We start from the raw sequence: 121682 nt of genomic DNA, 5'->3' as shown, positions 1-121682 counted from the left end.
ACTGTTCAAACCTATGCCTTGCTACATAGAGGGTGTAACCACTTCATTTGCATAAACATAGATATCTATATTAATGCATCAAAGCAATCTCTTGATGAAAGCATCGTAGTATGAGTTATTAACTAGAGTAACAATTATAATTTCCTAAAAAATCATACAAGGTATCACAATCATAATAACCACCATCATACAATTGTAAGAGCTTGTTAAACTCTCCGTTGGTTAATATGGTTCGCTTGACCTATCCTAAGGCTCTTTGACATCTTATCCACTCAAACGGGCACTCAACTTTTGTAAGACGGCATTGGAACATATAAAGTAGCCTCATCATGTATATAGTGTTGACTAGGAGAAGTCTATGGCCATCGTGTACATAGTTGGTTAAGACCGGTAATAGAGGTTGGGACCATTTTTAAATTTGATAGACCTAGTGTGAAAACTAGTCATTTGTATGTAAGTCATTTTTGATAGTAAGCAAGACAATCATTCCCTTGCAATAGTTTACTTGTGAGCTCTTCTCTTTTCTCTTCTTGCTTGCTTGTATGCCATTGAATCTTACTTGCTTGATGGATGCATGCTAGATAGCTTTGATTGTAGCTTTTCTCTTTGCGTTAGCTTCTTCTTTCCTTGCCTTTTGTGATCGCAAAAATGGATCTCTTATTGTCCCCATCAAGGAATAGAGAAATTTATTTGGCAAAAGAGCATTCTAGTGTGACAACGAAGTGAGGATGTGACAGACAAGCTAGCATACCCACAAAGGGAAGTTGCATTTGTGGCTAGAAGGTAAGATGTGTTCATATCAAGAACCTTTTTGCTCTCTAACAAGTGTCAAATCCTCTTGTTTGAGCCCTTCCTACCTCTACTCTTAATCTTCTAAGTAATCCTTCCAAAAGGTAATAGTTAAACTAGAAATCTTGAACCACCCTCTTCTCCACTCTTGTTCAATCACACTCTCACTTAAGCTAGCAAGCATGCACACCACATTTCAATCACACACATTCATGCATCCTACAATCAAGCAAGCAAGAAGGTAAGAGTTTAAGAGAAGAAGAAGAAGCTTTGCACTTGGAAATGATTGAATTCTCTCCTTCACATTATTTAAAGTTGTATATATACATGTGGGCTTGTCTGACTACCCAACTAAGTGGGTGTCCATTGTCTATCACTAAGGCTTATGGTTGGCTTTTGTTACATCATTAGGTCTACAACCATGCATAATGCGAAATATTCCTAGGCTAGAGGAAGGGGTTTTAGATGTATGGAATGAGTGAATACCTCCTTCTCCTCTCTCCCCTTGCGTAGACTTGTCTTCTCTCCTTGGAAGTTGGGTATGATGGGCTTTGTCAATGATAGGATCTTTAACTTATGTTGTGGTGATGACCTCATTATGTGAAAGTATTGTACCGCCTTTAAGCATTGACATGGCTTCCCATTAATACGGGTAAAAACAAAGTTGTATATTGAGAGAATGAATTATCTTCAGCAGCGCATCTTTGAGCTTCTCTTCATCAATAGCTTCAACATCATCGTTAACATTATCATCAATTTTTGCATTTCTGCTAAGTATCATTTCCACACTCTACACTTTGCAATTTTTCATACACTTTGTAGGCTTCAATCGTCATCAATGATCTACTAGCAGCCATTTCGGTTGCATTTATTGGGCATTGACAATACTTACAAGTAGTTGGAATATTTGCGTTGTGCATCACAAATCAGTTATTTACAAGTAGAATGGCATGCACTAATGCTTTCGTTAGGATAAGCTTGTTGAGACCAACTACCCATTGTGGTCCTATTTGATGAGACCAACTACCCATTGTGGTCCTATTTGATGCTCCATGTATTTGTCATTGAAGGGCTTCGGAATGTTGTTGTTTGGCAGTGAGGCATGCCCTATCTCGTGAGCACAACAACATAGTAGAGATACTTTAGATGATGATACAAGTTTTGATGCAACTCTGGTATCCGTCTCTGCACCTTCTATAGCAGAACAAGCCAGGTGGGATGGTAGGGATGTACATACACATGCATTAGTGGCACTTTCAGTCAAAAGGAAATTATTCCTCATATTCTCTAATATAAAACCGTAAAATATGCTTGGGATGCGCTTTACCAGGTGTTTGACAAGGCACAAGCGGCTTACATAAGCAACCAGTTATAGTTCGAGCATATGAATGAGGGAGATGTAATGGATGAGTTCCTCATAAGGATTAAAGATCTTAGAAAGTAGCTAGCATGTATTGATCTTGCCTATCTAGACACTTCTTTGGTATCTATTGTTCTCACAACCCTACCGGAGTCATACCAAGGTTTTGCATCTACACTTTGGCTCATGATGAAAGGTAAACAGAATGCCCTTACTTTTGATGAGTTGGTTGCAGTGATCTTGGTTGAAGAAGAGTAATCTTGGCAAAATGGAACTACTATGCCTGTGGGTGATCATGTGGTGCCAGTCAAAAAGGTAAAGATAAAACCTTTTCTCAGGGGGGCAGCTATAACTCAAAGGTAGAATGAGCCTAGTCTTTTGGAAAGTATGCCGAGAAGGGGGGTGATAAGCCTAAGAAGAAAGACAAATGCAACTACTATCGGAAGCCAAGCCATTCCATCAATGAATGTTGAAAAACGTTCACAACTATCGGATTAAAATATATCCTCTTTTTAGGCTCCAAGGCTCAACCATGCTCTTTTATATCATATTCATGCTCTTGTAAAGGTTCACAACTATCGGATTAAAATTATCCTTTTTTAGTCTCCAAGGCCCAATCTTGAAGCACGATGCACTTGAGGATCTCTAGGCTTAGAAATTGGATCAAAGCCTTGCACCATGGCTTATTTGGATCCAATGACTCTGGACCTTCGCAAGAGTATCTGTATCCTCCACACTCACAAGTTTTCTTGGCTATAAGATGTTCTTTTGGGCTTCAAGGCTTAATTTAAGAGTGTAACTTGAGGACTCCTTGGCTTCAAAATTGGGACTCCTTGGCTTCAAAATTGGGCCTCAGAGCCTTACATCATGGCTTATTTTACTTCAATGGCTGTCAATGATTGCAAGAGTATGAATCTACATCTTATAGCTGTTCTCAAAAAGCTTTATATTACAATGTATAACATCTAAAAGATTAACAAGATTAAGTTGCACAGGTTCTTGGATCATAAATTATTCTATAACTCAAGATGATCGAAATATATAATCAATTAGACCCTAAGACCTAAGATGAACTAATAATTATCTTAGGTGTTAATGGGTTTTCTTCTAATCTATGTTCCACGATTAAAACCTATGCCTTGCTACATAGAAGGTGTAACCACTTGAGCTAGGGTCATTTGCATAAACATAGATATCTATATTAATGCATCAAAACAATCTCTTGACTCAAAGCATCGTAGCATGAGTTATTAACTAGAGTAACAATGATAATTTCTTAAAAAATCATACAAGGTATCACAATCATAATAATAACCATCATACAACTGTAAGATTTTGTCAAACTCTCCGTTGGTTAACATGGTTCACTTAACCTACCGTAAGGCACTTTGTCATCTTACCCACTTAAAACGGGCTCTCAACTTTTGTAAGACGACATTGGAACATATAAAGTAGCCTTATCATGTGTATAGTGTCGACTAGGAGAAGTCTACGGACATCGTGTACATAGTTGATTAAGATTGGTAATAGAGGTCGGACCATTTTTAAGTTTGGTAGACCTAGGGTGAAAACTAGTCATTTGTATATAAGTCATTTTTGACAGTAAGCAAGACAATCATTCCTTTGCAACAATAGTTTACTTGTGAGCTCTTCTCTTTTGTCTTCTTGCTTGCTTGCTTGTATGCCATTGAATCTTGCTTGCTTGATGGATGCATGCTAGATAGGTTTGATTGTAGGTTTTCTCTTTGCGTTAGCTTCTTCTTTCCTCGCCTTTTGTGATTCCGAAAACGGATCTCTTGTTGCCCACATCATTGCATCGAGAAATGTCTTTGGCAAAAGACTATTGTGGTGTAACAATGAAGTAAGGACGCAACAAACAAGCTAGCATACCCACAATGGGAAGTTGTATTTGTGGCTCGAAGGTAAGACGTGTTCATGTCAAGAACCTTTTTGCTCTCTAGCAAGGAACCATAGTGTTCATGTCAAGAACCTTTTTGCTCTCTAGCAAGGAACCATCTCTTATCTTGCATGGTGGAAGTTCCAATTCGAGAGGTAGTAGAGAGACCAAGAGGTGTGTCAAACCCTCTTGTTTGAGCCCTTCCTGCCTCTACTCTCAATCTTCTAAGTAATCCTTCCAAAAGGTAATAGTTAACCTAGAAATCTTGAACCACCCTCTTCTCCACTCTTTTGCTCAATCACACTTTCACTCAAGCTGGCAAGCATACACACCACATTTCAACCACACACACAAGTATGCATCCTACAATCAAGCAAGCAAGAAGGTAAGAGTTCAAGAGAAGAAGAATCTTTGCACTTGAGAAATGATTGAATTCTCTCCTTCACATTACTAAAAGTTGTATATATACATGTGGGCTTTGTCCGACTGCCCAACTAAGTGGGTGTCCATTGCCTATCTCTACCCATAGCTACAAGGCTTATGGTTGGCTTTTGTTACATCATTAGGTCTACAACCATGCATAATGTGTAATATTCCTAGGCTAGAGGCAAGGTTCTTAGATGTATGGAATGAGTGAATACCTCCTTCTTCCCCCTCCCCTTGCCTAGACCTGCCTTCTCTCCTTAGAAGTTGGGTATGATGGGCTTTGTCGTCGATGATAGGATCTTTAGCTCATGTTGTGGTGTGACGACCTCATTATGTGGAAGTATTGTACTGCCTTTAAGCATTGGAGTGTCTTCCCATTGGTGCGAGTGAAAAAAAAGTTGTAACCTGAGAGAATGAACTCAGATGAGAAAATCTCTTCTAAGGCTCGCATTTGAAAAGCTTTTATAGAAACTAGATGCATGGAAACAAACCATATTTATCAAAGTGTGGGCTCGATGTTGATGTCAAAGACAAGGCCCTGCACATGTGATTCATCATATTTGTGCCATTACATGGGGTCCTTCTCTTCCTTGAAGTCTTGTAAATATATTTAGATGGTATCTAGGAATTTGATGGTTACTTGGACTACTGCTAAAGGGTGGATATTAAACTTTTGAGAAAGTAGAGGATTGATCTGCATTGATTGACAGGTGTTGTACAGTAGGTTGCTCTCAATAGTCCTGGTTTTGGAAGTAGCAGAGCTGCCACTTGGGTTGGTTTTTTATTTTTGCATTGTTGAGGCTTATCATCAGTTGGCCTTCTATATCCACCTCGCTCTTTGATTGGGGTGCTCTTTAGCCCCATTGCTTGAAGGGTTGCTCTAGGTACAATTGTATTTGTGGGACTTTGAGTCTATGAACGCCATGAATAGACTCTTTGTGGGGGAGCTTCTTTTCTAACCTATAAATGGTTTATCATAATCATGAATGGCAGGTATGTGTGAGAGGTTCTTGGGAATATCCTATGGTAATGTCTTCAAAAAACAAGTTGCGGGGACCACACCTTCCTATGGCTTCTTGCCTTCTCATGGTTGTGGTGGATCCTTAAAAGCATCGGCATAAAAATTTGGAAAATGCGCATCTTGGGACTTACCTCCCTATTTTGCTTTGGCTCTCTAGAAATCTTTGACATTTTTTGGTTGTTCTTCCATGACAATGCTAGAGAGGGTGGCTCCCTGTCACCTCTATCTTTGCTTGCATCCTCAGCATTCTTGCTAGATCCTTTAGGCCCCAATCCTTTGGACTTATGGTACTTGTCAAAGTAATATCTAGCTCATCTATGAAGTCTAAAGCTTCATCCCCTGTGCGCTTTTGCCGCACAGGTCGTAGCTAGCTGGGGACTTGCCGAACACCGTATGCGAGCCACGAATGGCTACAAGCATACAACCAGGAAAGTAAGCTCAAACAGAATGCAAAAGGTGTGTCACTCACCGCTCAACCGCCGCCTTGAAGGATTCCCGCTTCGCAGTGAAGAAGGAGCCGTCGTCGTTGCTCTACCGCCTCTCCGTCGCCGTGCCGCTACACAGTGCTCGATCGCTCTCTCACTCTCTCTCTCTCTCTCTCTCTCTTACACACGCAGGAGAAGGAAACCAAGGAGATAAGGCAAGAGCACTCTTGTATTCACAACACATGAGAATGAGGATTTTAGGGTTACATTTGACTCTTATAGATGACTTGGCCGTTCACACTTGGGCGCCCATACATGGTCGGCCGACCCTAACCCTTATCCTACTGATATTCAAGGTGCGCCTCTCATCGGCGATCACCCAATCCCTTCATCCTTAACATATGGTGCCGACAAGCCCGGCCCATGACTCAAAATATTTAAATTAATGACGTAAAACATAGTAAGTACGTCTCAATGTCCGTCATAGGTTAACATGCCCCCCTTCCTGATGCAGATTCCGTCCTTGGAAGCTATGGTATGGTAAGCTCGATAGGGTTGTTGTGGTAGACCGTCTGCAAAACAGGGAAGTAGAGTGAAAGTATGCTGGAATTCAAAAGATATAAAGTGTATAAATTCAAGCATGTTAGACCACAATGGATATTGCTATGAGAACTTAGTTTAAGGGGTCACATGAATGAGCTAGTGTAGCAAATTAACAGGAGTTTAATAATTACTGAAAGTAGATCAAGAGTTAGCAAGGTGTCAAAGATTAAGCAAGGTTTATAACTGGCCTAAGTCAAGGAAAATAACCAAGCTTAATAAATAAACAGATGACCACACTGTGTCTACTCTAAGAACAAGTTAATACCACGAGTCTAGGGACACAAGAAACATTAGAGTTACAGGAGTCTTTTGCCTTTAAAAAAAAATAAAAAAAATGCACGTGACAATTTTTACACACAATGGCGACCTTCCTAAGGCAAAACTAACATCGATCCTGGTACCATGTTTAACACAAGGCATTATCCAGGAATCTATTAGTTCACCTTAGGCAAGGCTACCCCTTACCAACCAAGGCATCGGTCTGGAGTAGAATACTCCTCGCCTACCAAGTATCAATAAGGCGATAGGCCAACATTAAAGCACATCATAGACTTGTATTGCCATTTATTGTAGGCTTTTTTTTAAAATTTATTTCTTTTGATCTTCGCTCCTGAACTATAATTTTTCTTGCATCCTTTTGACAAAGGGGTAATAGCTATGTCCTAGAGGTCAACACACACATGGCCAGGTGTCAAACATTAAGATGGTTTGACCCTAGACCCAAGACAATCGTATTCCAAGGTTAACTAAAGACTGCATGCATTCTCAAGAATATATCCAATAAGGTTAAACTCATTAATGATTCGCACTAGCACATCAGGCAACTTCAAAAACTAAGTAGTACATTGACAATTTCCATGTGGTCATGCATTATAGTTCATGCAATTAATTGAACAGTAGAAAATTAAAGAGAGTGGGCATAGAAGAATTACACCTGAAATTAGAGATCTCCTTGATTTGATGAGACAGCTTGCAATTTGATGCAGATATATTTGATGAACGTTGCGACAGTCTCAGGACTTGAAAGCGAACCCACCTCAAACTTTTTAACCCTGTACAATCAACTAACAAGCACTATACTTCGAGAGGCACATCAATGTGAAAAATTCAAGACTCGTTTAAGGACTCGAAACTAGAAACAACTTGAAAACACTAACCTACCTACCAATCACCACACTACTACTGAGGATATGGTAAGAGGATGTTGTAGAGTCCTGGCTCTAGCCCTAAGGCTAAGCCGCTATCCGCATCATCCAAATAAATAAAGTCAACCTTAGTAGTACCATGAGTTTCATCTGTCCATTCATCATTGTCAGATATTTCCTTTTCATTTTCCCATCCACATAAACTCATCAAGAATGTAACCATGCGAGGATAGTCATCTTGTGGAAAAGGAAAGCATTGGGCTAATGGGGATATGTCCTCTACGGAGTAGGGGTCAGTCATGGGATCGATAGGCGAATTAGCCATTCTAATTCCTCAACATTTTCCTCTCTGGCTAGTACATCTATATGATCCCATTCAGTTTCAATTACAGGATAGCACATGTGAAATATCTGAGAAAGGTACAGATGATACCTCTCACCAAAGGTGGGAGTGGATGAAGTGTATGATGATCGTGCATCTGCCATATCTGCAAACACAGATATAGCATCAGTAGGTTTATGACAGGTCAATCTAGTTCTTGATTGTATATGGATATTTCTACTCTTTTTGTGCTCTTGCTCTTTTTATTATTTTTTGTTTTTCTTTTCTTTGTTTTTTGTTTTTCTTTTCTTTGTTTTTTGTTTTTTGTTTTTTTAATGTATGAAGCTATATATATACATCCCCTTGAATTTGGCAATTACATGGTCAGGAGAGAAGGTTATAAGGAGGAAGCATTAGAATGTCGAGCGTGAGTACATGCTCCCCCTTTCCTTGGGTAGATCATATTATTTGCAATGATGTTGCAGCCTCTTGGAACCAATTTGTCCAGCGGGTCATAGGTTGTGATGTGGGCAGATAGCTTTTTATGACCCTTGTGGCCACATCCAATTGCAGAGATGGTAGTGTACGCTCCCATTGACGAATGGAGGAAATGGTTTTCGACGATACTATTACAAGGGGAGACGTAGACTCATCGGTTTTTTGTTGGGTGTTGACAAGAGTAGGTGTAGAGCATGTAGAAACTTCTATATGAGTGTGTGACTGGCATGAGGAGCTAGAAGCTTCATGTGGCTCCCCCCTTCCTGAGCTAGGTGGTAATGATCGATATCGTTTGGGAATCCAAACTAACTCTGGAAGAAGTGGTGCGGAGCACTCTATTACCTTTCCCTTACCACGGTCTTGAATTGTCATTGAGGTGGCAACAATTGGTTTGCAAGGTTTTACAGGTGATGTAGAGGGATTCAGCTTATGTTTAGGGACCCAAATCTGGTCATTCCCCTTGTAGTACCCTTGGGCTACTAATAATTTTTTAGGGATCCATCGCGATGTTACATTGCCCTTTCTCGGCTGGATAGCTGTTTCGTTTTACGAGGCTTGGTGGCTGAACGAGATTGAGCAGGGGAAGTAGCTGTTAACGAAGCTTTGGGGACCCATTTGTATGTACTCTTTGGCATAGTAAGCGAAGCTTTAGGGACCACCTTGCCTGTTTTCACTCTTGGCGTTGAAGCGTTAGAGGGGTGGCCAACAATCAAAGATGGTTTTGCCACTGGACTTTGTGATTTTTCATTATCTAGCATTTGAGTTGATGACTTAGGTGCGGGATTTTGAGCGGTCAGACTGAGTGTTGGTTCTTGCGTTGTGACTCGTCTAGTTGCCCAATCGATATTGCACTTGGTGGCCATCATCCATTTGCGCCCTAAGTTTACAGTCCCTTCCATGGTACCAGCAGGCATAACCAAAAAGCTTTGAATTTCGGTCCCCTTGTCATAGGCAACCGGAGTGTGCAGAATTCCTGAGACAGGGGTTTTCTTCTTGTTGATTCCTTGAACTTGGATAGCGCTCTTGGATAAAGGTGGTTTTCCAAGTTGACACCACACGCCATATGATAGCAAATTGTGTTGAGCTCCTGTACATTATACAGCACCTCCCCGTAAGGACTCTATAACTCAATTGGGTATCTTAGAGGTGGGTCAGATTCCAGTGCATCCTCCTCTGCTTCCTCGAAAAATACTTGCGTAATTCCCAAGTTGGCTTCTCGTTGTCGCCTAGCATGCTGTTGACGTTCTTTGGCTTCGATTCTTGCTTGTATCTTTTTAAGCTCAGCTTGTTCTTTAGCTGCCTTCTTTTGATGGATTGCATGTAACTCCTCTTGGATCAGGGGATCATAGTATCTTTTGAATTTACTCCCATTAAGGAATCCAATGGTTTCAACTCCATCGAGAGTCTCCACTCTGATGGTACCTTGCGGGGTAATTTCACATACTCTATACGGTCCCTTACCAGCATATTTGAGCTTCTTCTTTTCGTTTCGTACTCCATACATCAGGACTTTATCCCCAACCTTGATGTCCTTGTCCTTGAGGTGGCGATCAAACCATTTTTTCCTTTTATCCTTCTCCACAAGGGCATTGTATACAGCCAATTGTCTTTCTTCGTTTAGCCGCTCAAGGATATATAGACGCTCTACTAAGGGATTACCATCCCAACCCTCTTGAGTAGCAACACGAAGACTAGGAATGACCAATTCCCAAGGCATGACTGCTTCTTGGCCATATACCATTTTGAATGGTGTGCAATTAATAGCCACTTTGTACGTAGTACGATAGGCCCATAAAGTTGTTGTAAGCTTTAGATCCCAATCTGTGCGATGAGCTTCAACTGTCTTTGTCAAAACAGAGATTAATGTCTTGTTTGTACTCTCGGCTTGGCCATTTGCTTGCGGATAATAAGGAGTAGATTTATGATGGGATATCATGAAATTTGTTGTGAGCTCCTTAATCACGTCATTTATAAAATGCGTCCCATTATCGCTCACAAGTTCAAAAGGACAACCGAAGCGTGTGATTATATTTTCAAAGAGGAACTTGGCTGTTGTCTTTGCATCTGCCTTACGTGTCGCCTTCGCTTCAGCCCATTTGGTCATATAGTCAGTGGCCACAATAATATAGCGAGATTGTGTGTTGCGGGCCGCTGGGCTAATTGGACCTACAAAGTCTAAACCCCACTTTTCAAATGGTTGGTTTACTTTGATCAGATGTAGGGGCATTTGATCTTTCCGCGCTGGGGTTTCTTGTATCTTTGGCATTCATCGCAACCCTTCACAAAGAGTGATGCATCTTGGAACATAGTGGGCCACCAATACCCTGATTGTAAGATCTTTCGCGCAGTTAAGTCTCCTGAGAAGTGACCACCAGCTACGCCCATATGTGCCTCTTGCAAAATGTATAGATACTCATCCTCTCGGGCACAACGCCTAAGAATGTCATCCTTTCCTCTTTTATAAGGAGTCCCGGCTATCAGGAAATAGGGTTCGCATTCTTTGATCAGCTTTCGAGCTAGATCTTTACGAAGCTCCTTGGGTGGAAAGCCATTAACCAAAAAGTTAACAATCTTCTCACTCCATTCAGGCATTGTCTCCACCATGAACAGGGAAGTGTCAGGTAAGTCATCATCAACCCCTGTAGGAGCCTCACCATTAGGTATGCGAGACAAATGATCAGCCATGACATGTTTTTTGCCAGGTCTCACAACAACAGTGAAATCAAACTCAAGAAGAATCAATAGCCATCGTGTGATTCTTCCTATGGAGCATGGTTTGTTTACCAGATACAATAATGCTTGATGATCCACATAGAAAACAAACTTGGTGGCAAGGAGGTAATAACAAAATTTCCTTACTGCATATATCATTGCCAACCCTTCTCGCTCCGTAGTGGTGTAGTTCATCTCAGCATCATTCAACTGGAGAAGACTGGCAAAGCTAATGGGGTAGTCTAGCTGGTGTTCTCTAGGTTGAGTTAACACACATCCAATAGCAAAGTTTGATGCATCAATATGCACATGGAAGAGTAAATCCCAGTTAGGCATTCTCAAGATTGGAGCACTCGCCAAGGCCTTCTTTAATAGCTCATAGGCACGGTCACATTCTTCGGTCCAAATAAACTCGATGAGAAGCTTATACAATGGTCGAGCTATCTCGACGAAGAATAGAATAAATCTTCGATAATAACCAACGTGGCCCATAAAGCGTTGGACTCTCTTATAGTTGGTGGGTGGGGGCAATTCCAGAATGACCTTGATTTTACTCTCGTCAGTGGAAATCCCATTTTTGGACACTATATGCCCTAAGATAACTCCGTGTTTAACCCAGAATTGGCATTTAAAAGGATTCAATGAGATGCGATATAATCTACACCTTTCAAATATTTTTCGTAAACACATCAAGTGCTCATCCCAAGAGGAATGAAGACAAAGATCATTTAAGAAAGCTTCACAGAAATCCCTTAGATATTCCTTAAAGGCCGTGTTTATCAATCGTTGGAATGTTGCAGGTGCATTGGTCAAGCCAAAAGCCATGACGTGAAAGGCAAACACTCCAAACTCCGTGATAAATGCTGTTTTAGCTTGGTCCTCGACTGCAATTGTGATCTGATTGTAACCCGAGTACCCATCTAAAAAGCTATATGCCTCCTTGCCTGCCACTCTTTCAAGCACATGTTCAGAATATAGCAAGGGGTAATGATCCCTTCTGGTGGCTGCATTAACCTTTTTGAGATCAACGCACACTCTGAGTTTCCCATTCTTCTTTGGTACGATGACTATCGGAGAAACCCATTCTGAGTGCTCAATTGGGTATATGAATCCACATTTTATCAGCTTTTCAATTTCCTCTTGTACAATCTTTGCGTACTTAGGATTCATTAGGTAGGGATGTTGCTGGACTGGTTTAGCAGTGCTAATCATTGGAATCGTGTGTTGCACTACAGAGGGTGGAACACCCTTCATATCATGATATCTCCAGGCAAATATGTCCTTGAATTCCTTAAGAAGCTTCGTAAGTGCAGCTTCTTCCGCCTTGGTGAGGTCTTGAGCAATAAAAACTGGTTTAGACTCCTCATTCGGATTTGCTAAGTCTATCTCCTTAACTACCGCAGGGCCATCGTAGACACCGCTACTCCCATTGGTAGGCGTTCGTTGGGCTTTTGTGTAGACTACTTTACGTTCCCCTGTGTGGTGAATGATTTGAAATGCTCGGGTGCGGGGTGTAAGTCTACTGGTTCTTGTTGTGCCCGGCTTTTTTCTTTTAATTCCGCCTCCTTTTGTTGTTGAGCCAACTCTTGGTTTTGCCGCCTTCTTGCAGTACGACTTAGTTTTGGCTTCTCTTCGATTTCTAATTGGGCGACGTCATGAGGTTGCGGAATACACCACATGACACTTTGGAGGTATTGTCCCCAATTATCTGCTATCTTCCGATGAGCGTCAATGGCTCCTACATAACTAAGCCATTCTGCAGTGGATCTTTCCTTGTTTATTGCAGTGTGTACATTAGCTCGATAGCGTTGGCACTTATGTCTCGTTTTCTTCTTACCAAGTTTTTGATTTTTGTTTCTATCAGATTCGGACTCACTTGGTTGATCTTCACTTGTGTCCCCCTCACTTTCGGATGAACTGTAGGAGGTCACTGTCCTAGGCCTTGAGCACATTGCTTCCCCATTTGGGTGAATATTTGATTCATCACTCCCATTAGGCTCAGAGTCAGTTTCTTCTTGAGATTCAGACGACTCAGAGTTGCATTGGTCAGAGTCTTCGCTACTGTCATTGTCAAGGGAGTTTGCCTTCTCGCCAAACCACCATCAGGATTCAAGTGCATAACACCTATCATGTTTATTGGCACTAACGGTGGCATATCTTGCCCCTCAGGTGTTACCCAACTTGTGCCTCTATTTTCTCATGTGTCTATGGTTGCCGCTAGGTGTACCCAATCCACGTTATCCGACTCAGTCATACCCGGTAGGACATCCATATAAGGAGAATCTTTCCCATCATCAGTCTCTTTTTTGCATGTATAGCAATACCTTAATGGGGCGGAGTGAACAATGGTATCCGATCTATTATCGATAATAACCTTGCTTCCTAAAGGATGCGCACGACCATTGTCAAGATCAACTCGAATGACAGAGTCTTGGAATTGTAGGTAGACATGGTTTTTCTACCAATCATGCACCATTTGTGCTTCCCTCATGAAAGGATGTCCTAAGATCATTTGATATGACATAGGATGCTTGGAGAAATCCATTACAATGAAGGTATGTTTTACCTTGTATCCCAGAACCTTGATCTTCAGGTCCCTTAACATTCCAATAGGTAGTTCCGTTTGCCATCTTAACCACTATGTTTGTGACTTCGAGGTGAGGTCTTCCCATAGATTCCCAATAGTTTTTAGTCACAATGCTCACTCCAGCACCACCATCAAGGATTCCCTTTAGAGTTAATCCCTTGGTAGTAATGGGGAGGGTTGCATTAGATTCGTCCCCTTCAAAGTACTGTCCCAGCTTGTTCACAGGTATTTCAACGACCGAGTCTTCATCTAGGTTGGGTTGTAGATCCCAATGTTCCCCTTCATCTTGAAGTGTGTCGGGTCTATCCATATTTGCAAATTGTGGTAGCCCCGCCTTTAGTTCTCCATTGAGAAATGCCCGAAGAGCTAAGAATAGCTCAGGATCTCCGTATAATTTGGATATGATCGTGGTTCTGATTTCAGAGGACATGAAATCCATTAGCTTAGACACATTCAACGGTACTTTTCGAGACATCGCCCCTTGAAGATGGAATCACTTCCTCTTCGATGGGGTCAGGCATTCCCTCACTAAACATTCTTTCAAGCAAAAAGGGTGTTTGCCCACTTCCTGATGTCCTATCCTCACTTTCTTCCTGAATGATACCAGGTATAGCTAACGGTTTATGGTTCCTGTGAGGCTGAACTTGCGTAGGAAACACTGTGTCTAGAATGTTGATTTTTCTCGGGTTTGGCTCCAGTTCTCTTTGTGTTTCTTCCACCAAACCCCTTAAGTGTTGCACTTGTTCAATCTCCTCAACTGGGTTTGGGTAAGTTCCAATCTTTTTCTTGAGGGTTTTTGGCCCACGTGGCTTGTCTTGGGGAGTCTCAGTCAGTTTGGGTGGTCGAGAGGGCATTAACTGACTTGGTTGTGGGGCCGAGGAAGTTTCCTTCTGTTTCCCCATGTTTATGTACTCGCTTGATTCTCCTTCATTGAGCTCCCGAGTGGGTTCCTCCCTTAAGGTAGTGGCTTTGGTCCCCATGGTTTCTATTGAATCGGAATCATCTTCAGGATCATTCATATACACGGGGTCGTCTCCTGTCCCTATGTTAGTCTTTGAACTAGGCTTGGAGCTTGTGGCATTAAGCGATCTCTTCTGCCATGTTTTCTTTTTCTTTGCCTGAGCGATTGATGCAGTATCCCTCTCTTCAAGAATGTAGTTTTGATTTTGAAGCATTGACCGTGTAACTACATTCGCGGGTACAACAGGTATGGTTCCTTGTGCCTGGTTGGTGACCTCAACCAAATTCAATGGCGTAATCTTGGGTGCATTAGGATTATGTGGACATTGAGCAATCAAATGATCTATGCCACAATGATTACATGTAAGTACCAGCATTCCCGATGTGCTCCCTTGATTTGGTTGCATCTGAGTAGCGATCTTCTATAGCCTATTAGGGCACTCCGCTACACGATGCGGTCCACCACAATCGTAGCATTGAAGAGGTGGTCTCCTTGCCAAGGTATTAAGGTTTTGGCCTCTTGTGGCGAGAGCAGCCGCTTGATATACAGGCTTGACTTGCCCAAAATGATCCTCCATGTAGTACTGGGGAATCATTTCAAACGTATCAATCCCATATGGAGCAGTGGGGTCTATCTCCTCTTCATAATCCCCACACGCACTATGTGACTCACAATCCATCTGGTTTATTGGGGTAATCCTTGGATGTGGAGGTTGTGGTCCTAGCACAATGGCGGTGGTAACGGCACAGACTGGACTACATTCGGATTCCTTGGAACTATGTGCTGTGACGGTTGCTCGACAGGTTGTGTAGGCATTAGCGCGGGTACTTGAGGTGTGTTTGACCAGGCTAGTGGTGCCTGATTTGCCAACATTCGCTTAAGTACTATGCAATCTTTAGATTGATGGCCATACTTACCACATGCATTGCAATTCCCATTGAATTTGACTCTGAATGTGGGACATTCACTCATGCTATGTGGTCCTAAGCAAACCGAACACCATTGTTGCTCTCTTCTTGGGTACATATGGCTATTTTGAGGAGCTCGATTACCCCTAAAGTATTCTTGGAGAGCCTTAGTAAGGTCGGTTGTGCCCAGATACTTGCGAACTAACGGATTTTGTCTCCGAAGACATCTTTTTACCTGCAATCATCAAGTTGTCTTCTAACTGGATTGCATTGGTAGTGACTGCTTCCCACGTTGTAAGACCTCTAATGACTAGGCCATTGTATATGTCCTCGTGGCGCAATCCTCGGATGAATCTATCGAGCAGTTGGTTATTATTGAAGCGCTCATCGGGAGTGTAGCGAGAATTCAGATGCTTCAATCGACTTATAAAGTCTCTCACTGACTCCCCTTCCTCGCGTTCAGTTTTTGGAGTTGAGATGCTACTCCCCAAAGCACACCCTCACGTATGTATTCTTTCAAGAACAATCTCTTGAGAGTGGGGTAGTGAGTGCGCTCTTCAACCCTTAAGGTTCGATCCCAATCTCCGGCCTTCCCACTCAAGGTTAAGCCTAAGGCTTTACACTTATGTAGCTCATTGTGCTCTTCCAAGGAATCACACACGTGTTCGAAGACTTCAATGTGCTTCCTCACATCCTCGTTACCACTGAAGTTCTGAGTGAGCTTAGCCACTTGTACTGCCTTGCTTCTAGGTTCTCTCTCAGGCATGCCCCGCATGTTTTCCGCAATAGATCATCCGATCGTCTGAGCAAACACTGCGAGATCACCTAAGTGAGCAGGCATAGCTGGTGGAGGCACTTCTGGGATAGCCTGGCTGATAGGAGTTGGCGTTGGTCTGAGTATGTTGGCAAATGATGTAGGATATGACATGTGACTAGGCCTAGCTCCTCTTGGATAATGGTTATGATAAAGCGGTCGTGGAGCATACGCCATTGGCATACTAAGAGGCGTAGGAGCTACATGAGCATGAGTAGCGATAGGCACATATCGTTGATAGGCACTGGCATGCACTGTTGTATGTACTGTTCCACTAGGTAGCGGCGTCGTACTAACTACAGTGGTAACAGGTGCACTTTTCGTTATGCTCATCATTGGGGTAGGCATTGTGGATTCCTTAATGGAAAGTTGAGCCAAGGTTGGGAAGCTAAAGTTACTGCTCGTGGGCTCAACCTGCATTGAGACTCCAGGCGAAACAACATATGAAGGGTCTATGGGACTCACCGAGGGAGTCTCCAATTGTGATAGGGTTGGTTGTTTGGCCTTGCTTGTATCCAAAAACCTCATAGGGCCAGTGGAAACTAGGTTCACTCCCCTATTTTGCCTCTCAATTTGGATAATTCTATGAATAACCTCACATATCATTTGTTGTTGCTCCTCTAGATTAGTGGCGCTAGATGTAGATCGTAGGACTTCTAACCAACCTACATGGTATGTGTAACCCGTGTATAGGTCAGTTAGAGTCTCTGTGTGTAGATCATATTCCCAATTTTCATTAAGAAATATCCCATCTAGACCTGGTGTACTAAACGGTTCTCTTGAAGTGGACGCAATGTCACTTCTTATGGATTGGCTTTCTAGGGACCTCTACTTTAGGAAGAGCATCGGAAGGTGATAGCTCAGTAGGGCCCTCATTAAACGAAGTGGGTATAATATCCACATGGACACTCTTTGGGAGGGTAGGGTTTACAGGAGATATGAATGGTGAATCCACTACCCCACCTTCTTCATTTACTTCGCTTGTCGCATGTTCAGAGCGCGTAGCTCTACTAAAGGTCTCTATTAGACAACTAAACATGCTAGATCCGGGTTGTGGGGCCCAAACTGGCATGTTTTGGCATGTTTTCTCAGGGTTCTTGGTAGGGTGTCCTTCCATGGCTTCTGAGTCAGAGGACGAGTCACTATCCACTATTCGTGGATCTTGGGTTGCACTCCCTTGGGTTCCAGCCGAAGGCCAAGATGCCAACGTGGAGGGATGGTGTGAGCCTGCGTAAACTGAAACACTTTCTAGTGGCTCAGGCTCTAGTACCTGACCAGAGCGTAGATGCATGTGACGTGGGTACCCTACGTGCGTTGGTAACTACCCTTGAAGTCCACACAAGTGGTTTTTTGGGTATTTCATACCCCGTTTTTACTTGTTTTTAGATTGTTTTTAACCCGTTTATGACCCCCTTACTTATGGTCGAACCTGGACTAGGGCGTGTGATAGCTCGAAACGAGCGTATCGTTCAAAGGCTCCTAGTGTTCTTTACAGCACCATGTTCGCCTATCCATAGCTCCTATGGTCCTCAAAACAGTCCGTTTCCCTTGGGGGGAAGGGACGAAAGCCTATTTGCTTGTGGAGGAAAGGGTGAGGGCTTTATCCCACATGCTCACTTTACTCCTTGGGGAGTAGGCTACATATAGGGCACAACTTCCCATAAGCTCTCACTTGAAAGAAAGCTATGGAGGCTCACTCTCCTATATATATATATTAAAAGACCGAGACGACCGAGGCCGGGGTCGGGTCAATTGGGGGTTTTTCTTTTCAAAATTTTTTTCTCCAAATAAAAAATCTTTCCTCTCCACACGTTTGGTTTTTTTCTTTTAAAAAAAATTTAAATTTTTTTACTTTTTTTAAAAAATTAATTTTTTATTTTTTTTGTTTGGGATAAGTTTTCTAGGGTTTTTTTCTAGGGTTCAGACTTTGCCACGGCGCAGTTCGCACACAGCACAGGTCTGGGGATTCAGAAATCCCCCCTCACACGCAGGAAACCAGAGAACAGAACGTACGCCCACACGGAGCGAAAAAATAACAAAAAGAAACAGAAATACAGAAGACAAATTGCAGAAACAGATTGCAAAACACAGAAACACCTCAACAACAAACACACAGACGCCTTTCCTACAATGTAAATTAAACTTCACGCAGCAGCCCGAGCTACAAACTGGAGCTTGGTGCAGGGCAACTCCCCGGCAGCGGCACAAAAAATGTGCGCTTTTATCGCACAGGTCATAGCTGGGGACTTGCCGAACACCGTATGCGAGCCACAAATGGCTACAAGCATACAACCAGGAAAGTAAGCTCAAACAGAATGCAAAAGGTGTGTCACTCACCGCTCAACTGCCGCCTTTTGAAGGATTCCTGCGTCGCAGTGAAGAAGGAGCCGCCGTCGCCGCTCTACCGCCTCTCCGCCGCCGTGCCGCTACACAGTGCTCGATCGCTCTCTCACTCTCTCTCTCTCTCTCTCTCTCTCTCTCTCACACACACACACACGCAGGAGAAGGAAACCAAGGAGATAAGGCAAGAGCACTCTTGTATTCACAACACATGAGAATGAGGATTTTAGGGTTATATTTGACTCTTATAGGTGACTTGGCCGTTCACACTTGGGCGCCCATACATGGCCGGCTGACCCTAACCCTTATCCTACTGATATTCAAGGTGCGCTGTCGTGACGTGGACGGTGGAGTGTTAACCCATTCCTAGGGTTAAAAAGAACTATGGCCATTATCTTATATCAAGGAGTCAAGGTAGATACACCAAAGGTCATACATTCAAGATATGAAGCAATGGTGTCCAAATCTACAACTTGGACGGGTGCCCGTAATGGTGTGACGGAGTATTTATGGTAATTCTTGCTTCAAGAGCATGTGGTAGCATGTAGGATGAAGTCCCAAAGTGATGTACTTCATAGATATATTATGAGAGTAGTCATTGTAATAACATTTAGGCCTCTTATGAGCCTAAAGTGTGTGGCCGGCCACAGTTTAAGTGAGTGTGAACGCTTATGGCCATGTATATAAGTGAATTTATCTCATTGTGCAATGGAGTCTTGCTCTTGCTAATCTCTCTCCTTAATGCATGCTAGTGAGTGTATGTGAGTGAAGTGAGGTGAGGTGAGAGGAGAGACGAGTACACGTAATGCAACGCAACGGTGTGACAACGCTTTTGCGGAAGGCACGATGGAATTGCTTCTCAAGGAGTTGTAGAGTTTGGAGACCTCAAGGGTTACGAGCTCGGACATTGGAAAGATTCTCACGACAGTTGCGGGTCACGAGGTAATCTCTTGTTGGATGTGTTTCAAGGGGGGTTAGGGTGAGCCATAACATTTTTGGCGTCACTGTCTCGCGGGGAGCCATTCCTTGGCTTTTTCCATCGTTTTTTCTCTAATCTACACATTTGCCCATTGTCTTGATTAATGGTTTCCCATGAAAAAGATGTGGATTTTATGGTGATTTGTGTGTGATTTGGTGTAGAATAGCTCTCTTTTTTGTTTTGTAAAAAATACTTTTTTGCTTAATTTATAGCTTAATTGTTGTTTTTATCGTTGTTAATGCGGTTTTTAATGTTCTTAAGGCTTTCACATAGAGTGTATTAGGCCTATTTTTCATCCATTGCATCAAACAATGCAATAGAATGCAATTTTTAGTGAATGTTAGCTCTCTTTAGAGTTAAACATAGAACTAGAGTCATTAATTTTAGCTTAAATTAGAAAGTATTAAGAGTAGCTTAATTATTGAAAAAAGTTCTCAAAAACATAAAAAAAAACTCTTGAAAATGACTAATTTCTCTTAATTGATTGGTTGTTGTCATTAAGAGTAATTAATCCACTTTAAGAGAAAAATTTTAGAAAATGTGTTATTTGGGGTCCAAATTGATTATGTAAGTAGTCAAAATTAATGTTTTTTAATGTTTTGAAAGCATCTACATGCTTCAAAACACCTAATTACATCAATTTCTTCATCAATTGGAGGAATTTGACTCTCTTTTGCTTAATTTTACCTTACAAGGATAGACCAAAATTAAGAGTCTAATTAATCTCTTATTTTAGATTAATTTACACATTTGTTGATGCACACAGCTTAGCATTCCCTTGCTCTATTCAATGATGTGCTCAATTGTGTGAATTAATTAGGGATTAGTAGTTAATTAGAGTCCTTGATTAGTATAAAAGAGAGAAACATTAGTGAAAGGATTAATCTTTGATTAATTCTTAATCACTTTTTTTTTACATAACTCATTAAGACTAATGACCATTCAATGAGTAGATGCACATGAGTTGTTAAATTGTCCATTTTGGGGGTCAATTATGAAGGGTGTAAGGGGGTGTCATAAAAAGGTTGACTTTTTTTATTTTCACTTACCTTTTTGGAAAAATGTCCATATCTCCTTAATTTAAAATTCAAAAAATACCCCCCCTAAAACAAGGAAATTCGAATTTCCCACTAGACTAAAAAAAGAAAGGTTCATGCGTGAATCATTTTCTGCACTCTCATGCCCTAAGGGTTCACGCCCTAGGGGTCGGTGCCTTAAAAAAAAAGGTTCACGTGTGAGCCATTTTCTACACTCACGCCCTAAGGATTCACACCCTAGGGATCTGTGCCCAAAATATAAAATAAAAAAAAGTGGTTCACGTCCTAAGCGGTTTACAATGTGAACCCTTAAGTATTTCATGTTGTGAAACGGTCCCCGCACCAAAAAAAAATCAAAATCAAAAATCAAAAAATGGTTCACGCGTGAATCATTTTCTGCACTCTCATGCCCTAAGGGTTCACGCCCTAGGGATCTGCGCCCCAAAAAAATCATAAAATGGTTCACATGTGAACCATTTTCTACACTTTCACACCCTACGGGTCTGCAAAAAACAAAAATAAAAAATGGTTCACTTCCTAAGCGGTTCACGACGTGAATCCTTGAGTATTTCACGTCGTGAAACAATCCGTGTGCAAAAAAATAATAATAATCAAATTTGATAAAATTTGTAAAGTCCGCTTCATTAAGTGAACTGCACCTTGCTAGTTGACGACATGAAAGGGGGGCCGTTGGCCAAAAAAAAAAAAACTCTGAAAAACACCTTTGTTTGAAGACTCGTATCTCCTAAATTGTGAATTTGATGAAGGCACCCTAGTGCTTATCGGAAAGCCGACATCGAGCTCTTCAAGTTTGGTCTTGATCGTCCGAAGTCAAAATCAATCGTTCAATCTCGGACCAACCTCCTCAAAATTTGACCCAGAAATCGAGGCAAAAAACAGCCGAAAAGCACTAAAATGATATTAAAAAAACAGTGCAAAAACGACTTCGAACCATATTCGGACTCCTTTTTGATGGTCTAAACGACAAAATCACGAACGACTCAAAGAGACAAAATTGTAGTACTCCAAAAACACTACAACTCTCTCATGTAGAGTTTTTCCAAATTCCTTTTGGGATACCCTAAAAAACGTGCTGCGAAACAGGGAAAATTCTCAAAAAAATCATCTTGAGACAACGATGGAAAATAGGTTTTAGAACCTCCTCTTCCATCTGGAAAGTTGCTAGCATGCACATTTTTTGGAAAAATATCCCTAAGATTCATGTGCGTGTAGCATCAGCTAATTAGGGCAATGGACACTCTAACCTAACGAAGAGTACGCCAGCCTCTTGAGGTTGTAACGGGCTGTGAGAATCTATTTAAAAAAACACGTGTGCTTGCTCATTAAGGAGCAATTGATAACGTCAGACATGGCAATGATAAAGGGACTACGTGGGCCAACACTCTCACTGAACCCAACGGCTGCCAGCTTTGAGCCATTGAGATCTATGCCGCAAATGCACCTCCAATACCATTTGCCATGCTAACAACAAGAGTGTCATCGGGTTTTGCACCTCCTGTCACTTCAATCCCACCGGGCTTTGGTTCTTTATCTAACATTTCCATAAATCCCATAGGTACCAACCCTTTCCAATCCCTGGATTCCCACACCCTAAGACATATTGACTAGCCTAGGAAGGTGGATAGCCTAAGGACTAAGGAAGTCCCTACCCACATTAGCACTCACATATGGCCTTAGTAGTGACTCATACAGAAATACAGCCGTACAAATTTCCACAATTATAGACAAATATGACGGAACAACTGATCCTATTCAATTCATTCAAATGTTTGAGCAGAGATGCGAAGCCTTTGGAAATCCCAACTGCCCCACCAAGGTACATCATTGAACCTATGCTTAGTGGGAAGGACTAGTCGATGGTTTATCACATTGATGCCGAGACGATCAAGACAAACTTTAAAACCTTAAAGTCAGCCTTTATCCATGGCTTTTCAAGACAAGGTGATCAATGGAGTGCAGCACGCAAACTATATTCAATGGAGTGTAAACCAAACGAAACCATTAGAGACTTTATCCTTTGGATAAAACTCTTGGACTCACGATGTGAGTCATGGGAAAAATTAAACGATTCTCAATTGAAGAGATGTTTCATGATGGACTTAAAGAATAACAGCTTACACAACTTGATCATTGTATCCAATCCAGAAACATTTGATCAATGTTGTAAAGATACAAAAGAAAGATCGATCTCGGAATTATCATTCCCTGAATTCTATGCAAACTTGCTTAAAAGCTTTCAATCGACATCTTTAAAAGAGAGGATGAGATCCTTCACAAACCAAATATCCTTCACAAACCAAATATCCTTAATGCCTCTACAAGTGAGGAGTGAAATGCCTCGTGTTCAATGCAATCACTACGACTATCCCAATCCCTATTGTGCATACAAGGCACTTGTTTTTCTGTACTGCATATATTGTAAATCCTTTGGTCATATATTGTTTTTCTGTACTGCATATATTGTAAATCCTTTGGTCATGATACTACAAAGTGTCCCAATTCATCAAGAATTGACTCAAAATCTCCATCTCATGTGCACCAAACATAAATAGTCCAACGAGTAGAAACTGCTCAGGAAGCAATTAATTGAACACTTTAGTGTTTCTATTGTCGGGGACCACACAAGGTGGCTGATTGCATAGTTTGGAATACTTCCATGCCCACGATCATTGACACTTTGCAACCCCTATGTGACTGTTGTGGCATCGACCACATGTTCCAAGATTGCCGAAGGCGAGTTGCTTCAATGCAACTTGTCTCACAAAATACAACATTTAACATCTTAAGTGTACAAAATGGGCAATTGTCCACGGTACCCTTGAATGTGCTTACATGCTTACAAGCCAAGGCATGAGAGACAGTAAAAAAGAATGCAAAAGATAACCCTTTGAAATGGGTAGAAGAACATGCCTTAAAGCAGAAACCAAAAGAGAAAACAAAACCTTCTAAACCCAAGAAAAACAAGGGACAACAAACTATCGAAACCAAGGTTGAAAAAGAGGACAGGGAAAAGGAGCCTATGAAGGACATAAACCCAAAAGAGCCAAAAGCTACACATGATGCAGAAGCATCGACCTCAAAGGCAACCACTTAAACTACAACACCCACATGTGCGACACCGAGTACAAAAACCAGAATTTGATCTCGTCAAACAGAAAGAAAACCTGACGATCCAAAGAGAGTTAGAAGATGAAATAAGTTTTAGTATGTCACTCAGTGAGGATAAAACAAGTTCTGATTCATCACTCAGTGCACTTAATAGACCAATCAAGAAACTAGAATCTGCCCAATCACCCCAAATTGAAAATCATGATCATATGACATATGCGAAATGCAAAAAGCAAGCTTAGGAGAGCATACTTAGCATGGTTGAGTATCTTACAAGATCACCGGTTGTGATTTGAACCTAATGATGCCAAAAAAGCAACCAAAATACAAAACCTAGAGGAGCATTGCTTCCCTTTTCAAGAGAAAGACATACTCTCTACAGAAGATTCATTAGAGACATATCTTCGAATTTTGCGGTTGAGAAAGCACGTGGGAATTTGATAATTCCCTTACAAAATTAAAGCACTCTCTCAAAACCTCATTTGGAGGAATTCCCTTCTCTCATGGTGGTGAAGCTAGCATAGCATCAGCACTTGCACCTTTAAGGGCTCAACATGAGTTATACCAAGACATAAAAAGCTCCATAGAATAGGACTGTAAGGATTCACAAGTTTCCAAACAAGACTTAGTTATTAGAACTGTCAGAGGACCAAGTGTGCCATTGTACATATTGGGTACTCTTTAAAAAACTGAGAGCCAAAAAGAGGACGAAAGTGAATGGGAATATGAAATAGTGTAGTTGAGGTTTGGGATACACTTGATAAAATCTTTGGGGCTAAAGGTAGACATTCTAAAATCAGCTTAAAGATTCAATTATTTGAACTCAAAATGAATCCCACTCTAATCGATGAAGGTGATGACATATCAGTACTCCTTAAAGAGTATGCCCGGTGAAAACTATGGTCACCTAGTCACCTTGAAAAACCTCCTAGATCCAAGGTTGGATAGCATAGAATCAACATTGTTTAAAGAGTATAGAATTGGCATTGTTTAAAGAGTACAAAAGAAAGATGGAGCTCACTGGCTCCTCCCACACCCATAATAATGAAGAAGATTTCTACTCAAAGAACAAGTTCTCCAATAACAAGAGCTTCAAAAAGAAGAGCTACATCAACACAAAGTTGAAGGGCAAGAACCCTTACGGTTTTTGCAGGAAAAAAGCAACCATTTGGAAGAGAATTTCTTTCTAAAGACAGAGCTATAGATTCCTTTCTTTCAGTGGTATCAGAGACAAGGTCCCTTTCTTTCAAAATTCTTATGTATCAGATGGATCCTTAAAGTAGCTTGGGATAGCACAAAAATGTTTCATATGTGAGAAAACCTAGGGCACATTATGAGTGAGTGTCCCAATGCACCTGCTATGGTATACCCAACTCAAGGCATTACACGACCAGCTCTACTCGACATAGAAGTCAGTCACATGATACATGGGAAACTGTGGGTAAGAAGCCATACTTAGAACCAACTAATGCAAAGGCCCATAGTTTCCATGATAATATAGTTCAGGTTGAAGGATGTTTAAATGTGGAAATTATTATCAACAATAACCCTGTGGCCAGAAAGCTATATGCAAGTGTGATGGGAAGAGTAGGTGTTTCTAGGAATAGTGTGGAGTGCTACTTCTAACTCTTTTATACAATGGAAAGAACATACCAAAGGAGGGAAGAACAAGGGTACCCTTTTGGTGCCTGAGTTTGGAACAAGGCATGTCTTCAACATTAATCCCGAGCTCAAATAATGATCCAACAAGCTAGGAGATCTACAGTGACAAACGGCCAATTAAAGTGATAAATCCAATAGTTTCCAAGAATTTCAATCCATCCCACCAACAAACTAGGAAGCAATGGGTTTCATTAAACCTCTTGAAGTCACAAGGCTACTATGCAGGGAATAAAGAGGTTTTGCTACCCAAGTAGAAGGGGAAGAATTCTATCGCTCAGGATGAAAAAGAATAATGCCACTAGTGGCTATAATGGAAAAGTAAACCAATAAAACCAAGCAAAAGCTACTGGGTACCAAAGATAATGCTAATATCATAAGGATACTACCAAGATACCATAAAGATTTCGATACCTAAACAGGTGTAAGAGCCAGGAAAGATAAAAGCCACAACTAGTAAGAGATTCAAAGATCCAACAATGGCAGACTAAAGGAATCAAACCCAACAAAGGGAAAGTGACCATAAAAAGTAAACAAATATTGGTTTGGAGAAAGAATCTATAAGTGACACCTTGACTTGAGGTAAAGGTAGAGATAGTTCTAAAGAAACTTGAAGAGACAGAGCTACCAAAGATGAGTGTCATCAGGGAAAATGGTAAGATTAAAGTGGAGGAGGAACCTATCATATAAAAAAAGTGCATCAAAAAGGTCATCTAAGGTAACAAACAGGTTCTAGAGTGCGTAGGAAGTCTTTGCATTTGTGGTCAAAAAGAAAACAACATGAAAAAGTTTTGACATGAGATCCCTTTTTTTTCACACCATAAAAAACTAGGTGTTTTCATGAAAAACCACTTTTTCATGCATGAAAATGTATGGGCACTCACTTGTGCTGACATGTGTCACCCACCTCTATTTATGAGTTAGCCACCCATACTTGTCACTCATTTATGAGTATGTAAATCTACTTGTCCCTTCTTTTTGCCCTTTGTTTTTTGCTATTTTCATTTTTCCTTCTTGCTATTTGTTGCCTACACAAACATGCCCTAGCTATTTCCTACAGATCATTGTTGTTCGTAGTCAAGGTAGGTAGGCTTCTCTTTAGTTTTTTCTATACTTTAAAGCTATTTTTGGTTCCAAGGTTTCCCTTACTATGTTGGTTAAGTGTTTTCCACTGTTTGAGTCATGCCTCTCCCAATATTCTAGCCACTTCTTACTTCCTCCCCACTTGTTGTGAAATCTCACCAATCTTAACAGATTAAACTAGGCTATAGCCCCATAACATGTCATGAATTTCTATGTGTATGTTGCATTATGAGAGAAAGTGACTTATATATAAGGCCATAAGTCCACACACACTTAAACTATGGCCGGTCAGGCTGTTGGTGGCCAACCAATCCTTTTGCCCACCTAGGTTGTCGCCTGGACTGATCCGTTGTGCAAAAAGCCATTATGGTTGGGCCTTCTTGTTTTGTAACAAACTTGTAAAATGGTTTCTTGGAAACGGGAAGTACCTGGATGGATGTAAACAACAAAGGGGAATTATTTGGAAGTGTGTGGATTAGAGGATAGGTGAGTACTGTGTGGAGGAGTTGAGTGTTTTACCATTGTAGTACTACTCTGTAATTGTTCATGCTAATATTGAAGAATGTTGCTAGGGTTGTTCTCTAGCTCATCTCTACTCTGCTTTGCATTGTTCTATCTATTCTGCATCATTCGATGTTAATTGCATTCCTCTCTAGACGTGAACTCCTAACCAGAATCATGACAAGTGTAGGAACTAACCTACATGTAGACATCGTTAACTCCCCTAGATTAAGCAGATAGGCAGCTCAATGTTCCAGCGTTATCTTATCACTTTGGGCATAGTTGCATTAGTTGTTGGCTCTTCAAGAGCCGACTAAGTGGTCTGGAACCACATGTGTCGGGTCTTGTGACTGGATACCGACACTTTTGGCAATCCTACTAGGGAGTGTCCAAAGTTATCATGCAGCTCAAATTGCAAATAGTTGGATGATGCAGAATGTCTTCCATGTCTCTTGGTTAAAGCCTTATATCAAACCTTCCTTACAGAATGTTCCAGAAGAGCAGCAACCAAAAATGGTTGATGAAGTGGTAGAGCCCAAAAAGATCCTTCTACATCATTGAAAGCATGGTTCATGACGACGACTTTGCCAATTTTATGCCAAGTTCAAAGATTGAGGGACTCATGATGCCGTTTGGCTAGATGAAGAATTCTTCCTTGAGTATCCACCATAGTTATTGGCGGAATACGTCAAAGCCATGAAGCACACTCGCTCATCAACAATGCAAGGAAACATGTATAGATGTAGTACCTTGTTAGGATATTTGTCATATGTTGTGACCCCATTGTGGGCCCCAGTCCGGGTCATGTCAGGCAGCGCGAGCTACGTAGGTTAGTCTCCCAGCCATAGAGGTCTGTTAGGTCAGTTCTCTAAACCCAGCCTGGAGAATTTAGCAACAAGTACTAGTCATGTAGGTACATGTAGATGTCATCCTTAGGAGTAGAATGCATCAAAGACATGTTAGTTGCATCCATATAGTAGGGGCTAGCCCTACTATAGTAGGGGCTAGAGCCCTAAGGCTAGCCCCAAGGCCAAGGAGGGAAAGCCTTGTGATGAGTGATAATCACCCTCAACCAGTAGTACAACCTAGTCTCGGCAGTCCTATATGGGACCCAAGTAGCAATTAGCAGCCTTTTATGTGGCCTTGGCAGCAGTTGATAGGGTATGAAGACAGTTGGCCCAACAGGGAGAAACCCCACGACTATATTCAGCAGTTAGCAGCCTTTTATGTGGCCTAGGCAGCAAATCGATAGGGCCTGAAGACAGTCGGCCAGCAAGGAGAAACCCCACGACTATATTCAGCATTTAATGTTATTTAATCCCAATCGTGGGCGGATAAAAATAGGCCGACAGCAATATAGGCAACCAACCACCCTCCCTTGGACATATAAAAGGGTAAACTCTGCCCCATGGGGGTGAACTATGCCCCATGGTCTTAAATCGTCAGATCGAAGCTCAAGTTCTCAACCTCAATCAAGCATGTGTGCTTAGGCAGCCTGCCTTTGCATACTTTAGCATCCTTTATGATCTCAAGCCCAAGGCATCCAAAGCTCAGAGTTCTCAGCACATCATTTCTCAATCTCGGGCCGGTGTATTCTCTCTAAAGATAGCTTCACAGTCACCGATAGTTTATGCACAGTTTTGCCCAGCGTTTGGTCACTTTGTCCTTGTGTTTAGTGGTCAATCAGTTAGTTTGTTCACTCTGTCTTGTGGACATAATTCAGCTTGTATTCAGTTCTCCAAAAGAAATAAAGCAAATACTCCTGCTTGCAGGGGGGACCCTTCAGTGGGTAATTGGGACCCCATCTAGTGTCATCTCGACTACTCTTTCAGTTCATGTATGCTTTTTTAAAGGATTACTAAGATTCACTAAACTCAGGTATAAAGAAGGCCTCATTATTTCACATGGTCCTAGCTTGGCATATGCTACACAAAAGTTTCTTATAGGAGTGTTTGGAACCACGCAAGTGCCGAGTATTGACCGGATACCAACACTTTGGAGGATCCAAATGCTCACATCTTTGCCTTCGGGACTACATTCTTGGCCACGCGAGATCCATGCGAGATCCATTACTATAAAAGACAGAATACTTTGCAACAACTTTGGGTGGCAAGGCTACCAAAGCTGGTATGCACAATATGGGATGGAGAACTTCCAAACGTTTAAGAATTGAAGAAAGCCTAAAGATTTAAGAGAGACAAGAACATCATACAAGTACTGGAAAAGCTGCAGAGACTAACTAAAAATAAGAGGCCAACAAAGGATTATACATTAGAATTTTAAGCACTGCTAATGCATTTGGATCAGCCCAACAAACCTGCTCCAGCCACACTAAGTCAGTGGTTCATGAGAGGACTTAAGGGAAAAGCTCTAGATGGCGGTGGCCTCATATGATTTGGATACCCTCACCTTTGAACAAGTGGTGGGCGGGAGCAACCAAAGCTGAGGGGGGATCTTGAAGCAAACAAGAAAAGACCCCAACAAGAAAAAGAAGGATAAAATAAAGAAGGAGGACGAAGAAACTTCCGAGTTAGATTCTGGAGAAGATACCTCATAATCAAACTCCAGTCTCAAGAGGCAAATGCCAAAGACTGGAAACCCTAGAAGAAGAAAGGCAGGCAAGAAGTAGGCAATGGATGTTCAAGAAGAACTAAAGGCCGCCCTAGCCAAGCTCGCCGGAGGACACGTAGGATCCGGACTAAGACCAGGCATCTGGTGCACAAAGTGTAACAATTAGGGTCATATGAAGGAAGATTGCACAAAGTGTAACAATCAGGGTCATATGAAGTGCCAATTGAAAAGCACACACAACAACCATGCGCTAAGAGAACCAGACCACTAACATGTATTTTTACAACACTCAAAACTGGAATCTGAGAGTGGTGGAAAGGCACCAACGTCAGTAGTAGCAAAACAAGTCCCAACTATCAACCAAGTCGCTAGAGGGCCTCAAAATAACAGACCATATGGAAGAGGAGGTGGAAGATTTGGGTTGATATGATTTTATTGTAATGCGTCGAGGCATAGACAAAATGATTGCCCCATATTACAACGCCATCAGTAGGAACTGTAAGAGGCAAGGCTGCAAAGGGAGGCAAACCCAGCTAATGCAAAGTGAATATGGTAAAAGTGGATCAATGGTTATGAAAACAACAAGGAGAGCCACTAGAGGTGATGGCGGAGGTGATGGCGGGGTGACAAGATTTCAAGGACTTGTCAAGACGATGATAGGAAATAATTATGAGCTGGAACAAAAGCATAAGCCAGAACAGTGGGCAAGGCAGTAGGCAGAGAGTCTGTGAGCAAATCACCAATGTGGTGCAAAGTGCACAAGGGATAGTGGAGAGGAAAAACCGCTCCTGGGAGAGCATGCTGATGAGAATCCGTACATGACACACCTAGTCAAGAAGAGGTAAGAAATTGCAATAGGCAAGAAGCCACTATACAATGTTAGAGAAATCAAAGAAAGGATGATGAAGTGCCAACTAGAGCCCATTACAACCCAGAGCAGCGGAAGTGTCCTGAAAAGCAAAATGGAAAGAAATCCAGATGAAATCTAAACAGGAAAACTGACAAGGGAAGGTCAAGAAAAAGAACAAGAAGCAAAGGAGGAAGAAGGAGAATGTACAGAGGCTAGAGTATGTCCATTAAGACAAGGAGAAATGCAGCAACTTCATGAAGGAATATGACCTATGGGAGGATCTCAACAAGATGAAGCTAAACATCACATTGGACCAAATGCTAAATCTGGTTCCAAAATACAAGCAAAAGCTGCCATAGTGCCAAATGAAAGATTAGCACAGATGCACATGCAAGAAACAAAAAATCTGAATCTAGAATGAAAGAATGTGGAGACAATCCAAGACTATGACACATCCGTTCTGGAGGTGACCATAAAGATCAGAGGGGAGGTGGTGTCAAGGGTCATTCTGTATGGGGGATCAAGAGTAAACATCATATCAGACAGCATGGGCAAAAAGCTAGGAATAACGGATATACAGCCTACTTCGTTCCAAATCCGGATGGTTGAAGAGAGAAGAGTCCGACCAGTTGGAATCATTAGGGGAGAACAAATAGAAGTGACATGATGCATGTTCACTACCGTGTTCATAGTCCTAAAAATGACTGAATAGCGGGTGCATATTCCATGCTGTTAACGAAGAACGTGGCTCAAAAGTGGAAGAATCAAGCACAATTGGGATACGGAAAGAAGCACAATCCGGAGAGGGAAAAAGAAGGTATGCATCTCGCAAGAAAATACAATTTAAATCTGGAAGTAGACCATTACATGCAGAAGGACTAAATGACCTAGAAAGGGTAGAAGATGACGAGGAAGAGTGGATCCTGAAAGATCTGCTAGCACTCTTTGAGGTGGACATTGAACGGATTGTACAAAGATACGATCTAGAAGTCCTGGTTGCTCATCCTGAGGTGCTCATGAATGAAGAAAGTACAAAGGAAGATGAGGAGGACACTTAAGGCAGTTTATCAAAATTACATGCCCAGTAGGAGAAGTTCATGGTTGCTCTCAAGCAAGAGGAAGACCAACAAGGGAGGCACAACATAAGAGTTTAGGAGGATGAGCTTGAGGAAGTGAACCTAGGAGATGATCCAAAGCCCAAAACAGTTAGAGAGTCAGCGTAAAACAAAGGAAGACTCTTGGAGCTGTTAAGATCCTACAAGGATGTGTTCGCATGGAACTGACATGAAAGGAATTGATCCTGGCTTCTACCAGCACAAGATCAACCTAAAGGAGGATGCATATCCTATCAGGCAGACTAGGTATAGAATGAACCCTACCTACGCTAAACAAGTGAAAGAAGAGATTGATAAAAGTTATTAAGGATGGGATTCATCTATCCAGTTGACAGAGCAGAATGGAAATCTCCCATAGTCATTGTCCCAAATAATAATGGGAAGCTCAGAGTCTATATAGACTACAGCAAACTAAACGCCTCCACCATATCGGATCCATTCCCGCTACCACATAGATTCTCTACTAGATGCAGTAGCCAAGCATAAGACATAATCCTTCCTGGATGGGTTCAGTGCGTACAACCGGGTGTGCGGATGGCTCTAGAGGACAAGGAGAAAATAGCCTTTGTGATAGAATGGGGGGATTTTGCCTCCAAGGTAATGACTTTCGGGCTGAAGAATGCTCGAGCCACATTCTAGAGAATAGTTCAAGAATTATTATACGAGTATTTAACCACCTTCATAAGGGTCTTCGTGGATGATTTTCGGAAAGAAAGAAGACCACGTAATGCACTTCATGATGTGCCTAGAGAAGTGCAGAAAAGCCAGACTGAGCCTCAATCTAGTCGTGTACCTTTTCTATTCGAGCGAATTCCTATTGGGGCACATAGTATCTGTAGAAGAACTGGTAGTAGATCTGGCCAAGGTCAAGATTATTGTAAAACTACAGCCGCCCAAGAATGCCAAAGAACTTGCCAAATTCTTGGACTAATCAAATGGCATATCAGATTCATGAGGTTCTTGTGGGCGAATAAAACCCCTATATAGCCGACCGACTGTGAAAGATGCATAATATGTCTGGTTAGGATCCTATCAGGAGGCATTCCAGAATCTAAAGCGGATACTATCATCAGAACCAATTCTTCACAATTGAATTTTGATCTAGTGTTCCATGTACTTGTTAATGCTTCTGATTTCACCATTGGTAGTGCTTTGATGTAGGAGTCACACGAAGGCTGGTTTTGATGAGTTTACTATGCAAGCAGAAGGCTGTCCAAGCCATAAAGGAACTACTCCACCACATAAAAGGAGTCATTGGGGATAATCTACTCGATCAAGAAATTCAAGCACTATCTACTAGGAATTGTGTTTGAATTTCATGTGGACCACAAAGCACTCTTGTACTTGGTAACCAGACCTGGCAAGAAAATTAGCTAGACGGATGCTGCTATTACAAGAGTTTGAGCTCACTATCAAGAACACCCTAGGAAACAAGCACGTAGTAGAAAATTTCCTGTCCAGATTGGAGACAGGAGAAAATCTAGAAGGGGTGGATGCTCAGCTCTTCATCATAAATGGAGAAAAACCTAGCTAGTATGATGAGATGCTATAGGTCATATCTGACTTGGCCTTTCTAGAGTATATGTCCAGAGATTAGAGGAAAAAGCTAACTCTCTAGAGGTGAGTAGGTCAACTTTACAAGATGGGCATTGACCAGATCTTAAGAAGATACATCCCTGAGCATGAACAACAGGTTGTGCTAGCAGAAGCACATCAAAGGATAAGTGGAGGACACTTTTTTGGAGAAGTCACAAGGCAAAAAGTGTTCCAAGAAGGATTATGGTGGCCGATGTCATTAAAAGATGCACATAAGTTTACGAAGGAGTACGACATGTGCCAGAGATTGGGCCAACCAAATGATGCAGACAGAATGCCTCACAACCCAATAGTGCCACTAGAGCCATTCTAAAAATGGGGTATGTTGGACTTGGTCAGGCTGCTCTTGAGCCTGTACGAGCAACATTTGTTACTACGCCATTGTGACTTGCTCTTGTTGTCTGTACATACAGTCCGTCATTTGGTTGATGAGCTCTTGAGCCAAGTTGGAGAGACCTTGGGCAAAATCCAGCACTGCGCCATGAGTGGAACGGATGCCCTCTGAGTCTGCCTCCTATGATCTGAAGTTCCTTGTACATGCCCATTGAGGAGGGTCTCCAGTGTGTTGCACTGGGAGGAGGTGGGGAAAGGGGGGCCATCTTCTGAAAAATGAGGAGGGGGTGGAGAAGACCCAGGGGGTGGGGGTGTCTCGAGTAGGTTCTGATAAAAAAAGTCCTTGTGGTGCTTCTCCTCCTCTTCAGCTGCCTTGCGAGCGGGCTTCATCATCTTGTGTCTTGATATCTAGTCCAAGTGTGGAGTGGGGGGAAGGGTTCTCCTTGCTGAGGGTCAGGGTGATGGCACTTGGGGGGTGGAGAGGTGGGAGAGGAGCGAGGGGGAGGGAGAGAGATTGGAATGGCATTGGGACCCTCCAGCAGCTCGATGGCTCCTTGGGAGGTCATTCCACCTTGCGGCATGATAGAGACCTTTGTGAGTAGTGATGTGGACAGCACGAGCTTCCCATGTGGGTTTGCAGAGATAGAGTGTAGCTCCTTGTGCAGGTCCTAATCCCAATTGATAGGTACTCCTTGTGCTGGACCCTAGCTAGTGTGGACAGGCTGCACTAACTAAAACGATCCAGCGCATGGTGAGGAGAAATGATAGGGCACAGGTGGGCATGATGAGCTCATGCTGGGTTATATTAGACCACTCTACCCCAACCTCACGAGGTGAACCGGGAACGTGCCTTGGTAAGTGCCACGAACAAGGCGTGTCGCGTTGATGAGGCCAACATAGGGTTGGTCCATCCGTGGGAGATGAAGCGCTTCTCAGCCGAGATCGAGACTGAGATGGATGGTTGGGGCTTGGCCTATAGTATCCATCACCTATCTTGTGGCAGGGTTGGCGTCATAAGTCTCGGTAAAGTAGAGGCAGTTCAATAAATCTCGGCCCCAGGGTTCCAGTGTGGGTGGGCCACCAGGTAGCGGGCCATGATGGTCGGGTCCGTGAGACGACACTATAACACGACCTTGTATAGTAGAGGAGCTTGTGCTCCACCTTATGATTATTTTTCATGAGGCTATGGACTGAACTGGCACATAAAATTCTCACCCAGGTCTGAGAGTTGGGTGGGGTGCTTCCCATATTCTTCAAAAAGCGGCCCCCCGCTGGTCGCTTTTTCTTCTAGGGGGTATGAGGGAGGACCTCGAGGGAGGAATCTGAATGCTCGGCCATGCTATTGCGAATAGGAGGCTGGCAGACAAGGGTGAGATCTCAAGAAAAATTTGGCAAGAGTTTGGCTAGGGAGAGAGGAAAAAGTGAGGGAAATGGAGTGGTGGGCCCTCTATTTATAGATTTCTAGGAAGGACATGGCCGTGGTGGGCCCTCTATTTATAGATTTCTAGGAAGGACATGGCCGTGGCACATAAAGAACATGGCCATGGCAAACCGAAAGGTACGAGCATGTCTTCACCAAGGTACGGCGTGGCTTGATGGTGGTATGGCCACGACTTCATGTGGGGAGAAGGAAACGGCCGCTGCGCCAGGTTAGAATGGCCATGTCTTCAGGTTGGTATGGTCGTGTCTTTAGGTTGGTACGGCTATGGCTTCAAGTTGGTATGGCCATGGCCTAGCTCTTTTTTTAATTTTTGGGGCACCCTGTAAACAGGTTTTGTACCCAAAGGCTATGTAGCCAACACCCCTTGCCTAGTTTGCTAGAGTGAAAAGGCAGCTCCAATTTGGTTTTGGCGAGGTTGGTAGCTCCATTGGAAGTGTGGAGGCTTTCATGGAGGAAGGAGCTGAAGTTGGAGATGTAAGGGGTTGAGTGGGAGTATATCAAGGGAGTGGGATGATAAGTGGTTGGGGGGGTAGCGACATTGAGGGTATATTATTGTCACGGACAGTGTAATGCGGTCAACGGATGGTCAAGGGGCTTTTATGAAGCTTTTCTTCCCCTTTATCCCTTGCCGTAGTAGTGGTGGGAGTGGTGGAAGCTATCTTGGGCTTCCATTGAAAGGTAGGTAACTTTGGGATGACCGGGGTAGGAAGAGTATACCTTGGTTGTTGGGGGACCCAAATTTGCCAATTACCTTCATGGAAGTTCTGAGCTTGGAGTAGAGGCTTCGGGATCCACCTGTAAGTACTCGCCGATGTTGTGGTCGATGATGGGTTGGCCTTGGGTTTTAATAGTTTTCCTATACCTTGTGGGCTTGGGGTTGTCGAATTGGTGGCCATCAAGGTACAGGGGCTGGTTGTGCCGGTGTGTGAGTTTGGGAAGTGGATCGGTAGGGGATCCACATAGTTGTAGCGCCTTCATAATATCCTTGGGCTACAAGGAGATTCTTGGGTACCCAGGGCGAGAGCTTTGGCCTTGTGTGCCTCAGGGCTGAAGGTGTTCCTGGTGTGAGTGAGGCTTGGTAGTGGGGTTAGCCATGTGAACGGGGTTAGCAACAGTGGTGGTGTTTTTGAGGCATTCTGGGGAGAAATTGGTTTTACAGTTTAGTGGTATGTCTTGATCTAGAAAACGGGTAGTGTTCAAGGTGCTCTCTTTCAGCCCTTGTATTTCTTGATTGGTGTTGAGTTTGAAAGTGACATTTCATATATTGTTAGGATATATGACACACTAGCCGTATGCCAAGACTCGGGTTTATTGGAGTTGTATTGGTGTGTTTTTGAACGTAATCAAGCCTATTTACCAATGGTTTTAACAGTAGTAAGCATGTGGAAAGATCTTGAGAACCCTTGTCTACTAGGGGCACTAGAGCTCTCTACTTTGAATCATTAAGAAGCTGCAAGGCTAAAAGATTTAAGTTCAAGCTTTTCTTGTTTCTTTTCTTTCTTTCTCAAAAGAGCCAATTTTTTTGCACTTTTCTATAGTCTATTAAAGCACCAATATCCTTGAAGATTATGATGGAATTGATCCTTTAAACCAACAAGGTTATTTTTTAATAGACTCCTTACAAGAGTATTTTTGCAAAATAAATTTCATGCAAAAAGGGGCTATTCACTTGGGACGTGTTCACTTTCTTGCACTAAAATGGGCATAAATCTCATGCAAAAAGAGTTTATTCACTTGGGTCAGGTTTAGTTTTCCTAGACTAAAATGGCCATAACTTTTGACTTGCTATCACAATGCTCCCTTTATCTCTATTTTATAAGCAATTTAGGGTAGTTTTACCCTCCTGATGCTAAAATGGTCATAAGTTTTTGACCTTCTAGTGATATGATTCAATTTTCCAAACATTGTTTGTAACCACATTCTCCTCCTTCACCTCTTCTATGCAGTTCTTGGCACTGCTCTAGCAGATTGCCTCTACTTCATCCTCCTAATGGTGACATTAACCGCTATGATTCATGGGATTATAGAGCTAGCAAACGAGGAGAGAGGAATCGATGCAAAATCTATAGGTTTCCATGCTCGTTTACATGCATTGATGATAGTAGAGCAAAAATATTAGAGAAAGAAAAAGCAAGTGAGAGTAAATACTCCTAAAATTAGGAGGGTTGCCACTTGGCTAAACGTGCTTGTTAGAGTAATGGGCTTGTAGCTTTTCACAAACACTTGTGTGCTTCTACACATTATTTTTGCCACTATTTTTTAAGTTACTTAGTCAGTTTATTTATTTTTTCCTTGCAAAAATGCTTGGAGAGGTGATTCTTTCTTACAGAAAAGGACCCCTCAAGCTTTTGGACCTTTGGATGACAGGTGGCGGTCAGATATTAATATGACGCAACCCAAAGCGCAAAAGGAACCGCGGGGAGGAGCTGACTTTAGGCAGGTGGCGGTCAGATATTTAGGCGACCGGTGCAGCCGATGGTCCAAAAGTGCAACACTTTTCCAGCCACAATTAGATGGAAAATTGATTTCTTTTAATTTAGTTGAAATTTCCATATGCTTTTATTGGGCTTTGCTCGAAGGGCAGGATCCCCTCGAAGCTTTCCTCCTGATACAACAAGGCGCACCACCGCCTGTACACCATTTTGGGTCCTTCTAAAACTGCATTTTGTTGCTGAATGAGAGGACGGGATGGCCAGCGAAGCTGCCGAGCAACTTCCTTCGCTCTCGCCCGAGCACGAGGTACGACCTTTAATCATATTTTGAGTTATCCTTCCTTTTCCATGCCGCTTAAAAGCTGTGCTTTTGGGGGCACATGGTACCATACTTGTTGACCTCAGCCTGCCCATGAAAAGCTGTGTAAACTGCCCACAGTAGGGTTTTGGGGTGCCCACACTTGTAGGGTTGCCTTAGCTGTCCATTGGGTATGGACATATGTAACGCTGTCGTAGCTGCACACGAGGTATGGACATGTACGTCTGTCTTGGCTGCCCTGTATATTGTCATATGTAGGCCCATCGGCACATCTCGAGGTGTGTCGGTTGGCCATCCCTCCCCCCACAGTATACCATGAGTTATAAACAAATATACTGTTGTCCTAACTGCCTATGATGTGGGATTGCCTGAGATATGGACATATTTGTCATTTGTAGGGGCGTCTCAAATGCTGTGATACATATGGCCCCAAGAGTCCATGTCCATATGCTTTTGGGCCCATCTTAGCTGCTCATGAGTTATGGATATAAGATTAAAAGATCTTCCCTGTCTATATGCTAGCCCATGGGCATAGGTATTGTGCTCGAATTAGACTACAAGAGAAATTCCAGTCTAACAATAGTCCACCCGACTGGTTTGCCTTTTGTACAGAGACCCATCTTGACCATGGGCAGCTGATGGATAGCTGTTGCCTCAACTGTGTCTGGCTGGTGGTTTGCCAGAGTGTAATTCGCCAGGTTGGTTCAAACTTTCAACTCACACTGTTCTTTGTTCATTGTTGCAGTCACTCGAATTCTCAACAACAGTCGATCCAAGCTACATAATTCAACTGATTCGACAACTTCTGCCACCAGTATACATGAAAGAGTTGGGGTGGTGTCCATCGGCAAACATGCTGCAGGGTGATATGGGAGTGGATGGGGTATGCATTGCTTATAGCAGAAAGGATGACAAGACTGTTACAGCAGTGGTTTTGGATGAGATTACAGATACCCAAGAAAAACTTTCTGAGCAACCAGAAGATAAGGACAGTGGTTTTATTGACACAAGTTCGAACATGGATGGATGCAAAGGCAAAAGTGTGCAGGTTCAGGCTGAAATTTGCGAGAATCTAAACTTAGTAGACTTGCCAGCACAGAGAGTCAGCGGTGACATAGAAGGTCCCCAACCATCATCAAATGAAGATGGACCACATTTGGGAGGCCAGAACAAACAGCAACCAGAAGTTTTGCCACCAAAGGAAGCGGAATGTGTACCTATGGAATCAACAGCTGGATCTCAAGTCTCCGAAGAGCAGAGGGAGGAAGCGGGTTGTATGTTGTGGGATCTTGCGGCAACTCAGTCTCATGCAGAGTTCATGGTAATGTGCAATGCAATGCATTTGTTTGTCTGTTCAGATACCAAGCAAGCTGGTTTTGCATTTTCAGTGCAGCAGAATCATTCATCATCTTGCACACATTGTTTGCGAGTTAAAATATTACCATATTTTTTGGAAGAGGGCTGTGCCTGTGCTTGGAAAGAGTGTTTGACGTTGATATCGACAAAAAATGACTGGATAGTGTTATTTTGAGTTGAGTGCTGGTGACGGGATGTCACAAAGTCTATGCTATGAACGATGGAGTTGATAATTTGAAGGTTTGTGAGTAGACTCTCATAAAGTCAAGGGTAACATTTGGTTTGGGAAATAACTTGAACTTTCTATTGGTATATCCTTCAGCCATTTTAGCAAACATGCAGATTTCTTTTGAAGTCTTTGTTCTTCATGTTGCAGCCAGCTGGTTATATTAATTCTTTCTACCCAAAGCGGTGGAGTTGCACAACCAATGACCGCACGCGTGTGTGTGTGCTCTCTTTGGTGCTAGCCTTCGTGTCACATGCACCCCGCACTTGGATAGCAGCTGACAGGTCTTAGAGACCTTGCCTAGCCAGTCGGCTAGATCCCAAGGGCTGCTCAGCAGCTTGCGCAGACTTGGACAGCAGCCAGGAGCATGTGCAAGGTGGCCAGCCACAACAGCAGTATGAAAGCACTATTTAATTGCATTAAATTGCACCTAGACCTGGTCGTGAGGTTTTCTGCAGCAGAGGCCGACTCCTATAGAGTAAACCGACCAGCAGTAGAAGTGCTATAAATAACCAAGGGAGAATTCAGTCCATTCATCTCATAATTCACAAAGGGCTAGTGTGTTCCAAGGACCAAGACATCCAAGGGGAGTGCTCAGCCAAGGTGAAGAGTGCAGGTCAAGAACCAGTCTTTATTTGCAGATTCACATCATTCTAATAAAACAAATACACCATTCCTGGTGACCCAATAATGTGTCCTCTTCTCTCTCTCTCTCTCTCTCTCTCTCTCTCTCTATTTCTGTACATCTCTCTCATTGTTGTGCGTTATCTTCGTCGCGAATGATTGCTGAATTTCTAAGCATTGAAGTTACCGATTCTTCCACCGAGCTTCCGCATGTTACATTGGTATGAGAGCCTTCTTCAAGTGTGAAGATTCAGCCAAAAAACGAGAAAAAAAGAAAGATTTTTTTTTTCTCGCTTGTGTGGTTGGTTTCTAGACTCCGGCGGATCACTCTTGTCCTAGAAGGACAGTGTGCCAATAGTGCTTGTGAAAGCGGACTATGTGTACCCACTGTTTGGGGGCACGGAAGTCCTCTTCGGAGGGTGTCTCTGTGCTTTACAAACGCCCATGGTTGCTAATCTCAAAAACAAGTGAGGGGCATTCCTCTTGGATGCCGAAAATTGCGAGGGGATGCTGTGTGATCATCAACACTTGCCACTTGAGGGGAATGACTGTGGCAAAGTTCCTTCACCCTCGGATTAGTGGGTGCATAGTGAAGTAGGGTCCAAAAAAGGCGACTCCCAAGATTATATAAGATGAGACATGCCCTTCATATGTAAAGCTCAGTTTTGATGCCGTGGAGCGAGAGGTGTTAAAGATCATACTCTTGGTGTTGCCTAGGTTAACAGTGGGGTACCAATGCTCACAAAAGGCCTGCAATGCCATTAAGTGTCTCTGTAGCCTGTTTGCTGAATCTATGATCAGCACTACGTGGTCTACATAAAGCAAAATGGGTACCAACATGTCATAGTGTGTGGAGCCCGGCCCACCAAGTCTGTCAATGAAGTTAATGGGCGAAGAGTGCCGAAGAGAGTGGGCATCTGCCGCACCCCCATGGTGCTAGTGATCACATCTGGAGTCATGACATGCCTTCTAGTGCTTGGACTCTCCCTGTCATAGACTCATACAATGCCATGGCTCCCCATATCAACTCCATTGGGACAGCCAACTTTTGAAGGCGATGCCACTTGCTTGGGAGAGGCTTTTCATGGAATGGGGCATCTTACCACCACAACTAACTATGCTTGCAGATATCCACGTCAACAAAAATTAGGGGTGGTTGAAAATCATCTGATTAATGCTCTTACAATTATAGCATTTTAGGGGTTTTCAAAAATTGAGGCAAGCTTGACAAAATTAAAGTGCCTGCAATGAAGATTCTTTCAAAATTTGGGGAAATTCATCAAATTACAGCCCAAATTTTTGAGAATTTTGCAAAAATTCAGTCCTTTGCTCTTGCAGTATAGAAAATTTGAGGCTTTTTCTAAATATGATGAAAATCATCAAATTGAAGCTCCTGCGGCCTCAAGATTTTTCAAACTTAAGCCTCCAGCATCAAATTGGAGCCAATGCATCAACAAATTTGTGGTTTTCCCTCTATAGCTTCCAATTTGTGCAATTACAGGTTCTCTGCCTTGGCCCCCGAGCCAAAAATGATAACCCAAAAGTGTCAATCACTTGGCAACGCCATTGGAAAAGAGCAAATCTTCATTGGCACATCAATCGGAAGCTTCTAAACTTCCAAAAATTCTTCTAATTCCTTTTATGTTTTGAGTCAAGGGTTCTCTCCAGGGATGTCCCCCAAAATCTGATAAATAACCTTGTGTGTGTTTTTCATTCTTGTAAGCCTTGTTTCCTTATAAAGGCTTCTTGTTTCAACATATCCCTACTTAGGTTCAAGGGAGATTGCTTTGGGGAAGGGATATAGGCACAGTCATGAGTGGTCATGCTCTTGTATCAGGCCTGATAGGAGAGTTTCAGGTGTTGGCACACTATGATCTTTTGTATCACCTGTTGCATTTTGGAGCCCAAATCGCTATGGCTAATGAAGGTTATCTTAGGCATATCCACCTTCACTCCAAAAGGGGGTTTGTTGGATATTCAGAGTTATATGCGTGTGGGTGGATAAGTGTGTGTGAACCCACACTCTAATGAACCCACTTGTAGAGTGGTTAGGATAAAATCAAGATGTTATACTTGTCTGACATAAATAGTGATGCCATTCAAAGATGAGCCTCTAAGGCTATAAAAGCATTGTACTTGGTGAGGCTTCAGATCAATCAATCATCATTGAGTTGTGCAGTACTCTCTGTCTTTGAGCATTGTCTTTCTCTCTCTCTCTTTCCCATAAATGCGACAGTGATATGACCAGGGTGCGTAGATGTAGATGACTCCGCCGGTTCTCACTAGGGAGCACGAGGACTACCAACACAAACACTAGGGTTGGGGAAAAAGGAGTGTGGTGAAACCGATCCCGTCAAGTGGGAAGACTCCGCTGGACACCCACACGCTTAATAGCACAACTTTAAAACCACAAATTTGAAATGGACAACTTAATACAACTTGAAATTAAAATGAAATGAAATGGAAAGATGGACACCAGCACTGGGGCCGGAACGGGCCGACCCCCCCCCCCTAAATATATGATATATTTATTGGGAGTATTTAATAAATACAATGCTCCATGGGTTCCAAGAACCAGATGATGTCCATGTACATATGAAAACAGTACCAAACAAGTATGCTCGAAGTCGAAATTCGATGTAGATGCTCGAAGCAGAATGACCACTAGCGTGGTCCAATCTCTACGGTCCTGTGCTTTCACTGGACTCCGTGGATAGCGCCTCACTGGTGTACCGAGACCACGCACAAACAGGCGCTCTCGTACTAACGCCTGGCTCTCCCGATCTCAGCACCTTTGGACCGAGGTTCTCCAATAGAGCTAGGACAACCCGGCAGCGAACGGGTGTTGGCCGTGTAGGGAGTCGGGAATCCCTTATCAGATTTAAACACAAAATACTTTACTTAAATCTGAAATTCACTTACTTGTGGATAGCTGATAGAGAACCAATACCCGTGGTATGATGAAGCCACCCAGGAGATGCGAAGTCCCCTTGTAGAACGCCAGTGGAGAAGATGTGCCACCACCGCAAAAGTCCACAGCCGCCTGCTGTGAGAGGAGGAGTACCCACTTGCAAGGGAGAGGATACCCGACTGCAGCGTGGGAAGAAGATGGTGTGGAGGAGCAGCCTGTTATGAAGAGAGTGTACACCCACAGCTGCCTGCAAGAGAAAAAGGGCAGCCTGCAGGAGAGGAGGCAGCGCAGCAGTGTAGCCCTTGGAGGTGACAGCCGCCTGCTGAAGGGGCTGAGGTGCACACAGCCGCCTGTGAGGAAGGATGCCTGGCTGCTGTACACAGGCGCAGCCCACCTGTAGGAGGGTAGAAGCAGCCGCCTGTAGGAAGTAGAAACAGCCACCTGTAGGGAAGTGAAAGCAACCACCTGCAGTCAGCGCTAGCCGCCTGTAGAAGAGGAGGCGCAGCCAGCAGCAGAGGGAACAGAAGCAGTCGCCTTCATGAAAACATGCGCCAGAGAGAGGGAAAGTCGCCGGTTATCTCACGTAAGGTGGAAGCGAATCATGCCCACGCTTGAAAGGGAACGTTTTCTTTTATAAAATTTAAAGTGGAGTTTTCTCTACGCTTGCATGTGGGTGAGGAGTGTGGGTAGGTGACCATGCCCACCCCCACACTCACTTAAGTGGGGCTCCCCACCTTGGCCCCTAAGTGGGTGCCCACATTTAAGTGAATGTGAACACTTAACCTTATAAAACTAAAGGTTAGAAATAAAATAATAAAAACAACATGTGCGACATACTTACCACCTGTTCACATGCACCAAAACTCGTTAGAATACAGAGGAGACTTCACGACTCACTGGCAGGCGTCCCCGCTCAGTAAGTAACACGTCAAGCAGGCAAACACACAAATACATGTCATGCGAAAAAAGTTTCAAACATGCAAAACATGAGTGCATGTGCAAATAGTAACATGGACATATCTCCCGTTCATGGAACAAGTACAAAATATCTGTCGGCACAAAACTGGCACGACATAAAAAACATAAAAACCTGGTCTTCCTATGGAGTAACAGTCCCATAGGTAAGACAGTTCCAGGCACGAGTCTCCCTATGGTGTGACAGTCCCATAGGCAAAACACGACACGAATACTGGCTCTTCCATGGCGTGACAATCCCATGGGTCGAACACAGTCCAGGTCATACACGGGTGGCACTGGTCTGGCTCCCGTCCATACGACACCATCCTGCTAACACAGGGGTGGCACCAGTCTGGCTCCCGTCCATGTCAGCAAAATATTGGCCTCTTCACACGAGACACCGGCCTGGCCTCAAGTGAACGAGACGCAAAAACTGGAGATGGACCAAATGGTCGGCCAATTGGTGACATCCCCCCGGGCTTCTAAAGAGTTAACCTCAACTGAAAAGCCTCAAGATATGCCTGCAACAACTGTGGATAATCAACAAAATAGTCTTCATTTACCCACTTGGCATCAATAGGCAAATAATTCTTAAACTTCACAAGGTATCTCCTGGAAAGCTTTCCTGTAGGTAGCTTTCTCTCCTTGTGAAAAACAATCTGTTCTGGCTGGAGGATTTCCTCAAGCTCTTCAATCTCTGGCAGCTCATTAGGATCTGGCCCCACATATTTCCGAAATAGACTCACATGAAAAGCATTGTGAATCTCCAATGACTAGATAGAGCAAGCCTGTAGGACACTTCATTGATCTTCTGAATCACCTTGAAGGGTCCATAATAGCGAGGAGAAAGCTTAGGCTATGATCCTTCTCGTCCTGGCCTCTTCCGAAGTCTAGCCTTCTCAAATTTTAGCAATACCCAATCACCTTCTTTGACTTCCATGTCACTTCTATGCTTGTCGGCAGCCATTTTATGCTTATCCTGAGATCTTGCAATGGCTGTCCGTACCTGACCAAAGGCAACATCTAAGTCACGAACATATTCATCAGCTGCAAAAATCTCATCCTTTGTACAAAGGATGGGTGGCAAGACCACTCTGCCATAAATAATCTCAAACGGAGCCTTTCCTGTGGAAGCATGGATCGTATTGTTGTAGGCAAACTCAACAAGTGGAAGATACTTCTCCCATGCATTCTTTTGATCTGCCACATAACACTTCAATAAATCCAACACGGCCGAATTTGCAGCTTCACTTTGGCCATCCGTTTGGGGATGATAAGCTGATGAAAACTCAAGTTTAGTATCCATATTATCAAACAAAGCCCTCCAAAATAGGCTTGTAGTCTTGGGATCTCTATCCCCAGCAATGGATTTAGGCATACCATGATGCTTGAAAATATTAGCAAGAAAAAGCTTTACCATATGATCAGCTTTAATGGTTTTCTTGACGGGCAAGAAATGAGCTTGCTTGCAAAACCTGTCCACAATAGTCCAAATAGCATCATTCCCATGCTGGGATCTAGGCAAATCCATAATAAAATCCATCGTGATACTTTCCCAAGGTTGCGAGGGAATAGGCAATGGCTGAAGCAAACCTGGAGGCTTTGCCTGTCAAATTTCACCTTTTGGCAAGTAATACATGCACCTACATAAGCCTCAATGTCTTTACGCATGCTCGGCCAAAAGAAATACCTCTGAATCATGCGTGTAGTAGGCATAATACCTCTATGACCAACATAAGGTGGAGCGTGACATTCATCCATAACCTTTGGACGCAAATCCTTTACCACACATAGGCAATTATCCTTCATGAGATAACCCTCGTTGATAACATAAGAGGCATGTGAATGACCAGCCATCAAATCAGTCCATATATGGCAAAAATCAGCATCCAAATGATACAAATCTCTCATAGCAGATAAGTCTCCATGAGAGGCCACTGAGACTGCAGCAACATAAGGCCTCCTAGATAGTGCATCGGCCACCACATTTTTCTTTCCTGGGGTATGCACAATCTGAAAATGAAACATGGAAAGAAAGTTTGCCATTCTCATCTGCTTCTCTGAAAGCTTGGTTTGAGATAGAAAGTATCTCAAGCTTTGATGATCTGTGTTGGCTACAAATTCAGCCCCAAGAAGGTAATTCTTCCAAATCTTTAAGGCGTGAATTACAGCCAAGAGCTCTTTCTCATAGATATCCATATGAAGCTCAGCATCATGCAAACGACGGCTCTCGTATGCAACTGCATGCCCTTCTTGATTTAGGACAGCTCCTATGCAATCACCACAAGCATCACATTCAACCACGAATGACTTGTGCAAGTCAGGAACAATCAATACTGGACCACATATGATCGCATGCTTGAGCTGCAAGAAAGCATCCTGTTCCTTTGAAGTCCATTTGAAAGCAGTTTTCTTCTTCGTGAGATCATGTAGAGGAGTGGCAATCATAGCAAAATGCCTTATGAAACGCCTGTAATATGAACATAATCCCAGAAAACTACGTACTTGATGTACGTTTTGCAATTCGGGCCAATTGCGAATGGTCTCTATTTTTGCAGGATCCATTGTAACTCCATCTTTGGATACAATATAACCCAGATAATGAATCTCTGAAAGGAAAAACTCACTTTTCTTGGCATTGACGAAAAGTTTATGCTTCCGCAGCTCTTCGAACACTGTGACCAAATGAGTTCTGTGTTCGTGCTCATTCTTGGAGAAAACCAAGATATCATCAAAGAAGACTCCTGTGAACTTGCGATGGGGTCGGAATATCCTATCCATCATTCGATTAAAAGTAGCAGGAGCATTGGTGAGACCAAAAGGCATTACCAAGAATTCATATAATCCGAAGGCTGTCCTGAATGGAGTCTTATGGACATCTTGTGGCACCACGCGTATCTGGTGATAACCACTCTTGAAATCAAGTCTGCTAAAGCAAGCCGAGCCATCAAGCTTATCCAACATATCATCAATTCGCGGAATTGGGAATCTGTTCTTGATGGTAAGCTTGTTCAAAGCTCTATAGTCCACACACATACGGAATGATCTGTCCTTCTTTTGAACAAGAAGTGCAGGAGAGCAGTAAGGTGAGGAACTGGGCTGAACCAAACCTTTCTCTAAAAGCTCGTTTACCTGCTTCATGATTTCTTCTTGTTGTGCAGCACTCACTCGGTATGCGGGTTTGTTAGGTGGAGAACTACCTGGCACAAGATATGCGGTGATCTTCAGGCCTTTGGGGAGGTAATTCACCTGGCAACGAGTCAGCAAAACAGTCGTTGAATGCATTAAGAAAATTCAGCCTATCATTAGACATAGCATCCACATTTTGATGATTTGGCACAAGACTATCACGCACAAAAACCAAGTACGTTGAAAGACTCTTTTTCATTGCTTTATTAATTTGGATGTGTGATACAAGTGGGATGGAATCCCCTTCTTTGCCAGCATCAATAAAATGCATGCGGCCTTTATGCATAAAAGAAATCATATTAGACTTATAGTCTTTGCGGGGCTCAAGCCTATGGTACCACGGCTTGTCCAACAATACATCACATCCATTCAGTGGAGCAACTAGGAAATGCTCATTATCAAGGTAGCCCTGGATATGGATACGCAACTTCCCTATCAAAGGGGTAACCTGCACCTCTTTACCAATAAATGCAGCTTCGGCTTCAATCTGAGGTCCCATGTTTTCAACCTCAATACCCAATGCAGTTGCCATTTGCATAGAGATGAAATTGTCAGTTGCACAGTCATCAAACATGAAGAGTGCGGGCTGATCCTTGATTTGCTCCCAAGCCTTGCAAACCATTCGCTCTTTTGCATCATGACCTGTATTTCCTTGCACATCAGGAACTGCATGTACATTAGCTTTGGTGTGCTTGTCCTCGTGCTTTGGTTTGCGATCTGGGCATTGTTGATACATGTGGTCTTTGCTACCACAAGAAAAGCATTTTCCATCCTTGGCATATTGCTCTCTTTGCTCCGGGGTTAAGCCGAATTTGTTCTTCCTTGGGCCCTGATCTTTAGATGTGTTATTTTCAGCTTTACCACCCTTGTAGGATTCCCGGAAGTTCTTTTTAGGTGGCTGTCCACCCTTTTGCTGATTTGGGGCAGCCTTGTCCTTCCCCTTGGAACCTCCTTGATCCTGTTTAATCTTGAGTACCAATTGCTCCGTAGCAAGAGCAGAAGCTGTGAGTTGTTGCAACGTATGTTTTGGGTGCAATTCAATGCTCGATCGATATGCTGGTTGCAGTCCAGAACGAAACTTCCTCTTTCTTTCATCCTCAGTAATTTGCATAAAGGGAGTCACTTCCAGCAACACTTACCAGAATTTGTTAACATACTGTTGCACGCTTTCATTGTCTCTTTGCTCCAACCTGTCCCACTTTTGAGTGAGAGTTTGCTCTGCATTGGGTGGCAAGAACTGAGCATAAAATCTATCCTTAAATTCCTTCCAAGTAGAAATGGGATCCTTGGTGATCTTTTCAGTGATCCACCAATGAGCAGCAGTCCCTTTCAAAAACATGCTAGCATGGCGTACTTTTGACTTTTCAGTAAAGTCCTCATCGCTAAAAGCAATGTTGAACTGTGCCACAAATGCTAACACCTTAGAAGCATCATGTTCACCATGAAAGACATCAAATTTGACAGATTTGTCACCTGCTTTGAATTCCTTGAGTTTCCTGGCATGAGGCTCATGGTCTTCTCTTTTTCTTTTCCCCTTATCCAACGGGGCAGCCCTATCTGCATGGGCTCCATGGGCCGTCATAGAAGTTTCATGGGGCACGGTGGCATGTGCTCCACGAACTCGAAACTCAGATGCATGTGACTTACCTGCATATGGCATTGTCTCTCCATGAGACAACTCAGAAGGCAAAATTTTTCTAGAAGCAGACCTGTCACCATGAGATACATGTCTTGCATGCATGTGACTTTCATGCCCTCCATGAGCACTGGCATACATATATCTGTCAGGCTTTGTGCCTTGTGGAGAGGATGCATGTCGAGAGGTGACTGTCACCTCTTCCTTTTGCATAAAAGATTTCAGCCTTTGAGATGCGCGATCTCCATGCTTCAAACGAGGTGGATTTTTGAATTTCAGCTCTCCGTCATCCCCCTCTTTAATATCACCTTTGCGAAGGAGGTAGGCAAGTGCCAACTCCCTTGGTTTCTTGCCCACCTCCCGTGCCATTGATTCAAAAGTTACATCTACCATTGCATCAGCCTTCCTGGCTTCAATAGCACTTTGCAGATGGGGATCTTCATGTAAAAACTTTAACTCTTGCTCTTGAGCGTGCAAAAGTTTTCTCATATGTTCCATTTCAGCCCTCATAGCGTCAGGCTCTTGTTCAAGCATAACTGTCTTTCCTGGAGACAGTTGACCCTTGGATTCACTATCAATAACCCTTTCAAGGGGCTTGTGTCTACCTCGCAGGGCATCAGACCCACGAGAAGCACTAGATGGACCCCTTGAATTTGGCACTTCCAAAGGGTTGCCTTGGTTGTCCATTGTGTTTTAAGTTTGCTAAAAGCGGGATGTCTAGTACACAGGTTCGTTTCCCCACTAGAAAGAGGGAAACAACCGTGCTCTGATACCAATGAAACCGATCCCGTCAAGTGGGAAGACTCCGCTGGACACCCACACGCTTAATAACACAACTTTAAAACCACAAATTTGAAATGGACAACTTAATACAACTTGAAATTGAAATGAAATGAAATGGAAAGATGGACACCAGCACTGGGGCCGGAACGGGCCGACCCCCCCCTCAATATATGATATATTTATTGGGAGTATTTAATAAATACAATGCTCCATGGGTTCCAAGAACCAGATGATGTCCATGTACATATGAAAACAGTACCAAACAAGTATGCTCGAAGTCGAAATTCGATGTAGATGCTCGAAGCAGAATGACCACTAGCGTGGTCCAATCTCTACGGTCATGTGCTTTCACTGGACTCCGCGGATAGCGCCTCACTGGTGTTCCGAGACCACGCACAAACAGGCGCTCTCGTACTAACGCCTGGCTCTCCCGATCTCAGCACCTTTGGACCGAGGTTCTCCAATAGAGCTAGGACAACCCGGCAGCGAACGGGTGTTGGCCGTGTAGGGAGTCGGGAATCCCTTATCAGATTTAAACACAAAATACTTTACTTAAATCTGAAATTCACTTACTTGTGGATAGCTGATAGAGAACCAATACCCGTGGTATGATGAAGCCACCCAGGAGATGCGAAGTCCCCTTGTAGAACGCCAGTGGAGAAGATGTGCCACCACCGCAAAAGTCCACAGCCACCTGCTGTGAGAGGAGGAGTACCCACTTGCAAGGGAGAGGATACCCGACTGCAGCGTGGGAAGAAGATGGTGTGGAGGAGCAGCCTGTTATGAAGAGAGTGTACACCCACAGCTGCCTGCAAGAGAAAAAGGGCAGCCTGCAGGAGAGGAGGCAGCGCAGCAGTGTAGCCCTTGGAGGTGACAGCCGCCTGCTGAAGGGGCTGAGGTGCACACAGCCGCCGGTGAGGAAGGATGCCTGGCTGCTGTACACAGGCGCAGCCCACCTGTAGGAGGGTAGAAGCAGCCGCCTGTAGGAAGTAGAAACAGCCGCCTGTAGGGAAGTGAAAGCAACCACCTGCAGTCAGCGCTAGCCGCCTGTAGAAGAGGAGGCGCAGCCAGCAGCAGAGGGAACAGAAGCAGTCGCCTTCATGAAAACATGTGCCAGAGAGAGGGAAAGTCGCCGGTTATCTCACGTAAGGTGGAAGCGAATCATGCCCACGCTTGAAAGGGAACGTTTTCTTTTATAAAATTTAAAGTGGAGTTTTCTCTACGCTTGCATGTGGGTGAGGAGTGTGGGTAGGTGACCATGCCCACCCCCACACTCACTTAAGTGAGGCTCCCCACCTTGGCCCCTAAGTGGGTGCCCACATTTAAGTGAATGTGAACACTTAACCTTATAAAACTAAAGGTTAGAAATAAAATAATAAAAACAACATGTGCGACATACTTACCACCTGTTCACATGCACCAAAACTCGTTAGAATACAGAGGAGACTTCACGACTCACTGGCAGGCGTCCCCGCTCAGTAAGTAACACGTCAAGCAAGCAAACACACAAATACATGTCATGCGAAAAAAGTTTCAAACATGCAAAACATGAGTGCATGTGCAAATAGTAACATGGACATATCTCCCGTTCATGGAACAAGTACAAAATATCTGTCGGCACAAAACTGGCACGACATAAAAAACATAAAAACCTGGTCTTCCTATGGAGTAACAGTCCCATAGGTAAGACACAGTTCCAGGCACGAGTCTCCCTATGGTGTGACAGTCCCATAGGCAAAACACGGCACGAATACTGGCTCTTCCATGGCGTGACAATCCCATGGGTCGAACACAGTCCAGGTCATACACGGGTGGCATTGGTTTGGCTCCCGTCCATACGACACCATCCTGCTAACACACGGGTGGCACCAGTCTGGCTCCCGTCCATGTGAGCAAAATATATTGGCCTCTTCACACGAGACACTGGCCTGGCCTCAAGTGAACGAGACGCAAAAACTGGAGATGGACCAAATGGTCGGCCAATTGGTGACACGTGGATCCTCTCAAGGAAGTATATCCGCCAAGGATGAGTCAATCTCACTGGCTAGACATGCAAGACCTATGCTCTACATTGTCTACCGTGCTCTCTGACCATCACCTAGCACCGCAGTATCCCTATAGGCCTCACTCACACCACACCCACCACTGACCACTCACTCACCTCGCTCACACAGAGAGATAGACCAAACGCCACAAGAGCGCAGCACTAAATACCAAACTGTAGGCAAGAATGATACAAGAGAGAGTCTTCTCTGTGAGAATGTGCTACAATGAATGTTCTACAAGAGAGAGTCTCCTCCACTACCAGAGAGTGCTCCCCTTATCTCCTCCTTGGGTGTCCTCCTCGAAGACCCAACCTGTCAAATCCCCACGGATCCCCTCGTGATCAATCTTGGTTCGAAACTCGAATCCTGCAAACAAACGAACAACAAACAAGCAAGGGGGTGCAGGCCTGACTCACCTCCCAACCATGACAGCCGTGGGCAAGCCCACAGTCTTGGCTGTCCCCACCGAGCCACGAGCTGAGCTAACTAGGATGACGTACTGACCAATCTCCTCCTCGTGACGTCCCATACCGCCACGAAGCTGCCCTCGCGGGCCTCGAAATTGCTGCCGGCCTCGGCTGCATAAAGCAGGTGCACGTCTGCACTAGATCCAGGCTCCAAGACCATAGAGCTCTCACAAACTCGCGAGACTCTCTACAATACAATAACTAACCTTGGCCACCCTTTTATAGGCTCTTGGCCAATCATCGGGCGTCCACACTTGGCCGCCCGCTCGTCCATACTTGGGTGCCCGCCCGTTAGTATATCCCTAACTCAGCTCGTCAATCTGCCTGCCTAGTTCCAAGCTTCCCCAAGCCTCGAAACTAGTCTTGCATGCGTACAGATCCAGGCTCCAAGACCATAGAGCTCTCACAAACTCGCGAGACTCTCTATAATACAATAACTAACCTTGGCCACCCTTTTATAGGCTCTTGGCCGGTCATCGGGCGTCCACACTTGGCCGCCCGTCCGTCCATACTTGGGTGCCCGCCCGTTAATATATCCCTAACTCAGCTCGTCAATCTGCCTGCCTAGTTCCAAGCTTCCCCAAGCCTCGAAACTAGTCTTGCATGCGTATAGCACACGGTAGATACCCACTGTGCACATGACACAACCCTCATCATGTAGTGCAGAGGGAAGATCTTCCGTTGGGAAAAGAAAGATGGTGCTCAAGAGAATCTTGCCCTGCCTTGGAAAAGGGAGAGGGGTGTTGCCTCCATGAGTACCGACAGGTTGTTGGATGACATGGCTCGAGATGAATTGACGCACATGCAGGGACACGCCGCTAGCACAAGCAAGCACAAAGCTGTAGGTGGCTAAGCGGCAACTGATGGGCGAGTGCTGGGCGGTCAGTAGAGGTCAAGGGTAGCTATCGGAATGTGCTATAGATGGAGAGAGTTGACGGTCAATAGGTGCTGCTGATGGCGATGCAAGTTGTTTCGTTGCTACATCGATTTTTACTACAGAATTGGTGAGGTGAAGCATTTCGTTTCACTATCTTTGAATGATTCTCTGACTGAGTTTGCAAAAGCACTAGGTACATTTAATTTAGGTCTCGATGTGCTCACATTTGTATATGACCTATATTTAGAGATTGATAACATCGATATTGAGATCAGTTGTTTGCTAGGATAGATTTTATCTTACGAGATGATATAGTTTGTTTGTTGAGTGTTGTTTGGAAAGAGTATGTAACTATTTGGTCCTCCTAGCTCTATTTCACATGATGGAACCGGACAAGACACTGGTTGACCTGAATTTTCAGGTTTGTAGCCCTTGTTTGGCTGCGTTTTCTTCTCCAGTGGACACAGATCACTTGTAGAGGGGGTTTTTGTTAGCATTATTCATCTCCTGGTAGTGTGCCCAAGTTGTGTATCAGGGGTGCCCAGATTTATCCCGGGCAGCACCTTATTTTTTCCTCATGTTGAGGCCCTTGGTTGTAGGGTTGGCCACCCATTATCACATGTTTATTTTTGTCGAGTCGTGAGACTTTTCTGGAGCAAGTCGGCCAGCTTATCTTGGGGCTATATAAGGCTTGCCTCCTCCTCATTTGTACTCACTCTGACAGGGGCTTCCAGGCCCGGATCCTCCCTTAGGGGAGTAGTTCATCATGCCCACACATACGGGGACCACCCCTTGCATAGGGCTGATTGTATCATTGCTTCTTCATCATTATGCAGATTTGTTTTCCTTCTCTCTGTGCCTATGTCTCACGCTTTTCGCTGCGCACTTTTGACATGGTATCAGAGCACCGGGTCGAGGCTCTTCTACAGAAGGTGTTCTGGCGTTTTGTTAGAGAAGGATTTCTGCGTTTTTTTGATGCTGCTGGTTGCAGAGGAGGAAGGAGCGTTTTTCTCCAGAATAGGTACTCTCATGGCTGCGTTTTCTGCCCTTGTGAGCAGGTGAAGGGCAGCCAGCATGGCTGCGTTTTCTGCAGATATGGGGCAGCAAGCAGGGCAGCCAGCCTGGCTGTGTTTTCTGAAGATATGGGGCAGCAAGCAGGGCAGACAGCCTAGCTGCGTTTTCTGCAGATATGGGGCAGCAAGCAAGGGAGACACCCTGGCTGCGTTTTCTGCAGATCTGGGGTAGCAAGCAAGGGAGACACCTATGGATGTGTTTTCTGCAGATCTGGGGCAGCCAGAGGAGGTGCTGAAGTTGCTGTGTTTTCCTCTTCCCTCTCTTCTTCTTGGTACACGTCCTGCCGGCTGTTTACAGCAGCGTTTTTTGCATTATCTCATCTGCGTTCTTGGAGGCAGTGGAGGCAAGTTTTTTTTTTTTCAGGAATGGTGCCTTCCCACATGGCCTTGAGCCCTTGCTCGGCCAATCTTTGCTTTGTCAGAGTTTTCAGACTCATGGGTGCACACTTGGATTCTCATCCTCGAGGTGTGTGTGGAAGATAGTTAGTCCTTTCTCGACAGTAGAGGGGGTCTATGAGTTTGTGCCAGTTCAACATAGTTTTGCTGGTGTACACGTGTTTCCTTTAGGTTCTCAGGGTGTTCACCTTGAGAGGGGGATGTGGTTACTTGGCAGTGAGCCACTCCTATTCCCTAGGCAGATGGCCTTCTGGATTACAGGATACAGGCACAAGAGTCTTCATCCCTAGGATAAGCATTGATTTGGGAGCTTGGTGTACAGGTTGATATCGGCATTCATGCAACGGCAGGCCAGGTCACTTGGTGATGAAAGCTGTTGTCGAGGTTCACAGGTACTTGCTTAGTTGCAGGATGGGTACAGGATGCATGGCAGGTGTACAGGTTCATTGGGTGCAGGTAGGTACCAGTGGAGCAGCAGTTTGGAGCAGATGATTGACATCAGATTGTGCTTTGGGATGATGAGTTGTGGATGGTTGGTTCCACATGGACACGTGACTAGTTGGTTGGGAGCTTGCCAGCTGGGGGTGTCAGGTTTTGGCAGGAGAGCTTTCTTGAGCTCAGTGCCATAGTTAACACCAAAGAACTCAGGGGGTGTTGCCTTGTGATTGGGTGACTCATAGGGGTGTGTGAGTAGTAGTCCCATCATGCGACGGCGAGTTATGGATACAGGTTTTAAAGGTCAGGTGCCAGCAGGATTGTCAGCTACAGTGTTGGAGGTATGTTTCTTCCACTTGGAGTGTTAGCAGGACAGAGAGGCATTCTCGGACCGAGGGATACATGGAGATCCGGAAACCTTGTATTTGGAGATTGGTGCTCAACAAGCCCAGAGTTGGAGGCTTGAGTACCAGGGCTGATGTAGACATTGTGGGCCTCTAGGGTGTCTAGAGGGGGTGCCAGCAGGGAGACAGTTTGGCGGTGTTCTCTAAGGAGCAGTTTTTTCTTGGAGGTAGAGAGTCAGACGACATCCTTTCTTGGACTGAAGAGGGAGCACATTGTGTGACAGGTGTGATATAGATTGGGTTGGAGATATGGACATCTGGTGGTTCATTCTTTGGATTTTGTTGGCCTTCTGGATCGGGAGCAGTTTCTTGGAGCAAGTGGCAGAGGCGGGAGTAGATCGACTTTTCGACTTGCTTTGGAGGTTTCCTTTTCTAGCTCCTTGGACTGGTTTCACTCCCAGGATTTGAGAGGGGGTGTTAGCATTATTCATCTCCTGGTAGTGTGCCCAAGTTGTGTATCAGGGGTGCCCAGATTTATCCCGGGCAGCACCTTATTTTTTCCTCATGTTTAGGCCCTCGGTTGTAGGGTTGGCCACCCATTATCACATGTTTATTTTTGTCCAGTCGTGAGACTTTTCTGGAGCAAGTCGGCCAGCTTATCTTGGGGCTATATAAGGCTTGCCTCCTCCTCATTTGTACTCACTCTGACAGGGGCTTCTAGGCCCGGGTCCTCCCTTAGGGGAGTAGTTCATCATGCCCACACATACCGGGACCACCCCTTGCACAGGGATGTTTGTATCATTGCTTCTTCATCATTATGCAGATTTGTTTTCCTTCTCTGTGTGCCTATGTCTCACGCTTTCTGCTGCGCACTTTTGACAGTTTCTTGTTTGGATTGTGGCTTTGGAGGCAGTTTGGTACTTGAGGAGGATTCTAAATTTCAGATATCAGTCATTATTTTGCTGATTTTGGAGCATCTATACCTGTGTTTTGTTCTTGGCCTACACGGTTTCCCAGTTTTACATGTTCCTTGCCTGAGTGCTATTTTTTGTTGGATAGCAGTGTTTTGGCTGTGTTTTGCTTCCCACAGGAGTTTTCTACACTCAGAGGGGGCCTATCTCCAGCTACTTCACTTGAGGATCAATTTCGGGAGCTATTTTGTATTTGTGGAGACTTTCTTCTTTGACAGGAGTTTACAGATTTTGGAGGAGAGCAGTGATCTTTTTTTCAGAGATCCTGAGCAGAGTTTATTTTGTCCGAGCTTGTGTTCTTTGCAGTGTTTGCAGAACAGGAGGGTGTTTTGCCCTTGAGGAGTGATCCTTTCACATGGATCATTTATTTGTTTTGTTGATTCTTGGGATCTGATTCTACTTATGGAACAGTCTTCTGCTATCAGTGATGCTTTTGAGGACTTTGTTACCATTGCAATTTATATTCTTGCTTCCCTTCCTCATTGTGAGGAGTCTACCTCTGCCTCTCTTTGTTGATTCTTGGGATCTGATTCTACTTATGGAACAGTCTTCTGCTATCAGTGATGCTTTTGAGGACTTTGTTACCACTGCAATTTATATTCTTGCTTCCCTTCCTCATTGTGAGGAGTCTACCTCTGCCTCTCTTTGTTGATTCTTGGGATCTGATTCTACTTATGGAACAGTCTTCTGCTATCAGTGATGCTTTTGAGGACTTTGTTACCACTATAATTTATATTCTTGCTTCCCTTCCTCATTGTGAGGAGTCTACCTCTGCCTCTCTTTGTGATGCTTCTGAGGATGCCCCTCCCCTTGCCAGTTCTGCAGGTTTGTTGTTTTGGAGGATGGTTTTTTGGACCCGGTGGGATGCTTTGGATCTGTGGTTGCTAATTGTGCCTGGGGCACAGTGGTACTTCCAGAGTTTTTTGGATTTGGATCAGAATCAGGTTGGGCTTGTACCAGTCCGACGACATCAGTTTTCAGAGGGGGATGTGGAGTGCTTTCATCTTGCGATGCCCACCTCAGTGGTGTGTACTTACGTATAGCATTGGGCAACTCATGTTATGGAGTTTGAGCAGATGGAACCCATCTTTTCTACAGAGTCTTTACATCTTGCAATGCCGATCTTTTCAGAGGATGCTCTTGTACAGCATTTGGCTACTCTTCTACAGAGTTGGAGCAGATTGACTCTATTTCTTTTGAAGTTTCCAATGAGGAGCAGTTTGCTTCTCCCAGGATTGATTATATACAGGATTTGATCTTGGTTGGTTATGAGGTTTTTCATACCTTCTCCAGGCTGGATACACGACATTCGACTTCGGGGAGTGTTCTTACACTTGGGTTTGGAACCATTATTTGGAGCAGCACATCGCAGCCTACATGGTTGTTTTCTGTATCTGCAGTCTTTCATCTTTGATCGAGGACGGCGTCTTTGGCTTCTTGGTACCTGTTTCTGCAATCTTTCATCTTTGATCAAGGACGGCGTCTTTGGCTTCTTGGAGTTCACTCAGCATCCGGTGCTGAGAGGGGGTGTTAGACATCATCCCCTTCTTGCTGGTTTCCTATTTGGTGTCCTATTTTAGCCTCTAGGATTGACCATGTTAGTCAGAGGGGCTAGTCACCCCTCACTCATATTTTACCCATATTTATTCCCCATTTATTGTCTTGGGTATTTTTCCCAGTCGTGTAGATATTTATCTCCAATCAGCTGCCTTCATGTAGAGGTATATATAGCCGGCATGCCTCCCTCATATTTCATTGCTTGCACTGCTTGCATTGCTTGCCTAGCTTGTCTAGCTGCAGTCCCTCACATATGAGGTTCTCCCCTCTTGCTCGGGACATGTATTCCTTTTGGATGATGATATTGAGAGCAGGTTCTCACCTATGTTTCCTCTCCATCTTTCTCTCTCACTCTCTCTCCTATGTTTCCACTTCCCTTCTTCCGCTGCACATTCTATCAGTCACCTCCCATCGGTCGGCCATCTAGACACAGAAGTTGGCTGGTCTCGTTACCTAGAGACCCACTGCATGGAGTGTGAATTTTGGCATTATATTTACCCCTAAAATCAGCCATAGCTTGAGTTGCATGCAAGAGAAAGAGTGATTTTTTTCCCTTTGCCCTCTATGCACTGATTTTGCCTCTCAGCCATAACACAGAAAAACCCCAAATCCTAGATGGGAAGCACAATTCTTACCAATTGGCAATCATAACAGGACGATTGGCTTCACATGCATTGAGTCTTGGCAACACTTCATGATTTACACCCCTTCAGGCCGAATCGGCAATTCTCTTCCTGGCACCCCCTTTTCGGAAAGCCACAAATACTTTAAAAATAAATAAAAGCCACATACGGGCTGTTTTTCCCTTACAAAGGTTTATAACCTTTTCCCTTAGCCCATTTAAATGAGGCTTAAGCCCTGTGTGAAGCCAAATACACACACACACACACACACACCCAAAAAAAAAAAACATTAGGAATGCCCACATAAATAACCGGCCAGCCTGCCCATCCACCCCCCCAAAAAAAACATCCAGTCCACATGCGTTTTGCTGCCTGTCTCTCCTGCACGTATGCGCACCAGATCCTGGCTCTCTACTTTTGGCATGGATCCCTCTTGTTCTAGATGCCCAACTCCATTGAGACAGTGTATCATTGCTTATGGGAGTGCAAAGGAGCACATAGGATTTGGGTATCTATAGCCCAGCTCTTGAGCAGATTGAGGAGTGGTTCTATCTATTTTACTTGGGGTGCTATTGTATGGTCGAATTAGTCTGGCCCACAGCTTCTTTTTGAGGGTAGTGATGCATATCCTTCTATTCTTGTCCGTAGGGGCGTAGCTCAAAGATGTTTGCTTCAGGATATCCCTCAGTTACAATACACACCACCTCCATTAAGTATTGACACCACCCGGGAGATTATTGCTAATATCACGGCGTGGCATATCTAGAAGACCAGATGCTCAGAGGCATTCGGGGGTATTAATGTTTATGACACCCAGTGTATCTGCTGGAGTGTATCTGCTCAGAGGCATTCGGGGGTATTCATGTTTATGACACCTAGTGTATCTGCAGTATATGGAGTGACATTATTCATACTCTTTGGGCCACTTGGGCCCGTATACAGGGATCTTCTAGAGCTGTGTAAACAATACACAACAGATTTATGAGGGTGTGGAACCATGGTATTTTCTTCTCTTGCTCTCCTACGGGGCTTTTATTGCAGCATAGTGTGCCGTGCCCCCAATTGGTTGAGATCTCCCTCCCTTTTGGTTTGACATCTCCCTTTGTATGACTTTATATTACTTAATAGAAGTCTCTTTTCTGGGAAAAAAAAAGATATTGCCAGAGACACGTATAATTTGGTGCTTCTTCTCATTAGCAAAATTCACCCTTTGCCTTGCTTAGGGTGCTGCAGGGCATAACTATGCCATCCAAGGGCCTGTTTACTCGATAATCTGTTCAGGGTACCCATATTTTACTGTTCCAGAGATCCTATTTAGAGATTACATAAGGTGTGCTCCTTCCATAATTTTCCTGTGCTTGTAAATTTAACATGTGGTACCTCTACACATCAAAAACCTGCCACTTTATTGTTTTACAGGCACAAGATATCTCTGGAGCCAACATTACTTATTATGGACACAAGGGCACTAACTGTATTACTTGGAGCCACTCCACGGTAGCCTATTAGCTGCCCTAGTTCTCTTCCTGCTACAGGCTAATGGCCGTGGAATCCTATGATATTAGCTAACTCCAAGATACCCTCCTTGGGACCCCTCTCTAGTGATTACTCCTATTGTAGCATGCAATAGGTTGACTGCCATACCGTGCAACAAAGCCTTCTTCAAACATGTGAGTTTATACAATCCATTAACCCACTTGAAGAAAAAGCATGTAGAAGTCATCTAAGGTTAGGCATGCATAAGTCAGTCCATAGAAGCATATAAATGAAAGAAAGTGAAAGCAATAGAAAACACAGGTGTAGGCCCAGGTACAAGACCTATAAATGCTGGAAACTGATATTTATTGCTGAAAACTGAGCACGAGGGAAGCCCGTAAGTGTTGTACAATGATAAGAAGCACAAGTAGCTGCTAATGACCTCAGGTGGATACAGAATAATAAGATGGAATGAGGGGAAAGGGGGACAACCCTTATATACACCTCATGAGAGGTGGTCGGCCAGGCCAACAGCAATCCCATCATTAAAGGCCAAATGATGACATTAAATGCTTATTTTCAACATTGGTGGGACTTTTTCTCCTGGCCGAGAGGAGCATAATAGCACTGAGCAGCAAAACATCTATATAAGCAGCCCCTAGTCCCTTGCTTAAATCATTCATTCAACAAGGTATTTAGCAAGCCGATAAAGAGAACATGTGTGCTTAAGTTCCCTTAGGGTTCTTGGAGCATACAATCAGCCTCAAGCACTCCGTGCTTTAGTCCAAGGCAGCATAGAAGAGCCTCTCATCTTCACCTAGCATATGTGCATATCCTCAGCACTTTTGGATTTGCATGAGGCTTCATAGAGTCTTCTACAGTGCTATTGGTTCAACATATGGTCCAGCTTTGCGTTCAATCTTCCGCATCCGTGTGTTTGGCAGTCCACAGTCATCATTCACATCATTGTACAAAGTTCTTCAAAGTAATACAAGCAAATACTCCTGCTTGCAGGGGCAAGGGGCCCCTTCAGTGGGTAATTGGGACCCAATCTGGTGTCGACTCTCATCTTCTCTCTCTCTCTCTCTCTCTCTTTGATAGAGCCAGAGACGGAGGAGCACTACATGTGTCGTTGCACAGCATATTATGAGATTCGAGGGCGCTACCATTGCCTTTTCAGAGAGGGATTTGGACCACTGGCTAGAGTCATGGACTATTGTGATCAGCGATGCTTGGGTTTTTATTTCATGGAGATCCGCAGGCTCAGAGAGTCCATTATCAAGAGCAGACGCCCGACGCAGGGGTCCACACAAAGACAGATTACTGACTTCTTTAGAGGGACTATCTAGGAGGACACACAGCCGACAGCCCAGCAGTGGGCACCCCGTGGGACTCTAGTTGCGAGAGCTATCCAGTTGGGTAGATCCAGACGCCCGAGGGTTCGCGGATCCTCACATCGGAGACGGTGCCTACACTAGAGGATTCTGAGCATCATTTTGCGAGGCATCGGGCTCGTCCGACCAGGCATCTCACTATGGCAGATATCCAGGCCATCCGGCAGAGACCCATGCTAGAGCTCCTAGGATGATTACGACTCCAGCCATATACTGTTGTACTCACTGTCACTTTTGTACTCCCCCATATTCATGTATTCATGTATCCACGTACTCGTGTATCCCATTTTGACTAGTAGCATTAGCTTCCCACTCTCCCTAGTTGCTGCTTCCGGATGCTCCCTACTGATGTATTGTAGGGCTAGATACTTACCTTCAGTTCTTTCTTTTCTTTTCCAGACAGTGTATCAGATGTCACATGGTTTTAACTTTGGTCTCATAGGTCACTTTGGCCTTTTGAAGACGTTAATATAACATTTCATTTCATTTGCATTCTCCTAGTAGTAGAGCTCCATCCCCGTGCACACCCAGATTCAGCTTTTTTTGTTCAGTACTTTTTCATTTTGTTGGGATGACAGAGGATACCCCATACTGGTACTCCGATTTGTCTCATAGGCCGAGTTCGGTCTTTTGGAAAAGGTTAATAAAATCTTTCTTTCTTTTCTTTCTCCCTCTCTACTCTTCTCTCTTAAAGTAAAAGCAGTGACCCTGACACCTAAGGCTAGGAGAATGACCTACGTAGCTCGTGCCTCACATGTCCTGGACTGGGGACACAACACACAACAAATAATCTTAAAAAGGGTATCAATGATGTGTAATGTTACATTAAATGCTGAGCCAGTGTGTCACATAGCACCACAGTGCAAAGTGCGTGTAATACTTGTGCCTTCACTCATATCTGACCCTTCACTTTGAACTTTTTGAGTGGAGGTAGCCACACGTACCTCCTAGCCTGGCCAGTTCGATGTGTGTATCTTTGCCGTCACCATTGCTTAGGAATATCTTCACCATTATACCTTTCTTCTACAACGATACCTGTACATGGGCTTCTCGATTCCAGTTTTTCGTATCCTCTTCCACGAGATCGGTCTTTACCCGGAGGTGCCACCTGCAGTTTTTCAGTACTAGTTGCGACATGCAACTATTCTCATTGGATTGTAGCACACCATGCTGCCCGACACACTAGGGTTTGTGACACTAGTCTATGTCACATGGTCACTCTATGGTAGTATGCCTCGAGGTGTTCCTACTTGACTAGGGAGACGTGTGGCTACACTGCCCCACTCCACTATGCAATCACACAACTCTGACAAGACACTGTGCTTATCATGCACCCAAGACTTGATAGTGACATGAGAGAGACACTCAACAAGATGACTCAAGAGAAAGAACAGAACATGAAGAGGGAAACATTAACACTTAGATTCATTGTATTTATAAAAGTGGTTGTCCCATGGTAGGTGCACTGTTTGGCACTGAGCAAGGCGTGATTACTGCACTGTAGCAGCTAATTGCTGATTTGGTGGAACCATCATGCAAGTTGCTGGAATGTGCCTGTTCCGTTTGAAAGGCTGCCTTGGGGATGTGGGCTAGCATCCATATCTCTAGTTGCATCTAAATTCAGTATCCACTCTCACATTAAAAAAAAAGATGCTGGGGGATTCTTGACAGTTTTTGGGTCACAATAGTTGCATCATAAGTTCATAGTCATGTACTTCTACCTTCAGTCATATGATGTCACATGGTGGTCTCAGCCTTTGTGGGGCTTGCCTTGAATTTTCTTGATGACATCCTGTCCTCTTATAGAAGAGGATGAAAAAGGATGTAAATAAGGTTCTCATGCAGTCGAAGGACTACCGCTATTGTCAAAACATAAAGAAGGCATGATATTTTTATCACAGAGGTGCATTATTTGGGGTGGGTTGGAAGATTCTCTTGATAGGATTTGTTTATAAACATTTAACTGAGTTTGAGTTTTTTCAAGGGTTCAGAAAAAATTGTGTACTTCTCTCAGTGTTGTTATTTCCTGTATGTGCATAAAACTCTTCAAAAGATCAGTGTGTTGAGTAATTTATGAAGAGCTCTGTTGTCTGTTTGTAGGAGAGAACATGTTAGCTCAATGATAAGATGTGTTGCTATTATGCAGACATTAAATTTGAGCACAGCTAATGTGGAATTTTCATCTGAGCAGGTTAAAAATCGCATTCTAGATGTTCTACTTGCTATATTAGGTGTTCCCCATTCTGACAGAATAAGGGTAAGGTGCAAATATCTGTGGAAAATGTTACCAGCTGACCGTTCGTTCTTTCAAAAATGCCTTTTGAATGGCTTCAGATTGCAAAATATGAAGATGTTTTGTTGGAATGAGTGCAGGAGATCTGCTTAGGGATAATGGGGAACTTAGCTTGTCATGCTGTGCCAGTCAAAGCAATAGTTCAGACCTCAGGCTTACCAAATGAGATCGTGCAAAGCCTGTTTGTTGATGATGCACCTAGTCTTTCTGAAGCTTGCAGGTACCTCTCCTGGGAATGACTTTGTGGCTGACTCCTTTAACCATTAGCTAGCATGCAGTTTCAGTAAATTGCAATGGCTCTTTCCTTATGGTTTTTGGCAGGTTGCTGAGTGCTAGTCTGCACAGTGAAGAAGTTGATAGCTGGGTGAAGGCTATTGATTCTCCGGAAGTTTTGGAGCGTGTTATGTGGATTGCTGCAAACACAATGAATTGTTTACTTTTAGAAAAGGTTTGTGAACATGTCGGCTTCGGTTGGTTGAAGAACTACATGCAATGGGTCAGCTACAACTCCTGATTTGTTTCCTTTGTGGTTGCTTTGAAGACAATGACTTTCCTACTTCCAAGCTTACTACAAAGGTTTGGAACTTTTTCTGCATTAACTCTTTCAGAGGGTTATGTGGGTTCGTGATAAAAAGGGGGCAACACCATTGAGAGCAATGATTTTGTTTGAATTTGCATGGTGATAGTGCCATGTTTTTTTATTGTACTCGGGTTTATGGACATAGACATAAGGGAGACTGGCAGCTTTGCCTTGGCAGACAGAAGGGAAAGATTCTTGCAGCTCCGCTTATGTTGAAGGTCAAGCTTTCGCATCATTCAGTCCAAGAAACAGTGGTCCCGTTCCCTATTTCCTGGATCCCAGCCACATTTCCTGGATCCCAGCCACATTTCCTGGTAAAATGAACATCTGCTTATGCCTGGTTGGGACCTCTGTACCTACTACTGTGGTTGCCTTCGAGCGTAGGCAAAGCCTGTTCCAAGAACCCCTTTTTTCTAGCTCCGCGGCCCAGCCAAGGTCCTTTGCCTCTAGTGGGCGTTAATTTGTTGTGGCTTGCCTAACCTCACTGCCCAGCCATCTGTTCAAATGCCATTTGGCTATTTGCATACTACCCAGTACCACCTAACTCAAACATGCAAGCTCTTATTGCACAAGGGTGATTGCAGCCATATTTATGACGTTTTTCTTTAACAATCACATTGTGGGTGCTGTCAATATGAAAACTTTCTTCCATTTGTGCATCTTCAGTCCATGTCTGAAATTGGTGCTACGAAAAGGGTAAGGACTATGATGTCTAGACTTGCTGTGAACTTGTTGAGGCACAACAGTGTAAACCCACTGTTGGTGTAAACATGTTGAGAGATACAACATATATTCCAAAGCTCAAACTCAAAAGATGGTAGGGGACATGTTGGGTAATCTAGGTAGATGTGTCAGGTTCTTGAATTGAAGTGCTTTGCTGTTAATCGGAATCAAAATTTCCAAACCCTTTGACAACAAGAGATGCAACAAGGGGACTAGGTCCCTCCTCCCTACCCTGTGAGACTCAACAACAAAATATTTGAGTGAGGAAAATTGGGGAACACCATGTGCAGGAGGCCGGTATAAGGCAGAGAGAAGAAAGGATAAGAGGAAAGAGCTGAAGGAAAAGGAGGAATGGAAAGGGAGCAAGGAGATGGGTGAGAGAGAGAAAGAAAAAATGTAAGTCTATCTGTACACTAAACCTGAAATGGGGAGTGCAGGAAGTTGGCAAGAAGATTGGCATATCCTATTACCAAAAAGATTGGCATCCAGGGTTGTTTCCGTACAACGTACGATGGCTTATCGTACAGAATATCGTACAGTACGATACCATACGGATTTTTTTCAGATTTTTTTTTTGAATTTTTTATTTAAAAAAATTAACATTTTTCCCGGAAAAAATTAATTTTTTTGGGTAATGGTCATTTTTCTGCTTATCTATGGCTGTTTGAGCTTCCTCTGTACTATGATGCTTCCCTCCTTTCTAAAATACTCCATATCCGGACTTGGAAATACCTAAGTTTATAAGTATTTTTTTAAAGCATCGTATTTTATCATACAATAAGGAAAAAATTTATATCATACCGTATTTTCCCGTACGGTATCATATCGTACGAACCATACAGTATCGTACCTGACAACTATGTTGGCATCTCCTATGTTTTACTCAAAGGATGGAAGAGAAGCTCCATATGCTATATTATCATTATGATTGCCATTTGTTCCATTTTGTGGAATTTTAACACCATTAGGGGCTTTCTCCAAGGCTGTTAGTTCTCAAAGTCATTCATATGTTTGCAAGCTAACTTGGGAACCGACACATCCTGTTGACATCCCCAATGACTCCTAATGAGTTGTTTGAATGTTTCTTTTGCTTGATGATATTGGGTACTCATTACAATGGCAGTAATGGTTGAGAGTGTATTGTAAGCATGGATTTATGCATGGCTGTGTTTTGCTTTTTTTGTCTACATGTGTGTGCATGCCTTCATGAAAACTGTGTTTTTACTTTTATCCGTGTTACTTATTCTGTGCAGAGTACGGAGCTTTTACTGGCAATGGTAGATTGCCAAGAAAACACAGCTTCAGTTCTTCTTTCCACTTTGGTACATTTAGGATTGCCTACTGTTCTCACAGAACTTTTAGCTTCTGAGATCAGTGAATTTAATGAGGGCACATGTTCTCACGGGTATCAATCACCTTTTTTTCCTAAACAAATTGTTGTGTCCACAGCTCAAGTTGCTGAAAATCATGATCTTTCTTTCTCTTAACCTTCGAAGCTCATGGCTATGGCGGTTGTCCTCCTTATCCCAGGAATGTTGTGCTTGACACAATTCTTCAGATAGCTGAGGCTCTTTCATTGGCTGATGATGTCGCTGGGCAGCTTGCAAATAACCTGAAGCTGTTCTCTCTGGCATGCCAAGTCATTCAGCTTTCTGCAAAAGATGAGGTTGCATTCATCATCATGTTATGTCACCCTGAGTGCCTAGCTGCCAACTTCATATCAGCAGGATTATTTTCTTGGGGAGGTTGGGGGGGGGGGGGGATTTCTGCGGTTTTATTTCAATTCAAGTAACACATTTCGGTAGTAAAAATTTTTCCCAAAAATGTGAAGTTTTTAAATATTTTTTCTTAAAATGAATGGATTTATGACCTAGGTTGGACCAGCTGGAATTTCCGCGACTGTTCTTGTTGCGAATCTATTGGCCGAAAAGGAAGATCTTATTCATGAAGTAGCCCATGGTACTTTGAAATATCTGAAATTCTACTTGAATGGAGAATTGTGTTTGCTTTAACTTGAGGTAATGAAAGTCTCTCCTACCCTTTTAAGTGGAGATGGAATCACCATGCAGATGTGGTTCTCATCAAGCAATTGCTGGAGCTGTTGCCCTCTGCTGGAGATGATCCGGGTGCACGAAATGCACTATGGAGTATACTAGGCAGGCTCAGTTCCACACATTCTACAGCTCGTATTAAAGACTTCAGTGCCAAAACAGAGGTTTCACTGGTGTTTGCCGATGGGTGTTATATATTACTTGAAGATCTGCAAGACCATCAGGATAGGGAGGAACCAGAAGATGCTGAAAGCAGGAGGGGATTCACTTCAAAGATAGAAATAGTATACCTTTCTTCCTATTGGTGTTTAATGTTTTAACAAGTGTCTTTGCTTTTCAAGCCTCTTTTGGTTGATTCTGAGAATGTGGTCTCCTTCACCGTTTTCAGGTACACAGTTTTCTGCATGTCATGGAGGATTGGATAGCTTCTCATGATTCTGATGCGAAGATTGATGATGTCTACGAAACCATCAAGAGTTCATGTTCCATTCTGAAAGGGCGGCTCCGAGAAATTGAGCTAGATGCAAACCCGAAGCATGATGAAAAGATTACATCTTATCAAAATGGGACTGCAAATTTTGATGGATAGATGGATGCATCATGGCAAAAGCAATTCTCAGAGCATCAAGCTAGATGCAAACGTGAAGCTTGATGAAAGCTTACATCTCATCAAAATGGGACAAGTTTTTATGTATAGATGGATGCATCATGGTAAAAGCAGCTCTTCTGGGACTGCATTTTGAACCACCAGCTTTTAGAATGTTGGTGATTTGAAGTGTCGTAAATGGTGGAGATGTGCGTGGATAACCGCATGCCATCAGATAGCCCTTGGTGGGGTAAGGTGAGTTCTCGTTGATTCACACACAATGCATCAAACATTTGGGGGCATTATAGAAATTTTTGAGGAAGATTAGCCTCTATAAGGTCACTACTAGTCAGATGGAAATCAAATGATTTTTTAAAGGGCGATTAACAGTGGTTACAATTTGAACAATTGGAGGCTCCAAGCATTGGGGAAGGATGCACTCTGTGCAAATCTAAACACTCTTGTCTGATGTAGGTACGAGGGATTGCAGACCAGCCGCTTGGGCTAGGCCAATACAAACTACAGATCTCATCTTTGGTGCCTGAGTGTGAGATAAACTGCATATGTGCTTGGTGGTAAAAGAATAGCATGCTTTAGTTGCATTTAGATTCTTACACCCATTTGATTTTCACCACTGCTTGGTGTTGAAATCTTGCTGCAAACAGAGCATCCGTTTGAGCCTTGGAGGAGGTAACGTTTCTTTCCCTTCTTACTCCTTACTGCTTCGACTATGATCAACTAGGAAATGAGTGATATCAAATTCCCTTCTGGAAAATGGGGGGCCAGACAGGGGCACGCATTTCTCAGATGAATTAAGGCTGTTCTTTTCTGTCAGTGATTATGTAGTGCTCTTTGGTGATCTAATTTTATTGATTATGATGTTTTCAAATCTCTAGTATCTTAGGGGTTTTGGGCAGAAACTTATGACCATTTGAAGGAAACAATTGTGTAATGAGTCAAGCATTCACGAAACATTGATTTGATATTGAACTTTAGAAAAAATGAAGATATCCTTGCTGGAAACTCAATGGAAGGCGAGACCAGCAAGAGTAGAGTCTCGCAATATAAGGGTGGATGATGGATAACAAATGTTGGTTTGCTTGATGGACAACAGTATATTTCCTCACCCATTCATGTAGAGACTTGTGGGCAAGTAAGGCTTTATGTCATGGGTAATGCTTGACCAAGTGGGGAAGGCAAAATGGTCCCTAATGAATCCATCACACCTAACAAAGCAGCTTTGTACAAGAGCTGATTTTTGGTTGAAAGAGAACAAACTTGACAAATTATGCATTGGCTACCTTTTGCTTGAGCTCCCATCACCTCAACCGTGAGATAGAATTTTGATTGGGATGGGTGTTGTTGTTAGAAGTCATCTCCTGTCTTTATCAGACACCAGGGCCTCTGTTGTGGGTGTGCCCGCCCTGTATAGGTGTTTTATCATTTTTCCTCACTCCCCGTATTGTTTCCCATTTTTCCATGGTGTGGGTGGCTGCCACAGGCTGGCAGGAGCTTCTGATGTTGGCCAACTACACTCTTGTATACGTGGGCTGGCCGACCTGATCAGAAGTAGTCATGGAGTTTTTTTCTGGTGGTCGACTGGATGTGCCCAGTCGTGAGGGCTGGCGGCGCATGCTAGCGCTGGCCGACTGCATGATGGGCCATATAAATAGGCCCCATTGCCCCGCATTGTATTCATTCAGTTTTTCCTCATGATCTTGTGTATAGAGAAGAGTTATACGCCTATCTCTCTCCTTCTCTTGTGCTGTCTATTTTCTGCACTCTACTTGCTCTTGTGGTCTCAGATTTGGTTATCATTTCCGCTCCGTATTTCGACTTGTATCAGAGCCCTAGGCTCTTGAAAGATCTTGGGAGTTTTCTGAGCAAGAGGGGGATAGTTACGTTGCTGATTGGTGGACTGTTTGGACTGTTCGGGAAGAGAAGTTGCAAGAGGAAGGCGGGTGAAGGTGCTAGACAGCCACTTGCAGGTTTAGAGTTTTTTTTCCCAGCCACCCACCCTTTTTAAGTTACATCCCCGCGATGGTAGATTTGTTAGAGATGGCTGAGTAGCATGTGAAGATCCCGACTCTCCCCACGTTCCCAGTGGACTGTCAGTTAGACGGGAACAATTACGGCATCTAGAAGGTTATGATGGAGTCTGTGCTGGAGTCATATGAGCTTGCTGATTTCATCGTTATCGGGGTTCCACGGCCAGAAGCAGAGGAAGGGGAGTTACTGTCAATGAAGAAGGACCGCGAGGCACAGGCACAGATGTAGGATCGTGTCAACGCCAGGATCCGGTCATTTATTTTCCTCAATTGCACACAAGTAATCAATCACGTAAAGCATATGACGCTAGCCAGAGGCATATGGCAGCACTTGGCTTCTCTTTATAACAGGGTATCATCCATGAAGAGGATCTCCTTGGAAGTGCAGATGCGGATTATGAACCCTGCAAAGTCATCGACGATGCGGGAGCACATTAACAAGCTGCAGGCCCTTCAGCAGGAAGTCCTCTAGGTTGGGAAGAAGGAGATATCATCTGAAGACATGGCCATTACTTTGCTGTCCCACTTGCCTGCTCAGTATTCCGCTTTCTACTCCTCTTTGATTACGAGTGATAGGTATCTACAAGCTCTCTGCACTCTCCTCGTTTTGACAGGTTCTCAGGTCGGAGATCTGTGGCACTTTCGTTTTGGCCACTTAAATGTGGATGCACTGGGGCAAGCTTTCCGAGACCAGATGGTGGTTGGCTTGCCAAATGTTGGCAGTAGGCAAGGACGTTGCAGTTCTTGCATACGTGGTAAGCAGCACATGGAATCCTTTCCGAAGCAGGCTTCCAGGCGGGCTTCGAAACCGTTGGAGTTAATTCACACTGACTTGTGTGGACCTCAGCAGACACCATCATTGGGAGGATCTCTCTATTTTATGTTGCTTGTTGATAACTGTACCAAATTCACGTGGGTCTACTTTCTTTCACAGAAGGACCATGCTTTTGCACGGTTCAAGGATTGGCACGTGATGGTGGAAAAAGAGTCTGGATTGCAGGTAAAGACTCTCAGGGCTGACAAAGGGGGTGAATTCTCCTCGACTGTATTTCTCAGATTTTGTGCAGATCATGGCATCAAGAGGGAACTGGCCAATATAGGATTGCCTTCAGAGAATGGAGTTGTAGAATGCAAAAACAGGACTGTGGTGGAGATGGCGAGGACCATGCTGGAGCATCGAGATCTTCCTCGTCCACTTTGGGGAGAGGCTGTGGCAACGCCTGTCCATACCCTCAACCGGTCTCCAACGACTTCAGTACCTAATATGACTTTGTTTGAGGCATACTTTGGCAGGAAACCTGATGTCTCGCACTTCCGTGTTTTTGGGAGTGATGCTTACATACATATTCCAAAGAAGCAGAGGGGGAAGCTTGACTTCAAGTCCCGCAAGCTTATATTTGTGGGGTATAATTCTCTTTCCAAGGGATACAGATTGTATGATCCAGACAAGAACGAGATTGTTGATAGTCGGGATGTGGTCTTGATGAGCATGTTCCAATATCCACTGTCAATCCACTTCTTGGAGATCCAGAGGAGCCGCCACTTCTTGGAGATCCAGAGGAGTCTGATGATGATTCCCCGACCATTGCTCCAGTTGATCAACCTTAGTCAGTTCAGGAGGTTGAGCCTACAGCTGGAGTGGAGCCCCCGCAACGGCCGGAGGCTCCTCGATCTGTTTGAGTACCCAAGTGGTTGTTGGACACCCTTCGGGAGTCAGGTGTCACGGAGTTACCCTCTGAGTGGACCACAGAAGACGGCCCTCGAAGATCACACAGGGTCCGAGACAAAAGCAATACAGCGGAGCTTCTTCAGGTAAACTATGCTCTGATGTCTCGCATTATGCGGGACAAGGAGCCCATTCCGTAAAGGAAGCCCTCTCACAGGATACTTCGAGGAAAGCCATGCAGGTGGAACTTGATGCCATCGAGAAGAACAACACATGGGAGTTGGTACCGAGGCCGTCGAAACGGTCAGTCATTGGTGTCAAATGGGTCTTTAAGTCCAAATATGCGTCAGATGGGTCAGTGGACAAACACAAAGCCAAACTTGTGGCTAAAGGTTATGCTCAACGGCCAGGCATCGACTACGAGGATACCTTTGCACCGACAACACGAATGACCACGATTCGGACCGTTCTTGTCCTTGCTTCTTAGAGGTGGCCCGTGTATCATCTGATACCACTAAAAGAAAGCTACACCTAGATTAGCCTTGGATTAGCCTAGCTTAGCCTAAATTAGCCTTGATTAGCCTAGATTAGAGAGAAAGCTAAAGATGCCAAAGGTATCAAAAGATATCCAAGATTACAATGGCCAAGAAGGTCATAAAGGGTATAATAGCCTAGACCAAGGTCACTTATATAGTGCTGGTCATTTCACATTGGCTCTGATAATATGCCCATGCCCCAAATCTATGCCCAAGGGACCTAAGGTCCATGTGCCTAGGCCTACACCCATATACATGTCCATGTGCCGAGGCCTACACCCATGTGCATTGGCATGTATAATTTCTTTGTATTTACAAACCATCCCCTCCTACAATGGTTGCATCCTTGAAATCGAAGGGTGATCATGCATAAAGAAAAGACATATACAAGTGGCTATGTATAAAAAGCCAAAAATCACAACCATGATTGAATGCCAATATTGTGTGGAAGACCAACACATGAGTCGTATGACCCTCAAGGTCAAATGGAAAGGATAAGGAATTCTTGTCAATGATGAAGCTAATGATTCAGCTGCATGAATGGAAGTCCAAGCTATGTGGAAGTCCAAGCTATGTGAAATCCAAGAAAATGGCTCTCTAACCACTTGGGTCAAATGGAAAATATAGAGAAACAATGTTGATGATGAAGCTAGCTATACTTCTGCCTAGATTAAAAGGAAATCCAAAGTGTGCAAACTCCGAGACGATGGCTCCATGACAATCTCAATCAAATAGAAAAGATAAGGAACCACCATTGCAACGATGAAGCTAGCTGTGTATCCTCCAAGATCTAATGGATATGCATGGTACACATCTGGGGTCTCTGAAGCCGAATGCAGAAGTATCTCCTAGGTCAAAAGGAAAGTTCAAATACGCGAGAAAGCTATCAAGCCCATCCTCATGATCGGTTACAAAGCTCATGTGTCCAAATCTCTCATGACATATCTTTTCTAATGTGACAAGCTTGGGGCGACGTGGTCATCAAAGCATGTAGAATGAAGGAAGCAGATGAGAAGAATGGCACTTTGAAGCCTTAAAGAAAGGAGTCTGGGGAATAATGCTAAAGTAGAGCTAGAGTTGTTCGTGGTAATAGAAGAAATCTATGCAAAAGAAGAATATTTCTCAATATTTGATGGTTCATGAATCATCTACAGTGGAGCATCCCAACATATGACCAATCAAAATAGCTAGGATACCTCAAGCATGTGGGGGAGTCCATCTTGGTAGTGGTTAAGAATGACACCAAATGCCTAGCCATGGGTTCAGGTAGCATTTCTTTTGTTTCTAGCAATGGTTATCCTAAGATATCCTTTATGTTCCAAACATAAAGAGTAATTTGATGTCTATTTTGTAGCCATAGAATGAACAAATGTGTGCCAGATACAAAAGATAAGTATATAGTCCAAAATGAGTAGATAAGAGGGTGAACATACACGCACAGGGGAAAAAAACTTCCTAGTGAGGGAAAAAGTACCCTGACAGTCCGAAGTGTGTTCACACACATCACTACCATATAATGCTACAAAAAGGCATAGCAAAAAGTTTATTGGAAAATGTAAATTTCATTATAGATAGTTAGAGGGTTGAGTTTTTTTTATGAAAAGGCAAAACTTGTCAATATTGTTTAAGGTAGGGAGATGACACCCTGAAGATTGTTTTCTTTTTTAGTGTACTCACAAGCTATCTAGATATGTTAAGGAAAACCATAAAACAAGAACATAGAAAGGCTCCCACGTGGAATTATGTAAATATCAATATACATACAACAAAGAGAAAGTCCATGGTTAAACTTCTTTAATGATACATTTAGGATAGAGGGTTAACCTATCACTTGATACAAACTTGTGAAAGTATTAGGGTTCTTGTATATTTTGGGTAGATTCGTTTTACCAAAAGTGTGTAAATTCTCTTATTCCCCAGTCTATATAAGACATTTTCACTAGGTGCTCAAATTTACATAAGATTCTTCCTTTTGTGATCTACATGTTAGGCAAATAGGTCTAGTAGAAATTTTTTCAAGTTATGGTGTTGTTTTAATGAGATCATATGCTCTATTGATGTCTTGTACTTTCATCGTGCAAGAGGGAGAGAGAGTGCACTATGAGGAAGGTGATGTGAGAGATGCCGTTACATTGCGCTTGAACACGAGAGATGCCGTTACATTGCGCTTGAACACGAGAGATGCATATTGCACTCGACGTGAGGGGGTTGTGCCTAAGAGATCCATTGTTGCAAACCTTAGCCCAAGACTAGGGTTAAAACCAACGGCACTAATATTTTTTTTTTCCTGGGAAAAATATCCTTCAATTAGTTAAAGAAAAAAACAACTGCTAAGTATAACCACGATGGGCTTTATACAAACTCGCCTCAAATAAGGGCGGGAAACAAATAATCAAAGGGGAAGAGATGCTTCACCTTTTGGTTGGCTGCTCTGCGAGGAGAAGGCTATCCCATATAGGGGGAGGGGGGGAACAACTATATAGGCGGTCTGTAAGGCCAAATGAGCCTTGAGACTACCAGTGTGCGGCTACTACCGGTGTGCCATCTATCTTAGGCATCTGGATCCTGCGGCTAAGCAGCATTGTATATGCAAAGAAGGGGGCATCTAGAGTTTCCTCCCGATTTACGGGATCATGCCAAGTCCACTCTCCAGGGTCGCACTACAACTACGTCGTGAGATGTCAACTTTCCCAAATCCATAGCTGCCATAGTCTCTCCTTGGCCACCTTGGCCAGTGTTGGATCTATGTGCCATTCCCATGCCCGAAAACCAATCACCCTCACCCTCTGCAAGGTGCAACGTCTGAAAACCTCCAAGGGGTGCTCTGATCTCTCTAGTCTACCATGGGATCTAATAGAAAAAGCTGAGTCAATGTCAATGTTGAGCTTGTCTCTACCCTGGATCCCTGTCAAGCCTCTCTCTCCTGCTCCTCCTGAGGTAACTGCCTATGTGCAATAATCCAATCTCCGAGAGACCTAGCTGGTCACATGCTCAAGGTGCCTAGGATATAAGTGGTTGGGCCCCTAGCATGTGGCCACTAGGTATATGGATCAGGGGGTTCCAGACCAAAGGCTGTCGAAGCTGCTCCTCTGAGGCCACTGGAACAATCTGTCTAAGGGCTGTCCTGAGATGATTCCAAGCACGAAGTAGACTGACTGCAAATCTATCCTCAAAGGCAGGGCTAAAACCATGGGCTTGCAACTCTGTGAAGTTCCATCTTGTACTCTATGACCATGGGCCTCCAAGGCTCGAAGTGTGGGCTAAAATCCGGGCCAAGAGGAAATCCTTCCAAGGCTCACCATCGGGTAGGAGTCCTCTGCTGACAATCAACTTGCCTAGCACGACACGACTCTGTATAGCAGGATTGATGAGGCGAAGCCCTCCTCTGCTACGTGGCTGAATGATCACTCTCTCCATGCCACCTTGCTGGCCACCCATCACTTCTGGCCCACAAGAAGTTCGATTCAAACGTTGTACCTGGCCAATATATGCCCGAGAAAAATCCCAACAAAAAGTGATGTACCACGTGGTGGCAAGCAGTACCTGGTTTGCCACCACCACTCTACCTGCTCGAGATAGCCTCGCCGAGCTTTAGTATAAAAGCTTCATCCAAATACTTCAGAAGAAGCGGAGTGAGCTGCTGCTCGTTTTTACATCTTGGACATAGGCCATTCCCATATACCCTATTCTGTGATCACGTTCATTAGTCCAAAGTGCTTTATGCATGATCAACCATAGTAGACATGATTTATTTGGTGGGATGATTGGCGCGACCAGATTTTTGAGAATTTAAATCCCGACTATTTTCTCATCTAATTTGTAGTGTAAAGGGTGGCCTTGTTGGGGAAGGAGAGGGATTGGCAAAAGCTTGCGTTGGTATTTCTAGGAGAATTCTTTATGAGTTAGAGGTCCCTTTAGTTGTATCATATCCTCTTAGGCCAAAGCTGTATCCTATGGAGGATGAGTTGGAGGTCATCCGGACAATTTGTATAATGTTCTAAGTTCATACTCAGTCCCCCATCTACGATTAGACCTACACCATACATCATCCCATGTTTTTGAGTTCATACTCAATCCTCCATGTGCGATTAGACCTGCACCATACATCATCCCATGTTTTTGATACCCTTTTTGTGTACTTTATACGCATGTTTAAAAAGATCTATAGAGATATTGTTTTCCACTGCCATGGAGAACCATATGGAGTCCAGGTGCAGAATATGTGCATACTTCCTCATACTACAATGCAATTGTAGTTCAGGCTTACATCTATTCTAGGCATTCCATATAGCTTTGACCAGAGGGCTGCCCTGAGGTTTAATTCTCATTAAGTTGTTGAAGAAAATCGTTAGTTTTGGGATCTTTTTCCATTGTTGAAAGTATGCAAACTATACTTTTCCAAATTTCGATTAAGGAAGACTATGCAAACCTCTTGCGAATGTATGAAGCTTCTAACTATCCACTTGCCAACCATTCAATCTGCAAAGTCAAGGGTATTTGGTATACCCATGCCACCATGCTTTTTGGGTTTGGCACATACATTCCATGCCACTTTAGGAATCTTTGATTCATCTGCATTACCTGACCATAGGAAGTTCCTACATATTTTCTCTAATTGTTTGAGGTCAAATTTGGACGGGTGCCAGCATGACAAAAAGTAAATGGCTGTGGGGAAGAGGATGTGTTTGAGAACCACAATTCTTCCAACCAAGCTATGTTGCATACCCGCCTAGTGTCTAAACTTACTTTGCACTTTGTCAAGAATCCAAACCCACCTTTGATGCAGAGTAACTCCAAATCCCATCGGAATCCCAAGAAGTCTAAAAAATTCTCCTTCTTTTATGATCTTGCATCCTAGTCTAGTAGCCATTGCGGTAGCTCAGACATCATTGTTATGATTTTAGTTTTAGAGTGGTTAATGATGGATCCTAATGCTATGCATAAAAGTTGTAGGCACTCCCAGAATTTACGTATTGAGTTAAGGTCGTTGTGTATAAGGCCATTAGTGTCATCTGACAAGTTTGACCTTTATTGTTTGGAAAGTGAATGCCCTGCATGTGTCCCTTTTCATAGCATTCTGAACCAACCATCCAAGTGCATCTACAAAAATAGAAAATAGTAGGGGATCAAGTGGGCAGCCATGTCTAATAGATATTTATTCAGCTTCAAGGATTCAATCAGGTTGTCGTTTATTATAGCCCTAGCCATACTAATTCCCAAATAGTACTATTTGATCAGATGCTACCTTCTTTTTGAGAATGGAGAACACATCCTTTAAGGGTCTTTTTGCCTTGCCTGCCCACCACTCTCTTAAAAAGAGCTTGATGTGTTGGCATTGGATTTCATCTTCTTGCCTTAGGACCTCTCTCATTTTGATCAAATTCTTTTGAAGATGAATTTGACCCTAATTAACTTTTTGCTCTAAGGGGCTTGGTGTGTACTTTGATGATGAGTTCATTGAAGTGATCGTCGATAATAAGAAGACTCTCTCAGTTTTTACTAATGGTTTCCATGAAGGGGGTCTCTACAAGATCACCAACTTTTCTTACCATATCCCTCGCATATTGACTCACATATTCACATCAACTTTTCTCCCCCTTGATGGCTTTGGTTTCTGAGGCAGATACTTCTTGATGGCTTTGGTTTCTGAGGCAGATACTTCTCTGTGCCATTCTCTCTTTGGTCATGTACCATTGCTACCTTATAGAAGTTCCATTCTCAGAGCAGGTTGTTAGTGGACTGCCTCATCTCAAGTCTCTTTCACACATTTTCTCATCCTACATGATGGGCAAGCATTATTGAGATGTGTTTCCAGAGGAGGCCACTCATCAAGCAACCCAACGACTGGAGCTTATACATGCAGATCTTGTTAGACCCATGGAGGTTGAGTCTCTTAGAGGGGCTTGATATTTTCTTCTTCTTGTGGATGATTTCACTCGCAAAGTCTGGGTATGTTTTCTGGCTTTTCAAGTCAGATTCTTTTTCCAATTTTAGGATTTGGATCGTGATGGTGGAAAATCGGTCTAGGGATACAGTTTCATTTCTATGGAGACTGATAATGGTGGCGCATTTATACCATTGATAACTTCCTTATGTCAAAGGGCATTCACCAACAGACCTTTGTTCCTTACACTCCTCAGCAAAATGGACTTGTGGAATGGAAGAACCAGACCGTAAAAGAGATGGCTTAGAGTTCTTCGTTATCTTCAAGGTACTTCAGATTATGGCATCACCTATTCGACTGGTGCTGAATCAGTTGGTTTCACAGATTCTGATTGGGCAGGTTGCATTGATAGTCGGAGGTCTACATCTAGATATTGCTTCATGCTTGGTACAGGATTGGTTTCTTGGAAGTCTTAAAAGCAAAGGACTGTTTCTGCTTCTTCCGCTGATGTTGAGTATAAATCCTACCTTCTCTCTTCCATTGAGGTACTTTGGATTCATTAGATTCTAGAGCATTTGTGTTGTGCCAACACTTCCCCAGTTGCCATCTTCTTGGATTCTCAGAGTGCTATTGCTCTAGCTCAAAATCCTGTGATATGGGGAAGATCCAAGCAAATTGAGATGCATTATCATTTTGTACGCGACTAGATGAAGTTGGGAGTTCTTCAATTGGCCTATTGTTCTACCAAGGACAATGTGGTTGATCTCTTCACCAAACCACTTCCCAGAGCTACTTTGGAGGTGTTACTTCAACGTGCTGGTATTGGACCGCCCCATTATGATGGCACGCTAAAGAGGAGGTGTTGGAATATATCACATTGGCATATTTAGCAGATATTATTAGCAGATATTATTTAGGGATTTCAAAACCATTTTAAAGGCATTTTATAGCATTTTATGCTGCTGGATAGCTGGCCAACTAGCTCTCTAGAGGGATATATAAGGGTTCTCACCCTTCCCCTAACTTTTCATCTCATTCTTGCATATCTGCTGGAGGTCATTGGCTGTAGTAACAGTCTCTTATTCTTGTAAGCACCTACAGGCTTCTCTCGTGCTCATTTTCAGAGCAATAATCAAATGTTTCTAGCCTTCTACAGTTTGTGCTTTGGGCCTACAACCTGCGATGCTCTTTCTTTCATGTTTTTCTCTTATTGGAATAGTGGGTATTTGACCCTTTTCTCTTAAATGAACAAAAAACCTACATCTAGTTTAAGTCAAGCTTCTTAAGAGAGCTTACTCATCACCCGTTTTTTCCTTTGACTCTCCATGGGACTCTAGTGGAAACAAGTATTTCATTTCCTCAACCTTCACCTTTTCACTATATGTGAAAAAGATAGATAGAGGGATCATGCTATTAGTCATCTATGTGGATGACTTGATTATCACTGGTGATAGTGATGCAGACATACATGATGTCAGGATGCTTTTGAAGCAAAAGTTTGAGATGAAGGATTTAGGTGAGTTGAGGTATTTCTTGGGCATAGAGGTGGTGAGATCACCTCATGGCATTTTGCTTAATAGTCGCCTTGTCGAGTATATAGAGGTAGAGTACAGGGGTGCTGTTATGGCAGCTTGTAAGGTAGCTTGGTTTCAAAAGCTACTTGGTTACATGGGAGAGCCCGTGGTGGATAGGGTAGTGGTGATATATTGTGACAACATGAGTAGCATATAGCTGGCCAATAACCAATATATCATGCTAGAATGAAGAACATTCAGGTGCATTATCACTTTATGAGAGGGAGAAGGTTCTAGTAGGAGATGTAGATTTGGTATATGTCGGCACAGAGGATCAGGTGGCTGACATCTTTCACGAAGGCATTGGACATAGAGAAGCTCCACAGGTTTAGGAGCTTACTTGGAGTGCAATGTGTGGACTTGAGCTTGAGGGGGAGTGTTGGGATATCGAGCTTAAGACCAACAAGAATGTCCACAAAATCTTTAAGCGCAGTCAGTTCGTTCTCTCGTGCAATATTTTTTATAACATTACTTCCCATCGAAGCCAACTACAAAACCAAAACATAGTTGTGGGAGGTTGTAAGATGAGGGTACTCACTTTTGTTCACTCTCTCTAAAATTGGGACATCCACGCATCTCGGCGGGCGGACATCTTGGGCGGAGTACCTCGATCGTGATATCGCAGTGAATTAAAACATGACACGTGCCTCCCAAGCCTAAAGCGATATCACGATCGAGGTTATGGAGTTGTGCACGTGTCGTGTGTTTTAATTCACTGTGATATCACATATCTCGATCGAGATACCATTTAATGCCACGCTAGCAGGTCCGGGTTTCCAGTCATCATCCATGTCACCACTATAGGTCACCGGTCTCGATCGAGATATCTATGCCACTCGGATCCACATCAGGGCCACGCTGTATCCCCCTAGGCATATTTGACTAGCCCATCTCCACCGTCCACGTATCTCGAACGAGATATCAAAATAAAATCTCGACCATTCATTGTTCGAGGTAAAGGGATACAATCTCCACCATCCACATATCTCGAACGAGATATTGAGATCAAATCTTGACCATTGAAATACCTCGTTCGAGATACAGAGATACAATCTCCACCGTCCAAATAGCTCGTTCGAGATACAGAGATGCAATCTCCACCGTCCAAATATCTCGTTTGAGGTACAGAGGCGCAATCTCCACCGTCCATTTAGGCACATTGGAAGATGCGATCTCAGCCGTTTAAATATCTCGATCAAGGTATATAATGAATCTCGACCGTCGACATACCTTGGTCGTGGTAATGACTTAAAATCTAAGCCGTCCATGTACCTCGAACGAGATACTAATATCAAATCTCAGCCGTCGATCCTTCACCAACCCTAAAATTAAGTGTGTATCTTGGCCGTATGTTTCACTAACCCTAAAATCTAGAGCGTACATCTTGCAAACCCCAAAGTGCATGATGCCACCGAACCTCGATCGAGGTTATAAAACCGAAAAACTTTTTTTTTTGCCTCATTGGTTAGAAGTCGTTTTCACTCTCCTTGCTCTCTTGATTTGGATTAGCATTAGTGGGCCCATTAGCATTATTTTATAGCTTCATTAGTGCTACTTAGCACTAAGCATTGGACCCTTCACATTAGACCCTTCACATTGGACCTTTCACATTGGACCTTTGTGTTAGGCTTAGGTTTTAGCATGGAGTCACACGAGGAGGGCCGCTCGTCTATTGTGGACCTCATCGTCGTGGAGATAGACCGCGAGTTAGCGGCTATCCGTAGTAGGAGTGCTAGAGACACACCGTCTACATTACATATCGTGGCAGACTTGGAGGCGATGCTTTCATCCCTTCGTAGCCTTCATGATATTGTTTATGTAGATGAGTGGATAGCCCACCATCGCACTGCTCCTATGTCACATGGCCTGACATATCGTCAGGTCTGTGATCTTGGTCCGATTAGGGATGGAGCCTACTTAGATCTTTTTCTCGATAGTCGTGGGATGAGGCTTGGGGCGGGCAAGACCCTTACTATTTCGCGGTGTTTGCATCCTCGTATGGTGGCACATATCTATAGTCGATATGTTGCTGCATATGGGATGATGCCGAAAAGATTCCCATATACTTCGCAAAGCAATTATATGCGGAGTTTGTCTTAGGGGAGGAGGTGGATTACACTAGCCATCGGCCGGGTGGTGGTACTGGCCGAGGCCGTCTCCCAGGACCAAGGTAGGCGGCCTCCACCAGCCCTTCGTGTAGCTCCTACAGATCCTTCATTTGTGCCTATGTCGACAGTCGAGGATCTTGGCACCCAGGTTGGCATCGACGTACGGAGTACCACAGAGAGCATCCAGCACATGGTGCGCCTGTTCTCACGATCGATACGACGACAGATGTCGAGGTATTTACATATTTATTACTTCTTAAGTTTTTTTAGTCATCTATTTACATGTTTATATGTACTTTTTTATATTTTTACATGAGCAGCATGGTTGATTGTGTCACGTAGGGTTCCACACCTACCACTGAGAGACTCACTCAAGAGTTGGTAGAGGCGAGAGCAGAGATTGACTGCCTTAGAGCTGCATTACAGACGGCAGAGGCAGCTACTGCAGAGGCACGGCATCTGAGAGAGTCTGACATCCAGCAGGTAGATTTCTCTTGCACGTAAAAGAGTTATAATTAAGGTCCTAAGTTATAAATTTCTTTAAGTAATACCTAATGAGAGAGACTAATCAATTATTTTTATGCTTTACTTTTTTGCGTAGGCTCGGACCGAGGTAGAGAGTTCTAGAGCTGAGGCGCAGCATCACCAGATTATGGAGCGGCTTGCCCAGCATAGGGCAGAGGAGTTGATGATGCATGTTCGAGAGTTCTGCAGATCCTCAGACGTGACAATGCCTTACTTGCCTTTATATCCACGGCCTGTTTTTTACAGAGGTTTTTTGACGACCTCTCCCTTAGGATGCACCACCCTTCCTACACGTGATGCCTGCTGCACTCTATGTATCGAGGACATTGACACTACTGGTGGATATGCCCTTGGATGTGGACATTTTTTCCATTTGTCTTGTATCATCCAGGAGCTAGTACGCTTCTCAGCATGTCCCTCTTCCCGTGCACGCGTCGACCTAGCGACATACAGAGTTTTAGGCATTGATGATCTTCACCCAGGCCTCGTTCGAGTAGATGCTAGGACTGGCAGGCCTATTGATTTTACATCAGCTCACTTGGGACTCGACGCCTTCTTCGATGATAGAGATCATGAGCCTGAGGTGCCTCCAGAGACTGAGTGGAGGTCACATGAGTTTGATGCATACCAGAGAGTCCTTCACGAGAGCCAGATCACAGCATATGAGCGTGTGGGGTGCTGGTCCTAGTGGCACCTTGGGTGATGGTGCTAGCAGCAGTGCTGCTTCTCATGAGCAGGGTGTCCTTACAGCAGAGGAGCTTACACGAGCAAAGTGGCAGACACGTACCATTGCTGATTATAGATTTTGGGTTTACAGACAGAGACGTTTTGCATTAGCATGACGTAGAGAGAGGGAGAGGGCTATAGCAGCTTTTGGGACTCATGAGCTCCCGAGTACACCGGCACCAGCTCACGATCCTGCCTTTGAGGCAGACCTCCCCGTAGTAGCCGGCACAGCCTCCTCGACGTGCACAACAGCCTCGATGCGCACGTCGATCGGCTGTTAGAGATGACGATTTTGATTGGGTTGCCGTTGATAGTGACTAAACTACTCAGACTAGCTGGGTTAGCTCACTTACATTGTACTTAGATTTATGGGCAGTAACTAACCTCAGACTAGCTGGGTGTTATATGTACATTATGTGTGCTATGTTATATACACATTATGTGTGCATATACTAGGAGGCTAACCCACATTAGGCTTGTGATGAGCATGGGAGCATGGGAACAAGCTCTAGTGGAGCATGGGTTAGGACTAACCTTAAGGGTTAAGGTTAGGGTCAGGCATCCAAGGGTCACACATGGAAAATGGAAAGTCAAGAGTCACTTGAGGGCCCTCCTATATAATAGGGACATGGGGCACACTCAAGGGGGCTTGGAGGCTAGGAAGCTTGAGGCTTATGCTATGGTCTCTTGTGTAGAGATCCATATTTACTCATCTACCATTTCACACTTTAGCTACATGCTATTGGATTGTGTTATACCTCTTGATGGTATGGGACATCAAGGTAGAGGTATGATGTATTTCATTTATTATTCATGTGTGCATCCCTTGGGCTCGGGGGTGGTTGGGTGGTTGAGTTTATGCCTGATTTATGCATGTTTATGCATAACAATTATCTAGAGAGATCTTAGGGTTTTAATAGTGATATCAGAGCAATCTCTATTTAATTGTTGATTTTTTTAAGTAAATTTTAATATTTACTAATAAAATGTTATTTTTTATTGATTTATGTTGATGAATTGCACGTGGATCATCGATTTGGTGATTGGAACGTGTGTAACTACAATTCAATGGACGAATCGACGTTGCGGGGAAATTCCGTGAGTTAATGCTATTTTTCTCTATTTTTTATGGTTAAAATCGAGCATTAATGGAATTTTTTACAAAAATACCATAAAGTTTATGGTAGATATTTTTGTAGAATGGATTCCCTGAATTTCTAAAATTTTTAGAAAATTTTTTCTAATTTTTTAGGAATTTTTTGAGCATTTTTATGATTAAAAATGTATTTTTATACATTTTTGCAGGTTTTTTCCGCGGGAATGCGATCAAATTTCTGTCAATTTCTACTGAAATTCAGTAGGGGACAGCGTGTTGATGCATGAGATGCTCTCCCGTGTGCGTGGGACTCTCTCCGCCTCTCAAATCTGATTTTTCCTTCTTTTTTCATGAGAAAATCTCTTTAAAATGATTTTTTAACATTAATCATAATTATGATTTAAAAAAGTTTAATTAAAAAACTTAATTAAAGATTAAGCTAATCTCTCTGATTAAGAGAGAGAGAGAGAAGAGATGGGAGGAGAATGATTTGGAGAGGAAAGAGGGTGGAGAGGGTTGAGAGGGTTGAGAGAAGAGACTACCTCTCTCTCTCACGTCTCCATGCGCAGGTGACGGGAGGGGGGGGGCTGCGCACAGCAGCCGGCGGAAAAAAACGCCCCCCCTAAAAAATCAAAACCATGTAATAAGCTATAAAAAGCTTATTTTTTATTTTTTTCCATTTTTTTAAAAATGAGTTTTTTATTAAAAAAAACTTTTGAATTTACTTCAAAAAAAACCTGGAAATTCAGAAAAATTGGAATTTGAGGTTAAAAAATCTCTGAAAAATTCCTGGAAATTTGTTAATGAAAATTTTTGGCTTTTCATCTTCTGGAAAACCTTTGGCTTTCCGTTTTCCCGAAACCTTTTGGCTTTTCGAATTTCGAAAAAACTTTTGACCTTCCGTATTCCGGAAACCTTTGACCTTTTACATTCCGATTTTTTTTGTCTTTTCATTTTCCCAACACTTTTGGCTTTCCGTATTCCGGGAAAACCGTTGGAATTCCAAAATTTTTTGACCATTCGTATTCTAAATGCGTTCGGGGTAATTTAAAATTTTCAAAAAATTCTTGAAAATTAGTGAAAAATTAGACAAAGATTATTTTAAATTTTGGAAAAATGTGGGGTTGGTGTTTGGCATGTGGTGTGTCCATTCGGGCGCCCGTGACCATTCAAATTCCTTTAAAATTATATTTTTTGACCCAAAAAATTAGAAAAATCCATTAAAATTGAAAATTTTCATTGGATTTGAGAATTGTCGGGCGGAATTGGAAATTTCGTGAACGATGGGATTCTCGGAAAAAATTAGGAATATTCTGAAATTATTTTTAGAAATCCTAAAAATTGATATTTTAAAAATATCAATGGTATTTTGGCAAATTAAATTGCTAATTTTTTTTGAAAAAATAGAGGTTTGGAATGCCATGAGATAGGTTTGGTGGAATTCAAAATTTTTATATTTTGAGGCCCTATAAATTAGGAAAAATTAGAAAAAAATCATGATAATTCTTTTTCTCGAGAATTTAATATTTTCGAGAGTTATTTAATGTTGAAGTACGTTTTCTCGTGTTGACATTAGATAGATGCGGGTTATTCGCATATTATTAATACGATCATATCTCGTATTAATGGATATTTATGTTTGGATTAATTCTAAACGATGTATTCATGATTTTTTACCATTGTTTAGCCATTCTTTTTGGATATGTTCCTTAATTTCTTTTGATGGCTATAATTTTCGTTCAAAGTGTGTTTCACCTTTGACACTTTTCCATGATAATTTATTTTGCACTTATTAAAGTGTGGATTGTGCTTAATTTCTTAAGCCTCTATCATGGGTTAGTTGATCGGTTTATTTTGGTGGATTTTTATTGGATATTTTTCAAGTTTTATATGGACTCATCAGGTTCTGCCTAGATCACTTATGTCTAGGGTTTTCTTATTGAGTGCTACACACATGTGTTTCACTTTCTTACTTTGGAGTTTTATTTGAACAACACAATGTTCATATACTCCGGATTGATGAGTTGGCCACCAATTTTAATGCTTCTTTTGGCATGGTTTATGTCCATTAGATGGTCTGCATTGATTTTTATGGATCAACTATGGTTTTTATGGATTCGAGGAGCTTCTATGCTTTTATCCATGGTTTTATAAGGATCTTTTGATCTTTTGAATATTTACATGTGCTTTGAAGGTAGCATTTGCCTTCGTTCTTTGCACATAATTTTGGAGTATATTTCTTATACTCTTGTATATATTCCAGCTCGGATACCTAGTTGCTTATATATCCAGGTGAGTTATTTTTCTACCCTAACTTTATTGTGTTTTGGGTAGTTATCATTAGAAAGGTGCCAATAATTCAATTTCTTTTCTAATGATGTACTCAGAAGGAGTTATTCCTTGATGTAGTCTCAAGTATATAGAGATAGGTTTAGTATGTGAAAGTCTGGATAAGGCCATCTTATTCCTTTTATACAGGATTTTATTCATATTTTCCTAGACGGCATACTAGGGAGTTTCAAATTGTTAAGGTATGTATGGGTGGTATCATGGTGGTATGGGACGCTAGTGATCCCTCACATATATTATCTTATGGGATAATTTGGGCTCAAGATTGTTGCTTTGCTTACATCACTTAGCATGTTGACCTCAACATTTAAAGACAATCTTATTTTCTAAATTCACTAGAAGTTATAGTGTGGGCATTCTCTAGATAAACTTCTTTTATCTATAGCCTGCATGTTATGATGAGGGTAATCTCATTGGCATTTTAACTTGTTGAAATCTCTTTCTTTAGAGTTCAAACAAGTTTATCTTGTTGTGTTCGGAAAAGGAAATTTGGATTCTTCCTTTGTTGGCATTTCTTTCTCTAGTTCTGTACTTTAGGTGATTTACACAATCAACCTGATAGGTTTACGGATGGACATATGTGACTCATCGAGACGTTGATGACTCTATGTTGATATGGGTAACTCGAGACGTCGATTATTCCATATGCAGATGTGGGTATGTCGGGGCACCGATGAATCCCTGGTTTTTGTTGTTATAATGCCATGCTTTCCTACTTTATTCCGAAAGGTTTACAAACAACGAGGAAGTTACTTTGAATGTGAATTGCTCTGATCATCTGCAGTAGTCTGATGGGCAAACAGAGTGTATGAATCAGATTATAATGTATATGCTTCGTGTATATGTCATCTCTAGAAAATCATCATATTTGGAAAATATCTTTCAATGATAGAATTTGCCTATAACAGTTTTAAATTTACGGCTATTATTTTGTAGTCCGTGCATACTTATGTATGGGTATCAACCTAGGGCACCTATTGATGTCAGTCTTAAGGACATCGAGCTTGATGCATCGAGGGATTTCTTGCGAGATATGCAAGAAATTCTGACCGAAGCTCGGGATTCTATCAGGAGTGCTCATGATAGGGCATGGTTTTATGCTGATAGGAGACGCTCATCTCGGTCTTTTGAACTAGGAGCGTTGATTTATTTTAATGTTCCTAAAGATTCTCAGACTTTGTCAATGGAAAAATGCTCGAATTTATCTCCTAGATATTGTGGTCCATTTCGAGTTATATATCGGATTGGCACGGTTGTGTATGAACTAAAACTACCTCCAATTGTTAGAGTTCATCCAGTCTTTCATATAGATTGAAAGGAAAACTGGGAGGTGAGGATAACACAGTTACTCCTCAAGAACTCGTAAAAGTCAATGAATTATCCTATGTTCCACATGAACCTGATAAGGTACTTGAATTCAGGGAAAGGAAACTTTGTAGTTAACTAATCCCTGGGGTTAAAATTAGGTGAAAAGATATGGAAATTGAGAATTCGACTTGGGAGTCGGTTGAGATTGTTCAGCGCAGTTCTCCTTCTTTTCATTGCAAGAGTGCAATGTTTTGAGAGAGGGGAAGTATGTTATATGTACATTATGTGTGCTATGTTATATACACATTATGTGTGCATATACTAGGAGGCTAACCCACATTAGGCTTGTGAGCATGGGAGCATGGGAACAAGCTCTAGTGGAGCATGGGTTAGGACTAACCTTAAGGGTTAAGGTTAGGGTCAGGCATCCAAGGGTCACACATGGAAAATGGAAAGTCAAGAGTCACTTGAGGACCCTCCTATATATTAGGGGCATGGGGCACACTCAAGGGAGCTTGGGGAGCTTGGAGGCTTGGAGGCTTATACTATGGTCTCTTGTGTAGAGGTCCATATCTACTCACCTACCATTTCATACTATAGCTACATGCTATTGGATTGTGTTATACCTCTTGATGGTATGGGACATCAAGGTATGGGATTGTGTTATACCTCTTGATGGTATGGGACATCAAGGTAGAGGATGTATTTCATTTATGATTCATGTGTGCATCCCTTGGGCTCGGGGGTGGTTGGGTGGTTGAGTTTATGCCTGATTTATGCATGTTTATGCATAACAATTATCTAGAGAGATCTTAGGGTTTTAACACTGGGGTAGCTCATTTTAATTCTGATGTACTTATTTGATGTTTATATCATTATGAGTTTTTTCATTATTGAGTATCATTACATTTTAGTTGATAATCTTGATTTTTTTAAATTTTTTAACACTTTGGCTATCATATTGTTTGTTTCAAATCTCCATGCCATCGTACACCCAAACATGCCCCGATGGGAACCAAACTTTGCAAGCATGGGGGGAGCCCACCCCCACATGCATGCAAAGTTCAGTCATAATCGGAGCATGTTTGGATTGGTAATTAGCGCACAGTGCGGATTTTTCAAGTCTCTTGGTGCTTAAGAGGCCATGGAAAATCCGAGCCTTCCCCATACCATCATAACCAAACATGCTCCGATGCGGACCAAACTTTGCAAGCATGTGGGAGGGACCACCCCCACATGCTTGCAAAAATCCGGGCCTTCCCCATACCATCGTACCCAAACATGCTCCGATGGGGACCAAACTTTGCAAACATGTGGGGGGGACCCACCCCCACATGCTTGCAAAGTTTGGTCACAATCGGAGCATGTTTGGATTGGTAATTAGCGCCCAGTGCGGATTTTAAGTCTCTTGGTGCTTAAGAGGCCATGGAAAATCCGGGCCTTCCCCATACCATCGTACCTAAACATGCTCCGATGGGGAGGACCAAACTTTGCAAACATGTGGGGGGGATCCACCCCCACATGCTTGCAAAGTTTGGTCACAATCAAAGCATGTTTGGATTGGTAATTAGCGCCCAGTCCGGATTTTTCAAGTCTCTTCGTGCTGCTTAAGAGGCCATGGAAAATCCGGGCCTTCCCCATACCATCATAACCAAACATGCTCCGATGGGGACTAAACTTTGCAAACATGCGGGGGGACCCACCCCCACATGCTTGCAAAGTTTGGTCACAATTGGAGCATGTTTAGATTGGTAATTAGCACCCAGTGCGGATTTTTCAAGTCTCTTGGTGCTTAAGAGGCCATGGAAAATCCGGGCCTTCCCCATACCATCATAACCAAACATGCTCCGATGCGACCAAACTTTGCAAACATGTGGGGGGGACCACCCCCACATGCTTGCAAAGTTTGGTCACAATCGGAGCATGTTTGGATTGGTAATTAGTGCCCAGTGCGGATTTTTCAAGTCTCTTGGTGCTTAAGAGGCCATGGAAAATCCGGGCCTTCCCTATACCATCGTACCCAAACATGCTTCGATGGGGACCAAACTTTGCAAACATGTGGGGGGGACCCACCCCCACATGCTTGCAAAGTTTGGTCACAATCGGAGCATGTTTGGATTGGTAATTAGCACCCAGTGCGGATTTTTCAAGTCTCTTGGTGCTTAAAAGGCCATGGAATTCCGGGCCTTTCCCATACCATCGTATCTAAACATGCTCCGATGGGGAGGACCAAACTTTGCAAGCATGTGGGGGGGACCCACCCCCACATGCTTGCAAAGTTTGGTCACAATCAAAGCATGTTTGGATTGGTAATTAGCGCTCAGTGCGGATTTTTCAAGTCTCTTCGTGCTGTTTAAGAGGCCATGGAAAATCCGGGCCTTCCCCATACTATCATAACCAAACATGCTCCAATGGGGACCAAACTTTGCAAACATGCAGAGGGGACCCACCCCCACATGCTTGCAAAGTTTGGTCACAATTGGAGCATGTTTAGATTGGTAATTAGCGCCCAGTGCAGATTTTTCAAGTCTCTTGGTGCTTAAGAGGCCATGGAAAATCCGAGCCTTCCCCATACCATCGTAAATAAACATGCTCCGATGGGGACCAAACTTTGCAAACATGTGGGGGAGACCCACCCCCACATGCTTGCAAAGTTTGGTCACAATTGGAGTACGTTTGGTAATTAGCACCCAGTGCGGATTTTTTTGTTTATTATGTACAACTCTATAATCACTCACCCCAGAATTTTAGAAATTCTTGCCGTATTTTCTTAGCCGCTTTATTCCTAGGAGAAGAATTACAGCACCATTATCAGTGTGATGAATCATGTATATCATAACATGTCTCCATCGTAGTATCGCCTTTTTATGCGTATGCGATTGAGGCATTGATTTTTGGAGCCAAGACGCTCTATGTATATATCAAAAACTTTTGATGATAAATGATGTTTTGCAAAAGATTCCAAATTGTTTTCGTGGTTGTGAATATTGGTTAATAAAATTATCAGAGTGAATCTTACTTTCAAGAATTATGATGGAATATTTATTTGTTTAAGAAATAAATCTCAAAAATTAAATATGCATAAATCTGATGACAAAGTTAAGTTGACAAAAATATCATTTTGTCAGAATCATGAGGCATGTGGCCCCTCTTGGTGCTTAAGAGGCCATGGAAAATTCGGGCATTCCCCATACCATCGTACCCAAACATGCTCCGATAGGGACCAAACTTTGCAAACACGTGGAGGGGACCCACCCCCACATGCTTTCAAAGTTTGGTCACAATCAAAGCATGTTTGGATTGGTAATTAGCGCCTAGTGCGGATTTTTTAAGTCTCTTGGTGCTTAGGAGGCCATGGAAAATCCGAGCCTTCCCCATACCATCATAACCAAACATGCTCCGATGGGGACCAAACTTTGCAAACATGTGGGGGGGACCACCCCCACATGCTTGCAAAGTTTGGTCACAATCGGAGTATGTTTGGATTGGTAATTAGCGCCCAGTGCGAATTTTTCAAGTCTCTTGGTGCTTAAGAGGCCATGGAAAATCCGGGCGTTCCCCATACCATCGTACCCAAACATGCTCCGATGGGGACCAAACTTTGCAAACATGTGGGGGGGACCCACCCCCACATGCTTGCAAAGTTTGGTCATAATCAGAGCATGTTTGGATTGGTAATTAGCGCCCAGTGCGGATTTTTCAAGTCTCTTGGTGCTTAAGAGGCCATGGAAAATCCGGGCCTTCCCCATACCATCATAACCAAACATGCTCCGATGGGGACCAAACTTTGCAAACATGTGGGTGCAAAGTTTGGTCACAATCGGAGTTTGTTTGGATTGGTAATTAGCACCCAGTGCGGATTTTTCAAGTCTCTTGGTGCTTAAGAGGCCATGGAAAATCCGGGCCTTCCTCCCATACCATCATACCCAAACATGCTCCGATGGGGACCAAACTTTGCAAACATGTGGGGGGGACCCACCCCCACATGCTTGCAAAGTTTGGTCACAATTGGAGCATGTTTGGATTGGTAATTAGCGCCCAGTATGGATTTTTCAAGTCTCTTGGTGCTTAAGAGGCCATGGAAAATCCGGGCCTTCCCCAGTACGGATTTTTCAAGTCTCTTGGTGCTTAAGAGGCCATGGAAAATCCGGGCCTTCCCCATACCATCATAACCAAACATGCTCTGATGGGGACCAAACTTTGCAAACATGTGGGGGGGACCCACCCTCACATGCTTGCAAAGTTTGGTCACAATCGGAGTATGTTTGGATTGGTAATTAGCGCCCAGTGCGGATTTTTCAAGCCTCTTGAAGCTTAAGAGGCCATGGAAAATCCAGGCGTTCCCCATACCATCGTACCTAAACATGCTCCGACATGCTCCGATTTTTAACAAACGATATGATAGCCAAAGTGTTAAAAAATCAAAAAACCATGAACATGCCTCTAACTCCCACTTCCACTGCTAGAACTCAAGACTCCCCCGATGAAGTCCAATCTGCTGGTAGAACCGACCTGCCACAATCATGCTATGGGCGTCATAAGAAAACCCATGATCATCCACTGTATCCTGGTCCAGGATGCACTTTGGCCTAGTGCAACTCATCAGATAGTAGTCTACTCCCTTGCTATTTCCCTCACTGGCAATAACAACAAATACATCACCCTCCTGTAGCAAATCTGTCAGGTCATCATAACTGACCATGAACGCAGGACCTGTGTGCTCATCAGACAACACTGGATGTGAAGGATGCTCGGGGGAGAGGAATGTCTGTATCCATGCATCTGCCCATCCTCTCGAGGCACAATGTGAACAATCACCATCCATACATTCTCCACAGAAGCATGCAAACCGTCGTGTGTAATTCGTGGGAGCCGCCATGCACGTGCTCCTGAGATGGAATGTAAGCCCAAGGTGCCAGGTACTGTGTCACAATCATGGGAGGCTCTACGGTCAATCATGCCACCATCCACATGCCAAAAAAATCTCCTGACAATCCGAGCATCACGTTTGGGATACGATGATGCTGCACTCCCACACAAATGTTGGGAGCACCACTCGACTACGTGGCCCGCATCTCTGAACTGTTGAGCATCTTGCCGCAGCTGATGACGCCTCAAGGCATGTTTCACACACGCACACGCACCATCATGCTCTCCCTTCCCATGACCAGTCTCAAAGAATGACCAAATCACTGGGATACTAGACTGCACATGCCACTTATAAATCCATAAAAGATAGTCTTAGTTATTGTTTTCTTTAAGATGTTCTAGTGAATTTAGTTTAATTGAAAAATATAAGAGAACCATAAGTACTACCTGTAGAGCCAATAGAATTGTCGTGATAACTTGAACTGTGCGCCACAACCATCCGACCAAACCCATCGCTAGCCACGTATGATCCCACATCTCCTAAAAAATCGTCATGGAGTTGAAAATAGTGTTGCGCACAAAATGTGCATCATGTGAACGATCATCACTGATATAGAAATGATACTCTCGAATAATGACACGGGTCTCGGGGGTACTCGCTATCCCATCTACATGAGCCTCTACATGTCGATAGCTAATGTGGACCATAATAGCAACCTGGTGAGGTAAGCAATACAGACGTTTAGGGCACAAAAAATCAAATAAGTAATGTAGCTCAAACACGAAACAAATATTATGAAATATAACCATTACCTGCTCTGAGAAGTAATACTCAGATTGTATCTCCTGAAAAGGTGTGAAGGTGTAGTTCTCTGCAAAATCAATCACAGAGACAACCACACCAATAGGAAACTCTGCCAGGCATGCTTGGAACTGACGATCTTGCCACTTGGCACAATAACTGTGCCGTATTTAGGGATAGATCTGCTCCCTAAATGTGGCTGTGAAGTGACAACATGGTGTATGTTTGTCCACGAGATGCAACTTCCTGGACTATCCACCACTCTGGAGCTGGTGTGTCACATACTCATAACGTTGCCATGCCACTATCTCTTGGTCACTTGGATCAAGATCTACCATTTGTAGATGTGCAAGTGAACCACATGATGTGCAATTGCTCTCCACACAAGGCATCCTATGGAACTGGGCATCCTCCGTGTGTGCACACAAAAGAGAGTGGATGAAATCACGAGGACTACGAGGCAACTCTCTATGCCCACTAAGAGAACGAAACACATCATAAAAAAGTTTGAACTCAACATGGTAGCGACAACATGTGTCACGTTGACGTGAGTACCTCACAAACCAAGGCTTACACCCCTCAAATGACCTTTGCCCAATTTTAAGCTCTGGATACGAAGCCACAAACTGAGAATACAACTCAGTTTGGGTCATTTCAAGAAAGCAAGCACCGTGCTCAATGAACACTCCTCTTGTCACTCTCTTACGCAAAGCTTTCTTGAAAACTGGCGAGGCATGACAATTCTCCTCCCAAAAACTTTCTATCAAGGTTCTAGTGGTTTCATCTAGTAGGCAATCATGCCTAGCTACACGACCACTACTCAAAGCACCAACCTCATTGGCATCTAAACTTTGTCGTCTAATAGACCCAACTCTAAGTGCGTGTGGTGCTATGGAAAGGATGCGAGATATGGCACTAACCTTACCCTTCATTTGGGAGCTACTTATGGCTGCCACAATAGCCCGTCGAGCACCCAAAGCGTCCGCAGAGTTCCTCTTCTTGTTAACTATATAGGAATGACGCCGAACACTTTGTAGCACCGCCATGCCAGCTCTCCTCTCTCTTCGACCTCCAATGTCGGAAAGCGCCCTGCAGTTGGCCATGTTGGGCAGATCAATCAAAGCATCAAGCACACATGCCTGTGATGAAGGCGTGAGGTCTTTGAAATAGGAATGGAAGATTGCATGGGCACGACAATGTGCCCCTGACTTTGATAATTCTTTCCTATCCACACGATGGGCGCCCAAAGGAGGGGGGTGGGTTCTTGTAGAAGAGAAGGGAACTCAGGAAGGGCGGGTTCATGTGGATTATCTAAACTAAGGGGTAGTGGGGGGGAAGAGGGCGGAGGGAGAGGAAGTGGAAGAGGAGGAGCAAGGTTTGGATCATCGCCAAAACGGAAAGTGTTGCTCGTTGTTGACGTGCTTTCCACTCTCTCTTTCTCTCACGAGCTACCCTTCTCCTCTCCTCCTCTTGAACTTAGTGGACGGGGGGAAGTCTAGCCCTATCACGTTTCCGACTCCTACGACTTTGAGAACCCATTCTCAAGGAAGCTAAGAGAGAAAAAATTATAAAGGCTCAATGATAGGATAGTACTAGAGATAAGTGTGGGATAGTACTAGAGATGTGTGATTATATAGAAAAAATAGGTTATCCACTTCAAATCTCATTGGATTTTCTATCTAAGATTGATTGGATAATTAAGATAAACATAAAGATAATTAAAGATAAACTATTATCCACTTAAAAAGTAATATTATTAATAATATTTATTAACAAGTCTAAATATTTATCATTACTAGATATATAAATATATCTTTTATTTTATAATTATATAACTACTTTTTTTAATAAAGTATTTTTTTAAAAAAATTTATTCAAAGATTTATTCTACATAAAATATTTTCAAGAAATATTAAATTAAAAAATTTATTTTTTTAAATTAAATAATATGAACTTTAATAATAATATTATTGATCTAATTCCAAAATATAATTCTTTAAAATTAGTGATTTTAAATTCTTTTATTTAATAAGTTATATATATTTTATTATTTAAAATTTTATATTCTATTTCTCTAAATTACTAAATTAACTTTTTCAAAAATATATTTTTGAAAAAAAAGGGGAGGTGGGAAGGAGGTGCCACGTGTCACATACGTGCATGACACGTGGCATTCTCTTGACATGTGGCACTATTATGGTTGATGTGGCAATTCCATGATGTGGCATGCCGTGTCACCAAGTGCGAGGTGGCAAGAAGATGTGGCATTAATGATGACTAGGATGATGAGGTGGGGAGTCAACTAGGTTGACCATGTTGACATGGAGGGTGGAGGTGGCAAGGTGAGGTGGCAAGCTGCTTATGTGGATCCTCTCGAAGCTCATGTGGACATAAAGTGGCATGCATATATAAGATTTGTGCCTACCCAAGCCTCACACATGCAATGATACCTAAGCTTTCAAGTTTACCAAGCCTAGATTTCCAAACCTAACTAGGATTGGTTTTAGACTTGAAAAGGGGAGAGTGGACACAATATGTGAATTTTCACTTGGGAGGATTGAAAATGGACCTTCCCATACTCAAATTAAGCCAAATTTTTTTTAATAAATTCATGGCAACAAGAGTATTGATCCCTAGAGTTTTTAGATTGAAAGATTCAATATTTAATTTTCTAGAATTAAATTATAATTGATTTAATGGACCTCTAATAGTCATAACAAATTTTCCAAAGTAAATCTATAAAAATCCAACCGTTAGATTTGTAATTTTACCTTATACCCACATTATACTAATCTTTCCCAATCTAATCATCACTAGATCCATACAATTTGAGCATTTTAAATGGTAGATGCGATGGGAGGATAAAATAGTATATTTTTTAAACAATTCTAATACATTTTAAATAATATAGAAAATAGTAGAACACATGAAAAATTACTCAATAAATCAAGTTAAGCTCTATGTTATTTGTATTTGTGATATGCAAAGTGGGAACATCATATGAGTAATAATGTAAAAGTTATAGGCAATTTACTCACATTCACTATACCTGCCTAAACCTAGACAGGGCCTGTATACAAACTTGGTTCCCAAAGAAAAGGGGATTTGCAATTATTGGATATTCGATCAGATTATAGTTTTAGGTGCCCAACTTTGCAAATGATGTTTCATTAGAGAACCTTGAAGTGAAACTCCTTGGCTAACTAGGAGAGATTGGCTATTCTTCTTGAAAAAATGCCTGTTTTCTAGCTAAAGCCAAGGGCGCCCACTACATGAAACTAGATAACCTCATCTTGCAACCACCCTTGTATAGTGTGTAGCAGGACACATGTCAAACATACAATTTAAGGAGCATAAGCAACAGAGTTATATAATAGGTTGCCTAATGGGCATTGCCTAATGGGTAGCCAAAATGCAAAAGAAGATTATAACTTACTATCTATAAATATGGTCCCCCATGAGCAAGGTTGAACATGGCTTTTGTGGCCTTGTTGGTTTTTAGCAGAGAAGACAACCAGTATATTTTTGACTCGATGATGGTGGGGAACATTATAGAGTGCAAGTAGATTTAACTTCTCCAAAGTAGCATAGCTATGTGCTCCCCATACTCTGGACCACCAATCACCAACACATAATATACCATGTTGTGAACAAAAAATTTCCAACAACATCTTAATTAAGAAATACTATGAAATGAGTAATGTCTACTTTCATTAATTATACCTAATATGGATGTGATTAATGCAATTAATGTAATTGTCGTGTTGTAGTGTTCACACACACGTAGCACGTTCTTTCACACATTCACACGACTTCTAATCCCCTTGGACTATGCCCAAGCTCTCTTGTTTTCATTAATCATAGCCTTAGGATTAGTTTAGTAATGTCTACTTTCATTAATTATAGCTAATATGGATGCGATTAATGTAATGGTTGTGTTGTAGTGTTCAATGCCGAAGGAGACTTGCTCGCTTTAATCCGCATGACTCAAAATTCATTAGCGTATAGCTTCAATTCTGGTTTGAGATATGTAATTGCTATGCTTGTGATCCTTGGTACCCAGTGCTGTATCCCAGCCAGATATTGTAATTTTTGTCTCTCTTAATTAATTCTTGCGTTTGTTGGTAAAAATAAAAAATAAAAAAATCCGCATGACTCGCTCGGCCAACATGGGTTTTGTGGGGAAGAAGTTACATCAACATGGGTTTTGTAGTTGGATGTAATTCTACCATGCAATTTGTGAATTTCAAACTCACCCAAAGACGTGAATATTGCAAGAATGATACTACTATGTGGTGTTCAATAGCACATATACAAGTGACACATATACGAGTGATTAAATTTCACATTACTTATATGTAGGTTCTCAATCCCCCACATGTTGAGGGATTTTCCATGGGTTCCATGACTTATAAGCCCTATAGTTTCATCACCATGCTATAGCCCTTGGGTGAAATATGTGGTTTTTTCTTGAATTTAATGATCAAAGAAACTAGTATGATACTTTAATTCCTAAAAGGCTAATTTTGTGTGCAAACAAATGATGCCAACCATAAAAATCAGCAAAGAGGAAGCTTATCCACATTTTAGATGCCTTGAACAATCACATGTGTGTGAATTTCTCAACCCAAAGAAACACAAATTGCTTCACATGAGAATCTTAGACTCTCATGCCATGAGAGTCTATGACTCTTATGTCTGTTAAAATTTGAGATCCTTGAAAAGCATCTTATTATCAGGGAGACCCTCTAGACCCATCATGGATATATCATCTTGGACTTCAACATTATGAAAATCCAAAATGCAAAAAATCACTTCACCATGAGAATGTCAAATTCTCACACCCATGAGAATCATGATTGACATGCTCTGTGAGAATCTTGATTTCAATAGAAAACCGTTGAGAATTGAACAAGAGAAGATCCCAAAGCCTACTATGAAGATCTCACACCTGCTTTTTATTTCTAAAAACACCTACATGAGAATCTTCACACGATATGAGAATCTTTTTAGTTCACAATATGAGAATCTTTGATTCTCAATCACATTGGGAAAATATGTTACAAACAAGATTCTTGTAAGGACACATAGCTCAGCTTTGTGAAAATTAGCATGTAGGCCACCATTCTTGAAATCCCAACTTGGTGAAAATCTATTCATTTTCACAATGTGAGAATCCTAGATTAATCATGTCTCCTCATGAACAAATCTTTGAGGTTAAGCCAGTTGAGGGTACTCTCTCCTGGAACGTTTGGCAAGCAAGAAAATTGATCATTTTCACAGCATGAGGATCATTCTAGTCATGATGTGAAAATCATCACAAGAGCAAGGATGCTGAGTAAATAAAGCCCATTAATAGCTCACTAACCCTTGTGGTTTTCTAAACAAAAAAAATAAAAAGTAATGGTGTATTTGGTACACTATTGTGCCACAAACATTTCTAAATTGCCAAAACTTAAATAGAATTATAAAATCAAACAATTTGAAAGGTATTAATTCCAAAAGGGTTTCTAATATTGCACTATCCCATCAACAAGCATTCAACACAATACAAACCATGACTACTCCAGGGGAATTAAATAATCCATTAATGGATATGAATCCCTTCAACTATCTTAGTGGAACTCAAAATAGACCAACTCATACCAAAGTCACGAGGAACACAACAATCCCTCAATCGAACTCTTGAGGAATTGAATCATCTGATATCACAAATACAATTGTATAGCCAATCAAATTACCTATCCTATTAGGATGGGTAATTCCTTGTACCCGAGGGATACAAATACCTTCCCTCTGTAAGAACCATAGAACTATCACATATCTAAACACTCTCGATATAAATTTCATCTGAAAGTGTTTCTATCAAGAGAGTGTCCAAGCATGAACATGAACTTTCTACATTCTATACCATTACACATGATTGTTTATATATACATGACAACAATCATTATAAGAAGAAGTCACCAAATATTATGAACATGAACTTTCTACATTCTATACCATTACACATGATTGTTTGTATATACATGACAACAGTCATTATAAGAAGAAGTTGCCAATTATTATGAACATGAACTTTCTACATTTTATACCCTTACACATGATTGTTTGTGTATCCATGATTTTCGAATGAAATCCTTTAATTTTACATCAATAACGTGTTTAATAATCCTTGCATTTCACATCAATAAAAATATACATTTACCCTTTCAACCACCCATTTTGTTACCCTTATGCTACCATAAGTAGGTCTATTGTATTTATTAAAATTACATGACATAAATTTTAAAATTTTGAATGATTAAGATGAAGAATATTTATGAACCTTTAGTGGTAAATTTTGAACCCTTTAGTTTTGGAGTTTTTGTTACCACTATAAAACGTGAGGAAAAAGGTTAGACCTTTTGTTTCCTTTAAACTATAAATTGTTATGTTTGTATACAATAATCTACTCAGTTGGCAGTTTGGTCTTGGTTGATTCTATGGGCCATATTCATTATACCTATCAAACTAGTTTCACCGTAGTGGTTACTAGGTGGATATTTCATATCAGGCTCATTTTCCTTTCCATCGTAAGATGTTGCTTTAGCTGCAGCATTAGCCTCTCGTTCCCGTGAGGTGAACACATGGAAAGCTTAACAAGAGCACACTCAATTCGAAGGCAAGAGGCATGAGATGCTTCAAATATCCCTTTAAGGATTTGATATGATAGTACTTCACTACTTTGGAAGGAAACAAAGAAAGCAAAGATACAAACTAATGGTATCATGAAATGGTATTTGTAATCTTAGAGCAAGCATGTGGATGCTAAGAGACCCATCAAAATCCCACAAGCTTCACCTTTTAAGATATGTAAACATGATGCACTATTTTTGACACCTTGTTGCTATCCTTTGGTTTTCTCAAATGCAAGGACTATTCTTTTACAACATTGCAAGTTTTATGATGGTGGTCTATGATTCCTCTTTTATGAACTTTTTATGTGGACATATTACACTTTGCTAGATGTAAATCCAATATTCCTTCTTGAAAGTTTTTGTGATTCATTTTTCTTGAGCATCTATCACAATATGCATGAAAGGATTAGTAATAGGATGAAGGTCTTCGTCCTTTGAAAATTTAGCCTGCTTTATTTTAATAGATGAAAGGATAAACCAGAAAAGGCATAGCAAAAAGTTTAATGGAAAATGTAAAATTCATTATAGAAAGTTAAGAGGGTTGAGAAAAGGTAAAACTTGTCAATATTGGTACTATTTGGAAACCAAAGATTGATTTCTTTCTGAATGTACTCACAATTTATCTTTATATGTTAAGGAAAAAGATAAAACAAGAACACATAAAAGCTCCCATGTGGAATCATGTAAACATCAATATTTATACAACAAAGAGAAACTCCATGGTTGAACTTCTTTAATGATATATTCTCTTTTGCTTTAGGATAGAGGATTAACATGTTGACTTGATATAATCAACTTGTAAAAGCATGAGGATTCTTGTATATTTTGGGTAGATTTATACTACATTTTCACCAACCATTCATCCAAGTGTGTGAATTCTCTTATTCCCCATTTTACATGAGATATTTTCACTAGGTGACTCAACTTTACATAAGATTCTTCTTTTTTGATTTACATACTAGGCACCAATCAATTCTAGCAGAAAAATTTTCAAGTTGTTGTGAGTTTTTGATGAGATCATATGCTCTAATGATGTCTTGTACTTTTTAGCATACTCCTCTTTGATGTTCTTCATGTCAATCTCAGCTCGAGTAGTCACAACACGAATAATTGCATCTTCATCAACTAAAATCCCTGTAAGAGCATTATGAAGCACCTACAAGATGTTGAATGGTTGAGTCTTAGCTCATCGATCAAATTAAATGAATTAAAACTTGAATAAATATTTTTTAAAGTGAGTGTAAATGACTTGAGAAAAATGGTAAGTAACATTTAAAGTGAGTAGCATAATGTTTACCTTTGCAAAGTGCTTAGTGGGATGGCGAATATACTTAATAACTGTAACCAAAAATTCTGATGTTTCTTCAGAGGCCTTGCGCTTCCATTTTTTGAGGCCCTATCATAAATATTATTGTTACTTTTTTGGATGAGCTACTCTTGCAAATAGCATGAAAATATCGATGGACTATGTAAGATTGTGAATTTTCTCTTTCTAAAACCTCAAAGTAGAGTTAAGTGATCAAACCTTATGGACTTCGCTTTTATACATCTTCTCATATTCATCAAAGATGGTGCATAGTTCTCGAATGTTTCGATTAGTCAAAGTATCTAAGAAGACATTCTCATTTAGGGTTGCACCACTTTCTATAGCAGTGTGAAGATCGGTTGCTTCTTGTTGAGCCTTGAATGGGCGAGATGTCTGATGTGATCCATTGAGATAACGACTACAAAGCTGGTAAATAAAAATCCACATTAGGGGTCTGAAACCAAGAATATAATGCCTAATCAAGTGCCTGTGTGCACACCCATCCTATCTTTTGTAAATACGTTAACATCAAAGTTCAAAAGTTGAGGAGGTACCCCCTTGAGCCACAAGCTCGCGTGAAGGGCCCCCTAAGTGCGTTGACACGAAAGTTGAAGAGGTGAAGTACCTTGCTACAGAAAGGGGTAGTGGAGCCCTTGAGATCATTGACTAAATCCCGCTTGAATTTGAGGGAGAACACATGTGCAATAGTCTGAAGCTCTTGGGCAGTGCGTAGACAGAAGACTTCAGCCACGATTCGGCTCCTCATTGCTCGAGTGCGAGTGTTGCTCATCAGCGCCTCTCCAAGTGTAATGGCGTCTCGTTCTATCGGCTCTCGCATCCATTGCAACATAGCTCTCTGGTAGAAAATTTTTTTAATTAAAAAAACCCCCCAAAAAAAAGCTCATGTGATGTGTCTTCACACGTGTGTGTGTGTTACATCCATTCGTGCTCAAGAAAAAAATTAAGAGGCTCATGTGACTGTCTTCACACGTGTGTGTTACGTCCATTAGTGCTGGAGAAAAATAAAATAAAGAGGCGCTGGTGACGTGTCTTCACACGTGGCTGTACACCACACAACGGCCCAGATGCTCGCAGTGGCTCGGCTGAGGACTGAGGAGTCAGCTCTCTGGTATAAATTAAAAAAAAAACCCAAAAAAAAAAAGAAGAAGCTCGCGCTGACAGGAGTCGGCTCTCTGGTATAATTTTTTTATAATAAAAGAGCTCATGTGACGTGTCTTCACACGTGTGTACATCGATTACACACGTGCCCGCATTTATTTACACACCGCACAACGGCCCACCAATCTGTCCGCCCATCACACGACGGCGGGCGTGATGGGCGGCGGCCGCAGGGGGTACCAGCAGACATCGCCACCATCCCCATGCGAACACATCCAAGTTAACGTACCACAAAAATGAACAACTTCACCATGCTACTTTTTTTTGTTTTGTTTTTGGGATTTTTTGGGATCAATAGTAATTTGGCTTGCCAACTATACCTAGGTGCAAGGGATTTTAATCCTAGTGAAAATACCAAAATAAAAAACTCTACTATTAAATGTAGGCCCATGGAATATAACAATGAAAGCCAAAGATAACCTCAAAAGCCAAGTGAAGCTCCCATTTTATGCGCTTGCAAAGATCCTCCCCATATGACATTTGATAAATTGTCTTGATCTCATGGCGTTGAGGGTATGTTCTACGAGCCAAAATTGAAATGATTGTGTTTGCGTCGCAACCGAATCCTTGTAATGGCAACAACACACAATATTAAAACTATAAGCATCCATGTAATAAGTATCAATGCATGGAATGCCACAAGGCACATGGGTGGTTCTAAGGCTATGGAATGTCATGTGACCTTATTAAAAAAATCATGGTTCTTAAACTACAACCATTAGCTACCTTAAAACATTAGAATCTAAATATTAATGTGAGTAGAAATTGATATGTATCACTCAATGCCACAAGGCACATGGGTGGTTCTAAGGCTATGGAGTGTCATTCTACCTTACTAAGAAACCGTGGTTCTTAAACTACAACCATTAGCTACCTTAAAACATTAGAATCTAAATATTGATGTGAGTATAACTTGATATGTATCATTCAAGGTTTACCTTGAATGATACATTAGAATCTAAATATTGATGTGAGTATACCTTGATATGTATCATTCAAGGTTTACCTTGGAAGGCTCGGTTTAAACACACACAATCATCATAAATTTTGATATGTTGAGGAGCCTTTAGAGTGGACATGGTGATATTGAAGTGGAAACTTGTGAATAAAAGCAAAAACTTTGTAACTTGCTAGCGTGTGCCTACATGGAGAGATTATATAATGCTCATGAGCAAGCTTATGCACAAGAGGACTTGCGCAATGTAAATTATTGCATCCACTACCTAGAAAGAGAAGCTCTAGGTTCAATTATTGGGCCTCTCATCATTGTCAAATAATGTAGGCATATTATCTAGCCCCAAAAAAAAGAAATCTAGAATAATGAAGGTAGTGATCTTGTCCCCTTTGAGAAGGATTTCTAAGCAAAACAATCTTGTAATTAAACCAAATCCCCATGGTAATAGAAGTCAAGGCAAGTTAATTCTTACTACTTTAATGACTATTCAAGGACACTCATCGTTATCTTACTATATAATTTCCAACATGTTCATGTTTATTGGTAGCTTTCATGCTATTTATCAAGCAAGGCATCAAATATCTTTTCATGATATTCCCCTAGATATAAAGTTTATCCACATGTAAAAGTTACTCCATGACCTATACACCCCCACGCCTTCAAAAAAAAAATTTCAGTATTCAAGAGACTTGTACAATCCATATGCACTAATAAGCACAATGATACTTCACATGATATCTTGTTTAAATCCTTCTAATCATCTATAAGAAAGATTAAAATTTGAATTATATGTGAAACACCCATACCATTTATTTAAAAACATTTATTTAAACATTGCATCTATTTTAAGCATATTTGTGAGATATAGGTTGTGAGTCTCTCAAATGTACTCACACACACACACACACACACACACACACACACACACACACACCATTTATTTAAACATTGTATCTATTTTAAGCATATTTATGAGATATAGGTTGTGATTCTCCCAAGTGTACTCACACACACACACACACACACACACACACACACACACACACACACACACATATTTGTGAGATATAGGTTGTGATTCTCTGAAGTGTACACACACACACACACACACACACACACACACACACACATTTGTGAGATATAGGTTGTGATTCTCTCAAGTGTACTCACACACACACACACACACACAGAGTTGTGAGATATAGGTTGTGATTCTCTCAAATGTACTCTCGCACACACACACAAAAGAAAGATTAAAGATTGTATTATAATTTTTTTAATGTAAAACACCTATACCATTTATTTAAACACTGTATTTATTTTAAGCATATTTGTGAGATATAGGTTATGCTTCTCTTAAATGTAAACACACACACACACACACACACACACACACATGAAGACAATACCAATAGAAATAGTATGTGTACAACTTATTCTCCTTTAGAATGTCCAAAACCTTCCTCACGTGCATTTCATGCTACTATTCTCACCAAGATATCATCAAAAAACACAAACATTAAAAATCATCCAACTGTTCTTTAAAGATATTAATCTATTAAAAGTAGCTGGAGCATTTTTTAATCCAAGGGAATCACCTTAACACCATATTAGAGAATTTGGAAAAATCCCAATTCTCATTTTGCAAGATTATAAAAAGGGGACCATGGTGAATCTTTTTAAGCTTTTGTCAAAACCCCCTCATGTGACATATCATTAGAAAAACCTTAAAAAGTAGGTTCTAAATGCACATTCTCTGACAACTTTCAAGTTTGTATGCTTAAGATACACCAAAAAGTAGTTTAAAAAGAAAATTTCCACAGTCTTGGGATTTCTTCACATTCTCCAATATGGTCTTCCTTGACTTCATTTTGACCATAATGGGAATTTAAAGTAGTTTTTGGAATGTCCTACCCTTGGTCCTGATTTCAAATCTATCTTGGTGAAGTAATTAGCACCATGTAACATATCAAAAAGCTCATTAATGTGGAGAATAGGGTATTTACTCTTGATGGTGCATTGGTTAAGACCTCTGTAATCCACATAGAGTCTTCGGGTGACATCTCTTTTATTTTGGAAGAGCAAATGGGTGCCACAATTCAATAAACCTTGAATAAATCATATACTATGGGTGGGTTCAGATAAGGCGGCAGCCAAGCTGCCGCCTTCCTGCCGTGCAATCGCAGAGTGCCCCATGGCACTCTGCGTTCACAGCGGGCGGTGGAAATCCACCCCCCCCTTGCCACCTCATGGACCCGTTGGGTTGATAATGTGCCGACCCCCCCCCCTCGCCCAAAACGGCTTCCAGCCTGCAACATTTCCAAAAACGGATTCCAGCATTCCCAACGGATGATTTTCCCAACGGCCTTTTTCCCAACGGCCACTTTCCACTTTCGAACGTCCATTTTCCAACGTCCCTCCCCCCCCAACACCCTTCAATTTCCTATAAATTAAAGGGTCTAGGGTGAGATTTTGTACTCTCTAGAATTTCTAGAGAACATAATAAGCTTCACAATTTCCATTCTCCAAGGTGCTTTTACATGCACTTCAATCATGCTTTCTTTTTATCCACCCATTTACCTTTCTTTTAATGTTTTTGTGGTACACTTGCCATGCCTTTGACATTGTGTGCTTTTGTTTTTCTTTTAGGGGTGTGCGAAAAGGGCGGGAGGCAACGTGAAGCGAGCGCATAAGGTGACCCCTCACAAACCGCATTTCCATTATCATGACTTATGTATGTGTTTTTATTTTATGTGGTGCTAATATTCTCTTCGTGTTTGATGTAGGTACTATGGATTCCAACAGGAGCCATGAAATTGATTCATCGCAACAACGAGGCGACGATGATCCTACTTTCTCCCAAACTTCTCTCCCGCACTCTAATTTCTATTCATTTCCCCCTCCTCCTTTTCATGTGCCACCTCATGGCTTCCAAGCCATGCTCAATTCTCCTTCCTTTTCTCCAAACTCTCCCTTCATGTTTCGCCCCCCCCATTCACCTATGGTAGCGCAACCTCCTAATCGATCATCCCCCCTAGGTATCCCAAACATGGGTTCCATTCCCAATTCCCTAGGAAGCCAACCATCACCCAACTCACTCAATAACCCCCCTTTATCTTCTCAACCAAAGCGAGTTCGTGGCATGAGGAAGGAGCCTAGCGATGAGGAGATTGTGTTAGAGACCCAACCTGCGCCAAAGAAACCCAGGAACTCCAAAAAGAAGGTGGTGGTGGACTTGGGGGAAGATGACGACAACGACAATAAGAAAAGCAAGTGGCAAGAATTTTGGGTTGACCAACTCATTCATGTCAAGGGGGGCATGAGTGAGGAGTTCAACAATCCTGGGAAACAAGGGGTCAACTTGTGGGCAAAGGTGGCCACAAAGCTAGCCGGCATTTATCCTGATTTCAATAAGGATAGTGAAAGTTGTCGCAAGAAGTGGCAAGCGGTGCTAGCAAAATATAGAGTGGACAAAGCTCACAACTCGGTATCTGGCAATGACAGGAGGCACACATGTAAATGGTTCGATGTGGTGGATGAGTATTACCACGATAGAGCCACGGTCACTCCTCTTAGCCACGCTTCTTCATCAACAATGGATGATGCTACTTTCCCCGACGGTGACAAGGATGAAGTAACTATAGCACTAGATGACGAGAAGCCACAAGCACCCATGTCCTCAAGTCGTCGAGTGACTCCCAAGTATGAGGAATCTTTGGCCACAATGGCCGATACTGGGAAACATCTATTGGACCATCTCAAGGAGACCTCTAGCCAAAATGTTGCCTTGGAGAGGGAGCGACTGAAGATATTGGCAGGATTGCATGCCACAATGAGTGAATTCCTTAAGGAAGGAAGGGGGGGCAACAAGTAGCCTTGGCGGAGGAAATTCTTGTTATTATTATTGTATGAGTTTATAAAGTTTGGGAGCACATGTTGTGAAATAATCCTTGCATTTTCCAAGGCAATTGTGAAATCGGGTCTCCGGAATATGTACATAAGATGGCCTTCAAGATCTCGGCTAGCAACTTTAGCACGAGAGTTTGAGGCACTTAGGGGAATTCCCTACGTCGTTGGTGCGATAGATGGTTCTCACATCCCCATCATTGCACCCCGTGACAACCATGTTGACTACTTCAATCGGAAAGGGTTCCACTCTATTTTGCTACAACTAACAGTAGCCGCCAATTGCTCAGTATGGAATTATGATGTCGGTTGGGCCGGATCAGCGCATGACTCCTTGAACTTCTCCAGAAGTGATATAGGGCAAGCATGTGCAAGGGGCGAGCTGGGTAACTATTGTTTGGTTGGCGACTGTGCTTACCCCGCACGGCCATACATGTTAGTGCCTTTCAAAGGATGCAAGGAAGGGTTGACACGTCTAAAGTACCATTGGAATTTCATTCAATCGAGCACAAGGATGCCAGTTGAGAGAGCGTTTGGTATGCTCAAGGCAAGGTTTCGCATCTTGCTAAAAAGATGTGACATGAATCTACGTCATGTCCCAGATCTTGTTGCGGCTTGTCTTGTGCTACACAACATTTGTATCCAACATGGAGAGTCTTTTGATATGGAGTGGGTACGTGAGGCGGAAGCAGAATTGGCAGCATGCTCTGGACGTGTAGAAGAGGATCGAAGAGCAATAGCTACCTCCATGAGGGAGCTTCAAGCAATACGTGAAGTTGACATAGAGGATGCAATGGAGCGCGCTCAAGGAGGCAATGAAGGGGGTGCGAGTGACCTTGGAGTTGGCTCGGAGCGACGAGATAGTCTTGCCCGAACAATGTATAGAGAGCAAGCAAGGATGAATGTCCTACAAGTTTTTGGAAGGGCGGCTTTAGAGGAGCTGGAGTCACCTACCAACTCCGATTAATCCTTTGTAATACATGTCTTTTGTCTGGCTTATTGTGGTTTGTAGTGTGGCTTCTTTATTTTTGTATTTACACTATGCTTTGTGGACATAATATAGCTTTGTTCTATGGTTTTTGGTATGGTGTTTACTCTTTCTTCCGCCGCCCCCCAGTGTTCACAGTGGGCGGCGGAAGAAGTCAGGCTCCCTTTTACTTCCCCCTCCCTATGTGAACACTTGGACGGCGGAAGTGTGCATTTTGTAAGAGTACCACCTGGAAAAGTGTGTTTGAGAGTATGTTTTCCGCCGCTCCAATGTGAACCCGCCCTATATATTAATAGGAGGGAGAGGCAAAGTCAAGGGTCTTACGAGTCTCTTTATACGAGTCTTATGATCTTTATGTACAAGGATCCATTCCCAAGCTTTTGCATTATTTTCAAAGGCATTATTGATGTCTATGTCAGGACACAGGTAGGACTAGGAGGGAGTCGACGGTTCAAGGGAGTCCGGACATGTGTGGACGGTTAGGGCTATTTGAACCGGCTAGGGTTCCTATATCCAGTGGTTGGGTGAAGAGTTGCCCTATTCTCTTCTAGTAGGTTCATGGAGGTCTCATTTACGCTTTCTAGCAGGTTCATGGAAGTCGATCTCATTTACACTTTCTAGCAGGTTCATGGAAGTCGATCTCATGGTATCAGAGCATGGCTCTATCATCCTTCACTTTCTCTACATAGGCTGCACCTTCATCGCCATAGTTCGCACCAAATCTTGGGGAAAAAAAAAAGCATCTTTCCGCACACAGCAACCAAAACATCCGCCCCGCAAAGCCACGTTATTAGTCAAGGCAAGAACACTGTCACCGCAGGGCTAGAGCACTACAATCGAACATGACTGTTTTCATCTGTTGCCATGTACGACTATTCACAGGCAAGCAGTAGAGCCCGACGCCTTCAACAGCAGCCGCTTGTTTTGCTTCTTTTGCAACTGCAACACAACTGGCCATAATAGTCAACCGACGGAGTCTTCAACGTATACCAGCCAGCCGACGGTGTCTTCAGTCGTGCTCGGCGCTTACAAGCAACGCGGCCACGCCACAGAAGGCCGACGACAATGCCATTTTTTTGCAAAAGCAACGTAAAAACAGAGGGGGTTGTTCGTGCAGAGAAACATGTTTATCTCTCCCTCGTTTCTGACAGTCGTGGGCAGTAATCAAGGACAAACATCATATATATATCTCTATCTCTCTCTCTCTCTCTCTCTCTCTCTCTCTCTCACATATCGACGGAAGGAGAGAAAAAGAGACACGCACCAGTAGTTGAACGAGGAAGCTTTCACTCGAAGAGACTTTCTCTCTTGCTTTCGATTTCGAGGAGTTTTTTTTAAATTTCTCTATAGTCCACACACAACAAGGGACGAGAACAGTGTCTATAGCAAGGTCGCCAGTACTATCAACACTAGCAAGACGAGCCAATTTTGGTCAAGTATTCGTCTTCATTTTGAATTTGAATCTGATTTGTTACCATGACCTCAGAAGATTCCTAGCACCCCGACGGTCAACAGCATGGCAATCATCCATCTTTGAATACTAATATGGCTGATCTAGATGTGGGTGATCACGGATTTGTGGATTTGCATGCACATACTTTGTTAGAATCAAACACATAGCATATTGAGCAAAGTTTACTTGTTGTTTCTCAAAGTTTACAAACCATGCAAGAGGCTCTTAAGCAGTTGGTCACTAGTTCAGGCTTTCAGAGTGTACCGGTTGATACTCCAGGGAAACCTACTCCTGGTGGGTCAACTCAAGACACCGAAACGTCAGGGAATCAGGAAGTGGTAGCTATGCTCATGAAGAGCATGAAGCCTCATGTGTTCCACAGGGAAGAGAAAGAGCGTAATCAAGATGCAGTAAACACTTTTCTACCAAATGTGGACGAACTTGCACCTTTTGAAGCGTTCTCTTAGTGTTGTTCGCATGCTTGAGGCAAGCCTCACACTTGAGGGCAAGGCCTAAAAGTGGTGGATGAGTCTCAGCGAGAGCGATCAACCTACAACATGGGCTGATTTTGAGGCACTTTTTTGGAAAGAATTCTTAACTGAGAATGAGAAGGATCGCAATTGGGATGCTTGGGACAATTGTAAGATGGAAGGTCTTATGTTAACCCAATATATTTTCAAGTATCGCGAGATAATTCTCAAGCTCAAAGGTTTGGATGATTTTCAGAAAGTATAAGGTTTTCTACGTGGTTTAGATAATGAATATAAAACTAAGGTTAAAACTCAATATCCTAAAACTTTGGAAGAGGCCATAAAAAGTGTACAGATCTTCGATGATAATATTGAGAAAAAATGCACGGCCAAGACACCTTGGGTTTTTGGAGCATTCGACTTTCGTAGTTCTAAGGGGAACAAACGAAAGGGGACCAAACAAGGTAATGATGCGGTTATAAGAAGGCCAAGAGGTTCCTTGTCACCACAAGATTATGAGCGAGCTAAAAAGAAAAAATTATGTTTTATTTGCATGGCTGGCTGATCGTGATAAGCATAATTGTGCAAAGAATCATGGCAAAGATGTCGATAAGGGCGGTAGTAAGGCAATGCACACGGTGCTACTTTTGCCACTTGAAGCTTCTTAGAAGTTTTCTGAAGTTCAAGTATGCCATACCGATGCCATGCACGAGTGTTGTGTAACCTCTACGATGTGGGTACCCTCTTTTGGGCCTTACGATTTGGTTCGGATATATGGACACATCAACAGACGAAGAGTTCTTATCATGATTGACAATGGGGCTGCACATAACTTTTTGAATTATCATTTGGTTAAAAAATAAAAATTACTACAAAGCCCTAGTGAGCATAAATACATGGTATCTCTTGCTAATGGGCATGATAAGCATGTATGGGACACAGTGGTTAAGCAAGTACCACTCAGTATTCAGGGAGAATGAAATGCAGTTAGATTTTCAGGTTATGCATATTACAGAGCTGATGTTATTTTAGGTCGTGAATGGTTGTTTCATTTAGGACCATCTCTTTCTCGTAGTTATCTAGATAATACTTTTGATTTTGAGGTCAATAGTAAACAAGTTCATTTGCAAGGTGAACGTGATGTACCCCCATCTCCACTCATCTGTTCTACTGATGTGGACCGCCTTGTACATGCTCAATGAAATAGAAAATCTCTTTTTGTGTTACATGTCTCCTTCAGTTTTGTCTCATGATGATGCTAGTGGTGGTGATTTTAATTCGAGTTTGAATATTAAATCTCGAGCAATTCTATTATATGTGAACAACATGTAAGTGTTATGCATAATAATGAACAAACTAAAATTTTTCCTAACCTCACTCAACAACTTTCTAATTCTTTGCAAAGTCTTTTGCATGAATTTTATGATGTGTTTCCAAGTGACTTGCCATCTGGTTTGCCCCTTGAGCGCAGTGTCTACCATGCCATTGAAGTGCTCAAGGATACAAAGCCAGTCTGCAAGCCTCCATATAGTCTTAGCACTAGTAAAGCTAGTGAGGTAGAGCGTCAGCTTACTGACTACCTCGCGAGGGGCTTCATTAGGCTTAGGAATTTGCCATGGGCAGCATCACCAATTTTATTGGTGAAGAAGAAATATGGGTCTATGTGTTTATGTGCGGACTATCGTGGTTTGAATGCCATCACGATAAACAATATGTATCTATAACCGTCCGAGTTAATGAGCTTTTTGATCAATCAGGCGCGTGATACTTTAGCAAGATTAACTTACGGTCAGGTTATCATCAAGTCTTCATCCACATGATGGAGGATGTGCCTAAGACATCTTCTCATACCAGATTTGGGTATTGTGAGTTTTTAGTTTTGCCGTTTGGTCTAACTAATGCTCCAGCTACGTTTATGACACTTATGGATAGCATCTTACGCCCGTATCTTGGTCGATTTGTTGTAGTATTTCTTGATTATATTTTGATCTTTAGTCACACATAGAAAGAGAATTTGCAACATTTAAGATTAGTGTTTGAATTGCTAAGGCAAAACCCACTTTATGCTAAAGAGAGAAAGTGTGAGTTTTTTGCCTTAAAGATCCATTATTTGGGTCACATAATTTCGGTAGAGGGAATTCAGATGGATCCTGCGAAAGTAGAGGCAATTTTGAAGTGGCCTCATCCAACCAATTTGGAAGAATTATAGATATTCCTTGGATTGGTGGGCTTCTATCGTAAATTCATCCGATATTATGCTAAGTTAGTGATTCCCATGATGGAACAATTAAAGGCTAAGGGTCACAACTTTGATTGGGGTGCTGACCAACAACAAAGTTTCGATCTCCTTAAGGTTGTTATTGCTATCGCGCACCTGTGTTGGTAATAGTAGATCCTATAATCAACTATTTGTGGTTGAAACGGATGCTAGTGACCATGCAGTTGGTGATGTGCTTCTTTAAGGAGGAATACTGGTAGATTTTGAGAGGAAGAAGTTGGATAGAGCTTCGCAGAATTATTATGTGTATGAACGTGAGCTGTATGCCATCATTTATGCTCTAGGCAAGTGGAGACATTATCTCCTACGGTGCTAAGTTTGAGATTTTCTTTGATCATGAGAGCATCAAATGGTTGACAACTCAAACTAATTTGAAAGGTCATAAAGCTTGGTGGGAAGAAATCCTCCAAAATTTTGACTTTCAACTAAGGTATCGCAAAGGGCCGATACAATATCGTGGCTGATGCCTTAAGTCGCATGCCTCAAGTCAACTTGTTGAGTTTCACGGAGTTAAAAAGTAAATTTTTAGATTCACTGAAAGGCAAGTGCGAACATGATCAGTCATATGCAAAGGTCTGGACACTTGTTATACACAAGGATCCCTCCCACTCTGTAGTAGCAAGTGCGGCATTAGAAATCCCTAATTGTAAGTGGGAAATCATCTCTATGGATTTTATTGTACGTCTACCTACAACTAGCAGAGGTCATGATGTCATCTAGGTTGTAGTGGACCAAGATGTCTCGGTTTATTCCAACTAAAACCATGGTGAAAACTCCAGAGTTAGCTCAGCTTTTCATTGAGAATATTTATCGACTTTATGGGCTACCAGCCAATATAGTCAGTGATAGAGATCAAAAGTTTAATAGTCACTTCTGGTAAGCCGTGTTTGAAAGGTTGGACACAATTCTCAGTATGAGTACACCTGACCACCCCCCCAGAGTGATGGTCAGACATAAAGGGTCAACCAAGTACTTGAGGATATGCTAAGAGCATATACGAGTAAAAGGTAAACAAATTGTCAAAATCATTTACCAATTTTGGAATTTGCCTACAATAGTGTGAAGCATGTCGCTAGGATTTAGTCCTTTCATGCTTATGTATGGGTTTCAATCCCGATCTCCAGTAGCTGTGGGGTTAGCTACTGAAAGAATTCAAAAAGTGAAAGATTTTCTATAAGATCATCATCATGATATGTTGAAAATCGCTAAGGAAAATCGTTAAACAAGCCCAAGATCGTTTTACAAGCAAGTGGTCACATTTGAAGAAGGTGACCAAGTATTTCTCAAAGTTCCCTCGAGTTCGGAAACTTTGAAGATAAGAAAAGTGCCAAAGTTGTCACCTAGGTATTGTGGACCTTTCATAATACTTAAGCATGTAGGTGAAGTTGCCTACAAGTAAGCTCTGCCAGAACATTCCAAGGTTCACGCAGTTTTTCATGTTAGTAGTCTATGGGGGAAACGACTAGGCAAAGATGCCAATGTGGTGGATACATGTGTTCTTGTAGATTTAATTGAGCCTCTGGTGTTACCACACAAGCCAGAGCGCATCTTGGATTATCAAGAGAAGCGAACTCATCATAGAATTAGACAAAAGTGTCTAGTTAAGTGGAAGGATAGATTCGAAGAAGGTTCAAATTGGGAGGACATTAGTACTCTCAAGACCTGATATCCAACCTTTTCTTTTAAGGGAAAAAAACTCTTTCAAAATGGAGGAGTAGTGTCAGGACACGGGTAGGACTAGGCGGGATTCGGGGAGAGTTGCCCTATTCTCTTCTAGTAGGTTCATGGAGGTCTCATGGTTGATCTGACACTGTCTAGCAAGTTCATGGAGTTCTCATGGCTAATCTCACAGTCTATAACCAAATAATAATCTACAAGAATAGCATCTTCTAACTCATGATAAATGGTAACATTCTAGATAATCACCTCTATATCCCCTATGGGAATCTTAACAAAACAAAGATGGTCCTGGTCACATATGTGGGTCTAACAGGCCCACTCACTACCCTGAAACAACTCAACTTCATGCTTCAAGATTCAATAAAACAATGCAACATAGTCCCTCATCACATGCAGATCAGTCATCCACTCATTATCGAATCTCCAAAGATATGTCACTTGGTCTCCTAGTCATGCTTCTTGAAAGATTAATAACCAAGGTTCTTAACCTCTTTGTTCTTTTCAAGGAATAATAATGATGAGTCTAGTGCCACCTCTAAGGCCCGATCCACCACCTTCCCTTGGGTCCTCAGTCACTTGGCATTCATGTATTGCTTTCACTTGGGTTTTGAAATTCCATTGCTGAGTCTAAAGGGGTAACTCTCATAGCATAAGAACCCACAGGGGCACATCTTTAATAACAACATAGATAGCATTGATTTCATTCATTATTCATCATCAAAAATTACAATTAAGAAGAAAATCAAACTAAAAATATAAGTATGCTATATTTTGTACGATGTGCTCATGCAAAGTTCTTACAATAACTTTCAACTTAATATGTTGGAAAAGGAAAGCATCAACGAATCTCGTCCACCCAACTATAGGTCAATACATCAACCGTCACACTCCCCTTAACCTTGTTTTACTTCTTCTTGATGGAGTCAACCGATGACAAGAAGCTGACACTTAGGGGTTGTTTCACCTAACGTATACGTATACAAAACTTATGGTCAACCGATAGGAAGTCGACACTTGGGGGTCATTTCACCTAACGCATACATATACAAAACTTATGGTCATTTCACCTACTGTATGCATATACAAAACTTATGGTCTTAAAATACAAGTTTCTTCTTAGTTAACAAGTTATCTTTCTTCCTAGTTAACAAGTTATCTTTCTTCTTCTAAAATCACACACCCACATAGTTATCCATGTTCCAAAAGAGAAGCTTGTATATTCAAAATGATATTTCTCAACATCATTACCTAAGTTTGTTATCTCTCAATAAGAAATGTCAAATCATGAGTTTAATAAAAGGCAAGCCATTTACTCACACGCACACTAACCCTTTTAATGAAAGGCAAGTCATTTTTACTCACATACACACCAACCCTTATTAGTGGACAAGTAATAAAAGCACTCCTCCATTTTCAACACTCTCACTAATCCCCTGCTTCTATCATAATAAAATCATGGGGAAACCATAGATTGTATTATGCCTGATACAAGGATAATTTGGCCTCACTTAATCCCAATTCAGTTATTAATGAAAAACATATTTTGTCTAATTAAAAGAAGAATATAAAACTTGACCATAGGTGATGATAATATCCCTTAAATCTAGCAACATAAGGTATTAGATACTCTATTCTTTCAGCGAAGGAGAGAATTAGATTAATGTCTATTTTCTCCATGATAAGAAACATAAAAGAAATAATAAGAGAGATGTTTAGGTTAATCTCATTAATTATGAAATCATAAGGAGAGGGTAAAATCTCTAGAGGGAGAATTCCCACAAGTTGCCTAGCATCACCAAGAGATTGATTAAGGCATAGATTTTTCACACAAAACCATTTCTCATAAATAACCTAATTAATAAGCATAAATCTAGTCTAATTAATTTACTTTCCTTAATTCATTTTAATGTAAAATAATAACCCTAATTTAAAATTGAGACAAAGATAGAGAGAAGAATGAAAGAACTCCAATCTCTAGCTTCTTTGAGCACTCCACAACACTCCACAAATAGCTTATTAGTGGTGCAATTAAACCTTAAGGAAATAATATTTAATGAATAACAACTTAAAATTAAGTAAAAGTCAGAATTTTCACTTACAACACACAAAGATTCTCTTTTGGAGAGAAGGAAGCAATCCTCTTGCTCTAGAAATAGCTCCAAGAGCACTTGATAGTGGAAGAGATATCCCTGAGAGGAAATAGGCACTGAGAGACGATCTTGGGTAATAACCAAAAGCTCACAAAAGGAGGGAAGAAAGAAGGCATGAAGAGGGAAGAGAAGCATCCAAATAAGCCTAATAAGAGAGGGGAGGGGTGTGGTGGCTTCCCAAGCATAGATTGAGGAGGACAAGAGGTGAGTGAGGAGCATCCCTCCCATACTAAGATGAGGTAAGGAGGACACATGATTGATAATGGATAAGCAAGCCCCTTAAGCTATCCCCTTAAGAGTAGGCCCCTTATTAGGAAGGTCTAAATAGCTAACGCTGCATTCTATGCACACCTAGGTGCCCAGATTGGTGACGGATTGGTGACCTACATTTGGTCGGATTTCACCCTTCAATCCCCAAGTGTATTTTTAAAAAAAATCAAGTGTACTATGCATAAGAATGTTTCTAGCTTGTTACCTAGAAAAAAAATTATTGTCCAATTCCATGGATTCCCAATGGAGGAAACAATGTCCTTAAAAGGAAAAAGACAACTTGAAAAGGGTGAATCCCCTTACATGCTCTCATCTCGGGAAAGCTCTATAAAAAGGAAAGAGATGATATCTTAAAACTCTGTATGTGAGGATGAGTATATTGATGTTCTTGAACAAGCTCATGTAAGAGTTGTAGAAGGCCACTTTGGGAGTACACTATCATTGCCCTGTAAAATAAGAAATAACTATTATTTTCTATTTTTGAATTGCCTCAAAATAAATGATTATTATTTCTCAGCGTTTAAGAAAATTTTAGCTTGTTTCCTATAAAAATTCTCATGTCCATATTTACAACATATGTGGCTAACCTTATCTAATTCTGAGAGGAAGGGACCTCACACTAGCTCAAATTGATGTCCGTTATCCACATGCCCCCCCAACTCCAATTGTGCCTAGCACATGTCTTAGTTCTCAAGCTAGGCTTTGGGTGTTATCAAGCTAGATTGTAGGTGTTCGAGATCAAGGTGAGAAATTGGTATAGTTCTAGGTTCTACTATTCAAGATCAAGGAGGCACATAATTGATGGTGGCATATATGTGTTACACTAGTTGAACATTACATAAGATTGTGTCTTAAAACATCTCTTTTATCTACAAGGTCTTAGGCCATGGTAGTTGAAACAAAATACGTTATTTAGATATCCACACTTCTTTTAAATTTTATGATATATCTTTTCAAAACCACAAGAAATTCATTTACCCCCTGGTAAATAAATTCTTTTATCAAGAACAAATGTTATATCTATGGGCTAGATTTATTAGGATTCTTATATATTAATTTTAGAAACCAAGAAACTAGAGTACCTTTTCATATTCAAAATAAAAATTTAAGCAATAAAAGCACTTTTTGTACTTTTAATTTAGAGAATATATATTTCCTTGGTTTTGAAGAACACATTCATAAGCTTAAAGTGCACTACTCATTTTGTTATTAGAATTTACAAACTTGGTTATTTATACACTAGAATCATGATATCAAACACACACAACTTTTATACACTAGAATCATGATATCAAACACAACTTTGATGTAGATATTATACACAAGGAAATCATGTGCCTATATATGCTATGAATGGCCATTTTTCCCTATGATTAAGCATCTCATGTGCATTATTGTGATGATTGTATCCTAAGGATTTCATGTGATAGTATAAAAGGTAAAAGACGAGATAGAGACCAACTTTTTCAACCATAAGAATAAGATGCATAAACTTGGCACCACCCAAGAAGAAAGGACTCTTACGTAGCCTTGATGATGTAAACCTTGTGGTGACATTATTTCCATATGTTACATAATTAATGATTAAATTTCTTGATTCCCTCAACATTATTTAAGTGGTGGTTTATACAAAAATTAAAGAAAATCCATTACAATTCAAATCAATTTTTTTTCACATCAAGTAACATTTACATTCGGAGGGAAAGCTGCATAAGTTTAATTATTGTTTATTTTAAAGCACTTTTCTACATGTATGTGTGCATGCAGGCACATGTGTGTGCATGTGTGTGTGTGTGTGTGTGTGCGCGTGTGTGTACGTTTGAGAGAATCACAACCTACATCTCACAAATATTCCTTTAAAAATAATGTTTAAATAAATGGCATGGGTGTTTCACATGAATAAACTGTAATACAATCTTTAATCTTTCTTATTGATGATTAGAATAATTCAAACTTGATATCATTTTTGAAGTATCATTGTGGTTGTTAGTGTACATGGATTGTATAAGTCTCTAGAAGAATGATTTTTTTTTTTGAAGGAGTGGGGGTGGATAAAGTAATTTTTACACATGGATAAAGTTTATATCTAGGGGAATGTCATGAAAAGATAGTTGATGCATTGTTTGATACATAGCATGAAAGCTACCGATAAAAATTATATGGTAAGATAATGATGAGTGTCCTTGAATAGTAATTAATGTAGTAAGAATTGACTTGCCTTAACTTCTATTATCATGGGGATTTGGTTTAATTACAAGATTGTTTTCCTTAGAAAAGGGATATAATCAAGATCTGTTTGCATTTTAGTACACACTATCTTCATTTTTTAGATATTCTTTTTTAGACTCGATAATATGCCTACATAATTTGACAATGATAGTAGCCCCAATAATTGAACCTAGAGCTTCTCTTACTAAGTAGTGAATGCAATAATTTACATTACGCCAGTCCTCTTACTCATAAGATTTCTCATGAGCACTAGTACTTACAAAGTTTTTGTTTTTTTTCATAAGTTTCGACTTCACTTTCACCATGTCCACTATAAAAGTCCCTCAACATATCAATATTTATAATGATTGTGCGTGTTTATATCGAGTCTTCCACCAAGGTTAAAAAAGCTTGAATGATACTTAACAAGTTCTACTCATGTCAATATTTAGATTCTAATGTTTTAAGGTAGCTAATGGTTGTAGTTTAAGAACCATGGTTTTTTAATAAGTTCACACGACACTCCATAGCTCTAGAACCACCTTTGTGCCTTGTGGCATTGCATGCATGTTCTTTAGATTACAATGTATTGCATGCATTGATACCTTAGATTACAATGCATTGCATGTGTTAAAACTTTAGATTACATAAATCCTTATAGTTTCAATATTGTGTGGTGATTGGTTGTTACCTTTACAAGGATTCGGTTGTGGTGCAAACACAATCATTTCAATTTTGGCTTGTGGGACATACCCAAATGGCATATGGAGAGGACCTTTGCAAGTGGAGAGGACCTTTGCAAGTGGACCTTTACAAGGATTCGGTTGTGGTGCAAACACAATCATTTCAATTTTGGCTTGTGGGACATACCCAAATGGCATATGGGGAGGACCTTTGCAAGTGCATAAATGGGAGCTTTACTTGACTTTTGAGGTTAGCTTTGGCTTCCATTCTTATATTCCTTGGGGTTAAACTTAGTAGTAGAGTTTTTTATTTTGGTTTTTTCACTCAGACTAAAATCCCTTGCACCTAGATATAGTTGGCATGCCTAGATAAAAGTATAATGTTCAAGTTGTTCATTTTGTGAGGTATGTTTTCATATTGTCATGACTATGTAAGTAAGTACGTTAACGTGGATGTGTTCACATGTGCATATATGTGAGCCCATAAGAATGGTGGCTATGTCTATACAAGTTTGGAACCCCTTTAGTTTCTTTGAAAGGGTAAAAAGTTTGTCAAACCCCTTTAATCATGAACTTGAATATATACATTGATTTGTATGATTTCCAGAATGTAGGGCTAAGGGTAAAATTTTAAATTAGAAAAATACAAAAATAAGTTTAAAGGAATAGCAAGTAGGTCAAACAAAAGCATGTTGTTATTTTGCTTAGTGATCATTCTTTCTTTATTTTTCAAGAAATGCATGATTTTATTGTTTAATAAGGGCAATGCTGACATGCCCTTGTTGGCTAAAAGTGCTAAAAAGCCTTAAATAGGAGACAAAAGAAGGGCAAGTGTCACTGGTGCAGGAAACCAGGGCACTACATAAATGTGTGCAAGAAAAGGCTAGAGAAGGAGAAAAAGAAAGAATCGGGCATGATTGTGGTTGATGCATCTGTACCAAGTGCAGAGAAGAAGAAATCTATAAGTTTTGCTTAAGATGATTGGGCATGGACAGTACATTGCAGTTATGACCCTTCTGTTCATGATGTATGCATGTCAATGGTGGCAGAATCGGATGCTTGGTACTTTGACAGTGGTGCTAGTAAGCACATTACTTCACAAAAGAATTTGTTCTCATCTCTGGAATCTGTCCCAAGTGCAGGAACCATCACATGTGCAAATGGTTCCTCATATCATGTCAAAGGAGTTGGTAGATTTGTGCTCACTGCTACAAATGGGGGCGCATTTACTCTTTCTAAAGTTTTATATGTGCCAGTAGGCATTAAGAAGAACTTGCTGTCAGTTTTAGCCTTAAACTTGTCAGGCTTAATGGTGAAATGCATGGATGACAGATGTACAGTTCGGGATAGAAATGATGGTTATTCTATCATTGCCTCTCAGGTACCTTGTTTCATGGCCTATACAAGATGGATGTATTTGAGAAGTTACAGCATGATGCTTGCTCAGTATCTACGACTCATGCTATGAGTGATGTAGAATTATGGCATGCATGATTTGGCCATCTGAATTATGGCAGTTTGTTATGCCTTCAAAAGCATGATATGGTGTCTGAGTTGCCAACTCTTGATACCCCTACTTGACATGTATGTGAGGGGTGTATTCTTGGTAAAATGCATCGGGAATCATTTCCAAAAGATGGATTTGTGAGAGCTATTAAGAAATTACAGTTATACATAGTGATGTATGTGGTCCTATGAGGACACCATCTATTGGTCATTACTTTTATTGATGATTACTCCATATATAGCTGGGTGTATCCATTAAACTAGAAGTCATAGGTTTTTATCTGCTTTAGGCACTTCATATCCATGGTTGAAAATGCATGTGAATGTAGCTCTAGTTGGCACCCTTCATTCAAATCGAGGGGTGGAGTATATGTCCAAGGAATTTCATGCATATATGGCTGGAAAAGGTATAAGGCATCAATGTACAATGCCATACACACCTCAGCAAAATGGTGTGGCTAAGAGGAAGAATAAGTCTCTTATGGAGATGGCATGATGTATGGTGAAAGCCCAAGATTTACCTCGTGGTTTTTGGTTAGAGGGGTCAACTAAAACTCCTTATGAAGCTTGGCATGGCGACAGGAACGCTTCTGTGGCTCATTTGCATGTTTTTGGTTGTCTTGCTTATGCTCTTGTATGCCTAAGCAACAACGTAGTAAGATTGATGATAAGGCAGTTAAATGCATATATGTGGGATACAGTTTAGAAAGCAAGGGATATAGACTCTACCATCCAGCCTTCAAAGCATATTTTGGTAAGTAAAGATGTTTTTGTTGAAAACTCAGTTCAGCCCATGCTTTCATGCAAAAAACAGCATAATTTATGCTCATAGGACATGTTTGATTTGATCCTACCTTTGTTTAATGGAGGGTAGCCATATATAGAGCAATTGAATGCTCAACCAAGTGCTGAAATTTAGCCTTTGCAGGTGCAAAATCAGCCTGCAAATCAGCCTTTTGGTTAGGCAATTATTGAGAATGTAGTGAATGAGAAGAGAGTAGCCATAGAAGAATCTAGGCATATGCCAAAATGGCTTGTGTAGACATTGAGGTA

General features: G+C 42.1%; 2 protein-coding genes across 2 annotated transcripts; one reads left to right on the top strand and one right to left on the bottom strand.

Annotated features, from left to right (window-relative positions):
• Positions 1–37627: 37627 nt before the first annotated feature.
• On the top strand, positions 37628–67967 carry LOC147626737 (ARM repeat superfamily protein). Its single transcript, XM_086816756.1, has 10 exons — positions 37628–37841; positions 38599–39174; positions 63385–63450; positions 63567–63706; positions 63808–63934; positions 66043–66194; positions 66320–66455; positions 66664–66748; positions 66859–67124; positions 67229–67967. The coding sequence occupies exons 1-10, from the start codon at positions 37791–37793 to the stop codon at positions 67427–67429; spliced, it is 1800 nt and encodes a 599-aa protein (XP_086672882.1). The 5' UTR covers positions 37628–37790; the 3' UTR covers positions 67430–67967.
• A 32350-nt stretch (positions 67968–100317) lies between these two features.
• On the bottom strand, positions 100318–103263 carry LOC147626736 (annexin-like protein RJ4). The gene is made up of 6 exons (XM_086816755.1): positions 103089–103263; positions 102503–102648; positions 101529–101759; positions 101123–101329; positions 100895–100993; positions 100318–100753 (listed from the first exon to the last, which is right to left on the bottom strand). Exons 1-6 carry the CDS (start codon positions 103159–103161, stop codon positions 100556–100558), a joined length of 954 nt encoding a protein of 317 aa, XP_086672881.1. The 5' UTR covers positions 103162–103263; the 3' UTR covers positions 100318–100555.
• Between the last annotated feature and the right edge of the window lie 18419 nt (positions 103264–121682).

The sequence above is a fragment of the Cibotium barometz genome, chromosome 22, assembly GCF_041138505.1.
Source record: "Cibotium barometz isolate CiBa-2024 chromosome 22, ASM4113850v1, whole genome shotgun sequence".
Taxonomy (NCBI): Eukaryota; Viridiplantae; Streptophyta; class Polypodiopsida; order Cyatheales; family Cibotiaceae; genus Cibotium; species Cibotium barometz.
This window is presented reverse-complemented; position numbering and strand designations above follow the sequence as displayed.

Excerpts from the sequence above, each read along its gene's own strand:
- LOC147626737 (XM_086816756.1), top strand. The coding sequence starts at position 37,791 with ATGGCCAGCGAAGCTGCCGAGCAACTTCCTTCGCTCTCGCCCGAGCAC. Across the intron at positions 37,842-38,598 it reads CGCTCTCGCCCGAGCACGAG|TCACTCGAATTCTCAACAAC; the intron begins GTACGACCTTTA and ends TCATTGTTGCAG. Across the intron at positions 63,707-63,807 it reads AGTCTTTCTGAAGCTTGCAG|GTTGCTGAGTGCTAGTCTGC; the intron begins GTACCTCTCCTG and ends GGTTTTTGGCAG.
- LOC147626736 (XM_086816755.1), bottom strand. The coding sequence starts at position 103,161 with ATGTCCACTCTAAAGGCTCCTCAACATATCAAAATTTATGATGATTGT. Across the intron at positions 101,330-101,528 it reads CTACCCCTTTCTGTAGCAAG|CTTTGTAGTCGTTATCTCAA; the intron begins GTACTTCACCTC and ends TTTATTTACCAG. Across the intron at positions 100,994-101,122 it reads ATAAAAGCGAAGTCCATAAG|GGCCTCAAAAAATGGAAGCG; the intron begins GTTTGATCACTT and ends TATTTATGATAG.